This window comes from Hemicordylus capensis, chromosome 2 (assembly GCF_027244095.1).
Source record: "Hemicordylus capensis ecotype Gifberg chromosome 2, rHemCap1.1.pri, whole genome shotgun sequence".
Taxonomy (NCBI): domain Eukaryota; kingdom Metazoa; phylum Chordata; class Lepidosauria; order Squamata; family Cordylidae; genus Hemicordylus; species Hemicordylus capensis.
In genome coordinates this window covers 423,901,529-424,042,617 of record NC_069658.1, presented here as the reverse complement: position 1 = coordinate 424,042,617, position 141,089 = coordinate 423,901,529, and the positions used below count along the sequence as shown (strand labels likewise).

General features: G+C 45.7%; 2 protein-coding genes, 2 long non-coding RNA genes and 1 pseudogene across 18 annotated transcripts; 4 read left to right on the top strand and 1 right to left on the bottom strand.

The window, feature by feature from the left end:
- Window positions 1-18,531: 18,531 nt before the first annotated feature.
- LOC128344499 (uncharacterized) lies at window positions 18,532-21,834 on the top strand. Its single transcript, XR_008315887.1, has 3 exons — window positions 18,532-18,591; window positions 19,240-19,566; window positions 21,715-21,834. It is a non-coding gene; the product is annotated as an uncharacterized LOC128344499 (long non-coding RNA).
- Window positions 21,835-33,800: 11,966 nt separating this feature from the next.
- LOC128344037 (aquaporin-5-like) lies at window positions 33,801-44,316 on the top strand (annotated as a pseudogene).
- Window positions 44,317-49,554: 5,238 nt separating this feature from the next.
- LOC128344497 (uncharacterized) lies at window positions 49,555-58,919 on the top strand. The gene is made up of 5 exons (XM_053294705.1): window positions 49,555-49,700; window positions 52,257-52,362; window positions 54,585-54,691; window positions 55,226-55,398; window positions 56,982-58,919. The coding sequence occupies exons 1-5, from the start codon at window positions 49,592-49,594 to the stop codon at window positions 57,258-57,260; spliced, it is 774 nt and encodes a 257-aa protein (XP_053150680.1). The 5' UTR covers window positions 49,555-49,591; the 3' UTR covers window positions 57,261-58,919.
- A 1,227-nt stretch (window positions 58,920-60,146) lies between these two features.
- Window positions 60,147-113,045, bottom strand: RACGAP1 (Rac GTPase activating protein 1). Of its 15 annotated transcripts, none has more exons than XM_053294687.1 (19): window positions 112,891-113,045; window positions 92,015-92,081; window positions 90,679-90,800; window positions 87,517-87,616; window positions 86,187-86,389; window positions 83,873-84,003; window positions 81,776-81,845; window positions 81,404-81,457; window positions 80,130-80,207; window positions 79,152-79,269; window positions 78,297-78,424; window positions 70,550-70,714; window positions 69,027-69,122; window positions 68,607-68,805; window positions 63,974-64,079; window positions 63,648-63,780; window positions 63,354-63,489; window positions 62,418-62,526; window positions 60,147-61,207 (listed from the first exon to the last, which is right to left on the bottom strand). In XM_053294687.1, exons 4-19 carry the CDS (start codon window positions 87,599-87,601, stop codon window positions 61,132-61,134), a joined length of 1,887 nt encoding a protein of 628 aa, XP_053150662.1. In that variant the 5' UTR covers window positions 87,602-87,616; window positions 90,679-90,800; window positions 92,015-92,081; window positions 112,891-113,045; the 3' UTR covers window positions 60,147-61,131. The 15 variants fall into 15 exon arrangements, with proteins under 15 accessions (XP_053150662.1, XP_053150670.1, XP_053150667.1 ...); XM_053294695.1 differs by having other exon boundaries at window positions 90,679-90,733; XM_053294692.1 differs by having other exon boundaries at window positions 92,032-92,081.
- A 5,672-nt stretch (window positions 113,046-118,717) lies between these two features.
- Window positions 118,718-121,447, top strand: LOC128347372 (uncharacterized). Its single transcript, XR_008317533.1, has 3 exons — window positions 118,718-118,890; window positions 120,587-120,735; window positions 120,831-121,447. It is a non-coding gene; the product is annotated as an uncharacterized LOC128347372 (long non-coding RNA).
- Window positions 121,448-141,089: the final 19,642 nt, after the last annotated feature.

The following is a 141,089-nucleotide window of genomic DNA, read 5'->3' as shown; positions in this document are numbered from 1 at the left end:
AGGAGGGAAGGAAGGGTTGTGGCTCAGTGGCAGAGCACCTGCTTGGCGTGCAGAAGGTCCCAGGTTCAATCCCTGGTGGCCTCTCCAGGCAGGGCTGGGAAGAAACTCCTGCCTGGAAGCTTGGCGAGCCACTGCCAGTCCGTGTAGATCAGGCCTGCTCAACTTAGGGCCCCCCCCCAGCTGTTTTTGGACCACAACTCCCATAATTCCCAGCCACTGTAGCCAATAGCCAGGGATTATGGGAGTTGTAGGCCAACATCTGCAGGAGGGCTGAAGTTGAGCAGGCCTGGTGTAGACCATACTGAGCTAGGTGGACCAAGGGTCTGACTCAGAATAAGGCCGCTTCCTATGGAATATCTATGCAGACCTGCAGCACTGTGGCCCACCATGTGAAATGCAGCTCATGTGTATGGTGGGGGGCATGCCTGCTGCGGGAGGGGGTCTGCCGGAGGCTGCAAAAACAGAGGGGTTGTCAAGCTCCTGGTAGGCCAAAGCACCTGGCTGGGTGGATTGTGCTAGTCTTGGTGGATCATAGGCCTCACATAACACAAGCAAGAGCCAAGTGGACAGTTTGGGGGGTGACTGCAGGATCGAATAATGGATGTGACCTCACACTCCCCAATAGTCCCTATTCATTTCTGGCCCCTGACCCTGGAAAATTACTGAACGTTATCCAGACTCAGCCGTACTATTCAGGAGTGATTCTTTAGGATGCTTTATTTTTAATAGGGCGACTCTGGAGTAATTTAGTCTGGATGTTGCCCACCATTTCTATTTTGTCCCCACTTTTGCTTTGGATGTCCATGTTGAAGCTTGGCTAGCTTGAGTTGCTGGTGCTACAGTTCTCCGGGGTTCAGCTGCCTCCCCAGACTCTTGAGAAGCTAAATCTCTGAGGAGGTGGGAGGATGGCTCTTGCCTCTCGTGCGCATGCATGGAAATGCATCTGCATGAACACTCTGGCGCCATGCATGGTGCAGCCTGCCTTTTCAAATGCCGCCACCGCTGCTGAGGCCTGTTTTGAACTGCCGGTAACCTGTTGTCTGACCATTATGTTTTTCTAGTTATCGGCTTCCTTCTAGGCTTTTAAAGCAGTGAAGGATACGCTGTTGCACATCATACAGAAAACAGCATGTGAAATAGAGCCTCCAGCAGTGCATCAAAGTGGGGGTAGCCGTGGGGAGGACTGTGGAGTGATCCTTGAGATAAAGATCCCCAATTAACCAGCTAATAGGGAGAAAGAGGTACCTTTTAAAGCGATGGCTCTTTTATATTTCGTAGGAGAAGAGCAACGGTCCCGAATGAGCTCAGCATAGCATCCCTCCAGTGGCTGTTGCTGGTGTCTATACTACCTTGTGTTTTCTTTTTAGACTGTGAGTCAGGTCCTTTGGGAAAGATAACCATCTTATTCTGGTGGCTGTGAGAACTGTTTTGCTGAAAAGTATTGTGTAAATACTTGACAACGACAACAACAACAACGACGATGATGATGTTGAAGAAGATGATGATGACGACGACGACAGTGGTGATGATTGTCTGACATGATGCCCAAGCCTTACAGAGCTGGGAGAGACTTGTAGCGCCAGCCACTGCTGTGGATCTGGAAGCAGCTGCACTGCTGTTGAGAGCTGTGGCTGAGCTACAAGCATGACCACATTTCTTTCCATTTTCCCATAAGGGGGAAATGGCAGCCATGCTTGTAGTGCAACCACTAGTTCTCTGCAGAGGTGCCACAAGTCCTTCCTGTTTCTGGAGGGCTTGTGCGTCATGTCAGCCACCACTATTTATTTATTATTGTGGTTATTCTTAATCAGAATTGGGGTGTTGTTGCAAGTGTGTCCTTATTTTCAGCTTACTGTGAAATATTAGCTGGTAATCCACCAGGGGCGTAGCAAGGTTGGAGTGGGCCCAGAGACAAGATTTTAAAATCCCCCCCCCAAACCTCCACTGATGCTCAGCTCATGAAGTAAAGAAATCTTAAATGAGGCTGAATAGGGGTAACAAAAAGCATAGTAAAAATTTATATAACCTATGTACCACAATATATATAACCTATGTGCCACAACAGAACATAATCCTAAATTATTTTTTTAAAGGTTTTGTAAATTATGGTACTGGAGAAAGACATGCTGTTCTGGTAGCTCCAGGTCTTAACACTCACATCAATTTTGGAGGATGGATACAACTGAAGGAAGCCCAGGCGGGTGCGTGGCTGGGGGAATCAGTCATGTGACTTGCCTCTCCCCACCCCCAGGCAGTGGGCCCCCAGACAACTGTCTCCCCTTGCCCTATTATAGGTATGCCCCTGTAATCCACCAAACCAGTTTGACCATTTTAAGTGGGTTGGGGTTTTATTTCTTGCTATAGTTTCACATGATTCCCACATGGTCAGCTGTGCAGCACCCTTATCTCATGCACGCCTTCTAGTGCAAGCCTATGCACGTTTCCTCAGAAGTAAGCCCCACTGTGTTAAATGGCATTTACTCCCAGATAAATATGTCTAGACTTGCACTCCAAGTTTTACTGAGTTCATTGGGACTTTTTCCCAAGTAAGTAGATCCCACAGATCTACATTTTGCAAATCAGGCCACATACATTTTAGAAAAGATCCTGCACTTGCCAAAACACATAGAGGTTGGAGAGCGGATTTTTCTCAAATTTTACTTTTAGTGGAACATCTCATGCAAAGTATCACATCTGGAGCCTTTGATGTTTAAAATTAAAGGGCGTGATCCAGCCAGAGGTGCAACCTGATCCCAGGGACGTAGCTGTAATTGAGTAGGTGGGTTCAAAGAACCCAGGGCCCCCCAGCTCCTGAGGGGCCCCCAGCTCCACCTCTCCCTATTTTCTTCATTATTTCCCTCACTCTGAGGGGCCGTCAGGGAGAGGAGCAAACACGAGCCCCCTCTTCCCTAGCTACCCTGCTGCCTGATCCTAGGCAATTTTACTCAGAAATAAGTCACAGTGTGTTCATGGGGACTTACTCCCAAGTAAGTGTGCATAAGAGCATAACTGTAAGTATGTCATTTATTTCAATGCAAAGGATTAAGCACATGCTTAACTCTCCCACTGAACTACATGGCTGGCCTCCTGTACCCTTGAAGGTTACGTCTTCCTGAGAGAATCAGGGATGCCAGTACAGTGGACTCCTGCTTCTGTCTTATACTTATCTTTGGCCGGAACTGAAAGAGGGCTTGCCCAAGATTCTACTGTGCTTTTGGCACGGGAGTCTCATCTGCTTCTGGTTGAGCGAAAGCCCCAGATCAAAAGTGCAGAAAGTTCCTGGGCAGAAACACCCTAACTAGATGGCATCCAGCACTGCAAGAGGCACAAACAAGTGACCTTGACCTCCTTGCAACTGAAGAAGACATAGCAGAAAAGCTAGAACAGCAGAGGGGAAACTTACCAAGAAAATGTCTTGATGGGGCAAAGGTTCCAATAATTAGTCCACAAGGAACATGGGTAACATTCCAGGCAATGGTTGGTTTAAAAAAACAAAACAACTTGTAAAAAACCTAATTTATTCATGAGCTGATATCTCTACACTTTATTACTATCAGGAAGTTAGTCAACACTTTAGTCCTCCTAACTGAAATGAAGTCTAAGTGCAGCTGTGTTTGGCACGGCATTCCTTGCTACCCTCTCTTCTCTTCTTCTGTTTCTCCTCCTCCTCCAGCCTCTTTTTTGTTTTCCCCACAGTTGAAACTTAGAGTGTACAATTCTTTTGAGGTAGGGATTTGTCTGTTTAGCTTATGTTACTTTGTATAATTCCTTCCAAGTATGTTGGTGGAGGAGGAGGAGAAGGAGGAGGAGTAAAGTAAATAAGTAATAGTAATTGTAGCAGCAGCAGTGGTGGCAGCGAGGAATGAAAATTACTTAGCTGAGCAGAGCTGCTGATGGTCAAATCTGACATCTTGAGGGAGGGGGATGCAGTCCACAAGCAAAACACTGTTGTTGTTGTTGTTGTTGTTTTGTTCTTCTTCCTCTTCCTCTTCTTCTTGCCATAAACAGGCAGGCACTACAGCAAGAAAGGGCGGAGAACGTGGAGAGAAAGAAGTAACTTGTAAGAAAAAGAGAGGGAGCAAGCAGGGCAGTGGGGTGTTGGTGCTAGGCCTGGAGGAATCCAGGGGGTTAGAGAGCAGGTGAGACCTCAACCTCTCCCAACACCTCCATCCTCGGATCTGGAGGTGGAGGTTAAGCATTGCTATGGAACGTCTGTGTTCTGTTGGGATGTCCCCAAATCCGAGGGGCTGCCTAACTGCAGTCTTGGAATCTTCCTCTGTGTGCCTCGGCCTGCTGTTCTGCTCCCAGTGTCTCTTTCTTGGGGAGCTGCCAGCCTTTCCCGTTCCACAGTTTGTTTAGTGGTTACGTGGCAATTATGCGGGGCTTTGCTTTTACTAATTGTCAGTCAGGAACGCAATTAGAGGAGCCATTGGATTAAGTAATAATTATAGTGATTAATTATATTTGTCTCTCCTTAGGGCTTTATTCCCCAGTTGCCTGCTGAAGACAAAGTGCTCATTAGGCAGCTGAGGTTAAAGAGAGTGCAAAAGGCCTATGAAGTGGATCAACTACTAGCCAGATAGTCTCTGGCTCTGGGCTCGAATCCTCATGGATCAACATAGACTCAGGGACTGAATCATATCCAAAGCAACGGTCATGCTTAACTTGTTCCATTGGTTTCAGTGGGACTACATAACCATGAGTCATCACGACACGTGACTATGTAGCTGACTCAGGACCTTTGTGCAATAAGTCCTTTTGCTGGATTGACATAAGCATCTTGTTACGTTTACTAAGTGCCACCTTCTAAGTTATATGTTGAGCAAGGGAGGCAAACAGGAATTCCTTCCCCATTTCCACCCCCCAACATTTCCACCCCACCAACATTCATGATGTTGCATCTCTCTAGCACAGTGTTTCCCAACCCTTTTCATCCTGAGCCACACTTAAATTAAAATTAAAAATAAAAATCAGGCACACTGGCCCCCAACACAGACATACCACCCCTTTTTTTTTTTTTGGTGGCAGCAAAGCCACCAGGAGGCTTTTCACACAGGGCTTTTCTTGTGAATCCACTCCGGATTGGAGTGTGCCAGTCCACATATTAGCTGGATTTCCCCCGACATCCCTGCGGGCTATCAGGGACCAGGACAGACAGGACTTTGATTTCCTCCGAATGGAGGCTGCGAATTCTGGCTTAGCCCGGAGGATGTCCGGTTTTTAAAAATCCTCTAGTTTCAGAATGCGGCAGACGGGCTGATTTCAAGCTTCTGTGCAGGCACGCACAGGCATAGGAGCCTGAAATCAGCCCGCCTGCCTCATTTGGAGGCAGAGAGGGCTGAGGATGAGAGCATTTCACCTGCCCTCCCTCCCAGCTCCTCCCTCCCGGAGAGTCAGTGGCCGGCGGAGGTGAGTGCTCTAGAGACTCCTACGAGTCAGTCCCTCTGCCACTGCCCTGCTGTGCCACTCGCCAGCGCGCCCACCTGCCCCAGCCAGCCCTGGCCCTGCCCCTGAGGACCTTCCCTCCATCGTTTGGGTGGAGGGAGAGCTGCTCTTGCTGCCATCCCGCTCTGCTGCTGCTGCTCAGCGGCAGCTTTTAAAAAAATGTTTTCAAGTGTTAAAAAATGGGACAAATAGAGTCCATTAGGTGTCTGTGTGTGAGAGAGAGGGGTGGGGTAAACATTATGTGAGGAAGGCAGTCACTCACAAAGGCAAGGGTTAAGGATCCTGCTGTTTGATCCGCCCTTTTGGCAACTCCTTATGCTGGTCTTGAGCTCTTAGCTGTCTAACTATTAGGGGGAAAGCTCTCTCCCCTCTTCCTCTGTGCTCTGATTTGTGATTGGTTGGAGGGGAAACCCAGACCAGGGAGGTGCGAATGCACAGGAAAACGATCTGCCAATGAGTGCGGGGAGAAGCCAACAGCTATGTGGACTGTCATTTTAATCCCCCAAAGTAAACATCTTGTGAATCTGCTGCGAAGCAGATTCACTCTTCAGATACTCGGAGGCATAAAGCCACCTGTGAAAAACCTCCAGGTGAAGTTTGTTTGTTTGTTTAGAGTCTGCTCCAAAAGTGAAGAGTTTAAACTGCCCACCTTTGGAGCTGATTTGCCCTATTATGAACCGGGAAGGGTGCATCCCTCCTGGTGCATAAGGAAGTGGGCCGGATGTAAAATGGGGATGTTAAAAATGGAGAGCCAGCATGGTGTAGTGGTTAGAGTGCTGGACTAGGACCAGGGAGAGCTCAAATTCCCATTCAGCCATGAAACTAGCTGGGTGACTCTGGGTGACTCAGTCGCTTCTCTCTCAGCCTAGCCTACTTCACAGGGTTGTTGTGAAAGAGAAACTCAAGTATATAGTACACCGCTCTGGGCTCCTTGGAGGAAGAGTGGGATATAAATGTAAAATAATAATAATAATAATAATAATAATAATAATAATAAACTCCCCACTTTCAGAACTGACTCAGAGTGAGTCAGCATGGCAGACGGTTCAGCATCCCATCCCCATTGCACACTGGCGGCCTGCTGTGGCACACCTGCTTGAGCGATGCTGCTCTACAGCAATGGTTCACTCAGGAGATCCACCAATAGCATTTTGTCTTTGCAAAGTCTAACTTTTTAAAGCATCTCTTCATAAGAATCATTCCAAATGCCTGGTTATTTCTGTTGCTCTTTGCTTGTTCTTTGCCCAGTTGTGCTTTGCCCTTTTAAAAAATGTAGCCAGACTACCCCTGTCGTTCTGCACAGAATATTACCAAACCTGGTGGTTTCATAACCAGAGCCTGCCCTAGATTCAGTGACCTGTTCCTCCCAGTCAGATGGCCCATGACATCTCGCCGAAGGTCAAGAGTCCTCTGTCTCTCTGTGTTCCTTTGGCCCTAAAGTTTCATTGGGATCTTAGCCAAGATCATGACCTCTCATTCTCTTTTACTTCACCAACTTTTAGGACAGGGCAACAAAACTGAATGGAACTGGTGGTGGGACAGGAGGGACAAGCTCATCCAGGATGGAGGCACTGGGAAGTGGTAAGCGAGAGGCCTCTGGTCTCCAGACTGCATGGAAACACAGACACGGACCCCAGAGACAGGGAGAAGGGCCAGAGGACACTGGTCAATGCACAAATGTGCAACTCATATACATGAATACCACACTGCCATGTCTGTCTTTAATTTAAAACAAATCAGAGCTATATAAGGAATTTAAACACAGAGAACTAAAAGAAGCAAGAGGATAACCACATTGTTTTAATTATTTCAATCATAAATTCCTTATTATCAAAGTGACAGAAGGTAGATGGAAACGTAGATTGCACAGAAAAGACAATTCAGTTGATTTTATGCAAGTGATGATTGTGCAAAATGTATTGCCATCTGTCGAATGTTTGTTTCTTATGCGCAATAATGTCAACAAAATGGCAATGTTATGTTTCCAAGCTCAGTTCAAGGTTCTGGTCCTTGGAAAGCCCTCTACAACTTGGGAGCCAGGTACTTAAAGGAATGTCTCAAGGTACAGTGTGCTGTCGAGTTGGTGTCGACTCCTGGCGACCACAGAGCCCCGTGGTTGTCTTTGGTAGAATACAGGAGGGGTTTACCATTGCCTTCTCCCATGCAGTATGAGATGATGCCTTTCAGCACTTTCCTATATCGCTGCTGCCTGATAGAGGTGTTTCCCATAGTCTAGAAACATACCAGCTGGGATTCGAACCGGCAACCTCTGGCTTGCTAGTCAAGTCATTTCCCCGCTGTGCCATTTGGTGGCTTAAAGGAATGCCTACTCCTGTGTTAACCTGCCTATTCACTGTGGTCATCCATGGAAGCTCTCCTCTAGGGTGCCCCTGCCTTTGGAAGTGAGACAGGTGGCCACCAGGAAGAACACATTTTCAGCTGTGGTGCTCCATTTGTGGAACTTGTTCCCTAGGGAAGCCTGCCTGGCAACTTCACTGCTTTTGGATATCCCTGTGTGTTTTACTGCTTTTTAATGCTGCTGCCTGAGTTTTAATTGCCACCAGTCTTAAGAAGCTGTCTTAAACTGAGTGAGACCTTTGGTCCATCTAGCTCAGACTTGTCTACACTGACTTGGCTCTCCAAAGTTTCAGGTAGGAGTCTTTCCCGCTCCTCCCTGGAAATGCCAGGGAGTGAACCTTCTGCGACCTTCTGCTTGCAAAGCTGCTGCTCTGCCACTGAACGATGGCCCCATCCCCCTAAAGGGAATATCTCATAGCAGGCAGTGTTTCCATGTAGTCACCCATCCAAATGCATGCCAGGGCTGACCCTGCTTAGCAGGGGGCAATTCATGCTCGCTACCGCCAAGCGAGCTCTTCTCTCCATAGTTCTGGGCTATGTTGTGTCATGATTGCCTTCTTCTGTTTTATTTTTTGTTATTTCGTTTTTGCACACGGTCCTGATATACTGTCTCTACCTTTTGCAGGGTTAAAATAGTTTCCACCTCCCACATGATGAATCACTATCGTACTGGCCTTGCCGCCACTAGAAGCATTTCTGTGGCTGTGCTGCCGGGTGCTCCCTCAAGCCCACGCTGCCGGGGCAGGGTCCTGGGCAGTCGCCCCTCCACCTTAAGGAGAGGAGAGCTGGTCTTGTGGCAGCAAGCATCCGTGGTGCCCTGGGCTAAGCAGGGTCTGCTTTGGTTTGCATTTGGATGGGACACGACATGTGAGCCCTGTAAGAGATTCCCCTTAGGGGATGGGGCCACAGCTCAGGGGCAGGGCTTCTGCTTTGCACACAGAAGGCCCCCGGTTCGCTCCCTGGCAGCATCTCCAGGCAGGGCTGGGAGAGACTTCTGGCTAAAACCTTGGAGGAGTCGCTACCAGTCAGTGTAGAGGCTCCAGGGCTGCTCAGCTTCGGCACTTCTGCAGATGTTGGCCTACAATTCCCATAATCCCTAGCTATTGGCCACTGTGGCTGGGGATTATGGGAGTTGTAGTTCAAAAACAGCTGGGGGGCCTAAGTTGAGCAGGCCTGGTGTAGAGCCAGGGCCGCTCAACTTCAGCACTTCTGCAGTTGTTAGCCTACAACTCCCATAATCCCTGACTATTGGCCATTGTGGCTGGGGATCATGGGAGTTGTAGTTCAGAAACAGCTGGGGGGCCGAAGTTGAGCAGCCCTGGTAGACCATACTGAACTAGATGGACCAATGGTCTGACTCGGTATAAGGCAACTTCCTGTATTCCTGCATTCCCCTTCAGACAGCCTTGTCATGGATGAAGTGGATCCTGTACATTTTCTGTTCAATAAATACAAAATATGGAGTCCATGGACCATACTCCATCCATACTGAGCTTTCTACTTAGTGTGCTCAGAGTGTTCAGAATAGGAACAGGTGGCACAACCCTAAAAACGGACTGCCCCAATCTGCCTCCCTCCGCCTCCAATAATGGGAGTCGCAGGTGGGAATGTGGCTTCCATAGAAGCTGCACGCACTCCACAGGGCCCAGGGCATTTTGAAAAGGCTCTTTGCAGGGGGTGGGAATGAGAAACTTATCTAAGGCGGCCTCCTGATTTGGTGGCTGGGGGTACCGTTTAAGTCAGAAACTTCTCCACTTATATTCTTAGTCACTTCACTATGCCATCCATCTATCACTGACATTTCCTTTAATTAAGAGACAATGGACTTGCCAATAGTTAACAGCCTCTCTGCGGGGTAGTGTGAGCAACAGGCAAGGTGGGGACAGGTGATAACAGAAGAAAGCATTCATTAAAGAGTTGCTTCCAAAAAGAAAGATACCCTTTGCCTGTAAAATGGGCTGGTTCTCACGCTTTCCCCCAACCATTCTTTTAATCAATACTAAGCCAAGGGCAATGTTGAAGTTTGCATGCCTGCAAGTAAATTAGCATATGCAAATAAATAGTGGCTTTCTCTTACGTATACTCCCCCCTGCCTGTGGCCACTAGCACCCCTAACAAGGCTGCATGTGGGGAGCACAAACTGCAGCGCACTCACTGACATCTGAGACCTCTTCAAGGATCGTAGGTGATTAGACTGGTTTGTTCAGCTATCGCTGCTGCTGCTGCTGCACACACGCTGCAGAATTACAATGAGATGGCAGAATTATCGAAATCCCTTTCCTCTAATAAATGGTATTGGCATTTCAATTCCATGCCAGCATTGATCATGCACAGCAGAAGAGACCGGAAGAGTCTGGGTGAGCTTAGTTTTCTTTTCCACTGCGCTGCCTTTACAAATTGCAGGGCTCCCTCAGGCTTTTAAACAAAGACTAACTTCTTGTTAAAGGTCTTCATTGTCATTCCATCATGCAATGCAGCCTGTATCATGCTTCAATTTTGGAGTTGTTATCAGAGTGGGCGGTGGGATGAGAAAGTAGAATCTCTCTTTGCTGATATGAGAGAAGACTCCATGATAATTGTTCGCAATCATTTCCCCCAAAAGCCAATTTTACATTCAGAGGGTTGCTTTATATAAGGCTTGGCTGTAATTTTACTAAAGTGCTAAGATCATTATGATCAAGCCCCTTCAGAAAAATGATGGACCATTACCCAAGTTGGGAGACAGTCACTCCTGCATGAACACTCTGCCAAACTAGATCAGAATGTGAATGTTGTTTGTCTAGCTACTGAGTAGTTTTCCTTGAAGAACTACACTGTTCAAAATGATGACTATTATGGTTTTCTAGATATACCATTAACACAGTACATGGTGCTTTACTGAGTGAAAACCCAACAAGTCCCTCCCGTGTAGAACTTACAACAGAGTGCGAAGCAAAGAGGTATCATGGATAACAAAAGAGGAATATTTACATATAAATTGTTGAGTTGCATTATGTGAGCAACCACAGTGACACAGAGTAGCCTTCTTTTCAGGTGGATTTGTCTTGGTGTAGCTTCTCCAGTCAGTTTTTACCTCTTGCGTTCCACTCAGTGTTGTGAGGCCCTCTTGTGTAACTGAAGCTAGAATTTAAGGAAGGGGCGGGGAGCTTCAGTTAATGTTGCCTCACCTGTACAGACACAAAATACACAATTGTGTGAACATCTTTCCCTCCATGCCCCATTTTCCCCTTCAGCATTCCACAAAGAACACAAGAACAGCTCCACTGGATCAGGCCCAAGGCCTACCTAGTCCAGTATCCTGTTTTACACATTGGCCCACCAGTTGCCTCTGAGAAGCCCTCAGGCAAGAAGTGAGGACATGCCCTCTCTCCCGCTGTTGCTCCCCTGCAACTGGTATTTAGAGGCATCTTGCCTTTGAGACTGAAGGTGGCCTGTAGCCGTCAAGACTGGTAGCCATTGATAGACTGGTCCTCCATGAATTTGTCTAAGCCCCTTTTAAAGCAACCCACGTTAGTGGCCATCACCACACCCCATGGCAGAGAATTCCATAGATTAATTATGTGCTGTGTGGAAAAGTATTTCCTTTTGTTGATCCTAAATTTCCTGTCCTTCAGTTTCATGGGATGACCCTTGGTTCTAGTGTTGTGAGCAGGGGCGCACCAAGGTAATTTGGGCACCTGGACCGCCCAGCTACAAGCCCCTCTGTGCGAGCCCCCCCCCCAACCTCCTTTGGGGGGGGCTGCCCCAACAAAGCCCTTCTTTTTCTTTTAAATTCTTACCACGGCTGAGGGGTGGCTGCGGAGGGGGTGGTGGGGTGGAGTAGAGTAGTCCTTCTCCCTTCTCCTCCCCTCCCCCAGTGGCATTGGGGTGGGAGCAGGAGCGTCACTGTGCCCGTCTGTTTGGGTGAGCGTCTTTAAGCAACGGTGAGGTGTGCCTGCCCAGTTGAGAGATCATCGCAAGCTCATGATGCCACAGGTTTGTGATGGTCTCCTCTGAGCAGGTGCACCTTGCATTTGCTTAAAGACGCTGGCCTGAACAGATGGGTGCAGCGTTGCTCCTGCTCCCAGCCCACCGCCACTGGGGGAGGGGAGGAGAAGGGAGAAGGACTACTCCGATCCCCCCTGCAGCCACCCCTTGGCCGCGGTAAGAGTTTTTTTAAAAAGCGGAACTTTGGTGGGGTGGATGCAGGGTGGCTGCCGGAGGCCCCTGGCCCCGGCTATTTGAAGGCTCCCCCAGACCTTGGGGGACCAGACCGGGTCCCCAAGGTCCAGGAGTTAGTGCACCTCTGGTTGTGAGAGAGGGAGAAAAAAATTATCTCTATCCACTCTCTACTCTTCATGCATAATTGTATAAACCTCTACCATGTCTGCCCATAGTCGCCACAACAGTCCAGCCACACATGCAGAATTGTGACTGTAGCTGCTCCCATTGGTTTTGGCCAAAGACAATTAAAGCTGGTAACCTAGCAGGCAAGATTTAGTAAATTGTTCCTTTACTATCAGATGTGTTGCAGCATTTCCCTCCTTTCTGCCTCTCTCTTGCTCCTCCTCCTGCTTCCCTCTCCACTTCAACCGGGGCTCTCTAGGGACAAACCTCTGAGAAACACTGAAGGGGGAGTATAGCTAGATTGCGGAAAGTTGGGGGAATTAGCTCCTGTTTTCCAAAGCAATGCAAAAGGGTCATAAACTGGGGTCAAAAAGTTCCAAAGTCTTCAAATCATCTATAGGTTTTCTTCTTTGACTTACACTTCTTCTCAAGGTTGGAGGGACCTCTGGGGGCCTGGAAGGCAAAATAGCTTCCATTCCAGAACATTGATTTGTCTGTCTCAGTGTGGTCAGGGCGTTCTAGTCCAAAAGTGAGGTGAGCATCCTCATCTGCTGCTTGCTGGCCTTAGTATGCCTTTCTTGACATGCTCTGTTTCTTTCCCATCTTTGACAATACCTGAATCCCTTGGAGGTCCACGATGTGTAAAGGGTAGAATACCTGAAATACCTTTTCTAACTCTGGAGGGCAGTTTCACCTGAACAAAGCCTCCAGCTGCAGGTTTGTCAGCTCTTGCTCCTTTTTTATGGTCTCTGTGCAGTCTGGATGTTTATCTGGTTTATCTTTAACACATTCATGTTGTGCTGCATCAGAAGCTTGGCATACAAAGGTGAGTGCTGGACAGTAGGTAGTCTTGTGTTGGCTTTGCATCCTTTGAACAGTTCAAAGGGTGATGCTGCTGTTGCCGAGTGTGGAACAGCACTCCCATTGTGGTGTTTGCTGACTAGCAAGCTGTGTTGGCTTTTTAAACCAACCTATTAATTCTCTCCACCAGGCCATTTGTTTATTTATTTTATTTTTACATTTATATCCCACTCTTCCTCCAAGGAGCCCAGAGCAGGATACATGGTTATGTTTATCCTCACGACAACCCTGTGAGGTAGATTAGGCTGAGAGATATGTGACAGGCTCAGAGTCATCCAGTGAGTTTCATGGCTGAATAGGGATTTGAAGTCTGATCTCCCTGGTCCTAGGTCCAGCACTCTAACCACTACACCACACTGCCTCCGTACTCCATTACTGTGGGATTCTTTCAGCATCTGTGTAGAGCTCAATGGAACCCCATTATTTGTATGAGCTCTTTAGGGAGCCTCTCTTTGACAAAAATTGGACATGTATTTAATCACCATTTCCATTGGGATGTTTGCAGCAAGTATGGGGTCAGGAAACAAGCCATGAGTTAGAGCTGAAGCCAAGAATCAAAGCTGAGCAGACAAACAAGAAACCAGGATCAACAGATAAGCCCCAAATCGGAGCTGAAGTCAAGGGTCAAAGCCTGCAGAGCAACCAGGAACCAGGATCCGGAAAGAAGCTGAAGGTCAAAGCACAGCAGACAAACCAGTGGTCACAGACAGCAATGTGCCAGGACCAAGAAAACTTCGACACTGAGGCAAAGCCCGGCTCCACATAGGAAACCTTCATACCCTTCTTATCTTAGGAAGATCCAATGAATAGCCCAGTTATGCGAGGCCAGCCCAGGGCCTGAGATGGCTGTGTTCTAGCAAGGCTGCTGCAGTTGGGTTGACCAGAAGAGGAAACTGTATGCCAAGTTCATGGCTCTCAAGCCGAGAACTCTGACATATCAGGAAGTTCTTGACAGAGAGCTAAGTGGTATTAAAGGAGACAGTCACTCTTCTGTGGTTTGTCACTCCTAGCTTATAACAGACTATATATATATATATATATATATATATATATATATATATATATATATATATATATATATAATATAAAAAAAAGCCTTAGGAGCTGTGTAGCAAGCCCTGCCCACACCCTGCCTTTGCAGTGCTAAACCGATCGGGGCACTACAGGAACACGCACGCTCTCTCTTGCGTGCGTACTCTCAGGAAAATCCACTCTGGGTGGCTACCATGTTGGAGCTGAGGTGGCAGTAGCAGCAATGCTCTAAGGAGCTGGAGGAGAGGAGGTAGCAGTGGTGCCCAGCCAGCCCAGCTCCAGCACCCACAGCACGGCCAGCCCCTCCGAGGGCATCTTGGCATTGCCGACGGCCAGCACAGGAGCGAAGGAGAACAGCGCACCTTGCCAGGGGACCCTGAGAAAAACTTTGCATGCAAGGCGAGGATGGGGCAGGGGCCACCGGCGCCGCTGCCAGAGGGGAGGGAAGAGGGGCAGGCGGGGAAGAAGGAGAAAGGAAGGAAGGAAGGAAGGAAGGAAGGAAGGAAGGAAGGAAGGAAGGAAGGAAGGAAGGAAGAGAGGCGTAACTATAGGGGGCAGGGGGGGCACGTGCCCCGGGCACCATCTTTTCAGGTCACGTGGGGGGCGCCGCCATGACAATTTTTTTAAAAAAACCACTTTTTAAATACACATTTCTCCTGCTCAGTGCAGCAGCGCAGCAGCAGTCAAGGGAGCGCGTCGCTGCCCCCTCCCCCACGAGCGGTCCCTTCCGCGCCGCCTGCACCCCCCCCATTGCTTTGCTGGCGGCCAGTCAGTGGCCTGGCTTGGCGGCGGGCGCCGTGGCGGGCACCTTTCATGCTGCTCACTGCTCCTGCCCTTGGCTGAGGCTCGCTCGCTCCGTCGCTCGCTTAGTCTGGAACAGCCAGAAAGAGGCCCTCTAGTGGCTTGCCAGCCAGAGGGTCTCTAGTCAGTGACGCACGCACGCACGCGCAACTCGGCTGGCGTGCCGAGTCGTGCTGCACATGCGTGCGGTGCGTCCGTCCTCCTCTGTTCGCCTGCACGTGGTGGCGCGGTTGCGGTCGTGGAGGAAAGCGTGGTTGCTGGGGCTGGGGCTGCACTGCAGCAGGTGCAGGCAGGACGACAAGGACACACACGGACACCCGGCATGGAAGAAAGGATTCGGCAGCGGGCGGGTGGAAGCAGCAGACCAAGTGTCAGGGTGAGAATGAGTTGCAAAAACTACAGAAGCCACATGTGGGGGGGGAAACATATTAAAGAATCAGGCTTTTATTTAGCTGCCCAACTATGGTCTCAGGTGCCTAACAGGTGTTAATGTTTGCATTATACGCTCCTCTCTCCGCCCCAAAAGAAAGAAAAACAATCATAAAGATTCTTTGGCACTCAACCAAGAGCCCCTGGTGGCGCAGTGGTAAAAAAAACCTGCCGCCCTGTAACCAGAAGGTTACAAGTTTGATCCTGACCAGGGGCTCAAGGTTGACTCAGCCTTCCATCCTTCCGAGGTCGGTAAAATGAGTACCCAGAATGTTGGGGGCAATATGCTAAATCATTGTAAACCGCTTAGAGAGCTTCGGCTATAGAGCGGTATATAAATGTAAGTACTATTGCTATTGCTATTGCTATCTTAAATGCATGCATGTATATGGAACTGAGAGTCAATTCCCACAGCCTGGGTAGTACAGCAGTGTGAGTTGACTCAAGCAGTGTAACATAGCTGCCTGTGCATTGTTACAAGGTGTTTCAAGAGAGTTTTACCATGAGCTCTGCTTGCTGGCATGCTCTTTTTTGCACTGTGAAAGCTTGCCTTGTGATCTCAGTTTACGCTGAAGTGCTCCTATAACAGCTCCATCTCAGAAAAACCTGCAGTGTTAGCTTTAACAAGTGCCTGTGGTATCCTGCTAAAGACACAAAGTTTGGCAAGAAAAATGGGGGAGGGGTTATATGCCAGGACCTTTGGAGATTGTCTCTTGCTTGTGAGGAAAAACCTAAGTATAATGTGGTGTGTATCATCATTGCATCATAATTCTGTTGTTTGAGATACAGGCCAACTCCACAGGGTTGTTGCTTGTGAGGAAAAACCTAAGTATAATGTGGTGTGTATCATCATTGCATCATAATTCTGTTGTTGGAGATACAAGCCAACTCCACAGGGTTGTTGCTTGTGAGGAAAAACCTAAGTATGTAGTGCACCACTCTGGGCTACTTGGAGGGAGAGTTCACATTTTTGGTTATTTATCACATTTTGAAATATTTGGTAATTTTTGTAATTTTTAAAATTTTTAAAATAAAAGTTTTCTGAAACATGTGTGTCAGTCAGATGTATGCTGGGGTGGGTGGGGGGGCACGGCGGGGGGGGGGCAATTTCAGTGCTTGCCCCGGGCACCGTTTTCCCTAGTTACGCCTCTGGGAAGGAAGGAAGGAAGGAAGGAAGGAAGGAAGGAAGGAAGGAAGGAAGGAAGGAAGGAGAGGGTAGGGGGAGAGAGAGAAATAAAGTGAGGAGGAGGAGGAGGAGGAGGAGGAGGAGCGGGGTTCAGTTGAGGGTGGGGAGGTCTCTAGGGTGAGGGGGCTGTGGTGGGGGGCAATGAGAGCAATCTACTAGTGTGCACTGGTCAAGCTAGTTTTTTTAATTTCCTCCTCAATTCCCTCCTTGATTTTCCATTCTTTGGAACCAAAAGTCTTGTCATACTCACTGGGCCCTTTCTCACGATCAGGGACCTGGCACTGACAGCAGCCAGTGCTGAGACACGGTCAGTTAAGCAGGGTAAGGAACAGCGCTCGCTCCTTTAACCTTGTTTAACAGCCAGGCTTTATAGCCAGGACTGGTGCCAAGGCACTGCTGGGAGCTGCATGGCTCCTGGCAGTTCTCACGGGCAGCTAAGCCTGGGGTTGGATGCCTTAGTCCTGTCTCGGTGCTCGTGAGAACAGCCTCACTGTTTAGTTAGACATAGCCCTGGATGATCTTCAGGTTTTGATAAATGGTTGTCTTGTTGTCTCATCCAACTTGCAGGAACATTCAATACACCTGTCTCAAATATTCCTACAAGTTTGATGGGACAACAAGACAATCATTTCTCAAAACCCATTCATTTACTACAGGCAGGTCCTGCAAAAAATGTTGAAAAGGCTGTAGGTATTGGTATATTCTTGCAAGACCATCCTTTGATCATATGAGCCTTCAGCCCATTTGGTACTTGGCCTTCTCTTATGAATGATGCCCATTCTGGAACAGAAATGGTCCTTTGAGTAATCTGAACAATACTTTCTCCATCATCAAATTTCACTTCATCCTCTAGGTAACGTACCTTGGGCATGTTTCTGGATTGTGAGATGTTTTAGGACCTACTTGAAGGCTAAAAAAATTATTTTGAGATCTGACCATAAATCTCCATCAGCCTTCTTTACTTTGAGAAGTTCTAGTCAAGTCACCCCAAGAATCACTAAATGGGCTGTGAAAGTGGTGGACACTGATTTTGCAAACGTTTATCTTCCTAGAGCCAAGCCTGGGACTGCTGATTGCTTATCTTGCTAGCCTTCAAGTAGGTCCTAAAACATCTCACAATCCAGAAACATGCCCAAGGTCCTTTTTAACTGAGTGAGATTTGTCGGTGTCGGTAAGAGCTCAGGCGGTAAATACAACACTAGCTTCTTGCCCATTTTTGAACAGAGCCAAAGCGCACCAAGTCCAGATTCACTGGCATCTGTAGTCACAATTGTTTGCTTCTCCAAGTCAAAAGGATTGGAGCTTGGCTAGTGGAAACAGTGTATTTTATCTTCTGGAAACATTTTTGCCATTTTACATTCTTCTTTAGGCGATGGTGCAAAGGAATGAGCTTAGTAGCAAATTGCTTAACAGACTTTGAGTAGTAATCACAAAGTACAAGGAAAAACCAAAGTTTATCTTTGTTACCCAGTGCTGGTATTTACTAATGACGTTTACCAAGTCAGACTTTGGCAATGTGCCTCTTTGAGAGATGGTATGCCCTAGGTACATCATTGCCCTAGGTACACTGAGAAATGCTTTAAACTGAGATTTATTGTCGCTAGTGAGTCCTTGCACCTTATCCATTTCACCTTAAGTGGAGCAGCAAGGAAATGCTTGACTAACAAGCGGAAGGTTGCTAGTTTGAATCCCCGCTGGTACTACTGTATATTGGGCAGCAGTGATATAGGAAGATGCTGAAAGGCATCATCTCATACTGCACGGGAGGAGGCAATGGTAAAACCCTTCTGTATTCTATCAAAGACAACCACAGAGCTCTGTGGGCACCAGGAGTCGAAATTGACGGTACATTTTACCTTTAGTGAGTCCATGAGGTGCTGAAATCTTTCTAGGACATGTTTCTGGATAATATCATGTTCAGACTCATTCATGCTGAACATCAGAATGTCATCTTGGAATCATGTAATACTCCTGGCTTCTCCAAATATTTCTGCATTGGACACTGGACACTGGACACAGAAGCCAAACCAAATGGCATGAATGTAAACTGGAACAAGCCAAGAACTGTTTTCTTACATGATTGTTCTATTAAAGGAATCTGGTGACATGATGAGGATGGATCGAGAGCTGTAAAGACACGTGCTTTTTCAAGAGTAAGTAGCATCTCATTGATACTGAGCAGTCCACAGCAATGTTTGAGCTGAGGTTTCTAAGGTCAACACACATATGAATGGCTCTATTAGCCTTCCCAGCTGATGATGGGAGAGACTCATTCTGAGGCATCAACAGGTTAAATAATATCAGCTTTGCCAAATCTGAGAATTTCTTCCTTGAGTGGCTTCTTCAACCCAATAGGTACATTTTGTACTTTGTGTTGTATTGCACATTTTCTTTCAGTTAAATCTTGTGTTTGAACTTTCTAGCAACCCCTGGAACGTTAGTGAAGATTTCTGGAAATGCAGCACCAATTCTCTCATAGGATGTTTATGCTGTTTGTAGGACTGGTTCAGTGCTATTTTGATCCTGGACCATTTGAATATCTCTTTGATGGTTCTGTCCTAAAATATTCCGTCCTTTGGGGCAACATACGTTTCCCCAAGAGCACTGCAACTTTTGTATTCAAGGTGTACAGCAAAATAGCCCTTGAAGGTTATGCAAGATGCACCGTACTTTCCTAGGCATATGCCTGTAAGATGCAGAGATGAAGAATAGCAGCAAATAGTACAGGTTATAAGGACCAATGGTGTATGGTGAGCCAGAAATTGCTGGCAGTTGTTTCATCTCATGTTTCATCACTCCAGGTAGTTGGGAAGGGAACAGTTTTGAGCAACACTGAGGGCCGTGGCAGAACATTGTTGCTCCATATCACCAGCCTCATCAGACTTCTGAATGCACTGTGAATGGCAGGCTTGCTGGCTCAAGCAAGATGTCAAGGAGGAACTCTCAGATCTCTAGAGGGGGTGCCTCGTGGTGCAGGAAGTCCAAGCAAGCGTGGCCCCATCCAAGAGGCAGAGGGTCGACCCGGAAGAAGGGACCAGTGACTGACTCTGAGTCTACAGGCTGCCCTCTCAGAGTTCTGCTTCTGCCTAGCATAGATCGAAGGGGCAGCGCAGCTGGCAGAAGCTGAGGTGAGTATTGGGGACGGCTCCAGCCAGGAGACTGCTGAAGGGGAATGGGGGGAGAGAGCAGGAGCAGGAGGAAACACACACACACACACACACACACACACACACACACACACACACACACACACCGGCAGCTCCTGGGGGAGGGAGCGGGAGTGGGAGCAGGGCCAGGGAGGGGGGGGGGAGAATGCCCAGACTCAGACCACCAGCAGCAGCAGCATTGGGCCCCACTGCACAGGCGGTGGGGCCTCCTCAGGCCAATGCAGGATCACTGTAGAGTCTTCTGCCAGGCACAGCCTCTGCTAGCACCCCCGCTGCCCCGCAGGCAGGAGTGGGGGGTGGCCAGGCCAAAGTCCAGAGGGCAGGACAGCCAGGCAGTGCAGCGGCTGAACCAGCAGGAGGACCCGCCTAGGGGCTGCAAATGCAAGGTACACCTGGAGCAGGGGCTTTGGGGGATAGAGCCAGGGGGCTCGGTGTGGGGGTGGAGCTGGGGGGCCAGGCAGCAACCCTTGATTGGGATAACTGGTCCTCAGCTTGCAACCCTATCCACCCCCAGCACAGTACTTCCAGTGACTGTTGCTGGTGTCTATGTTTCTTTTAGATTGTGAGCCCTTTGGGGACAGGGAGCCATCTTATCTATTTATCATTCCTGTGTAAACCACCCTGAGACATTTTTGGAAGGGCGGTATAGAAATTGAATAGATAGATAGATAGATAGATAGATAGATAGATAGATAGATAGATAGATAGATAGATAGATAGATAGACTCCTACATGGGAACGTCTGCCCCCTTTGGGCTGCCACTTGCAACAGTCCACTAAGGAGAAGATATGGCGGGGGGAGTATGTGGATGTGTTTTCACTGCTGTTTCGGGACCCAGAACTGAAGTGGCTTGTGAAAGATGGGGTGCTCACCACAGTATCCAAGGAGTGGCACAGTTTAAGCACCCAGAAGTGGAGCGCAACTGGGATAACTGGCTGTCAGATTACATTATTTACATGGGGGTGGTTCTCTAGGAGCAGGCTTGGCGGGCATCTTCATTGATCAAAAACCTGGACATTATTCACTTCACTGGGCCAGGGACGAGGTTCCCTGCCCAAGGATGAAGCACGGCAGGAACACACACACACACCCCAGGTTGGTTAGCTGGGACTTCAATGACAGCGAGTGTTTCTGGGGCTCCTGCAGGTTTCAGCTCAACTGTTCCAAGTTGTGGGGGAGGCCACCCAGCGGCAGCCTGCCCCAGGGCAGCTGGGGGCAGAAGGGGGGTCGGGCAGCCACAAGGGAAAGGAGCTTTTGGGAGCAGGCAGCCTGCTTCAAAGGGCCCCCACACACCGGTGAGGGTGGAGGCCCTCAATTAATACCTCAAGCATTATCCAGATCAAACAAATGCACAGTACATTCCCGAGGGCTTTTCCCACGGCTTTCGCATTCCATTTGGAGGGGTCAGGCAGGGGAGATTGGCTAGGAATTCACAGTCAGTTAAAGGGCTAGAAGAGGTGGTGGAGGCCAAACTTGTCATGGAGATTGATTTAGGGAGGGTGTCTGGCCCATAAAGAGCACTGTCCACTTTTCGGGAGATTTTGTTGTGTTTTTGTGTTTTTTTGTGTCAATTGTGTTTTTGATGTGGTAGTAAGAAGCCCTCGAGGACATATTTTGGGGTGACACAGAAGACCTGGGGGAAGGGGAGGTCGCTGAAATTCTCTCTCTCTCTCTCTCTCACACACACACACACACACACACACACACACACACACACACACACACCAGGGAACGTTAGTCTGGACCTCTTCAGAAGCACTGGTGCTACACTGGTGTTTGTTTCACTGTCAGGATGTCAGCCCCTGTGTCATATATTGTCTGGTGCAAAAAGCCAGCAACAAGAAGCGATGGTGCTGAGCAAAAAGTGCTTGCAAACCCACAAAATCTGAAAACTCATTGCCAAATTGTTTTGTATCTTGTTAAGATATCTTGATAAGAAGGACAAAGCAGGCAGAATTCTAACATCACCAAGTTGTTTCTCTGTTATCAGGCTCTATTACAGATGCAACGTATTACAAATATTACAGCTTTTCTCTCTCTTTTTCTTTCCCCTCCATTCTGCCTCTCTCTCTTGTTCCTCCTCCCACTTCTCCCTTCATTTCTACCAGAGCCCTTGAGGGACAAAGTAACTTCTGAGGGGGGAAAACTGGAATAGCAGCTACAACCAAAAAAACAGCTAGACTGAAAGAAGTTAGGAGAATTGACTCCCCTTCAGCCAGTCAGAGACCTTTGAGTACAGAGAGGACCCATTGTGTACAGCCCTGATTCCACTGTGCTTAAGTACCAAAGAGAGAGGCTGATGCAGTTCAGTGGCAGAGCACATGGTTTCGCATGCAGAAAGTCCCAGGTTCAATTTTTGACATCTCCAGTTAGGGCTGGGGGAAAGACCCTGCCTGGAACTCGGAAAAGCTGCCTGCTGCCAGTCAGCGTACGTGACAATACTGAGCTAGCTAGGCTCAAGAGAAGGCAGCTGCCTTCACAGCGGCAGCAAGACTGACATTTGCGTGCAAATGGAAAGACAGTCAATGCCCATCTAAAGAGGATTGGATTCTTAAAGTACTAGAATTGGCAGAAATGGCGAAATTAACATCACTACTAAGAAATAAATTTGAAGATTTTAAAAAAGAATGGGACCCTCTTCTTGTCTATTTAAAAATACATCACAAAATGGATTTTTGTCAGGCTTTTGAGGGCTAACAACAAATGCTTCAAAAACACCCCAAAGCTGTTTTCTATATGAACTATTGGGGAGAGAATGTTTAATCTATAGGCAAGATCCAGTTTTTGTTAACAACACTTGTTCCAATGATGAGATGGAAGTCTTTATTATGTGTGTTTGTGAGTGCTTGTATCGTTTGTGTTTGTCTGTTTGTGTTGTGAAAATGGAATAAAAAGTATAAGGCAAAAAGAGAAGGCAGCTTCCTATGATCTGGTTGTGTTGAAGTGTGTTAAATCATTCTGGGTTGGTTGCATCAATCTGTGCTAAGCAGCTCTATGTGCAGACATTGGACCGGGTCTCATGATCAGTGAGACCCGGTTTGGGGCAGTGAGCGGGAAGGGAGCCCTGGGCGGCCGGATCGGCTGCCCACACAATGGCCGGCTCCGTGACAGAGCCGGCGGGGGGTGGGGGGAGCGGGGGCTGCGCAGCCCCCGCAAGCCCCAGTATGCCCTGCGCGAGTGCGCAGGGCATATTGGGGAGACCCCCGGCCGGGGGTCTACTCGTGAGTAGCCGTGGCGCGAACATGCTCCGTGGCTACTCACGATTGTAAAAAGCAGGTTTGCTGGAGCGCTTGCTCCGCAAACCTGCTTTTTAGCAGGGGTTCTCGAGCGGGTTACCCGCTCAAGAACCACTGGGCTCGGCTGCGAGCCCAGTGGGTCCTACAATCAACAAAAATTGGGCTAGCCTCTGCTAGCCCAATTTTGGTTGATCGTGAGAATTGCCCCAAGGTCTGTCTTGGCTTGTTTCAGGGCCTGCTGTAACTCATGTGCCAGCCCTTTTCAGCCAAAGCAGCAGCCATTCTCCCCTCCTGGATCCCCCCCCTCGCCAAAGCTTGAGACTCTCATTACATTGGTATTTTTTAATTATTGTGATTCTTTCAAAGGCATAATTACCAAGGAAATCATTGTTCAGCACTGAAGCTAAACTGGGCTAAACTGCACATTACAAGGCCGTTGGTGTTAATTGCAGCAGGGATTCATGACAAAGAAAGTGGCAATAACATTCTGGCTTATAGGAAGATAAGGAGGCCAGAAGGATATCCTGTGTAAGATGTGATATTCCAAGGCCAGTCTCCTCTGAGAATTGTGGCACGATGCTATCGGAGAAAAGCTGGCCCTTCTCAGCATTCTCACTCTCACGGCAGGGGATCCATGTTTATGATAATGCTCAGTGCAGATCATCTCCAAAGCACTTTATGTACATCTAATCTAGCCGTATAAAAGCAATCCGGATCAAGCACTTCGGCAGCCTCCCTTATCACCCCACGGCCTCCATTAATGTCTAGGGAAACAGAGCATAGAGGTGACCAGTGTGAAGCGTGAGGCTTGACTCAGGAATTCCTGGGGTTAATGTGATTTTTATCCCTCCCTCTGAGGACAGAACTAGACACGCGAAGGGAAATTTCCTGTGTTTGCCTGTATACTAATTCCGGGACTGGGACGGTGGGGGGGGGGGTTCTAGAGGAGAACTGACGGAGGCATGAGAGGATGCTTAACCCTTCCCCTGCCAGCTGATTCTGCCTTGCAATTCATGCCCGCCCGCCCCCGCCCCCCCATCCAGCAATTTTTACCTTTTCTTCCCTGTGCAGACTCAGACCTGCTGTCAGAAAAAGATCTGTGTGTGTGTGTGTTTGTGGATCTGCAGGTGAGACGCGCTGGGCACAAGAGGAGTTTCACACATCTTCCCCTGCTGATCCACCCTCATATTCTTGTTATTGCCATAAATGTGATGCCAGGATCATGCATTTGTCCAGTTAATGTTTAGCTCAGATCTAACTGAAAGGAGTAGATGAAACCCAATCAGACTCCCTCTATTCGCAATTACTGCTAGAAGCATAGGAGCTGCTTTCCCATGGAAAGAGCCCACTACTGTTGCAATAAGCATCTGATATGGATGCAGGGACCATGTGCACAGGACCAGATGTGTGGGTCTCTCCCACCCAACCATTGCCTGATGACTATTTGGTAACAAGGACCCATGTGACTGGCTTGTGGTTCCTGCATGTTAGACTGATCTGCAGACTGTAGAATCATGCAGAATGAGGCCCTAGACTGAGAATGCAGAATTCTGGACTGTGCCACTATAGTTGGAAGATGAGGGGGTCATTTTGTTGAATGCTTCCCTACATAAAAGCTCTCTGTGTGTAGTAAATCAGCACATTAAGGAGAGGGCGAAACTTGACCGATCTCCCAGATGTGCCAGTTGGCATACAGGAATGTTTGTGATTGTTTTACTTGAAATGCCCCTACCTGCCATCTGAAGTGGTACAGACCAGAATCTATCACCCCAGTTTACCACAACATTCTGCATAACATGTAAATGGCTCTACTTAACTGCAGTGGCACGGAATGTCCACAGTGAAATTGGCTTCTTTGCTGTTAGTGGTGAACATGAATTTTTGCCTTCCTTATTTTATTTTTTTTTAATCCTTAATTTAAAAACTAATTGTTTCCCTGAATAACCCTGGGATTCAACAGCATACAAATGCTTTCAAATAACTCAGCAATTGTTGCAACATTTGCAACAGGGCAGGGCATCCTGGAGAGACCCCTGAGCCCGGCAGGCTGCTTGCAGCCTCCCGGTGGGGGTCTCCTCGTGTGTTGCCATGGTGAGAAGCCATGCCATGGCAGCACATGATCAGGAAACCCAGGTTAGCGGAGTGCTCGCTCTGCTAATCTGGGCTAAAGGGAGGGCTTCTTTGGCGGGCTGGCTGCCAGAGAACCACCGGGCTCGCCCACGAGCCCGCTGGTTCTCTCAATGGGGAAAAAGCGGGCTGGGCTTCTTTAGCCTGGTTTTCCCCCATCGAGAGAATAGCCTCATGGAGTAATCTCATAAAAACCTCATAATCTGTTCTTTTTCTGACCCCGATGTTTTGTTCCCCTTTCCTCTTTCTTGCAAAAAAGAAAAGAAAATGTACATCTTTGTCTACGGTACATACCCATCATTCTGGTGTATCCAGAACATTTTCTGTTACTATCATAGGACCATGTGATGCAGGAGATCCATGATCAAATTTTCCAGGTTTCTGGGTTTATTTAACTTTAAAACAGCTGAAGGGAGTGGGACCCCAGTTTTGATTGGAGCAGTGCTTATGGAAGGTGTTCTTCTTAGGAAGATCCTTTGCGTCAAAACACATGCAATGCAAAAGATCAGGTCCCTTAAAGGGTTTAAAAAAAAAAAACAAAAAAACACACGTTTAAAAAGCAGCCTTGAGAGTCTCCAGTTTTGATTCCTCACCCCATTTTCCAAACATAAATCCCACTTAAAACCACCCCCATAGAAAGAAACAGTCTGATACTTATGCCTTCACACATAATGCCAAACCGAAGGCGAACTCACCTCCAGTTCGGCCCCCACATCGTCCAAATTATCAGAACCATGGTTCCGATTTTGTCCCCAAACCTGGGGATGAACCCTCAATTTGTAGTGAGTTCTACTCACCCAACTGAGGGCCCATTCCCTCCTCCGTGCCATCCGGATTAGGAACTTAACCCAAACCATAGTTAACAGAGGAAGCTCCTCCCACTGGCTTCCCCTCCCCATTGGCTGGTGTGGGCTGTTCTTCCATCATTGGAGGAAGCCTGCGTAGCCGCTCCCGACTCCCGCCCCGGTTGCCAGCTCCCAGACTGAAGATAGTGATTGTCTGGGAGCGTGTGGGGGGGATGGGGTGGAGTCAAACTGCGAGTCCATTGGACCCTTGATTTGCTGTTCTGTGCAAAGGCAGCCTAGAGAGTGTGCCTGTAATTTTCCACCTGGGCTAATAGCAGTTTCAAGGAGGGGATTTAGATCTGGGAAATGGTTAAAGGACAAAGGGTTAATTTTTTCCACTGAGGGCTAAGAGCAGTTTCTCTCACTGAATTCTCTAATCTACTCACCGAATTCATATTTCATTGGAATGCCGTCGTAGCTGATATAGGCTTAGGAAGCTATAGGCGATATGTTCATGGAGGTGTGTCAAAGGGGCAGGCACCGTCCTTCTCTCCCCTTCCCCCCACTCCCAATAAGGCTCCTTCACACATGACACAATGGCAAATGCACATTTACTACCAGATATGCACTTGGTAGGGAGATGCAGCCAATTCCAGCTCCCTGCATAAGTAACTGTATCACAGTGACAAACACACATTTGTTGCAAACACACATTACATTCTTATACGTACATTGAGTGTTTACACAATTTTAAAAAATCATATATGTCCTTCATTGCAAAGTTCCCCCTCCAAATCAGAGGCTTTTTCTTTCTCTTTCTTTCAGGCCAATGCTCAGTAAAATATTTGCTGTGTTTGTCCTGTCACAGAGAGTCCACCCTTCTTACTGCTACATTTTAGCACCCAGATCCTTCTTGCTTCTCCTTCTGTACAGGTTTAGATCTTTGTAATTAAGATCCATTTGTGTTGCTGCCATAGGGGCAGCACAGATTCCCCCTTTCTCCTTGTAACCTGCTATCTTTTTGTTTCTAATTGTGTCACACAATTATTTCTATGAGAAACTAACTGTGTAAGACTCAAGAGCTTATAGAGAAGCTGGTGGGGGAAAGAAGGCAGCAATTAATTACTCTATAATAGATGGTGGGCCTTTTAGTAAAAATATTTACTTGTGTCTGGTTCACACAGTCATTTGAATCTAGATTTAAAATTAGTAACCAACGTTAGAGTGATTGGTCTAGTTCACTCAAGGTTTAATGTGGGCTACTGACATTAGCATGTTTGTGTGAACCCACTTCAAGGTAGCTTATGACCCAAGATTAATCTGAGATTCATACCTTGGTGTGGGTTCACTCATGCTAATGTCAGTAACCCACATTAAACCTAGATCTGAACCTAGATTATGTGTACCAAGCCATTATGTGAAACCCTACCAAGATTACCAATGTTGGTTTGTATCCCAAGATGGATCTGCTATTCCTCTCTTGGTGTGGGTTCCCACAGTCACTCTAATATCAGTTACTGACTTTAAACCTAAATCCAAATGATTATGTGAACGAGGCCTAAATAAATGGTGTGACCTCTTCAAATTAAGAACACTGTGTTTTTTTAAAAAAAGTTACATTGGAGCTATTCACATGACCACCCCCACATGCAGTCAGGTGGGCGGGGAGGAAGGCAGGGTTCAACTTACCTTCTCCCAGGTGACCCATCTGGCCCCTGTGGTGCACAAGCTGCGCATCCACACAACCAGTGCTGTCAAGAACAGCATGGATGACTATCTGCGCTGCTCCCAGCAATGCGGGGAAACAGAGGCTGAGACTCATTGTCCCAGCCTCCGAGAATCCCACAGTGCCCTGCATACTGAGTGCAGTGCACTGGGGGATTCCTCCAGGGGGTGGGCACTCTAGGCACCCGTCTCTGTATCAGCACCAGCGACAAGCAGCTCACACAAACACACAGTCACAGGAGCCAGACTAAGGGCACATTTGTGCCCTTAACCTCAGCTAACAGCCAGGCTTCGGTGCTGGGTTTAGCACACGGATCCCAGCAGTTTTCACGGGCAGCCAGAGGCTTAAGCCCAATGAAAGCAATGAGTGGATAGATGTCCAGCTGTTTGTTGGATCATGGCCAGTTTAGCAAGGGTTGCTCTCCATTGTCACCCATTGTTGCCATACTGCCCTTCAGGCTTGGTTTTGCCATTTCAGAATGGAGACATCTTCAGTGCAGACGGGTTTTCTCTCCAGGGGTTTTACTGCTGTGTACTTAGTAGCTATAGCACTTTACCAGAATTGCCAGCTCACCAGGAAAAACACATCCTGGCTTGCTCTGTGCCTTCAACAGGAGTTTGGTATGCAGAAAACAGATGATGCTTTCCACAACATATAAGCATTATCACCTGCTCATGTCTGCAGATCAACTTACCGTTTGAAGTGGGGGGAGCAGCTGGTTTAAAAAAAATAAATGTTGGCAGCCTTACAGTGTACGGTGATACTGGGAAGCAGCAAGAAATATGGCTGCCTATGTAGGTTCAGCACTTTGGAGTGGGAACAAAAATCAGCCTTGACCCTTTGCCTAATAAACAGATGAGCTCTCCTTCCCAAGAGATGATCTGCGCTGTGACAGAAGTGATGAATATGTTTTCAGAAGAAGGAGCAGAGAATCTCAGTCCAGATGTCCCTTCCTGCTGCTTGATACAGGGATGGCCAAATGTTGTATTCCTCAGACCCACTCTATTCACATGGAAACCAAAAGTGTATTTGCCACACCACTTAACCCCGTTATAAACCCTTCATGACAAAGTTGGTTCCATCTATCAGCTACGGCTTCCCTGTTACAGGACACACTCACTCAGGCATGGAATGATATACATGTGTCTGTGTTTACATTTTAAATGCATATCGCACACAAGTGATTTAATGTATAATGTGTAAACCATTTCTACGTGTTGTATGTTGGAAATATTTTTCTTTCACTATGAGGGAAACTGTGGGCAAACTCTTGGCAACATCTTGATGAAAATTTAGGGCCTGATAATTATTATTATTCATTCGATTTCTATACCGCCCTTCCAAAAATGGCTCAGGATGGTTTACACAGAGAAATAATAAATACATAAGATGGATCCCTGTCCCCAAAGGGCTCACAATTTAAAAAGAAACATAAGATAGACACCAGCAACAGTCACTGGAGGTACTGTGCTGGGGCTGGATAGGGCCAGTTACTCTCCCCCTGCTAAATAAAGAGAATCACCACGTTAAAAGGTGCCTCTTTGCCAAGTTAGCAGGGGTAACGTTAGCAGCCCAGAGGCTGCCAGTTTGTTGGCTGCCATGGCTCCAACAGATAGACAGCATTGTCCCTAGGAGCAATAATCTGTCCGTGGGGGGAAAGATTCTGCCCCAGTGCCCCTTCCCACCACCTAAACAGATCCATGATATGACAGCTGATGGGAGTGGTGGAAGGCAGAAAGGGGCCCTTGGATTGATTCAGCTTCACTGGCCTTTTCATTGTTCGGATTGGCAGCCAGCCCAGACATTGAAACGTTGGCCAGGTGGCAATCCCAGCTTAGTTTGCTGGGTGTTGTCATGGATCACATTGATCAGAAATCAGATGGGGCTTAAAGGACACCGGGTAACGTGAGCTGTGCATTGAGCAAGCCTTCTCCCTAGTGTTGCAAGATGGTGTGCCTGGGCAGCTGGAGTGAGCACACCAGCCAGTTGGCCCCTACCACTTTGCAGTGAACTCTCCTGCGTTCCTTGTGGGCACCACAGGCAGGAGAAGGGCTGAATGGGTGGCAGGCAGGGCTTTATGCTGTTCTGAACTCCAGAAACTGCAGTTCCTCCCTGGGATGGGCTGTGGGGGGATCAAAGGCCAAGAGAGGAGAGGATGGCTTGCCAGAGGCTATGAGATCTGTGTGTCAGGAACTCTGGATCTGATCTCTGATGCCGGAGAAAGGCCAGTCTTCTTCGCAAGCTGTATCAGCACAGCCTGTTTTTCAAGGGTCAAATGAAACCCATCCTGGATCTAGTGAACTAGCAAGTCTGTGCTCCATCCAACCCCCTGGTTTACCCCCTGCTAACTGGGCAGAGAGGCACCTTTTACTTTGGGGCCCCCCTTATTTCTAGCAGGGGGAGAGAAATGGTCCCTATCCAACCTAAGCACAACTTCTCTCGAGTGGCTGTGGCTGTTGTCTGACTCAGGGCTGCACAGGGCACACCTTTGGCCCTCCAGCAGTTGTTGGGCTGTAGCTTCCATCATCTCTAGTCACAGAGGCCAATAGTCAGGGAGGATGGGAGCTGCATGATGGGAGCTGAACGACCACTGGAGGGCCAAAGTTGTGCAGCCCTGGCCTAACAGGGCTTTCTTTTCAGACTGTGAGCCCTTCTGGGACAGGGAGCCATCTGATTCCTTTTTCTATATAAACTGCTTTGAGAACCTGTGTTTGTTGAAAAGCAGTATATAAATATTTATCATCATCATCAGTTAATTAATTCTCCTGCTCCACCTCTACCTTTGCTTGCCTAAGTGGGGATGGGGTGTCCATTTGGGGGAATATACAGCCTGTACTACCGGAGAAGCAGGGTCAAGGCTAGGTTCTTCTGAGCCATACCACTGCTGTGTTTTCAGGGACTTCTCTACTGGAGTGTTGCTGTGCTCAAGTGGAAGCATAAAAAGCTCCCATGCCACTTACCAGAAGGGGGTATATAATAAGGTACCTTATTATTACCAGAAGGGGGGGTATATAATAATTTACATGCCCTTTTTAGCCGGGCGGGGAGGGCTGGGGGGATGGCAGGAGGGCTCCTACCTTTCCCCAAGTTGATCTTCTTTTCTTTGTGGGCTGTGTGTGGCTCATGCACCCACATGATCTGGGCTGCTCCCAGCAGCGTGGGTGTCCTGAAGACTGGGGAAACTCAGCCCGGCCTTCAGATCTCATGAAATGCACCACACAAGGAGTGCAGGGCACTGAGGGATCCCCCCTCACGTGGGCGCTCCAGCTGGCTCTGTGTCCGCTCAGGCTGCCTGCAGCCCAAGCAGACACACAACCGGACCCAGGGTAAAGCTCAGGTGAAAACTCCGGGCTACCTGGTGGGGCAGCAGCAGATTTGGCCGCGATCCTGGTGCTTCACACAAGCAGCCCTCTCCTGGGAAAGGCTGCTCTTGTGAAGATCCTCCATATCTCTTCAGAGTAATCAATCCTGATAATCGAGGGCATAATTGTGCTCTCTGAAAAGGGCAGGCTCCTATTCTATGGAAAGTAATAGTCCTGTGCTATGGCAAGGGTCCCCAACCTTGGCTCCCCAGATGCTGTTGGACTACACCTCCCACCACCCCCAGCTGCCATGGCCATCCTGTCCCCAGCAGGATCCAGCCTCCAGAAGCCCATAGAGAAGGACCGAACTTAACTTTGAGAGGCTACATGCCTCTAAGCAACAGGTAGCACTCCGCAATTTGGTTTTTACCAAATTAATCTCCTAACCACCTAGAATTAATATCCAGCTTGGCTCATGCAATTCTCTTTACCTCTGCTGTTGAGTGGCATGTACATACGATCCTTGTGAGGGAAAACCGCTGGCTTCCAGAATATCTTTCCTACTGAGCGGTTAAGAACATGTGACTTTTTGGCCATGCCTCAGTGCTGAAACAATCCAGAATGCATTTCAGAATATACTATTGCTTGTTTGAATGCCCCTACATATTAAAAACAACAGAAACCTCTTTTCTGCTCACAGAAAACAGGTATGTCTGGGAGAAACCTAGGCTAGGCATGTTTCTGCCCTATGCTAGCTTTCTTTTTGCAGAGAACATTTTAGTGGCAAGACTATTCCATCACATTCTAAAGTGTTACATTCCCAGAAGGACTATACCATGTTTTGTTTTTGTTTGTTTGTTTCCTGAACATGAGCTGGTCTTGTGGTAGCAAGCATGTCTTGTCCCCATAGCTAAGCAGGGTCTGCCTTGGTTGCATATGAATGGGAGACTTGATGTGTGAGCACTGCAAGATATTCCCCTCAGGGGATGGAGCCGCTCTGGGAAGAGCAGAAGGTTTCAAGTTCCCTCCCTGGCTTCTCCAAGATAGGGCTGAGAGGGATTCCTGCCTGCAACCTGGGAGAAGCCGCTGCCAGTCTGTGAAGACAATACTGAGCTAGATAGACCAATGGTCTGACTCAGTGTATGGCAGTTTCCTATGTTCCTAACTCAATCTAAAATAGCTATATTTATGCAAATATGCATTAGCAGAAACATTTCAAGACGCAACAACATATTCCCAGTCCACATATTTCTTTCTCCACTCTCCCCTTTGTCTCTAAAGCGGAGGTCACGCTTGGCATAGGTCACAGTCATGTTTGGCCGCTCAGCGCATCATGGGCCAGCAGTGTGGCAACCACTCTACCTCAGGCAGACTACAGAGGATTTGAAAGGTGAAACTGGTGAAACCTGGTGAAACTTAGGAACATAGGAACATAGGAAGCTGCCATATACTGAGTCAGACCATTGGTCTATCTACCTCAGTATTGTCCTCACAGACAGGCAGCGGCTTCTCCAAGGTTGCAGGCAGGAATCTCTTTCAGCCCTATCTTGAAGAAGCCAGGGAGGGAACTTGAAACCTTCTGCTCTTACCAGAGCGGTTCCATCCCCTAAGGGGAATATCTTACAGTGCTCACACTTCGAGTCTCCCTTTCATATGCAACCAGGGTGGACCCTGCTTAGCTAAGGGGACAAGTCATGCTTGCTACCACAAGACCAGCTCTCCTCTCTCCAAAAAAAAAAAGGCTTCTCCAAGGTTGCAGACAGGAATCTCTCTCAGCCCTCTCTTGGAGATGCTGCCAGGGAGGGAACCTGAAACCTTCTGCTCCTCCCAGAGTGGATTCATCCCCTGAGGGGAATATCTTGCAGTGCTCACACATCAAGTCTCCCATTCAGATGCAACCAGGGCAGACCCTGCTCTGTCACTGCAGTGGGTAGTTTCGAATCTTTAGTGCTCTGCTAATTGACTGGGGGATAAAAATTACAACCCCCAACAGCACCGCCACCACCTGAAGTAAGCCAGCTGTACCTGCTGGGCCCAGCTATCTGTGCTCCTGCATCACGTGGCTCCGTAACCTGTCACTGAAGCAGAACCTCCCCTCTGGCTTCCCCACTGGATGGCTGGTTAGTAGGATGAGGAAGGAGACAGAAGAAGAGAAGCTGCCCATGAGAGCAAAGTGTTCTGAGTGGAAAAAATGTTCCAGCTGCTCCCCAGGACTTCGGACACCTCAACACATGCAAAAAAAGTTGTTGGGTCCCCCAGATAGTTGCATGTCCTCTATAAAAATCCCTTATGGGCAACCCTGCTTAAATGTTCATGCTTATGTATTTATCTGCAGACAAGATGCATCCCCCAATGGCAACTTTGGCAACTTAGAGACAGTAATGTCTAACAGAGAGGGACTAGTGGTGCTGGTAAACAGAGACAGGGCATTTAACTTAAATCCCCACTCGGCTATTAAAGGCATGCGGTGACTTCGAGCAAGTCACTGCCTCGCAGCCTAACCTACCTAGCAAATCTGTTGTGAAGGTAGAGTAGGGTAACTTTATAAAAGCTAACTTATATATAACTTTATATATGTTAAAATCCCATATGGGCGGGATGCAATTGTGATTAAAATAGTAATAATCAAGGACCCGGGTATGGTGAAATGAACTTCCTTCTGTGTAGACTCTGCTTTGGAATGGCTCCTTCCTCAGGGAGCGTCAGTCAGGTGCTGACAGCAGGCCTCTCTTATACATTTGCAGAGGGCGGCGGGTGGGGGGGGGGGAGGTACTCCAGCAGGTGGATACATCACAGGCTTGGGCAGGCCTCTGTCTGACTCACAAGCTGGGGGTGCAGGTTATATTTTCCAGCGGCACAAGTTCCAGCTCTTTTGAGGCTGGGCAGGGTTCCTCCTGCCCACCTGAAGCAAGGGCACATATAAAGGCTTCCCAGAGAGTCCTTCTCGGCCTCAGAGCAGCTGCAGAGTCAAGTGGCTGCTCCTGCAACCAGTCAGCCTTTTCAGTCACCACCATTGCCATGAAGCAGGAAGTGTGCTCAGGGGCCTTGACCCAGGCCTTCCTGGCAGAATTGATTGGCACAGCAGTCTCTGTGTTTGTGGACTTGGGCTCTGCCCTGCCCTGGCCCTCAGCCGCCCCCTCCGTCTGCAGATTCCTCTCGCCTTTGGCTTGGCCATCAGCTCCATGGCGCAGACCTTGGGCCACCTCATTGGGACTCACCTCAACCCAGTGGTGACCATGGCCTTCTTGCTGGGCTCCTACATCTCCCTCTGGAGAGCCATCTTCTATGTTCTTGCCCAGCTCCTTGGGGCTGGGGTTGGAGCTGCGATGCTCTGCTCTACGAATTCATCCCCAATTTGATCCACGGGAGCCTTGAGGGTGAGTGCTGACCGCAATTGGTGAAGAGGCAATTGTCAGGCAGGGTGGGAGGATTAGAAGGAACCCAGGCAAGCAGATAAACTCTTTCCAAGTGTGAAGTCCCCAATTCAAAGAGCCTTGAGCTCATTAGATGGTCTGAAGTCAGATGCTGTTTTCTCTGCCTCAGTTTCCAGTCTGCAACATGGAGATGATAATGGTGATGATGATGATGATGATGATAACCTTGCCTATTTTATAGGATTGTTGTATAGATTAATAAGCTGGAGTCTTTGAACTCTTGACATGTACTATGCTAATTCTAAGTATTCTTGACGACAAGTGTTATGGTTTCAGGAGGTAGCAGGCTCCATCTGCAAGAAGCCTTTCTGGTTCAAGTGCCACTTCTTCAAGGAACTCATTAAATGGCCTTGGGCAACAGGCAATCTGCATCTGTAATTTCTGAAGTGGGGGAAATGGTGTGAAATGGGGATTTGTGACAATACAGATTGTGAGTTGCTGTGCAAATTAATCATGAATAATAGAATCTAGTATATGACGAATAATAGAATCTAGTCCTGGGGCCCACATACCCCTGGCCCTATTTGGTGGGCCCAGTGCTTTCCATCCTACTTGGAAACAGCTTTGGGTCTTGTATATTCCATTTATTTATACACCATTTTTCTTTTCAGGAAGAAAAAAAAACCCCTCTTTATGGCTTACAACCAGGTTAAGGCAACAATATCAAAAGCAATCAAGGTAACAATACAGTATTATAGGAGGCCATTGCAGCAATGTCATTGTGTCTTGTAGTCATCTGTGTGTGTTTGAACTTGAATGTCAAACACCTAAACTTGAGACATCACCTGCGTTTTGGCATTTCTGCTTTCTCCTTTTCGTTTCAGCACTTCTGGGAATTTAACTTCAGAGAAGTGCACCTATTGTCCTCTGCAGATTTTGGAGGACATTCTGTAGCTTGCATAGTAAGGGTGTGCAAGCAACAGGGCTTCAGATGCCATTGAATACTTCTATCCATGCAGGAAGGAGCTACTACATTTTGCAAAGTTGTCAGGCTGCTCAGGCTTCATTCACTGCACAGGGATCTACTACCCTTTTAGGTCTCACATCTATATATTTCTTATAGGGAGGATGGCCATTTGGGTCTCCTAAGGTTATGCCTGATGGTGCTGGTGAGAAGTTCTACTACTGCTGGTGGTCTGTGTCTGGGTGTGCATAGGTATCAGCCCAGATTTGGACATCAAAAGGTCTATATCAGAGCTGGGCAGAGTTCAGGCTCATCTGCTTTTTACGAGAACCCCAAAGTCTATCAAGTGGACTAAATGGCACCAGACACAAAACTGCAGAGCCAGATGCAAAATGGTGGCTCAGGGAACAGAGCCGATTACCCCGCAAAAAGCCACACATTGATAACAGCTGCATATACAAGTACAAGTTTACATCAGAGTTACTACAGAACACAAATCCCGACCAGCAGAGCTGCACAAAGACCCGGTCAAAGGCAACAAGTATATTTTGGAACACTGAGGCTGAGAGATAAAGTAATGAACAATCTAAGAGAGTGTCTTCTCGTTTGCTGCCCTGAGATTGTGGAATGCGCTCCCTGTTGAGATACAATCCTCCTCATCTCTGGCAATTTTCAAAAAACACCTTAAAACCCATCTTTTCACTCAAGCTCTCTCAGCTTCCTAAAATTTTGGGGTTTTAATATCTGGTTTATTTTTAAATTGTTAATTTTTAAAAAGTTTTTCGTATACGTTATTAACTGGTTTTATGCTATTGTTAACCGCCCAGAGACAAAAGTTTGGGGCGGTGTACAAATTTGATAAAATAAATAATTAATAAATAATAAACAATTAGCACAAAGCCAGCCATGGCAGAGGTTTGTTGTTTTTTAACTGCAAATTTGCTCCAAGTTTGAGGGGTCCCCTCTGTATCAGATCCCTTCCAATGGACCATCACTACTAGGGTGGCCAGGTGTTGTCTTTTATCCTGGACAGTCCTCTGATTTGAAGGGCTGTCTAGGATTGTAGGGGAAGAATGGCAGTTCAACTCCCATTAGCAGAGCAAAGTCAGTTTGGGGAGAATTCAGTCAAGCAAGAGGTCTGGAGACAGTTACAAAAAATGGAAAGCTGAGTTTCAGGATGAAAGGGGAGAGAGACTAAACAAACAGCCATCTCTGGAGAGACAAAAATGGAGATTAACACTAGAAGAACAAAGAGGGGAGGAGTCCAGCACTTTTATCCATGACCCCAAAACCCTCTAGTGGCCACTATGAGACACTGTAGCTTAGAGCTGATGCTGCCAGGGTCCTAGCTTCAACAAGGATTTGTCCAATTGTTTCTTTAGTCCAGGATAAAACTGGGGCAGCTCCATCCTGGACAAATCCTGGAGAAAGGCAATTGGCTTAATTGTTTTTGTGTAGGCTCCCACCTGGCTGCTACAACACCAAGCTCCCTTTTGGACTTGGCAACTCCATCCAAGTTTGTGGTTGCAGGAGATGATCCAAGTTTGAACCACATCCAAGTTTGTGGTTGCAGGGAGGTTGATGCAGCAGCATATGGGGTGGGGGAGGAACTGTCTGCAGGCGAGGCAGTGATCAGCTGCTTTCTGAAGGGGTGGCACCCAGGGGTGGGGTAAGAACTGGACGCAGGCACAACAGTGAACTGCAGCTGGCAAAGAGGGATCCCAAATGAGGCAAAGACATTGAACCAAATGGGTGGGCAAAGGAGGCACAGACATCATGTACGGAGGGGATGGGCATGGAGAAGCTGTAGTTCAATTTAAGTGCATCTGTGCCACCCGATGAGGTGACTGGCCAGAGTGCCTGTGGACCCCAGTGAGGGAGCAGGCACCTGGAGGAGGCTCAGAAAGATGGGAGTGAAGGACCAGAGTGAGGTCCTCTCAGCACTTGGGTAGTGGGACTCCTCAGAGCCCTTCACTGGACATTCCCAACAAGGGATATGTAGTGTTTTTTTCTGACTTCCCCTCTGTAGTGAGTTGCATTTAAATTCAAAATTATCATGTTTCTAAATTTAAATATATACATATAAAGAAATGTAAATTTTATCCAAATTTGTGTCACCTTTTTGTCCTCTTTTTTGGGAGGACTATCTTCTTTATCCTTGGCGAGGGGGCGGGGGTGATGCATGTTTTGGCAATATGTATCTGGCTACCCTATCGGTGGGACTGCCTAAGAACTGTAGAGTGGCAATGGATCTGTCTTTCATTCTCTCCTCCATCACCACACCTCTTGATGCTGGGCTGTGTCCGCCTGCCCTTTCATTTTGACTTCTTATTTTGCACTTTACTTGTATTGTACTACGGCAGTGGAAGTGGAGTTCTCAGTGGCTGCTGACTGCCATATCAGTTTCCCCAATGCCCTCAATACGCAGTGTCCACAATGTCCACAGTGCAGCAGGCACTGTGGGGAAACCAAGCCGGTGAACAGTGACTACCAAAAGCTACACTTCTGCTGCCTACTTGCCATAGGAAAATGAATGTTCAGAAAGTAAGAAAAGTGAGTGGTGGGAAACCACCCAACACCAAGGAGACTGCCAGAAAAATGGGGGCCCAGAGCAGATATGAGCAGTGGGTCCTGCTGGGGCACTGGGCCCCTAAATCTGCCCAAGGGTGCTGCTTGCTAACATGAGGCCTGTTTACTTGCAGTTCTACTGGCTTAAAACAACTGGGAAACAGAAACAATTGCCACTCTATTGCCTGCCTGCTCCAAATTATTTTATTTTATTTTAAAATATTTGTACTTTATTTGTGTGGCGTAGTGGTTAAGGTGTTCGACCTTGAAGACCTGCATTCAAACCCCTACTCAGTCATGAAGTTCACTGGTTACCTTGGGCCAGGCTAACCTACCTCACAGGATTGTTGTGAGGATAAAAGGAGAGGGAGAAACCATGTGAGCCACCTTGAGCTTTTTGGAGGAAGGATGGGATAATAAATATGCTTTTTGTTTTATATTCGTCATGTTGGGCACCTCCTGTAGGAAGGGAAAACTGAATATAAATGTTATAAGCAAACAAACAAATAAGTGGGGAAAGGTGGTCAGTTTCTAATTTATTTTCCAATTTATTTCTTGATCAAATATCAAGAATCTTTTGACATTATTATTATTAGTGGTGGTGGTGGTGGTGATGGTGGTGTTCTAGGACTTCATCTGTGCTTTAAAAACAGGTTTGGGCACAGAGGTAAACCCTGGCTCATCTTAAGTCCTTGGGAACAGATCCAGCCCAACAGCTGAAGTTTGTAAACATGTCAACCAGTTGTTGTTGTTGATGATGATGATGGTGGTGGTGGTGGTGGTGGTGGTGATGATGATATGTTCTTTCTCCTCCTCCTCCTCCTCATTTATTATTATTATTAGTCTCTTCTCTTATCTAGAAGCACTGCCTTGCCTTTCTGGGAGTTTGTTATGAGACACTGCATTCTCAACCTGTCCAGGGGATCTGCCAGGAGGAGGCAAATCTAATATAAGAACTGAATATTTTGCCCCACTGCTTCGTTCATTTTTTCACCAAGAAGCCAGAAAGGGTCCAAGTGCAAGGATGCTTCTCAGTCTGTGTACAAACTGCCCATGACCTCTGACTGAAATCTTTGGTGTATTTTTGTCTGAGCTCTCTCACTAATCCCAGCTTTTGCTGAGCAGACATATCCTGATGCCTTCTTGTTCAGTTATGCAAGGCTGCTTCTATGCCTCCCATTCCCTGCTCTTGTAAGCCATTCCCCGCCACAATCCAATCCAATCCCATCCAAATAGGTTTTGTTGACAATTACAAGCGATCTAAGTGTTGCCAAAGCAGGAGGAGGAGGAAAGGAACAGGCTTGCTTACCCGCCATAATAGAGAGTCTCTCCCTCTCTTTCTTTTCTTTTTTCTTTCTTTCTCTTTCTTTCTTGCTTGCTTAACTGTCTTCCTTCTGGGGTGAAACATGTCATATGGATTCATATTTTGGCAAGATTAAAAATGCAATATGTAAAATTCCATTTTGAGGGATATTTTTTAAAACTTCAGGCACAATCCAGACAGTACATCCCGCATGGGTGCAGCTATGTCCACAGGAGAGGGTCACCATGCTAACTCATCATATGTGCGCCACACAAAAGCCTCTGGAGTCACTCTGGGGGAAGTGCACACTCTCTAATGGCTAAGGCCGTGGTGGTGCATTTCTTCCGAATGCACCCCTGTTTTCCAGCTCCTGAACAACACATCAGCAGGGCAGGCTGTGACCATCGAGCTCCTTCTCACCCTCCAGCTGGTATTGTGAGTCTTTGCCTCAACCGATAGCCACCACAGGAGTGATGATGTGGACTTCCCAGCACTGTCCAATGGCATGTCAGTCATCACAGGACACTTCTTAGGGGTGGGTTTGAGTTGTCATAGGAATGTGCCAGATCATCTTGAGGAAACCCACTGGTGGCATCAAAGTTCTTTTTTCTTCCCTCAACATTCCTCAGATGTTTTGAATTCCACAAAGTTAAGTTGCCACTCCAATCTCAGCTCTCATCAGTGTGGTTCACTGTGTGGAGAGCCTCTTCACCAATCCCAGATTCCCAACAACATCAGGTATTTGGTGAAGGTGAGAGGGAGATGACACCCATAGCAAAAGGTCTGCAGTGGGTCCCAGCTTAGGATATGCTGACCACCCAGGAAAAAATGTCTAGCCTTACCAAAACTCTCTGTGCTTCCTTTGAAATTACAGTGATGAGCAGAAACCTAGAAATTTACCTCAGAATTATGATTAAGGTGAAATTGGGTGGCAATTCATGCTCTGGCTAGCGGAGGGGCCATCACTCATTGGTAGATGACACCTACTTTGTATTAAGTAGGCCACAGATTCAAGTCCCAGCATCTCTGGGGTGCAACAGCAGGAGAGGGGGCAAGCCCTCACCCCCGGTCTGTGGGCTTCTCAGAGGCATCTGGTGGGCCACTGTGTGAAACATGATGCTGGACTAGATGGGCCTTGAGCCTGATCCAGCAGGGCTACTCTTATGTTCTTAATTAATGTATGTCAGGTACCTGGGCTTAGAAAGAATTCTGCTCAAAACCTGGGGGAACCTCTGCCAGACAGAGTAGGCAGCACTGAGCTGGTTGGTTGGCCAATGGCTGGACTCAGTATAAGGCAGTTTCATATGTTGTGATTTGCTGCCATAAAGTGATCAAAACAGATCAAACTGAAAGTTCTCAAATTGTTTGGGCCCAGTTCAGATCCAATTATCTATGAGTGCTCTTGGCTGGATCACCCCTATATGTATGTAGTATCCTTTGCCCCTTCCACCCATCCTCTGTATTGTTACTTCTTTTCCTGTGGCACTTCTTCCAAATGTTTTCAGACAGGTTTGCAATACAATAGGAAGTCCAGTCTGCCCCAACCAAAGATCAAATCTCTCTCAAGTTTCTAGCCCAAAGGAAAAACAGAGTCCAAGATGCCTTTGCAGAATTCACATTATGAAGCCTAACCAGCATTGTCTTGAGTGGGTCTCAGTCAGAGTTTATTATCATTGCTGAATAGAAAAGCAGGGATCTTTCCCTTTCATGCACCAGTTGGAATAAGGGAAGCCTTAATGCAATCATAAGAGCAGCCCTGCTGGATCAGGCCCAAGGCCCATCTAGACCAGCATCCAGTTTCACATAGCGGCCCACCAGATGCCGCTGGAAGCTCACAGGCATGAGTTGAGGGCATGCCCTCTCTCCTGCTGTTACTACCCTGCAGCTGGTATTCAGAGACCTCCTGCCTCTGAGGCTGGAGGTGGGCTATAGCCCTCCGACTAGTAGCCACTGATAGACGGTTACTATCATAAAGCAGTATTTTATTTATTTAAATATTTATACCTCAGCTTTCCATATCAAAATCTGAATGCCCAAAGAGGCTTAGCTACATTTAAAAACACTCCAATGGAAACCAAAACAAACAAATAATCACAAATAAAAACCACAGCAGATTGAAAATGTTATTTAAAAAAAACACAGCACATGAGCTGATGATATGAAAGATCATTGCAGTGTAGCAATTAGCATAGCAGACGAGGGCTGTGGAGACTCAGGTTCTGATCCCCACTTAGCCCTGTAACTTATTGGGTGACTTTACAGTCACCCCAGCAGATTATATTAATTCTATAATAATTATGTTAATTATTTTATCAATATAATTAATAAAATCAAGTAGTAGTCAGACCAGAAGCCTGCCAGAATAAGGTCAACTCTTCAGCTATGATGAAACATAATCCGTGAGGGGGTCAAACAGATATTGGCGTGGGGCGGGGGAGAGAATTTACCAGTCTAGGCATAGCAACAGAGAAGGCCCTTCCATGTTTATCTGCAAACAGCACCCCAGATTGTCGCAGCAGCAGCACTAGCAGTAGCAGCAGAGCTCCTTAGATGATCTCCTTAGATGATCTGTGTGGACAGGCTCAAGTAGCATTCCCTTAAGTATCCTGGTCCCAAGGCCTTTAGGGCTATGAATTGAACCCAATATGCATATGAAACTGATTTAGAAGAAGAAGAAGCTCCCCACCCCCACCCCCAAAACCAAGTCTTCTGGCAGGAAACACTCAAATACAGAACACTACAGCTGCAACCAGAAGTGTAACAGTCTCAGAGAAGCTTTGTTGCTTGTATAAACTGGTCCAAAGAGCCATTTAGGAAAGCAAAAGGCACTTGTTTGCAATCTGCCACAGGGCAGGCTCTAAGTATGGTCTTGCTTAACAAAATGAGCATCCCACTTCTATTGCATCTCTCTTGTTACAGTTCCCCACCATACATGGACTTCCCATGCTCCCTGTCGCCTAAGGGATCAGCCTTCGCCCCTGACAAGTCTTGAAAAATTCCACACCACAAACTGCGAGCTTCACTCTAGTCTCCCTAGAAAGGATGTTGGCTGTTCAGGAGATGTGGGGCTATTACTGGGGTACTCTTGAGACTGAGAGGAGAGTTTCCCATTACTGTTCCTAAAAGTGGCCCTGTAGGCAGAGGAGGAGAGTACTGGGCGAAGAGGAGAAGTGCCATAACAGTATACAGTAGTCAAGTGAATTGAGTGAAGTGGGGAATCGAGGCTATGCCAAGTCACGGAGGGTGTGGGCATTTGGTGAGCACCTGATATAGGAGCAGAAGGATGTCCGCCTACTACTTACCCTGCTGGGAGCTGCAACAGAATGCATCGATTGTGAGGGATATTTCATAGTATCAGAAACAAATCAGAAGCTTGGCTGTATCATTCTCCCTGCACAACTGGGACAGAAAATTACCAAGCAAAACAAAATGAATTGCATGCAGTGAAAACAGCTCAGTTCCCCTACTCATCTTACCCGCCTCTTTGTACTTTCCTAGATCTACTATACCGGCTGCTCCATGAACCCAGCGAGATCCTTCGGGCCAGCTCTGATCATGGGGAACTTTGCTAACCACTGGCTGAGAGAAAAAATGGCCTCTCATCTGAAAGAAGTGGGATGAAAAGGGCTATAGAAGAAACCAATCAAAGCCAGGCCCTTGCTGCAAGTAGCCTCTCAGAAGTGTATCGTGAGGACAGGCAAGTGTTCTGGCAAAACCTTAGCCTGGCAAGAGAGTGGCGCTACCTAGCTATTACCAAGGCTTGATTTCTGTCTCCACAGACCTTCTGGATCGCGCCACTGGCTGGTACCATTGTAGCTACTCTGCTATACAACTCTCTCCTGTGTCCCCAACCCAGGAGCATAGCAAAGCGAATCACTATCCTCAAGGGGTACAATGAGAGTGAAGCAGAGTGTGAATACCAGAAGAGCCTGACCCTGAATGCCTGCTCTGTCCACAACCTCCCCAAGAACAATGACAATGACAAGGCCTGAGGTTCAGTCTCTTCACAGGGGATAGACGCAGCCATTCTGTATATTGACAAGATGGAATGCAGTGGATAGAATCCAGCTCATTGGACTGGCAATTGCTCACCTTTGGAAACCTCCAGGTGTAGATTAGGGGTGGGAGAAAGGAAGGGGCTGTCCTTGGCTGGTTCTGCTCTGACTCTTTAACCTTTAATTGCCCTATGTATTTTTGAAGTGCAATTTGCATTATTACAACCAGCGGCAGGAGAGATGCAGCAAGACCGTCATCTGAGGGAGGCTCCCTTCAGAGAGAGGACATCTCTGCCTCTCTCCTCCCTCAAAACTGGAGCTGGAGAGGGTGGAGATTGAGACTGATGTCTCTCTTAAGGGAGCAGTTGGCAGGTCTGGCTAGCATACAAAATAACGATGATGATGATGATGATGATGATGTCAGGGCAAACAACTTTACCATGGTTTTATATGGCTTTAGGGGTTTATGACATTTACCAAAGGATTCTGGGAATTGTTATGTAATGGTGATAAGGAGTCTTTCCTGTCAATGATCTCTAGTCCCCATCATGGAACTATACTTCTCAGTTTTCCCTGGGGAGAAGGAATGAATAGTAAACAAGTCTGAGTCCATAGTATAGAGTCTATATTATAGACTCATTTATTATTCCTTCTCCCCGGGTTCTGTGGGAGGAAACAAAAAGGAGGGCATGACTAGACATGCCCCATTTTGTTTCCTCCCACAGAACCTCCCTCACCCCACTCACTGAAGGTTGCAGAATCAATGCATAGATTAGGAGTCCCTCAGTAAAACAGCTAAACCACCACTGGAAGACATCACTGTAGCCTGGCTGGTTCAACCTTTTTCCTCTTCTGATTCCTTCTCCATCATCTACCTAGGTGGCATATTTTACAAACGCTGAGCTAGTCAAAGTGGAGCTTCCTGACTCAACTTCCTGATGATTCTTAAGTGGAGAGGTGCCCAGTTTCACCACCACCTTGTGCTTCTTGTTGGTCTCCCATTGTTTACTCTTCAGGCCTCATGTTCAGACATATTAATGATGCCAATAATATTTGCATAGCTAAAGATCTCCAAGTTTCCATAGCTAAAGGTCTCCAATTGTGTCAACCTTTGGCATGTTTTTCTGCTGGGTTATTTCTGCTAGTTTCTTTCTTTGTTTTCCCCCTTGATGGTAGCTTTAAAAAAAGGGGGGGCGGGGGAGCAGCCCCGACAGCCTATATCACTTGAGCCATTCTGAGTTGCTTCTTCAGAGCAGGAGAAATCAGTTCCCCCTTTGTATCCTCGGGGCACTGGAAGTGCAGGGCTCTTAATAAACATTGTGCCAAAACAGTCTGGACTTTGCCTCTTCAACACAAGTCTCCATTATCACAAATGCCTCTTTTCATCTTGCTTTCCACTCTCCCTGACCTTGCAATTTCTCACGATTGCTGCTGATTTGAGGCAAGGAGCATTAAATAAGATATATTTCGGCAATAACGGATCCCTTGTAATTTTTTTCCTGGCAAGAAGATACAGAAAAGATAAGGGCAAAGAGAGAACATTTCTGTCTCAGCAATAATAACCATGTCAATCTTTGTGTCTGGAGCTCAACAGATGGCAAAAATCCCTTCTGTTCAGAGCACGAATGGGCAAGATTTTATTAAAGGCATGCTATTTGCAAGAGGTGTGTGTGTGTTGTGTGTGTGTGTGTGTGTGTGTGTGTGTTTTGCAGGGTTCTTTTAAAAAAATGACAACCGAGATTTATATACACCAGTCAAGGGTGCAAGCAGAACGTTTATTAAAAATGGCTTGAATCTGGTGGTGCATATCCTAGCTTTATCCCCAGATCTCATTCTACTGATGGATGAGCTGCAGAGATTAAAAAGAGATTGTTGAGGCAATTATAACAAAATGCTATGCTGCTGACAGCAAAGCACCTATTCTTAATAATAGACTTGATGGATTCAAGGGTTTAATTTGACCTGGGGCTCACCATGGTATTTAGCTCAGAACTTATTTTCAATGCTCAGTCCTTGGGGTGGGGGAACAATTCATTAACAGGAAAAAAGTGCCTCTGACCATGCACAGAGCACCTTTGAGTCACCCCTGAAAAGGGGTATAGCAAGGTTGTAGTGGGCCCAGAGACAAGGTTTTAAAATGAGCCCCCACCACTGAAGCTCAGCTCATGAAGTAAAGAAATCTTAAATGAGGCTGAATAGTTAATAGAAAATCATCCTAAATTATTTTTATAAGGTTTTGTAAATTGTGGACTATGCAGGTCATTTAATGGTACTAGAGAAAGACATGCTGTTCTGGTAGCTCCAGGTCTTAACATTCACATCAATTCTGGAGGATGAATACAACTGAAGGAAGCCCGGGCAGGTGCACGGTTGGGGGAGTCAGTCATGTGACACCTCTGGGGGGCTCCTCAAGGCAATGAACCCCCAGACAACTATCTCCCCTTGCTCTATTATAGTTACACCCCTTCCCCTGAATAACCAAAAAGAAGAGCTGGTCTTGTGGTAGCAAGCATGACTTATCCCCTTAGCTAAGCAGAGTTCACCCAGTTGCATATGAATGGGAGACTTGATGTGTGAGCACTGTAAGATAATGGAGCTGCTCTAGGAAAAGCAGAAGGTCCCAAGTTCCCTTCCTGGCAGCATCTCCAAGACAGGGCTGAGAGAGATTCCTGCCTGCAACCTTGGAGAAGCCGCTGCCAGTCTGTGAAGACAATACTGAGCTAGATGGACCAAGGGTCTGACTCAGTATATGGCAGCTTCCTATGTTCCTATGTTCCTAACCACAGCCAGCGCATGCATCTGTGTGCCGAAGACAGGACTACCAAGAACGCCTGAATCATGATGTCTCTAAACTTCTTACCCATAAAACCCTGATGGGTCAGTTTTTCGATGCCAATTGTCACACTAAGAGCACCCTTAGACAGGGTACAATTTCTCCCCTGAGCATTTTAGGAATTCCTCCCTTGTTTCACTGACCTCCCGCTGAGTTCATTAAAATGAGGGAGCAGAAATCATCAAATGCTTAACCTAAAACCCTATATTTTCCTCCCCTACTTATCCTCCCCCCACCAAAAAAAAATTAAGCGAGGAGACATTGCTCCTCAAGCTTTACCTCCAGGGGTATAGCTATAATTGAGCAAAAGGGCTTAAATAACCCTGCCCCCGCCCGCCTCAGCTCCTGAGGTCCCCCCCAATCTCCACCCCTCCCTGTTTTCTTCATTATCTCCCTCATTCTGAGGGGCTGCGAGCAGGGCTGGCTCAAGCCATTGGCCATATTGGCCTTGACAAGGGGCATCAAGGGTTAATGGGGTCAAACAGAACCAAGCAGACCTCCATCATCTCACTCCACAAGGTCTAACAGACCCTCCCTTCACCAAGTCCCAGATTTTTTTCTGGCACCGGAGATAGGGCCACTTTGCATCTCACCCCCCAGAGGGGAGGAAATTAGAATACTCTTTGAACTAGGAAAGGTGTGAGCTTGCTCCCTCCCTCTGGCTTTAAAGCCTGGCCAGTGTTGTTCACCCTTTTTCATTTGCAAATAGATGTTCCACTGGGAGAAGCTGTCTCTCAGCCAAGGACCTGCCTACTTATAGATTAAGGTAAAGCTCAGTGCTAGTCAGTTAGTAAATGCTTTTTGTATTTTCTTTTGAATTCCTGTGTGTATTTCTTTACTTCCAATTTCAACCTACTTTCTCCCAATTCCTTATTCTGTGTGCAACCCTTGTTTCTTAATAAAGTTCAGTCAGATACTTAGAAGTGACTTCAGTCTGATTTAACAGGTTCTGGAGGGTTACTTGCAAAACTCTTCCCCAGGTGCCTCGTAAGGTCATTCGCTACTGTTGTGTTTTCAGAATACTATCTTGTTGTCTAGTGCTGGGTTGTCTGGACTCTGGCTATGTAAGTCCCAAGCCGGACAGTTCGAGGTTGTTGAAGCCGTGTCTAAGTCTGGTCAGTGGCTTAGATCAGTCTTCAACTGGTGGCAGCCTGCCTTAAAGGAGTGGCGTGCTCCTAGATTTGGGATCAGAGCCCAGGAAAAGCATAGAGTCACCCCTGTTTTGTCACAATTGGCTGGCAGCGGGTGGGATCGAAATTGAATTGTTTTGCAAGAACTTTGCTAGAAGCTGACTGAGAGCCAGAACCAGGTAGCACAGAAACAGTGGAAAAGAGTAAATAAACACACAGATGAATGTGATTTCTGTACAGTTTTAGTCAGGGTATTAGGAGTCAGTTTGGAGGATTCAGTAAGGTGCAGATCCCCGCTGGGGCCCTTCCTGAGCAAGCCACCCCATCGGCTAGCCAGGCCCCAGAAGCTGCCCCGACCTCAAATGAATTGAACAACCCCACAACAAGACTTCCGTGTGGGTGTTCACATCACAGATTCAAAGGCCATTCCTGCTGAGCAACAGGAAAGCATAATTATAAAAGGGAAGATGGAAAGGGAGAGAGACTCTGGCACTGACATTACCTCCATGCATGAAAGCCTTGTAAGACATACGAACATAAGAACAGCACTGCTGGATCAGGCCCAAGGAAGCCCATCTAGTCCAGCATCCTGTTTCTCACAGTGGCCCACCAGATGCTACCAGAAGCCACAGACAGGAGTTGAGGGCATGCCCTCTTTCCTGCCATTACTCCCCTGCAACTGGTTCTCAGAGCCATCCTGCCTTTGAGACTGGAGGTGGCCTATAGCCCTCCGACTAGCAGCCATTGATGGACCTCTCCTCCATGAAGTTATCCAAACCCCTCTTAAAGCCATCCAGGTTTTTAGCTGTCACCACATCCTGTGGCAGAGAGTTCCACAAGTGGATCACACGTTGTGTGAAAAAGTACTTCCGTTTGTTAGTCCTAGACCTCCTGGCAATCAATTGCATGGAGTGACCACTGGTTCTAGTGCTGTGTGAGAGGAAAAAGAATTTCTCTCTCTCCAATTTCTCCAAACCATGCATGATTTCATAGACCTTTATCAGGTCTCCCCGCAGTCGTCGTTTTTCTAAACTAAAAAGCCCCAGGTGTTGTATTCCAAAGATGATTGTGCCTGAGAGAAGTTGGGCAGTTAAATCCTTTGAAAGTGCAGTGGTGCACCTCCTGTTTGTCAATATTTGCCTAAAGTACCGGGACTGGGAGGGTCCCTGGACAGTTACTGTGCAGAAGGATTTACAAACTCCTGTTTTGATTGGAAATGACCTGAGCAACCAGGTTGCCCGTCCTGCTTGTGTCAATGTGGTCACATGCAGCCAGGCTCAAGCAAACTCTAATGAGATGGCACCTAGGGATCCAGAAGCCCCGCTCTCAGACCCACCAAACCTCACTGAGGACCAGCCACTTGCATCGCTCTCCAGTACCAGTGATGCCATGGAAAAGGAACAACCAGTGCCTGGGGTTAACCCAGAGACCAATCCTGTAGTGGGACAAGAGGATCTTACTGTCCAGATCTTGCTGAATTGGGGAGCAGAGGAACTTGGGGCAGCCAGCCCAGAAAATGCATGTGAGGTCTGCTTGTGGTGAGCGGGGAGAGAGAAGGAATAATAATGTATTGGATGAAGCACAGCAGGATCAGCAGCCCAATCTACCAAGGAGGTTTGTGGGGGTGAACAGGGACTGGGGTGGGGGCTGCAATGGCAGAGGGTAAATGCCCGGCTTTTCTGGAGCATAGAACTTGGGCCAGCGGCTCCCAACCTCCTCTCTCCCTCTCCCTAACCCCTCTGTACATACCCCGCTTTCAACAAAAGTCTCCAAAAAGAAACAGCTTTGAGGACTTTTGTTGAAAAGTGTTTCACAAATATTCACCGTATTTGTATGTAGTGCACAGATTGGATCTGCTTCGTGAGCGGCAGCGGCAGCGGGCGGGGCTTGGTGACGTCAGATATGGGGCGTGGTTTGGGCCTCTTTTGGCCAAGGACATCACAACCCCTTGAGTTGGCCCACAAGACAGAGAGAGCGGTGGACACAGGCCCCCTCTCTCCCCTAGCTACACCCCTGTTTCCCTCTGTCACTCTTAGTTTGCACTCCTGCCTTAGAAAACTGGGGAGGAGAGAGGATTCTTAAGCTCTAACCTCAGGCTGTTTGCTTGCTGGAAATCACTCCCTTCAAGCAGCCTTTATCCCTGCTTACTTCTTTTCCCTTGGGGGCGGCTGGTAAAAGCAGTGGTGCGCCGGCAAATCCGATTGCATGTATTGGGACCAGTTGCTGAGTACACCTACATGAAGTTAGGCTGTTGGTGGCAAGGCGCAAGGTAATCATATCATACAAAAATCCCATACCTTGTGAATGTGATCCTCAGAGTGCTGTATCTAGCATTGCAGGGGGTATATGTGCTTGTCTGCCATAGAGATACACACACCCGTGCATTGTACGGCGGGTGGGAGTGGGAAAAGAGTGAAACCAACTAACCTTGAACTTTGTGTTATATAACTATAAAGTTCGGGAAACACATTCAAAAGCCATTTCACTCAACCATGTGCTCCACCCCAAGTGGGCGTCGCCTAGCTTCTGATTGGTTAGAAAGTGGAGCCGTCCCTCGGGATTGGTGGGAGTGAGTTCAGAGAATTCGGAGAGGGCTATATTCGGTCTGGTGTCTGTGTTTGGTGTCAGGACGGGCGTTCGCCATGGTGCTGCCGCCACTAGCCCTGCTGGCGTTCTTGGACTTGGCGATTCAGTGGGGTCTCTGGGCAGTGGCTGCCGCGTTGCGGACGGAGAAGTTCTACGATTTGGCGGGTGAGGGGGGATCCAGGGCTGCGGGTGGGAGAACTGGAGCGGGATGGGGTCCCCGGCGGAGCGAGCTGGTGGGCCCAGTTTAGAGCTACATTTGGCGTGGCGTAGGGAGGCAGGCGTCCGTCCAAACCTGCAGCAGGAAGCAGGCTGAAATCCTGTGCTCGTCCTGTGGCAGCTTCAACTTGACTGGCCACCCCTCGGGTTTGCCGCATGTCGTGAATAAGAAGGCCGGATGTCCTAGTCCGCGTGAATGAGCCTCAATAACCGAGTCTCTTCTGGAGTGAGGAAATAATTAAGCAGCACGTTTGCGAGCGTTGCTTTTAAATATAAATAAATAATAAAAAGCGATGAGATAAAGCACGGGTGCATGTCTCTCGACATAATTTCCTTGCTGTCCCCTAACTTTACGTCTGTTAAAACGAAGCCGCTGTTCCAGAGAAAGAAAGTCAGTGACTGAGAAGTTTGGGAAGCCCTGCTGCTGCCACCACTGACGTGCTGAATAGAATCGGTCGAACCCGTTATGAGTTATTTAGTAACCGAGATCTCACTCAATCTGGAAATGTTGTGCAGCTTAGTCAGATTATAAATGGAATGCCGAAAACGTTGAATTCGTGTTGAAACCCACTCTCCCCCTGCTGCCGCCCGAGTGGCGATATCAACATTAGCAAGCCATTGCAGATGGATTAAAAAAATAGTCCTGCCAGCAGAGATGATCATATCCTTTCATCAACCGAGAGAACTTAATCCCTTATGTCTCTGCTGTCTCCTGCTTTTAGAGGGCATATAGGACAACCTCGCAGCAGCGGAGCGAGAGGGAGCAGCAGAAATCTGGGATTGATAGCAAATGCTATGTATGTGAACAGCACAGAAACGCAGGATTTGGCAGAAGGTCCTGTTCACCGCCAGTTTTGACTTTTGCATTAATTTTGATTTTTGCATTTAGAGTTTGGGTGGATGCCGAATTCTAGATCCATCCCTTTTCTTACTCTCTTCTCTTAGGGCCAGAGGCACTCTTACTCCTGGGCCAAAGAGCAGGGCCTCTACAGCCCCTGGGGGCCCCCAAATCCTCTGTTCTCTCCCAGGTGGTGTGGTTGCCTGGCTGAGCATGATGATGCTTAATTTGAAGGGGAGGGGGGCCTCCAAAGGTGCACCTCTGGCCAGATGAACTGCACATTAGAGCTGTTGCACAGAGCCCATCTTCCTATGGTGGCTGCTATACCAGGTGATGAATTGCTTGTGTTCAGTGTCTCAGGCATAGCACTGCAGAACATTCTCTCCCCCTGCCCCATTTGTTTTTATAATGTCATGGAGAAAACCACCCAGTCTTCAGGATGAGCACAGTTCACCAGCTGCTACATGGAGCAGTGTTTAGACAGGACAGCTTTTTGTTTAGGAACTGAGTGTTCTCTTCAGGGGTGCAGCTCCTCCCCCCACCCCAACCTAATAACCCATATCGTCAATCCCCCAAGCTTATTTTTCTCCCCACCAAAACTGTCTTTCCCTGTCAAAAACATTTACATGAGGACTTGCCCCTCAAGTATTCCCTCTGCTCTGTCTGCAGTCCTGCCTCTCTGCACTATCAGGAGCCTGTTGCAGTTCAGGCTTAGCCTCAGATCACAGGACTATAGGGAGGCTAGTTAGGGCTATCCTTAGTTATCAATGGGAGGGGACATAGGTGAAGCCTCTGCTTCACATGCAGAGGTACCCAGGTTCTGTTTCTAACATTTTCAGGTTGGGCTGGGAAAGACTCCTGGAGGCATTCTGACATTGCTGCTTGCCACGCATGAGCTAGATTGATCAGTCGTCTGATTTTAATATAAAGCAGCTTCATATGCTCATGTATTGAGATCCCCTGCACTCATCACTGTTTGTTTGTTCCCCCCCCTTTTCTGGTTCTTTCTTCATTTTTTATTCTTGTAAAGACATAATTCATGAGTCCCCCTGCCCTATGAATGGATGAATGCGAATGGACCAGCTGGTAGCATTCAGATTATAGTATCCCACAAGCAGAGATCATGACAATGTTTGTGAGACACAGAATGAAAATATATAACATAACGCTGTTCTTCCAAGGAGCCCATAGCAGTGTACTACATACTTGTTTCTCCTCACAACCACCCTGTGAAGTAGGTTAGGCTGAGAGAGAAGTGACTGGCCCAGAGTCACCCAGCTAGTATCATGGGTGAATGGGGATTTGAAGTTTGAACTCGTGTCTCCCCGGTCCTAGTCCAGCACTCTACCCACTATACCACGCTGGCTCTCTAATATAGTACATGTTCAGAGATGAAGCAAGATATGCCACGTTACAAGATGAACATTGCTAATATCTGTAATATAGATATTGGGTGCAATGCAACATGAAACAATGATATTCCCTCAGCAATATAGATCTCAATATAAAATGCTGCTGAATGTCTCCCTGACTATACCATAGGCTTGCGGGGAAGTTATAGCTATGTATCTCTTCCTAACGATCCATGATATGCCAAGAAGACATTCAAGAGCCCCCACGTTGACTTTGTGTCTGATGCAGCATGCGCGCGCTCTCTCTCTCTCTAGGAAGTGGGACATTCATCTTGCTGACACACCTGAGCCTCAGATGGGGCAACACACAGTATCCTCGGCAGCAGGTCCAGACAGGGCTGGTGACTATTTGGGGCCTCAGGTGAGTTTCTAGTGAGCTGCCCAATTGTTTCAGAGGGAGGCTGTGCACAGTGTCTCAGTCATAGTACTGCAGAACATTCTTTCCCCCTTCCCCATTTGTCTTGTAATGTTATGGAGAAAACCACCCATTCTGTATGGTGACCACCTTGTCTCAAAGGCATGATGCCACTAAATACCAGTGGCAGGGGAACAATGGCAGGAGAGGGGGCAAGCTCTCATTCCTTGCCTGAGGGCTTCTCAGGATGCTGGACTAGATTGGCCTCCCTTGAGCCTGATCCAACAGGGCTGCTCTTACGGGGTGTGGTACAAGCTCCCAGCCAATTGTGCAGTTACTCCATCTAACCCATCTTCCATAACCTATACATATTGACAACCAAGATAACCTGGGTTGTTGAGGATGGCCCATAACTGTTGTACTGAAACCTGGTGGCTAGCATCCTGGCTAGGGGAAGTTCAAAATAGGATGGGACCATGAATGGCTTCTCTCCATTCAGTGAGATTTAATAGATCCATTTTCTCTCCCAAAGGACTGTGGCTGCAGCTGCTTGGACCCAGTTAGTGGTTGCCTTTTACATGCCAAGATTAGTCACCCATGCCTTGGTTAAATTATTGCAAAGTGCATCAAGTACCCCCATCCTTTCCAGTCAGTAGTAGAAGCAGTACCTTGTTCATGATAGTAAATATGCTGAGTAAATGGAGCAGAATAAGATTCTTGTGCCTAATTTATACAGGTCACAGCATTTTGCTTTTTGGCACAGAATTTTGATTTATTTATTTTAAAGCACAGGATGCATGTAGCCCTGAAGGAGCTTGATGCCCATTGGGGGACAAATCCTGGCTGCCTGCTTGCCAGTTTGAATGTTCATTTTGGGCTGCTAGAACATGTAGCAGGGTTGTTGCCTTTGGTGCTGAATTGGCTTTGTTATCTGCTGGGGATGCATATCCTCTTCCTCCTCCAAAGAGCATGAATTGCTACCGTTGCCCTGTGTTGTCCCTGTTTTTGGTTCTGCTCTGAACTTCTGCACCAGCTGAGGGGAGGCTTGTGGGGACTGGGGACAGAGATTTCTTTGTAGCCCAATCTATGGAACTCCTTGCCCACTCTGGCTCCTTTCATCATGGCGTCTTATTCTAAAAGCCACCCTCTTTCCCCAAACTTTTGAACTGGCATAAATTGTATCTGCTGCTTACCGTCTGATATATACAATGACCAAGAGTCAACAAATGTTAAAATACAAAACTCTTCAAATCAAACCAAAACCACATTTCAGCAGCCAAATCTATATTATTAATTCTTGTAGATGGACCAGGGGGATGCAGCAATCCATGCCCCTGCTGAAGCTGCAACCATTGGTGGGCCCAGAAGGGGAGACTGCCAGCCGGGAGGAGGTGGGAGACAGCGGCAGCAGCAAGAAAAAGTGGCGGCTGTGATGAAATGGAGGGAGGAGGTGGTGGGAGGGAGAAATAATGGCAGCAGTGGTGAATGGCGGCCCCACAAGGGAGCCTGGTGACGGCGGCATACCCTGGCAGAGGAGGCAGGCGGGCAAAAATGGTGGGGAGGGAAGGCACTTCTGGGGGGTAGGGAGGGAAAGCTGCTGGTAGCGGGAGGATGGGGACCTCCGGAATGATGGGGAACGGACTGGGGTGGAAGGGAGGTGGGGAAGTGACAAGGAGAGCAAGTGGTGAATCCCACTTGGGCAGAGACAAACTAGCGACGCAGATGCTATGTGCTGGGTCTGCCAGTATATATATACTTGGGCTGCTGAAATATGGTTTTGGTTTGATTTCCAGGGTTGTTTTGTGTTAACTTGATTTTTCTTCTCGTGATTTTTGCTGCAAACCACTTTGATCACCTTTCTGAAGGTAGAAAGGCAGCATATAAAACAACTACATCTGCAATCTGCACAATTGGGTATAATGGAAAATACTTTTGACCAATCAAGTCACTACCTTTTTTCCTGCCCCATTCCTATACCTTTAAGAGCCACCAGCTACTCAGACATTGAGCAAGTGAAGCTTTTTGTCATTGCTTATAGCCATATCAGGAAATGCTGTGCCTGCTAAATTTCTCTATCTAGCTATTAAAAGCACATGAACAGACCAGAAAAAATGGCAACACTAAAGAATAGCTTTCTACAGCTTATGTTGCTATTAAAGGTTTACGAAGGCTCCTTGTGCTTTTATATAAGCATTGTCGTCAATATTTCAGTTTGCTGTTGCTTCCAGGTTGGGGCTCTTCCTCTTTATACGGATCCTGAAGGAAGGATGTGACAGACGATTCAATGGTGTTAGAGAGAGTCCAGGCACTTTTTTTCTTTACTGGACAATGCAAGGTGAGGATGTAGGACAATCAGTTTGAAAACAAAGATCCCCTCATCACACTGGGATTGACTAAGTGTTAAAACATGTTCCCTTATACATCGTAGGTGTGGCATGCATGGGGCTATATGTACACAATAATTGTACCATCTTTCTTTTAAAACAAAGTAATACGCATATGTAAGTGGATAAGCTCAAAATTGTGCAAGTGCAGACTGGTGAGATCTCAAGAAGCCAAAAGGAACTGAACTTCAGCGATTGATAGGTGGAGCTTTAGTGCCTGCTTATCTCCTTGCCTCACACATGGCTAACAGAAACTGGAAAAAATTATATAAAATAAGCACTAGATTGCAGAGTTTAATTTGTGTAGAAATGGGTTGACACAGCAGGTTTTTAAAAACACACAATATACTCTGAATATACACAAAGCAAGTAGACCTTGTCATGAGACTTTCGCCTTTAAGATGGGAGGGCATAACACTTTTGAGGCAGCAAGGACATTTGTGTGCAGCTGCTCAGCTACAGGCTTAATTCTGTTTATATTGCAGGTGTATGGATATTTGTAACGCTACTCCCCACTCTGTTGCTAAACCTGGAAAAACAGGATAAGGCTCTAGGGTACTGGGACTACTTTGGCTGGAGCACCTGGGCAGTGGGGTTCATTACAGAGGCTATAGCTGACCAGCAGAAATGGCACTTCAGAAGCAACCCTGATAATGCCGTGAGTAATGACCAAGAGGTTCTCTGCTACTTGTAGAGCTGGCACTGAGAAGTCATTGACAAAGGGAGTCTAGCTCCTACTCATGTAACCCAGAGATAAGCCCTATTCACTGCATAACAAATGGCATGGATTTTTCTAATTGATTTTTTTTTTGAAGTATTGTTTAAAGCTCTTTTTAGAGGTGGCAATGTAGCTAATCTAGGGAGCCATAATAAAAAGGCACTCAATGCCTGGTGTGATGCAAATAGTCAAATACCTAATTAAGTCTTAGATTGCAGATACGGGATGCATCTTAGACCATAAGAACCTTGTGGGCAGGGCACTGTCATGAATCTACTCAGTTGGGGTTGAAGCACCTCCTCTTATATGGTGACTGACATCCTGACTAAGCAGCACTGGTAGTTCTGAAAAATTAAACTAACTCCACTCCACTACTGGTTCAGCAATGGGGCATGCTTGCATGTGCACGTGTGTGGAACTCTTCAGAACCACTGGCGCTTATCCCATTGCACCAGTGCTTCATAAGTCAAGTCAACCAATATTTGTCTAAAATTGTCTTGCCTGGGCTTGTCTACGAAGGTGGGTAGACCCCTAAATGGCCGATTTGCTCCCGAAGTAGGGGTTCTCCTTTGAGGGACTGATAAAGAGCATGCTTTAGTTGCAAAGTCTTATCCTCACTCTCTGCACTTGTAGTCTAAACTAAATAAGTGTCCCATTCCTCAACACTGCAATTTGAGGGGTATATTTAAGGCTTGTAGAGTTATACCAGTCTAGTATCTTTAGCCAAAGTATATTGGTGAAACATACAATGCCATCAACAAAACAGACAATTTTTGGGAAAGAAATCAAAAGGGAAACATGTGTTTAGTTTCTCTTCTGCATTTTGATGAATTAGCTTTAAATGCTTTAGAAAGTCGCTAAACTACAAGCTGGCAGACTTTCATCTCAGTATCAAAATGGTCGGGCCTTTCTTATGAAAGCCTCATGATTGACTGGCTAAGGCTTAAAGATAAGGTTCTGCTTCTCAAAGCATAGTTTGGGAAACAGAATTTTGCCTTTAAGTCTTAGGCAATCAAGCATGAGGATTGAGATTTAGCGACAGACCAGCCAATGGGGAAGTTAGTTTTGAAGTTGGTCCACTAGGCCTCAGTGTTGATGATAAAGACAACTGGATATGAAAGGAAGTTACAGCTTATCCAGAAGCTATTTTTCTCCAGTGATCACCTTAGTGATTGGCACTTAGTGTCCATGGGCTTTAACAGGAGATAGGCTATGTACTATTTTTGAAAATACACCCCCACAAGCTTATCTTCTGTGTTGGTTCCTGAGATTTCTAATTCAGCATACCCTCATGTCAAGCTTGGGGTCACTTAGTTTTTATGTAACAATTTGTTACATAACGCTTAATGTATGTATTCAGATTGTGTCCAAAAAGGTCACAATATACATCAAAACAACAAGGAACTAATAGATAGGTTTCTCAGTTAAGCTGTTACTAACATTCATTCAACTAGCTAATTTCCTTTAACAATATTTAGGAGCAGCTATAATTATTTCATGAGCCTTCTGCTTTGTTTCTTCAGGGGAAGTTTGTGCAGAGTGGTCTATGGGCTTATAGTCGCCACCCCAACTACTTGGGTGAGATCTTGCTGTGGACAGGACTGTTTTTGTCAGCCACATCGGTGTTACATGGGTGGCAGTACATCAGTGTTGTCTCACCATTGCTGGTGTGGTTCTTGCTAAATTACATCAGTGGGATTCCACTCCTGGAGAAAGCAGCCATGAAGAGATGGGGGAAGGAAGCTGCTTTCCACACCTACTTGCAGAAGACTCCCATACTGTGGCCTATTAGCTTGAGGTAGTAGCAGAGAAGTGCTGCCTTCATCCTCTCTGGGACAGCCTCAAAGGGAATCTGGACACGACAGCTGCATCGGAGGGACCACTTTGAATTGACATTACACACTGCTATGGTCAGTCTTTAGCAAGCTGTTAGCATGCAGTGGCTTATCATGTGGCTGCTATAAGTCTGGCTGCCACTCCTGCCCTCCCCCCCATCCCATTCATGTGGTAAAAATCTATACAGCCATCCAGTGTATACACATGGCTTGGCATGTGGAGACAGCCACCAAAGGGTCCAGTTTGAAGTCACTTGCTTCTTGGGGTGGCCACTTTATATGATCCAGTCCTCAACTAGTGTTTCATCATGCTGAGTGGGCAGTCAGTCATCACTACATCAGTAGGATTTCCCTCACTGCCCTAGAACAGAAACGTGGTATAATACTAATCTGAGATTAGATGGTTGTGCTGGTCTTTTAGCTTCAATTACATAAAGTAGCTGGAAGGCTTTGCTCTCTTCCTGGTAAGTGGGTGCCCCTTGCCTAGCTTCCTGAGGCGTTAATCCCAGTAATCCAGTACACTGAGAAAGGAGGAAATCATAGCCACTAGATTCACCTTTTGTAGAAGAGAGCATGAATATAACCTGCTGAAGCAGGGTTAGAAACAGATAACATGCCAGTGCTGGCAGAACTATTCTGCCTGGCTCCAACTTAATATAAAAGTCACCACTCTTTTTGTATTTGTATGTAAAGCCAAGCTTGTAAATCCTCCAGCTTTGATAAAGCTATAATTTTAGTAATTAGTTACTGTACCAGCCATGAACACAGGTTTAGGCATTACATTACCCTGTGCTCCTTGAAATCTTTTTACTAGCAGGCATGGCATTCCAGAACTTGTTACTACTCACCCAACTAATAAATTAGATCAAGCTAGGCTTTTAGTGCAAATTCCTCACAAAGAGTAGTACAATTAAAGTTTAAAAGAAGGAATCCCACTTGTGAGGAAAAAATGTGTTATGTGCTACTTTTACACATCAAACATCTACTAAGACATGCGGTTGTCTTCCTTAGCTCCTAGTTTTGGCCCTGCATAAAGCTTGCCCCTAAATCTACAATAATAAAATATTTGTTCTTACTATGCACAAGGTGGTGCTACAAATCAATTATCAACTTGCTAAAAAAGAGCCTATTCTAGTCCAGCACCATCTCCAACTACAGCCAGATATCCCTGTGAAGTTCACAGACAGACATGAGGGAGATAAGCAGCCTGTGTGCTCTTAGCATATGATAAACCAGGGGCGGGGGGAATTGATAAGCCATCATACATTTACTTTAATACAAACAAACACAAAACTAGTTGCCATCTCCATATTTTGTGGCAGTGATGTTTGTGTAGCAAACTTCTTTTCACGCCATTGTTCCAGAAGTTCTAGTTTAGGAGACACTGGAATTCACTCTCTCCACCCTATTCATACACAGAGCATCCCAGCTTTTCAACTGAGCCTTTCTTCATAAGAGGCTTTAAAACCTGTGATGATTTGTTGCTTTTTTTGTATCTTCTGTTATACTACAGTATCTTTTTTGTAAAGCTGTATCAACTAGAACTGCATTTTAAGTGTGGTTTGTATTATAAAATGGTGTAATGACATTATGATACTTCGGATTAAAAATCAACATTTTCTAACACTCCCCCGCCCCTATCACAGCATACTTAATTGATCTTGAAGCAACAGCAGAAGCCACTGGAAACTTTCTTTTCTACTGGTAGTTTGTAGGGCCTCATTAGCATATAAATTATATATGCTATCCCACCCTTCTGTCTACATCATTTTGCACTTCTTTCTTTTAACTTCATCTATCCAGCTTCAAGGGTTGTTTTGGTGTTCTCTAGTCCAATTTCAAGTCTTTATAAACTTGAATGCCTTAGTGTTCATCTCCAATTAAAACAAAAATTATGAACTAACAGTATAAACGAAGCCCCAAAACAGAACCTTGGAGAGCTCTACTATTTGAGCCCCTGGTAATGGTAATGAGCCCTTGGTAATGAGCCCCTGGTGGCGCAGTGGTAAAACTGCCGCCCTGTAACCAGAAGGTTACAAGTTTGATCCTGACCAGGGGCTCAAGGTTAACTCAGCCTTCCATCCTTTCGAGGTCGGTAAAATGAGTACCCAGAATGTTGGGGGCAATATGCTAAATCATTGTAAACCGCTTAGAGAGCTTCGGCTATAGAGCGGTATATAAATGTAAGTGCTATTGCTATTGCTATTGCTAAGTGCTATTTACTTCCCTCAGTTATGAAAATGTCCATTTATTTCTGCTTGTCACTTGATTAAGAATGAAGTGTTTGGAATGTTTCATTTTCACTAGCATCAAAAGCGGTATATAAATGAAGCTAATGAATACTTTTGTCCAGTGGAACCAGAAATGAAGAACACCTAACCCACACAGTAAAAATGGGAAATATAGCGTATATGAGCCCTGGTCTGACATCTGTTTTGTCATTCCAGAAAAATGAAAGCAACACACATTCTTTGGATGTCTCCCTCCCCCCAGCCCCTCGCCATTTATAGCTGTCCTAGGAAGGTAATTGAAAACCACACATTTCACCTTTCTGTTTTCAGTTTTTCCTTTCACACTTCTTGGACTGAGTATTTTGGAACTTCTGTAAGTTCTCCTTTCCATGTATTCCCATCTTCCACAGCTATAAACACATACACACCACTTGGGTGTCACTGGCATCCTCCATTAAATGGTGCAAGAGGAACTACTAAAGAAAAACAGGAAAAGCAAAGTTCTTAATCTTATGTGTTGACAGCCCAGCAGCATTAAAATGATTTTGGACAAGGTCACATATTAAACTTGAAAATTGCCCAAACCCTTTGGAAAAGTTATTCAATACATCACAAAGCAAGGTAACTTTAAGATAAAATTTACTTTTCTGTCAAGTCACACCACAGATACTCTTGCAAAATCAACAGAGCTGTTTTTATAGATATTGGTAAGATGGAACTCTTTATGGGAGGAACCAGGGCAAGATGAGTCAAGCCCATTGCATCTCAAATAAAGCACATTCAATTTCTGTCCACTGAAGGCCCCATGAAAACCCCCACCATGAAAAGATGACTTTATAGGTGGTGTAAATACAAGGGTAAGATGAGATTGCTATGGCGACGACATTTAAGATCTCCTCTAATACTAAACACATTTTTAGCAGCAGTCTATAGTTAAAATAAACCAAGCTAAATTCCTGTATATTGGGGTTGAAAATGGTATAAGATAGTCAATTCAGTATATTTACTGTGTTCTCCTGTGGTCCGTAAGGGGGAACCTCAGTTGTACAGCAATATCTGTGAACACTATGCAACACTGAGTTTCAATTTCTCACATGACTGTTCCAAGTGTACTCACTTTAAAAAAAAAGTCATCAGTTTCACTAAAATAGACTAACCAAAGGAGTGCAAGTGTAGTTTCAATACACACGGTTTTTCTGTACAATGGAATAGTACTTGTTCCCCCAAGGATTATAGCTGTTCTTTGGAATGTGGAGGATTACTGCTGGTGAAAAATGAATCCTGTCCTTTCCAACCACAACCCACAAATGAAACAATAATGGGGTGCTTTCAACAAATGGAACCAGCTACAGAAAACATTTCCAGAACTTCTTGCAGTTTCTGTATGAACCTGCTGAGTGGGTTCTGCCAGTTACACCCCCATAATAAATGTGATTATAGCACTAGATAGATACTTTACATTACACAAAACAATTCAAATAAGTAAAAATGGAAGCATATAGTTCTTCATAGACAAGGCTGCTGGGATAACTGAAAAAGCAACTTGGGGTTTTATTGTAGTTGTTCATAGTCAGACTGCAAAAAGATGTTCAGAACTTAACCATGTTTCACTTCAGCATTGGAGAGGCAAAAAAGTTGCCCTGGCGTCCAAGACTGGTTACAGACTTGCTTTTGCTTGCAAATCTAAGGGAGAAAAACAGAAAGACTCAACATGAGGTAATCTCCACAGATGTCCCCTAGCATTTACCTAGCTTCCTCCCTCTTGGGACAGTCTGGCACATTTGTCATTAATCTGTCTAATCTCACCCATATTTTCACTTTTGATAGGCATCCCACCTGCTCTACCATTCAAAGGCTCATGCACTGTTCAGGCTGGAAAGGTTCATTGGTAATTTCACAATATTAAGTACAGAAAGCAGACTCAACCCAAGACATTAAGGATAGTGTGAAGAGGTTTGGCACTTGGAGGACAGGTCTATCAATGACTACTAGTCTGGTGGCTATAGGCTACCTCCAGCCTCAGAGGCAAGATGCCTCTAAATACTAGTTGCAGGGGAGCAACAGCAGGAGAGGGGGCATGCACATAGCTCTTGCCTGTGAGCTTCCCAGAGGCATCTGATGGGCCACTGTGTGAAACGGGATGCTAGACTAGATAGGCCTGGGGCCTGATCAAGCAGAGCTGTCACTTTACACACATTCCACTAACCCCTCTCAACCAGTGCAAGCAACACTCCTAGATGTACAACAGTCTCCATGCACACTTACACTGAGGCTAGCTATGTTGGTGAGGTTGAAATACAGAGGATGTGCATAACCGACTTGCAACTCTGGTGCTTCACCTTTTCCAAGCTATAGCAAAATTGACCAGATGTACAGGAGAGCGCAGATGCACCAGGATCATATCCAGAGCCTATATCAGCTCACATCTAAGCTAGCCGCATTTAACAAGACTGATCTGCAGGAATCTTCTCTCCCCACAACAGAACACACTACAGTTATGCTGAAAGCAAAGTGAGCTCTTCCAGAGCCACCCACTATCTATCCCACTTCTTCTTTGGACCCGGGCTACTCACTTATCAGCGACAGAAGAGCAATAGTGGAAGAAAGGATATGCTTTCATCTCCTGCTGGTGGGCCACTGTAGCAAACAGGTCTTGGCCTGATCCAGCAGGGCTCTTATGTTTCCCCTGATCTACCTTAGCTGTGTCATTGTGAATATGATGGCCATCTCGTCTCAGAACCATACTCAAACCTCCATCAAAACATAGCTTAAACAAGTCCTCCCAGAGACGAAAGTTTGGGCGGTATATAAATGTGATGAATGAATGGGACACTGAATGGAGGAAACAAAATAATATGTTTTACTAGGTCAGAGAAGCAGCTGCTCAACTTACTTGGGTGTGGTCTTACTGAATGTAGACCTGACCTTCTGTGACAGTGAACTGCTTGAAGGTGTCTTTGCCAGTTGCTGCTCTGGAGTGGTGAGTGGTCCCAACATGCTCACTTCGCAACAACACAACAAAGGCATGACATTGCAGTTAGCATTCAACTGTGTCAAGTAGTCCCAACATGAGACACACAGATATACAGTTTCTTAAGAAGCAAGTAATGCTCTGTTTAATGTCATACACAACAAGCATAAAGAATACAATGAAGGGGCGTCTCTCATGAGCTAAGATCATGAAGCAGAGGAGTCACCTTCCTCTGGATTGAAAAGAATGAGGTGTGGGCACACATCTCCTACTGTTCAGGCTTACTATCACTAAAAAAGTGGTCCCAATTTTTAACCAAAGAATTTCAGATCCTACAAACATGAAAGCCCGTTTATTCACATCCAAACAGTATAGTAAGATCTAAGAGAGTGAGGTTGGAGCTGGATATGATTAAGTTAAGGCTACTGCTGGAAATAGCAAGCCCACGTCAAATTCCCCTCTTCTCCCCTCTTCTCTCTATGTAGTAATATGTAGTAATGGAAATGCTACACACATCATCCATTTGTAATGGGAATGTATCACATCCTGTATTTGCCCAGCCTCACTCCATGTCATTGGTTGCCACTGGTCAGGATGATGATGTGCATTCCTACTACTGCATGTTACAGGGGAGAGGAGAGTTAACCCCCTTGCTTTATGGCATATTTTGTCCTAATCTGTGGCTTTTTTGCTCCTAGAATACACATTTGGAATGGTTCAATCTTAATTTTTCCACACAAAAATAGATGGCCAAGTGAAGAAAAGGGTTGCTAAGTAGCAGTAAGGAATTAGTGTGCAAGCTAAGCTGTTTGTTGAAAGGGCTGAGTTTCAGTTAGCACAGCGGTTAAGTCTGAGTACCTTTAGCGTCTGGTGTGCAGGGAGTGGAGTAGGCATTGGCATTTTCAATGATATGTACTGGCTCAACATTTTCCTGTTCCACCATCATGAACTGGCTCCAATATTCCACTGGCAGGCAGATCAGCCTCTCTACAACCTACAGAAGCACAGTGACATGAAACCAAGTCCTCTTACACAATGGCACAGACTTAGAATTATCAAACACCAAGCAATGCAGATACAAATGTATTTTGTGTTATCACATATTTGAGTGTGCCCCAAATTCTACCTCAGTAATTCACAGTGCTGACCTACCTTGGGCTGTCTCTTTGTGTCTTGGAGTAGTGTCATAGGATCAGGATCTGGCACAGCATGACCGACAATTGTGGGCCCAAAGACTTTGGACAGGTTAGTAATGTCCATTTTAGTGTCTGGACTTTGAGCGACTCTAGACAAGACAAAGACATTTGAGTCTGTGTGTACTTAATAAGAAATACTTCAGAACAGACTAGCAAGTCTGCCATCATTTTGATTAACAGGTTTAACTTATGCTCCAAACACATAAAAGAGCTTGGAGAAATAGAATTATGCAACTTCCTGTATACTTCCCTTTCTAAAACATTCAGCTCAACTAAACTCACCTTTGGAGGTGTATCATGAGGAAAGCTAGAGTGTCCCTGTTAGCCTGGGGAAGCTCCCCGACTGCTTGATAGATTGCTGCCACACTGTTGTCTTCATCTATGATTTCTTTAAATAAGACATACAATAATAATTTATTATTATTATTAATTCGATTTCTATCCCCCACTTCCAAAAATGGCCTCAGGGCAGTTTATTTTATTTATTTATTTATTTTTACATTTCTATACCGCCTTTCGTTAAAAGAAAACCCCAAGGCGGTTTACAAAAATTAAAACATACAATAAAAGCAATAAAAACACCAAGCAATAAAAACACCAAGCTAAAAACATATCAAACAAGCATAAAAAACAAGACAAAAGATAAAAACACACAGAAGCAGCAGTAAAAACGATTATGTAAAAGCCTGGGTAAAAAGCCAAGTCTTTAAAAGCTTTCTAAAAGCCGTGATGGAGTCTGAGGAACGAATGGCCACTGGGAGAGCATTCCAGAGTCTAGGAGCAGCAACAGAGAAGGCCCTGTCCCGAGTACACGACAGCCGGGCCTCCCTCATTGTCGGCACCTGGAGCAGGGCCCCCTCAGATGTCCTCGTCAAGCGGGCAGCAAGCCTTGGGAGCAGGCGGTCCCTCAAATACCCTGGGCCCAAACCATTTAGGGCTTTAAAGGTCAAAACCAGCACCTTGAATTGGACCCGGAAACGAACCGGCAGCCAGTGCAGCTCTTTCAAAATGGGGGTGATATGTTCCCAACGGGCAGCTCCGGATAAAACCCTCGCTGCCGCGTTTTGCACTAGCTGCAGTTTATGGATATTCTTCAAGGGCAGCCCCACGTAGAGCGCGTTACAGTAATCCAGCCGCGACGTGACTAAGGCGTGGGTAACCGTGGCCAGATCTGCTTTCTCGAGAAAGGGACGCAGTTGGCGCACTAGCCGAAGCCGTGCAAAGGCACCCCTGGCCACCGCCTCCACCTGAGCTTCCAAAAGCAGAGCTGGGTCCAGTAGTACCCCCAAGCTGCGTACTTGCTCCTTCAAGGGGAGTGCAACCCCATCCAGAACCGGTAAAATCTCCTCATCCCGATTGGCTCTCCTACTGACCAACAGTACCTCCATCTTATCCAGATTCAATTTCAGTTTATTAGCCCACATCCAGCCCATCACGGCCTCCAGCCCCCGATTCAGGACATCCACCGCCTCCCTAGGATCAGATGACAAGGAGAGATAGAGCTGAGTGTCATCCACATATTGCTGACAACTCAGTCCAAGTCCCCGGATGACCTCTCCCAGCGGCTTCATGTAGATGTTAAACAGCATGGGGGACAAGACCGAACCCTGCGGGACCCCACAGGCCAACGGCCACGGGGCCGAGCAGTAGTCCCCCAGCACCACCTTCTGGACCCTCCCCTCAAGAAAGGACCGGAACCACTACAACGCAGTGCCTCCGATTCCCATACTCGAGAGGCGGCCCAGAAGGATACCATGGTCGATGGTATCGAACGCCGCCGAGAGGTCCAGCAGAACCAACAGGGACGCACTCCCCCTGTCTAGTTCCCGGCGTAGGTCATCCACTAGAGCGACCAAGGCAGTCTCAGTCCCATACCTGGGGCGGAAGCCAGATTGAAAATGGTCCAGATAATCCGTATCATCCAAGACCCTCTGCAGCTGGGACGCCACCACACGCTCTATCACCTTGCCCAAAAAGGGAAGGTTAGACACAGGTCTATAGTTATCCAGGTTGGAGGGATCAAGGGAGGGCTTTTTAATGGTCTTACCACCGCCTCCTTAAGGCACGATGGCATCCTGCCCTCCCTTAATGAAGCATTAACGATCACCTCCAGCCATCTGCCTGTCCCCTCCCTGGCAGCTTTTATTAGCCATGAAGGGCAAGGGTCAAGTGTGCACGAAGTCGCCCGCACACTGCCCAGGATCTTGTCCACATCCTCAGGCCGCACCAACAGAGAAACAACAAACAAATAAGATGGAACCCTGTCCCCAAAGGGCTCACAATCGAAAAAGAAACATGATGTTTATATGACTGTTTTCAACATATCAACAAGAATTCATTGAGAGGAATACCAATACACCAAATATATGATGAATATTTATTAGGGATGTGCACAGAACCGGGGACTTCTGGTTCCAAGGTGGCAGGGGGATATCTTTAAGGACAGGGGAAGGATGCTCTTACCCCTTCTGCCACATTTCCCCCGCCAGCACTGCCTTTTAAAATGGTCTGGCAGGGCGGCAGCCTACCTCCTTGCTGCCCTGGTGCCTCCTTGGACGGGAAGTGACTGGAAGTGGCTGGTGTGCATGCACATGTCACAACATGCACGCAGACGTCACACTCACTCGTGCGGATGTTGCAACATGCGCACGTGAACCAGGCACTTCCGGTCACTTCCAGTCTGAGGAGGCACCAGGGTGGAAAGGAGGTTTGCTGCCACCCCGTCAGACTGTTTTAAAAGGCAGCGCTGGTGGGGGAAATGCGGCGGGAAGAATAAGAGCATCCTGCCCTGTCAAATATATCCCTCTCCCACCTTCAAACTGGCAGAACCGCTGGACATCTGAGCCAGTTTGGAAGTCCATAAAGGGCCTCTGAACCAGTTCTGTGCACATCCCTAATATTTATATACTGTTTTTCAACACAAGTTCCCAAGGGGGTTTACATAGATATAAACAAACACAAAATGGCTCCCTGTCCCCAAAGGGCTCACAATCTAAAAAAGAAACATAAGATAGACGCCCGTGACATCGACTGGAGGAATAATGTGCTGGGGATGGATAGGGCCAATTGCTCTCCCCCTGCTAAATACAGAGAATCACTACTTTTAAGAAGGGGCCTATTTGCTCAGTTGGCAGAGGAGGTAGGGTAGGACTTGCCCCATGAATTAGTCTATGTGTAAGGGGCACAGTACTCAAAACTGAAGTCTGTAACAGAAATTACAAATGCTTAAAATTTTAGGATGATAGGTCAAAGGAATCTCTACTTTCAATATGACAAAGAGGAAAGTGAATCTAAAATTAACAACTGAAGGATTTCTCCAACATATATCAAGATCTATACAAATCAGATACATGGAACAAAGCAAGTTGACAAGTGTAAACAGTACTCAGCACGGAGCATGGGAGCAATTGCTAGGGGAGTCCAGCAACTCCATGACACACACAGCTAGCACTCAGGTGTCCTCCCAGTTAGTGCTTACTGACTATTTGGAGCTACTAAAGCAATCTACCATTTGTGTGTGCTTGCTGCATTAGTGGGGTTCCTGCTGTAAGTTTATTTAATCTGTTTGCACTAGGTCAGGATAAACACTCTGTCAAAAACTAACAATAAGCATATAGTTACGTTATTCAAAGCCTAGTTTATTCCCCAATACTAAGTTATCAATATTAAGGAGTAGGGGTGTGCACGGAACCGCACAGCTGCGGTCCGGCACCGTGGAGGGGGTTCCTTTAAGGGCGGGGAGGGTTTACTTACCCCTCCTGCCGCTTTGCCCCCTCCAGCTCTCGTAATTACTGTAGAAATTGGGGCGGCAGGATACCTCCCTGCCGCCCAATCAATGTAAAACACTCCGACAAGCCTTCTGCGCAGCACGCGAGCTTCACAGCTCCCAGAGGCCCGGCCTCGGCCCCTGCCGGTGGGTAGACTGGGCCTCTGGCGGCCGGAGGCCCAGTCTACCCACCGGGACGAGGCCGGGTAGACCGGGCCTCCGATCACGGGTAGACCGGGCCTCCGGTGGTTGGAGGCCCGGTCTACCTGGCCTCGTCCCGGCGGGTAGACCAGCCCTCCGGAGGCCCGGTCTACCCGCCAGCAGGGGCTGAGGCCGGGTAGACCGGGCCTCCGGGAGCCGTGAAGCTCATGTGCGTGCGCAGAAGGCTTGTCGGAGTGTTTTACATTGATTGAACAGCAAGAAGGGGCGGCAGGGAGGTATCCTGCCGCCCCAATTTCTACAGTAATTATGAGAGCTGGAGGGAGCAAAGCGGCGGGAGGGGTAAGTAAACCCTCCCCGCCCTTAAAGGAACCCCCTCCACCCGGACCAGACCGGCCAGGTCCAAACCGGTCCAGACGGTCTGGAGGCCTTTACAATGGCCTCTGGACCGGTCCGGACCCATCCATATTAAGGAGTCCATATTTTTGTCTGCCTCTGCTACAAAAGCAGAAGCTCAAGTAGTTCTTTTCCTTGTTGCAGAGAAGACCACACGATCAAGGCCTGAGAATCAATGCTTCATATCCTTATAAGAACATACAAACAGGCCTGTGGAATCAGGCCCAAGGCCTATCTACTCCAGTATCCTGTTTCACATAGTGGCCCACCAGATGCCTCTGGGGAGCCCACAAGCAGAAGCTAAGGCAGGCCCTCCCTTGCTGTTGCTCCCCTGAAACTGGTATTTAGAGGCATTCTGCCTCTGAGGCTGGAAGTGGCCTATATCCACCAGACTAGTAGCCATTGATAGACCTGTCCTCCATGAATTTCTCTAAGCCAAGACATCCAAGCTAGTGGCCATCACCACATCCCGTCTCAGAGAATTCCATAGATATCCACTTATCCAATGGAATATTCCACTTATCCAGTGGAGGAAATCCAAGGTTTAAACATGAGGCACCCTAGTCACTGGAAACAATTTTGCATTATCCTTACCTGCTGCCTCCATAAATGTCTTATTGAGACGAAAGGTAAGAAGGGGCTCTTTAAGATTGCGGAGGAAGTCTTTAAGGAGGCCACATATGGCATGGATATCTTCCACCTTGCTAAGCAAGGGTACAGTTTTCCCTCGAAGGAACTTCTCCTTCAATTCTTTCACTGTGCGGTCACAACCAGAGATTCGGTAGAGGCCTGTCTATTGAAAAGACAATCCTTAGAGCATGATACTAAGAAGTCAGTCCTGCAGATGCCATAAAACTCACTTCCCAGTACTTAGGGCTGTATCCATAATAACTGCACAAGCAGCTTTGATACAAGCTGTGTATATGGCTGATAACTCTTAGAACTTCTAGTACCTACATTTTGTTTATTCACAGTTCCATACACAAGTTACACAACTTTCAAGTTTATTCTTACCTCATGTAGTCCCCGCTGCTCAATTTCATTCACACAGTGAACTACAATGGAGGGGATCATTGGAGGAGTCAGAGACACAAAATCCATAAGGGCACCCTGAAAAGAGGAGTACAGTGATTTTCCATGTACACCAGATTTCATACAAGGCTCATAAAAGACTCCTTTAGGAAACAAGACACCAATTTCAGGTCTTCCCATGGAGAGTTCAACAATACCTACTGAGTATGATGATGATAGACACTACATAATTGCACTCTAGGCAAATAGGGAGCAAAGAATTGCTTTTAACTGAACTTTACAGCTAAGTACCACATTCTAAAGCTAGAGTGTAAGATTCTAGTACTGAACTCTATTATGGACCATATACCCAATAAGAAAGAAACATTTACCACTCAGTGAATCATGTGTAATGCACTATGAATACTTGAAGAAACTGCACATGTTCTCTGGCCAGTGTAAGGGATGTGTACGCTAACAGTATTAGCAGAATAATGTGGGCTATAGCCTGTCTTGCAGAGATAGGCATCACTTACTCCTAATTACTCCCATCTTTTAAATTGTATTATCCGAAGACAATATCCTAAGACCTTTCTGAAAAACCCTAGACATGAACAATAAATAGTAAGATCTAGCTGAGCAAATGTTACTTCCTGGGTCCCTCAGCAAAATGTCAGGCATTGTTACTTCCTGTCCCCCCCACCCCGCTGATATTTCACTTTATGTCTGGCCCGAAACAAACACATATGCCTAAGGGAAAGGCAATTAGAAAACCTTACGTTTCTACATGTTCTAAATATACCAACTAGCTGCGGAGCCAGCCGAACAGCAGCCTGGGTCCAGCCCCACTCAGCAACCCCCTCCAGTTACGCCCCGTGCGCGTGATGTCATGAGCATGGGGGTGTGGCTCAGGTTCCAAAAGAACCCAGAGCGAACTTCCCCCTCCTGCCTGGGCTGCCGAGCGAACTCTGTTTGTCATTTCAGGCAGCGCTGGCTGCCTGATAGGACATTTCCCCTTTTCTCTCCCTCCAGACAAACAGAGTTCGCTCGGGCTCTTGGCAGCCAGGGCATGGGAAGGGAGAGTTCGCACTGGACTCCTCTGGAGTCCGAGACACACACCCCTGTGGGCTTCGGCAGCCCCTTTCATTGGAGGCCCGGATTCTTTGAACCCGTCCGCACAATGGTGGCTATGCCTCTGATACCAACAGAAAGCTTAATGCACACATAGCTTTTCTTTAGACAAGTGGCTATAGCACATCTTAAAATTCCAGGGTAAGGAAAAAATTATGAAGAGTTACTGGAAAGGTTCAATAAACAGATGTGTCACTTCAACAGCAGCCCTTGCAGAGCAGAAGAGGTCTCCTCAGAATTTTGCTGTTGCTTTTGGCACCCTTGAACCTCAAAGGCATTTCCACAGCTGTGGCATGCATACTATATTTCATCCACTTAAGCTTCATTTCTTTCATTCTTGATATAAGAAGAAGTATGCAGTTGCTATTGAAGGCAGCTTATGTACTACAGCATACCTCTCCAATTCTGACAGGAGTCCCTGTTAAAGTAGGGATGCAGGGCAGGGGGCAGCGGTCCCGGCATTCTGGGTGAGTCACTACTCGACAGTCTCTGCACTTCAGAGATAGTTTCCCAAACTTTATTCGTTTGCCACATGGAACACAAGATTCTGGTTTGATAACCTGCGGAGAGAGACCACATGTATAAGGAATGGCAGGTTTCCTACCTGTAAACTGTAGTTCCTCAAGTGGTCTTCTGTGCATCACACTTGGGTTATGTGCCTGCGCAGAGACCAGATTCCGGAACTATACATAGCCTCACCATAAAAAGGAAAAAAGAGCAGGAAATATAGTTCCCTATGTAGGACCATACCCCACTCTACCTCAGTCAAGGAGACAGTCGCAAACAAAGATGAGAGAGAGAGAGAGAGAGAGAGAGAGAGAGAGAGAGAGAGACAGACTGCTGCGGGGAGGTAGGGCAGGAAGTGTGAATGCACAGAAGACCATGCAAAGAACTACAGTTACAGGGAGGAAACCTGCCCTCCTCCTTTGTGGTCTCTGTGCATCACACTTGGGATCATAGCAAGCTAAGCTTACCTGGATGGAGGAGGCAGCCTATTGACAGACTGACTGGAGAACCGATGCCCCAAATGCTGCCTGCAACCAGGACTGGACATCTAAGGCATAGCGGTAAACCAAGGTGGATGGGTTCGCCCAGGTCACCACCCTGCAGACGCCCAGAGGGATTCCATTCCAGAATGCAGTGATGGATGCCATAGCTCATGTGGAGTGCGCCTGGACAGGGCAAGGCACCTGTTTCTTCGCCAGCTGGTAGGCCAACATGATGGCTTCCAAAACCCAAGCTGAGAGTCATTGAGTTGAGATGGGCAGACCCATGGATGGACCAGCATAACTAACCAACAGCCTAGTAGGCTTCCAAAAGGTCTTAGTCCTATCCACATAAAATGCCAAAAGCCCTACAAACATCCAGAGAGTGGTACACCCTTTCCCTTTCCAAGACTGGGTTAGGAAAGAAGACCGGCAGGCTTAGCTCTTGGGCCATGTGGAACTCCGACATCACTTTCGGCAGTAATGTAAGGTCAGGCTGCATTACAACCCTGTCCCTGTGGAATATTAAGTAGGGGGAGTCACACTGAAGGGCCTTCAGCTCACTGACTCTCACTGCCACTAGAAACACTGTTTTTCAGCAACCACAGCTTCAGAGGGCATGTGGCTAGTGGTTCAAACAAAAGTGCCATTCGCTGAGAGATGACTAACTGTAAATCCCAAGAGGGCTACAAATGAGGGGCTGCTGGAAACAAATTAAGCAAACCCTTTAAAAACTTCTTAATGGTAGGGTTGGAGAACAGACCCGAACAACTGTGGTATGCAGCTATGGCTGCTAAGTGCACCTTGATTGAGGCATGAGCTTGCTCGGACTCCAAGTGCCAGAAGGTATTCCAGGATGGTGTGCACTGGTGTCAGTTCTGGAGAGTGACCCTTCAGAGTGTGGGTGCAGATCCCCACCCCATTTAGCAGCGTAACACTTACGAGTAGATGGTTTTCTTGCCGCCTCCAGTACTTTCTGTATGGGATCACTGAACAGTGTCTGCCTTATATCTTCCAGACTTTCAGGTGCAATAACTCCAGATCCAGGTGCAATCTGGGGCCATGGTCCAGCGTCAAGAGTCGAGGACTCTGAGATAAGTGCAGATAAGAGTGATTGGCCAGATCCAAGAGGGCAGTGAACCATGGTTGTCTCAGCCACCATGAGGTCACCAAGGTTGCTCACACCATCCCTCTCTATCTATTTTATAACCTTTGGGATTAATGGAATCGGTGGGAACGCATAGAGCAATCCCTGACCCCAATGGAGCTCTAGCATTGCCTAGAGACCGTGGGTCTGAGCCCACTCTGCTGCAGTAGCGCCTGCACTTCTGCTGTCCAGAAACCATGCTTGCAGGCGGCGCAAGTGGAAACGAGCCAGTAGAATGACTGCTGTGGCAATAAGTTCCAGAAGCCTTTGTACAGAACGTGCTCTGTGACACCTGTGCTGACAGAACATCTGCACTGCCTCCGAGACTGTTTACTCTGTGTGCGGCCAGGTAAGCCCTTCCGGTCTTGGAGTTCCAAGAGGGTTCCCAGGAACTCTAACGAATGGGTGGGCGTGAGTGCAGACTTTGTGAAATTTACTTCTAATCCTAGGGAATTCATCAACCAAAGAGTGAGCCGAACATGCTGTAGGAGGCGGCTATGACCAACCAGTCGTCGATGTATGGAAAGACTGTCACTCCCTGCAGCTGAAGATGCATCGCTACTACCAACATGCATTTTGTAAAAATGTGAGGAGCCGACGCTAGTCCAAAAGGGAGGGCCTTGTATTGGTAAGTATGGTTGCCCACTTGGAATCGGAGACACTTGTGATGATGGGGGGCAATACGTGTCCTCACAGTTTCTCAACCGCTGGTCCCCAGACTGGTGCCGGTCCGCGACAAGTTGAGTGCCGGTCCATGCCTCCTCCCGCCACCGGCAGCTTCTTCTCCCCATCCCCCAGCAGCACTGACAGCAGGTCACGCCGTCGCTCTTGTATCAGCCGCCACCACCAGGGAGTGGGTAGAAGGCTCACAGCCCCACCCCCAGTTATTCCCTCAGCAGCGGAGGACCCTGGCAGAGGAGGCAGGTGGGTGGGCAAAAATGGTGGGGAGGCAGCCCAGCGGGAAGAGAAAACACTGCTGGGGGCGGGGAGGGAAAGCTAGTGGGGACCTCTAGAATGACATGGAATGGACTGGGGCGGGAGGGGGGAAGCGGTGGGGAATGGACTGGGGCTCCCCTTTTACATCTCTTCTGTGCATTTTTATAATAGAAATAGTATTATTTTATCCCTATTACTTTTAGTAGTTTTAGTTTTAACGTATATGTAATCACTTTTAACTATTTTAACTCTTTTTAAATGCAATCAGTTTTAATTTTAGCCTTTTAATGATATGTATGATCATATACTCAATCACCTTGATCCCCCTGTACTTTCTAACATATAACTTTTAATTCATATACATTATTAGTCCTTTCAGTACCCCAATTTTATATGTAATTTTATGCTGGTCTCTGACCATGATAAGGGTTGATTGATTGACTGATTGGGGCAGAAGGGAGGGCGGGAAGTGGCGAGGGGAGAAAGCATTTTATTTAAAGAACAATGTATTTTATTGTTAGGTATTTTGTACAGATTTTATTGTATTTATTTATTAGATTTTTAAATTCACTTTATTTTATTTTAATTTAATTTAATCTTGGCCTGCCAGAACTTCAAAAGTTAAATTTTGATTAAATGCATTTTAATTAATTTCACTTTGATTAATTGATTGATATTAAGTGTTATTTTAATAATCAGCAATGTAGTGGTCCTTGAAACTCTGCACGAAGAATTTAGCAGTCCTTGACTCCAAAAATGTTGAGAAACATTTAGACCGATACGAACCAAACATTCTTTGGCAAGAGGCACAAAATAGTGGTGATTGTTACCATCCGAAATCACTTGTACCAGATGAAGGAGTTGACATCCCATAAGTCTAGGATTAGCCTTAAACCCAAATCCCCCCTATACCTTTTTTGCCGAAGGGCCTGGCTTTTTGCGTCTGTTGGCCAAAAAGGGCCTCCTCATCAAAGGGCAGGTCCTCAGTGTGAGACTGTGCTTCCTGTGAGAGCAACGCTGCGCAGAGCCAAGTGTGCCTCTTAAGCGAGACTGCAACAGCCATGGCCCGGGACCCACAATGCACAATGGTGTGCCGAATGCAGTTGCTGTTTCACCACTCTGGAACCCTCCTGGAGAACAGTAGCTGCTTCCCTCTGATCTTGTTTGAGTTGGCTGAGAAAAGGAGCTAGTTTCTCTAAGATAAAATGCCCAGTAGGCCTGCTGATACCTAGCCCAGTAGGTAATATGCAGTAAGAGGCTTGGAGTAGATACGCCTACCCACTGTGTCCAACTTCTTTCCTTCCTTGTCCCATGGTGCAGACAGAATACACTGCTTTAACCTTGATTGGGCTGACTCCACCACAACTGAATTTCGTACTGGATATTTAGTTAGGTATTGAGAGTCCAGCTGTTGCACTCTGTACATGCTTTCCAAATTTTTAGAGGTTGGAGGGAAAGATGCCGGTTTTTCCCATGCTGTCTTGACAATCTGGGTGATTGTTGGGACCAATGGAAGTGCTACTGCAAACCAGTTTTGTGGCTGAATTAATTCAAAGATGGGATCTTCCAATGAAGAAGATTGATTTGAAATATCCAGACCTAGCAAGGTAGCCATCCGAAGAAGCTGTCCTGTATAGCCCTTGAACTTGTCCAAAGAACTCTCTCCAGGTTGTTCATTCATATCATTCTCTGCCTCACTCTCCACCACCTCCTTGTCCAGGGTGTCTGGTGCTTCCAGTGGTGGAACCATGACTTCCCCCAGCAACTTGTTGACATGCACAACTGGTTTGGCTGCAGGTGCCACTGGAGGAGGTGGATTAGCTCCCAGGGTTGGCGGGCTGGGCGCCAGGTAGCCACGAGGTGTAGGGGCCCTGCGGTGCTCACGGCTAGGGCTAGGAGGCGATCTAGACCTGGACTGGGAGCAAGAGTGCGATCTTCTCTTGCCTCCATGCCATCTGTAGTATGAATAATCCACAAACTGGGGCTCAACATAAGGCCCATAGTTTGACCTGTGACGCGCCCAACGGACCATAGTGCTCTTCTTCCAGGTCATCATATAAGTCACATGTCAGCTGGGGAATGCGCCTGTCCACAACATAATGGTCATCATAGTCCCAAAGTCTGTGGGCCTTATTGTCATACAGAGGGCAGTAATGCTTTTTGGGATCACATGGGTGCGAAGGTGACCGTTCCCAGGACTCACTGGAGGAATTGGGCATATAGAGGTCCCCTTACCCTTCTGAAGTGGAATCTGAACCCTGTGGAGTTTCCACTGGGGCAGAGTCACCTTACTGTGACTGGATAGGTGACAAGTGAATTGGACTAGGCATTCACTACTGTGGATGGGGAAACCACATTACATTGTCTTTTTGCACTTCTTTGGCTGTTGAATCTCAGCTTCCACTAGCACTAATAATTTGGCTTTGCAATTTTTCTTAGCTGGCTCCTCCCATTGCCTCCTTAGGTTTCTTGCACTTCTTAAGTGCTTGCCCTGTCAAACCCAACGCCTGGTCCCATCCTGAAGGGTCTGTCGGTACCAATGCCTCCTGCTGCTTGGTACGCAGCTTTGGGGCCAGTGGCTTAGTGGTGCCAACCCGATGGCTTCGGGATTGGCTGCTTCAGAGTCATCAGAGCCACCTGTAGAGCTTCCCATGCCTTAGCTGGCTACCCTGGGAGTGTTGTGGGTGGAGCCCCGCCCTGCACACTGGGTGTAGTCCTTCCCAGCAACAACGTCTAGCCCGACAGTGCTCCAGTCCTCACAGTCGATATCAGGCCCAAGGGAGCAGTTTGCAGCGGCACCCCACTCTGGATAAGCGGGAAGCGCTGAGAGCTGCGTAACGTTCAAGGGTGCAGGCACAGGCTGTAGCAGGATTGCAATCAATCCCAAGATAGCCTCCATCCCTGGCACATGCCCAAGGTTTGTTTTGGCAGGGTGAGCCTATGTAATGCTTGCTCCTGTTGCAACGCTCCCCAGCTTAGGCCCAGTACTGGAGGATTTCAGGGAGCTACCGTTGGCTACTGCCATGCTCGCTCCCAAAGGAGGGCCCCCAGATGTGAAGCTCTGTTACACCTGGCCTGTTTTGTGAATCCCTGCAGACGCGCAGGCTTCCTCCCAATGGGCTTTCCCAAGGCACAGAAGGCACTTCGTGTGCCTGTCAGAAGTAGGAATTTTAGCAGCAGTCAATGCAGCATTTGAAAGTAATTTTAATTGTGGTGGCCATAAAGAAATAATGGCCCAATGGCCCACAGGACCGAATATTCCCTTGGGGAAATAGCGGGGTGGGTGGGTGGGAACGGGACACGAAAGAAAACAATACTCAAAACGTAGAGAAAGAAATACTGAGAACAAGACAAGGAAAGAGAATAACCAGAAATGAACAAGATAACTCAGAAATATGCCTGATTTATAATAGGTGAAGACAGAGGAATGCTCTAGGATCTTACTCGGGTGACGGTCGATAAAAGACTGAGGTAGAGTAGGGTATGGTCCTACAGAGGGAGCTATATTTCCTGCTCTTTTTACCTTTTATGGTGAAGCTATGGAAAGTTCCGGAATCTGGTCTTTGTGCAGGCGCATAACCCAAGTGTGATGCACAGAGACTATGAAGAAGAACTAGCCTAATCTGGAAGGAAACACTGAAGAAACACAAAACCCTTAGTCCACCTAAACTACTAATCCCACTTATTTTCATTTATTCTAAGATATTTATCATGCCAGTCAGCCATCTATTTGATTAATTACCAAGTTAATACACATATAAGTCAACAAAAATGAACATGTAATACTACTAATGAAAATAAAAACTTTGGCTGTTAGGGATGTGCACGAACCAAGGTTTGGACGAGGAGGAACAGGGGAGCAGTGAGCAGGATCTTTTAAAAGATCCCCTCAGTTTTTGGGAAACATGTTATAAAACTAGGAGAAGGAACCTTTAATTAAGATCTGAAACACAGTGTCATTGAAGTTGGGAGAGACCTCAACTAAAGTAGTTCGTAGTCACATGGGATGGAGAGGTCAACTCTGCAAGCTTTTTCTAGCAAGCACTGAGAGATAGAGATATTTTTTATGTTGAAGCTTGCCTTTTGCATCTTTTGATTTTTGCCTTACTGTCTTAATTTTGTAACTGAAAACCTCGTTCTGAAGCTATGTATCTTGATTTAGCCAAAGTTTGAGTATTCTTAAATATTTTTATTCTTTTGACAAATACAGACAGAGGAGAAATGAATCTCATCCTTTTTTGCTTGTCTGGACAGTCCTTGGCTTAGCATAATTCCAATGGCATTCATTTTGTTTGGAGAGGAAAGTTCTCAGCAGCAGGCACATATCTCTCCTAATCAAAGGCACTGATATGCAACACTTCCAAAACACTTTCCCCATAGAGTGCTCTGGGAAAGCACTTGGAGGAACTACCCTCCCTATTGCTTCCCACGCACACCTCCCACCATGCCCCCATGCGCCATCCCAGCTACTACAGGGGTGGAATGTGGCTTGGCTTCCTGTAAATGAGCTCTCTCTGACATCAGATGTGTGTCGTAGTGTGCTGAGATGGCTGTACTGTACTACAAGGGCCACCTTCATGCGACACCAGCACATCAGTGCCATTTATTTGGATCTGAATGAGGCAGAACACAGGCCTCTCTAGCTGATCTCCATACACAGGCAGGATAGTAAGGGAGAAGGCAGTCCTTCCGGTACTCATATCAAGTTGTTTAGGAAATCATGGTTACATGATACATTTGGGATCTTAACCTGGAACCACCACCAAGTATGTCTGCTTGCACTGAACCAAAAGAAACTGTCCTGCTCCTCATCTTCAGTAGGCAGTGGCACGCAGAAAGCCTCACCTGTTCTCAGAGCTCAAGCTGGAGCAGGGGAAGAGGACAGGGCATGTACCACAAAAAATGTTCCTTCAGGTATTTCAAGCCCCAAATATTTAAGACTTAAAAGGTCAAATATGGAGATTTTGAATTGGGTCCAGAAACTGGTAACCAATAGTTACCAAACTGGTAACTCTCAATAATGATCTCTGCCAAAAGGCATTTCGATAAGCTGACCATTGCCTTCTCTCTCACCGTTTTTGATACAAATTCATGTAGTCTCATCCCAGTGTTCCCAGGAGTACTTGATCCATCCGTTTCAGATTTGATTTCCAGCTTCTTGCTTCCCAGGCTTGAGTCACTGCTCCAGGGCTGTAGAATGGCTTAGATAAAGTCAACAGACAGTCATTTCCCAGGCTGATACAGGATTCCAACTGGTAGAAAGGATCCTCAATTTAAACTACCATGTGTGCTATTTCTCAACTGGAAAGAGAAAACTCCTGATGCAGCTGGTAGCAAGCTAATGCAGCAAAAAGAAGGGAGGTTGGATATACAATTTTATATCTCCTTTCCTATTTTTAGTATTAAAATAATGAAGGCTTCACTTAAAAAAGCAAAAGGTTACTTTTAGATCCTTTTCCCAGCACAGAAGCACTTCGGAGGGAAGGGATATTTGGTGGTCAGCTTTCAGTGCACCTGCTTAATCCTTATTACAGTAGAAACAGATGTGTGGGATGAATTTAAAAAGAATAGTCAAAATGTTTCAGGAGTGTTTTTCCCCCTCTATGTAATGAGAGAGCATGCACAAGAATAAAATGAAATATAAAAATAAATTGAAAATGAATAAAACTGAACTAAGCAATTTAAGAATGGCAGCACAAAATCTGCTTCTAGTCTATTCATTACAAATTTCAGACAAAATTCAGATATGTCTCCTTTTTGTTCCAACAGTTAACAGTCTCCTTTGAAGTACCTAATCACAGAAATAATTCTTGTTTGTATCAGCATCTACATGGCTATAGACAAACATGGATTAGAGGCAGAAGTTACAAAGAAGCCATAGTAGTTTAAGCCTGAAGCATAAGTAATAATCTGAAAGCTAACACTTACCAGTCTTCCTACGGCTTCCGACATAGCAAGGTATAGTCTCAATAGTGGAGATAGCTTCAATTGGACCTCCATCATTAGGTACCGTGAGGGTTGTTTTTGCAATTATTGATTCGTTTCCCTGAAATGAGACATCTAAAAGATTAACAGTTGTAAAATGCAGTCACAGGACATATATAAGGAGTTCTCTCTTTCTGAGCTTACAAAACCTGCAATCCATTCTAATTTAGTGCTGCCTCAGGCACCTACTTGGCATATTGCACAGCACAAAAATCCTGGTTTCAAAATTAGGGCAACCTCAGTGAAATTGAGGAAATAGCCAGTGGGATGTACCAGGAAGTTTTACATTCACACATTATCTTTGAGTGATAATAATGGGATGCTCACACAAACAGTGTGTAAAAGACTCCAACTTCTGAAGCTGAACTTTTGCTATTTACAGGATTGTCCAAGGGCAGAGCATGTAAGTCATGCTTGCAAAACACAGACCCACTGAATGATCTGGGTACACACAATGCTGCATTATTGTTGAAGTGAAGCAGATATGGACTGATGTCAGGATGGGAGACAACTGGGAGCTCTATTTAAGCTACTCTGTGCTTTTCTAAAGGAAGAACAGGAAATAAGGATGATCAATAATGAAGTAAATTGCCAAGAGGCAATTGCAAGATCAGAAATTTGCATGTCGAAATGCTCCTATATGTGCAGTACATGAAAAGTATTTATACTCTGTATTGGTGTGAGCTGAATTTTCACCTTAGCATCAAGATGAATATTTGCCACATGATCAGGGCAAACAGCATTTGTGCAAGATCTATAAACCTTCCAGCCTGTGTTTGGAGAAGTAGTCAAAGGGTCCATTAACAATGCCCCCTGTATTAAAGGGAGACTGTGTTACTGAACACAACAATGAGACTGGCATCTAAAGTCACAGCCACTTTTGTCATAAGGAAACCAATATAATCTTTCAAAACTACATACTTGTTCTACTGTAGAGCCGATGGAACGGGTTTTCTTTAAAGGGCCAGGTGGGCCTTCTATAAACTGCCTGGATGAACGCTGTGAAGAAAATATTTGTAACACTTCAGTTCTGTCAAAACATTACAGCATTTGGTAGGGAGTGGGAATTCATTATTTATTTATTTAAAATATTTATACCCTGTCCCTCCAAGTGCACTACTGCTCAGGGTGGCTCACAACAATAAAACAGATACAAGAAACAATAAAAGTAATAAAATTAACCATACTGAAGAAACAAGTTAAAAGTCAGGTTAAAACTACACTCATTAGTAGGTTCAAATTAGAAGTTATTTTAAAAGCCAAAAACTGAAAATTATAAAAAGCTAAAGAACCTACCAGATATAACCAAAAATGGAGCATTAAGAAGCCTCCTTAAATGTGTGTTTTAAGTTGTTTTTTAAAAACACTGTGGGAGGGAGCATGGCGAAGCTCTTCAGGGAATCAAGGTAACTTCTACTAGAGTGCTCAGATACAAACTTCTACCACATCTTTGTATTTCTAACGGGTGTGATACACTTGATGGGGGGAGAAAAGTTCACTATAAGTTCTTCCAAAGGGCACTTTCTAACATGGGGTCTGCAAAGAAGATATCCTTCTTACTTATCTAATGAATATATGAAATCAAAGAGAAATACATGGAAAAAGTGGGGGTGGGAGAACTTCTAGCTTGAGAAATTTTCTTTTCGTGTATGTGAAACAGAATTCAGAAGTTTCTGTTGCATTATCCTCTAAGCCAAAACATGGTGGCAGGTTTAACTTTCACCTCAAATGTCATGACAATAAATTGTCAAGACTGCCCTATTCAGTCTCAAAACCCTAGTGGAAGGCATTAAAATTTGCACAAAATTCCATATTTGGAACAAGCAGCTTAATTTTAATACATCTGTACATATAGCATGAATCAAATTTAAGCTGCTCTCTAGATAAAGTCAGCTTGACAGGGTACTTGTTCTGATAACATAAGGGGGGCTAATGTTTCTCATTGGGAAAATTATTCCCAGCAAAGAAAAAGACAAACTGTTACAAAAGTATATTGCTGCACACTTTAAGGATGGTGGAAGGAATTTGCTAGTTTGGCCATGTAAAAATATTGTCCACTTGATACTACAATGACCACGCTGATAAAGTGCACTGAAACACACATATGTGGACACTAATGTAGAAATGAATAGTGGGTGGAATCTCCACTTTGCAGCAAACAACATAAGCTAATAAAAGGGAAAGAAGGTACATACCCTTTTCTCTCTTTTCTTCAGTCTGACAGTCTTTACTACTGTGGAATCCCAATCCTGGGGATGAAACAAGTTGATTAGCATCATGCAAACAGCACACACGTGTGTGTGTTATTTGATAAATTATATTATCCTTCATTTCCACTATCAGAGTATGCACCTTATGACCTCCCAGACCACAGCGTATATACAGTATATAATATTCAGTGGAATTTGAGAGCAAAAGATCAATACTAAAGTATGATCAAAAAAGGAAAAATGACAGCGGATAACACACCTCTCCTCACATGGCATCATATTTTCATATCATTCTAAGACAAGAGCATTTTGGAAGGGGAAACAATACAAGTAGTGAGGACAGGATGGTTACATTACCAGTGATTCATCGGTCTTGTCAAAGCTGATGTCAGATAAAATGGAACCAGATTCATCTATTGTTGACAACCTATTAAAAATCATCAAGTGCATACAACATTAACATTTACAGGCTCCATCTTCAACAGGCCTCCTAATGAGTCTAAGTCAAGGAATCGGGCAAGAATGAGGTGAATGGAAGGAACAAAGGATATGGCAACTGGAGATAAAGGTACTTCACAGCACATTGAAGTCTTGTTGGCTTGAGTGCAGAGAAAGTGGAGCATGCTGCACCCTAGATATCAGTGGGATTTCAATGTACTGTGTATTATGTACTTTTATCTTCACTTGTCATATCCTTTCTTCTTTCCATTCCCCTAATCCTTGTTAAAGCATTCTAACCCCTGTAACCGTATTATGAAGAGGGATGTGCTAATATAAGCAATCAATTCTGTTTGGAGAATCTGGGATATTTTGATACAGTGCACACCCACACCCCCTCTCCATTGTGTATTGTCCCTGTGCATGAAAATGCTGCATAGCGTTCCAAGAACTCTGGCATGTTATTTTAAAATGAAGGTTCTAACTCACCAATAATTCCAGCATAAGTTTTCAAGACTTGTTGGATCTGTCTACTGAAGGCTCAGAAATTAAACTGGAGTTTTTAAGATCAGTAGTTATGCAGAGTACAGGAAACTTGTTACCAATATTCCCCTTGCCAATTTGCCCAGCTGTATCCCACGTCTGTGTCCTTTCCTCCCCACCAGCGCCCTTCCTTTTTGACCTCTTGTCACTCCAACTCTTGCCCAAAATACTTCAATTGCTTAAAAGCTTAAATCTTGGAGAAACAATTTACATAAAAGTTAATAATTTTAGTGAGAAATGTGCATTTGCTTAATGCAAAGTTAGATTATGTAGATAAAGGGCAGATCATAGCAAACAACTCTGGCCATAGGTGTATGCATTTTCCTTCACAGCTATATGAACAGAAACAGCACAAACACTTAGTACAGGTTCCAACATTCTGTATGACTTTTTCTTATCTCCTGGATCATCACCTGGATCCGTATAATGAGGAAAAATTGATTTGCATTGTATTACTTCATCATTCTATCACAATCAAAGCACTTTCAGATTGTGTATGAAAAGATACATAATCTCTTTACAAATCTTTTACTGCTGTTTCAACATGAGCATTTATCTGGCTGCAACTCAAGACAACATTCCCAGTGAGACTATACAACTTTCTATTCTATTTAATGTATAAATATTGATTGATTGATACAAGCACTTCAGTGGCTTTCTCTGTCACTCCTTATAATTCCTAAGTATTAAACTGCTTTGACTACTGCTGAACAGCACAGACATCTATGCTTAATAGTGCAAAAGCAGCCTCCCCAACATCTACCAAAGCAGATCAAATAACTTTCTGTTAGACAAGAAATACAACTGCTGTTTGGAACTAGGTCAGATGCTGAAAAATATTTCTGAACTAGTGTTTCCACCTTTAGGTTTGTTACTGATGTAGAGACAGTTATTGACATTCAGGTTACACTGCTACAGAGGAAAATCTTTTTACAAGAGATGGGATTATAGACCTAATGGAGCTGAAAAGGTTCTACAAGCACACACACAAAATTGTGTCCTAAACAAGGCAACATTCTTCTAAACCTTTGTTTCTTGCTGTCCTTTTGTGCAGTGCTCAGAGCCCTAAAATCTACTTTCTAAGCACAGTGTTGCTATTTCAGTTTTAACCTGGGGTATAAGACCTTATGTTTCCAGGGAACCCTAAAGGAAACCATAGGAACCTATGATGTACAGTCCTTTAAAGCTCTAAGTTTTAGATGCAAATTAATCTATTCCACACACACACACAAATGTGCTGAGATCTATTCAACACACAAACACAAATGTGCTGAGATTGCTATAAGTGAATTCCTATAAATACCCTATTATCTGTGAACAAGTATGAAAATTTACCTTTCTGATCCCGAGCAAGGCTTTCAAGAGGCTGGAAAAATGATCTCTAACCAAAGTGAAATTTCAGAATGAATTTACCATCTTTGTAACCTAACCCACACAAGCACCCTCCATCAATATACTATCTGACTAGCTTACCTTTTGTTTCCACCAATGGATGTTTGCGGCCTGTTTAAGAAGGCAAGTGCTGATTTCTGTTCTTCACTCAGTTGAATACTGCCTGATGAATCACACATGAGCAGCTCTCTGATCAGCTGGATCTGTCGCTCCTACAAGTTAGGAAACATCAAAAGTAGTTTCGCTTTACATTTATGAGACAGACAACCCATAATACACCTAGGTTCCGGAGGAAAGTTGCTACACTGACAGCATATTAATGTTGATAAAGAAATATGCACCTGTCTCTCAAATGATAGCATCAACTTAGTCTAAAGCAGCAGCAAAGAGATTTCACTGGATCAAATTGCTACCCAGTGTAAAAAGATAAGGTACTCTAAACAGATTTCTTTGAGCCACAAAGCAATTTGCTGGTATCTCACAGATTCCATTTGCAAATCACAATAGTTTCCACCATACTGTATTAACCTGGCACCTGTGAATTCAGCAAGTGGCCAAATATGAACAATTCCTATCAGCCAAGGGAGGAAATAAAACATTTCTACCTTCAGATGGATAAATGAATAATAGAAACAAGTTAATTTAGTTCTTAACTGCTAGCTTTCCTTCCCTCCCCCCGCCAAAGAAATGGGTAGTCAATGCCAGGAAGATCTTATAAGTTACAGGAGGTAAGACTTAAGCTTGACCTCCCACAATTCCCCAGTCTTGTAAGAAGAACTCCCCAGTCCAAAGAAATATATGCTCCAAACAATTAGGAAAGAAAACTTGGAGCAGCAGAATGACCACATCTCAAGAGAATGAACTGAATGGTCTGAGCCCAAATCCTAAGGAATCAAGAGGTCACTTAGCTGCAATAGGTGGGACAGATTGTCCTTCTGACATCAAAGAGAAAATAAATTCACTGGATAAAGGTTTTCCTTCTTAGAGTAAGAATACTGAATACCAAGAATCCATCCCAAGGCTGGTCTCAAAGATAATTCATGAATGTCCCAAATATGACTTCACTAAAAACACTTTACTACAGAAGTATCATTTGACTAAAGCTGCTAAAGCAAAGAACCTGCTTTCTGGAAAAATAATTCAAATATCTACTGGGATTTGATATGACAGCAAGGAAAGAGCCCCATGCAAAGGAAAGGTGAGGCTCCAGGAATGCAAATAGGAGCCAAGGTTCCTTCTTCCGATGGATATCCTACAGTATGGTTTCTGGTGGGTACTCATCATCCCTTGGGGCCAGTGTTAGCACAACCTCTGCATATTAATGCCAGAAGTGATTGTGCAGCAAGGCAGCAGCTGGACTTAAGATATGTCCAAACCCTCTATGGAATTATATTGCAGTTATTAAAGGGAGAGATCTTGTCTCCAAAATCTAGCCAGCCCCAGTCTGGAGCACTTTAAGATTTTCAGAGGGGGGAGAAGGAAGAACCACTCTTCAAGTAGAGCTGTTCCTTCTTTCCTAATCCACCACCACTTCTACACCACCACCTTGAATTTGACTAAGAGCATAGGGGAGAGGCTACTTCCTCACTCAAGGCAAGAGACGTCTGAGGTATTGTGGGAGATTCTTCACTCCAAAAGCTACCATCCCCATTTTGGGTTGTTGTCTTGTCTCTGAAGAAGAGAGCAGTCAATATTGTATTAACCTTATCCATAAATGTCTAGGAAACGAACTCAGTGAGGAGGAGTATTCAAATGCACTCAGCAAATTCCTAACGCATGCAAGAGACAACTATCACATGCACCCTCCTAACCTCTATTTGGAACTCAGTTACAATGGTTACCTGGATATGTATCAGAATATGTAGATTTGTGTGCCCATGGTTAAGCCAACTGGTAGCTTTTCTGCTTTACCTTGAGACCAGCCCAATTCTAGCTTTAGAAGTCCCTTCTTTGTAGGCTCACAACATGGCACGAATTCAGAGTTGTGTGGCTTGCCATCAATGATATCAGGATCATTGTCCAATAGGTGCCTGTACCATTCAAGTAATTGCATCAATCTAAATTGCAGTGGCTTTAGTTAGCTAAGATCAGGATCACATTTTCTTAGCAAGCAGTTGTGGCCTGAGTGCTAGAAGATATGCGGTATTTCAGGAATAGATGTGCTACTTTGAAATAAGACACATTGATACCACACAGGCAGCCAACAACTTGGTATCTGTTTTGCTATACACAGGGTTTCAAAAGGCTCTGGTTTTCCTGGAAACAAAACCTCCATATTCAGAAGCAGTCTACTTCTGGTCACTGTTGGAAACAGATGGCTGCTGGACTAGATAGAGCCTCAGCCTGAAGCAGCAAGACTACTTAATTAAGAGGAGCGAAACAATGTTCTACACACCAGCTTCTCACAGTCTGCTTCAGCTCTCTGTCTTCGCTTGATCTCCACATCCACCTGATTTCTGGCATGCTTCAGCTTCACATCCAGGGCACTACATTCAGTTTCTGTTTTCATCAGAAGATCTTTGTACCTGGCAATCTCATGATCCATTTTCTGCCATTTTTTCCTGAACTCTTCAAAGTTCTTGGCCAGCTGGATAAACTCTGGATAAAGAACACACATTGTACCCCATTTACAGTGGATTATATCTTTAATATCTTCCCACAGTTCCTCCTTAATATTCCCAGAGTGCAAAGATAATAACAATGCAGGAGCAGGGGGTATTGGCAAATCTAGTAGTTTAAAACATGGGTCAGAAGGAAACCAGGCCAGTCTCTTCCATTACCCAAATAAAGGAGTTCTGATGAGTAACCCAGTCCGATTCAAGATTAAGAACGACTGGACTTGAAGATAGGCTTGCAGCTAAGGCAACTGAAATAAAAATATGAATTTACTGCTGATTTTCATACCCAAGGATAGAACTGCAGCTATAATTAACTTGAAAACTGATTATTTTATGGTCACAGATTAGCACACCAGAAAGACATTCAACAGCAAAATTTAAATGTAACTGCTGTAATATGCTTCAGTAGATGTAGATTAGTATTACAGACGTCTGGGCCAGCAACTCTATTCAGCTAGATAATTATACAAATATTGATTTGAAAGGAAAAAGCCAATTTCCTCTAGCTGCTTAACACTACCCTAAAGGGAATATAAACGTTCCATCCTGCAAAGCTACATCCACAGAAGATTGCACAAACCTGCCTCCAGCCAATTCCTCTACCACCCTCCATTATTTACGGATATCGTTACTCTGACACACTGGTTTCCCCTGGGCTCTTTGAGATCTGCAACGTTACATGGCAATGTAACACCATGTCCCTGAGGCAACAGATAGAATAAGGTAACTATTGGAACCATAATGTTTTAAGCACACACTTTGCACTGTTGCCTAGAAACCACATTGTACAAAATCCAGTAGCTGGTATGCAGATCAGTTGTTGTTTTTTAACATAAGGAAGGAATCCCTCCCAATAATCAAGCTCTCAGTGTCAATTCACACATATTAACAGGCTGACCTTCGGAATTTCATTCCTGGCAACATGTTCCTATTTTCCCATTCCAGTGAATGGGGGGCAGGTATGGAATTTAGAAAACCTCACTCCCACCAAGCTATTCAAGAATCCTTTGAATCGCAAAGCAAGAAGAGGCCTCCAAAAATTGTTATGTGTTTCTGCATTCCTAACATTAGTCACCTGCATGGTGCCCACACAAAATGACGACTTACGATATTCACTGCCTTCATTTAGAATTTCTGCCTGGTGCACAAGCAGATCAAAAAGATTCCGCAAGTTCAGCATTGCCGTCGCCATCTTTGTGCCAAGAAACTGAAATAATTCAGAGATTAGTCTGTTATTTCCCCAACACACCGCAATTTTTGCCAGTAAGATTAAGTCAAACTCAAGAATCAACTCCACAAGATGTACCCTGCCATTTGCAGACAAACCACAATATGAATCAGGGTTGATCTGATTTTAATCAAATTGATTTACATAGCTTCACGGAAGGACTCAATTTTAATGATTTAAATTTAAATTACAAGTCAAGAAGATTCTATTTATTTATTTGATTTCTATACCATCCTTCCAAAAGTGGCTCAAGGCAGTTTACATTAAAATGATTTAATCATCATTTTCTATAAAGGTACATTCTTGTTCTCTAATATAACCTTAATACATATTTAGAGATAGATGTAGGCTTCATTTTTAGAAGGTAGGTACAGACTTCTCATAACACTGTTTCATTTGGGCAACCAGGGCTAACATTTCGTTGTTGCACTGTTTGCATTTCATATGCAGGCCTTTCTTACACACAGATTTTGGAACTTTATTAAAATATTCCCAAACAGGGTCTCTCTATGGCCTCGTGACATGACAGATGTTTCCATTCTACAATGGAGGATATACTTGGAAAAGGTTTTCTCAGGGCTTTTGGTTTCATATCTTTCATCCCCATATACTGCTGTTAACTTCTAATTATATTCTATGAACATGTTATGATTAATATTCATGATATTTTTGACCTAGGTTCTTTATGAACTGTGATATTTAAATCAATTTAAATAAAGCAAAAGATACACAGGCCTCTCTCCTATGGAATTTATAGTCTAACACAAACAATAGGAGATAGAGTGGAAATGACAAATTTACCTGACACCTCATGGAGAACAAGCTTTGTTTCTGAAAAGTTCTGGACATTTAAGAATATAATGAGATGTCTAGGTTCACACAAGGGACTTGCAGCAGCTCTGTGGGATTTTTTACTTTTTACTTGGAACAGCTGTCTTCTAAGACATAACAAAGTCTTTTTAAACTCCCCTCAGTGTCCAAAAGCAGTTTGCCATGTATAGAGGCTGTTGCTTGAGGAAAACAAACCTAAAGCCTCCTTGCACTTATAGAACAAGTCTCGTGATTTTTTGAATGTGACCTTAGGCCTCAAGCAAGTGATTTGCTTGGCCTTCTTGCAGGAGTCCAGATGAATCAAAACAGAAATCTATTAATTTCAGTTCCCCCATTTCTCTAAGTAGATACAATTATGTGGAAGAAAAGACACATAGTCTGCATGACCAAAGACTTTGTCATGTGCTCCTAGGCAGTTTAAGAAAACCAGTGTTTTAGCTGTTCTAACAACCAGTTAGCTTGTTCAGAACAATATATGAATTACAAAACAAGAAACTATATATAAATCAATGATTTACATTAGCCTTTTCTCTTGGTGGTCTAAGTCACTTTTTCAGATCAATCCACTGTGGGCTGGACTACATGCCAGCATTTCCTTTTCAAAGGGTTAAAAAGGTTCAACTCAAGCTTAAAAATTAGCATAACATTCAAACAATATACACGAAAATATGAAATTGTAGTTTGAGGAGATTTCTAAACAAATTTGAGTGTAAGTCTTATTTTTTGTAAACTTCTGTTCCTACGACAAATGACTTTTAAATCCATGACATGGTCAGCACATTTTACAATCAGCAGAGCCAGTGACGACATAGCAGTGATTAAAGAGAAACTGCTAGGTTCAGCAGTGTGGAAATTGCTTCTTCAATCCATGTGGCTGCTGGAAATGTGTATGGGAACTATGGCTGATAAATTACCACCAAGTAGAGGCCAATGCTTACATTGTACCATATTTCTAGCATCTATGCTAGACAATACACCACCTTCACAGCTAGAAGGCCACAGAAAGACATTTTAAGTGCACTCCAAAAAAATTTAGTATCTATCAGCATGGAAAATTTCAGATGTTCCAAAGGGCCCCATGGAATGAGGTTTCTAATGAAATTTATGCTCGCTCTTTCCTATCTTTACTCTCTACGCATTCTTAGGGAAACTTATAAAGGTGGTGGGGGGCGGAACCAATTTCATTTGCTACTTATACTGTGGTCTACTCACGGGATATGAGAAGAGCAAGTTTTTATTTCTGACAGATAATTGGTACTAAATCCAGAAACAGTGTTTTCAGAAATTTCATACCAGGCTAATAAAAAAATTATCTTTATAAGCTGAAGGCTTTCTCATTGGTCAGATAACTTATTTCCCCCCACAGATATATAGTGGATCCAAACAAGTGTGTGGACCACTACAAAGAGGATAATCATCCAAAACAAATGTAACCTGTTCATTTATATATATATGTAACCTGTTCATTTTTATATTTTTATACATACACACACACACACACACACACACACACACACACACACACACTCCATCTCCAAGATACAAACAAGAGCTTTGCTCATTGTTTCTATCTTTACCGACTTTCTAAACAATAAAGGCTATGGCAAGGCCTTAGCAATCAGGAAACATTCAGGGGGTTTTATTGAGCAAGGCAAGATCCAAGGCAGATGGACTCGATTACGATGGCAATGAATGCACCACTGAGAGACCTTAAAAGCCAAGTTGAAGATAGATCATCCTGGAGAGAATCTATCTATGTGGTCTCTAAGAGTCGACACCAACTTGACGGCACTTCATCAAGAATTGTCAGATATATTACCTTTTTTGCTGGCACATGAATTAAATTTTAGCTAGGAGGAAGGGACACAGTACAGTTTTTACAGGAAATGGGCACTGCCTGGTACCTATGCCTCACAAAGGATGCAATTTCAGCTGCAATAACCCAAGCAAGAGCATCAGATTTGACTGTACATGTATGCAAGAGGGATCTGAAAAAAACTGTCACCATGGAACCCGAGGCAGATGGCAAACTTCAGTCCTCCTCTCCTTTTAGTCTCTCTACAATCTTTACCCCACTCCTCTCTTGCTCAGTCTCTCAGTCACACAGTTTTTCACAGCTGATGGCAGCTGCCCTCATTCAATTGAGAATAGACAAATAACAGACAGTCTTGACCATTTGGAGGGGTTGACTGGCTGTGTTGTCACTTTACCTCTTCTTCCTTCTCCTCGCCAGCCTGCCTAGATTCCTCCACTGTTTCTGCAGAGCTGAATTGTGGAAGTGAAAGCAGGTAGATGGAGCAAGTGAGCCATGTCAGTTCAGTTCTCTCCTTTCCTGAAGTTAAATAGAACATAAGAAGAGCCCTTCTGGATCAGGCCCAAGGCCCATCTAGTCTAGCATCCTGTTTCACACAGTGGCCCACCAGATGCCTCTGGGGAGCCCACAAGCAGGTGAAGGCATGCCCTCTCTCCTGCTGTTGCTTCCCTGCAACTGGTATCGAGAGGCATCATGCCTATGAAGCTGGAGGTGGCCTATATCCACCAGACTAGTAGCCACTAATAGACCTGTCCTCTAAGAATTTGTCTAAGCCTCTTTCAAAGCCATCCACGCTGGTGGCCATCACCACATCTCATAGCAAAGAATTCCATAGATTAATTATGCACTGTGTGAAAAAGTACCTCCTCTTGTCAGTCCTAAATTTCCTGACCTTCAGTTTCATGGGATAACCCCTGATTCTAATGGTGTGAGGAAGAAAAATTTCTCTGTCCACTCTCTCTACTCCATGCATAATTTTATACACCTTGATCATGTCTCCCCTTAGTCATCTCTTTTCCAAAGTAAAGAGCCCCAGATGATGTAGCCTTGCTTCATAAGGAAGGTTCTCCAGGCCGCTGATCATCTTGGTTGCCCTCTTCTGCACCTTTTCCAGTTCTACAATATCCTTCTTAAGATACAGTGACCAAAACTGTACACAGTAATGTGGCCACACCATAGATTGTATAAGGGCATTGTAATATTAGCCATTTTATTTTCAACCCCCTTCCTAATGATCCCTAGCACAGAATTTGCCTTTTGCACAGCTGCTGTGCACTGAGTCAACACTTTCAATGAGCTGTCCACCCCAACCTCTCTCCTGATCAGTCACAAAATAGTGGCATATTCCCTGGTCCCCACCCTACCCCCGCCATGCAAACTCTGAACAGACCATTGAACTGAATAGCCAAAGGAAGGGTAAGGGAAGCAACCAACATGTGAGCTGCTGCTCCAGATGGGGAGGCCAGAACAGAGTGAATACCAACATTCAGCAAGTAAAGTGATGGTTGCACACATGTACAATACTCCTCTACCCAGTTTGGAGGGAAATGTTGCCCTCTTTTTGGGTTTTAAAGTAGAACATCTTGAACTCCTGCAAACCTCAGATTCATCTAAACATTCAGGAACCTCCTTTTTGTTTGTCAGTTGTCCCTGATCAACACGGGTCTGCTAACTTTACAATAAGAGGAAATGATAATAAAATTTTATGGATGTTTATCAACATAATACTTTACTTTAACTTTTCTCCTACATGAAGCTTGGAATCAAAAGCTGTCTCCACACGAACAATTCTGTTTTATCCTAGAAAGAGAAGAGAACAAAATGAATTATCTTCAAGTCACAAGATCTGCATATTTAAATACCAACAACAAATGCCATTTTGCATTAATCCAAAGGCTATTTATTTAGTACTGTATGCAAAATGCACCCTACGTCTTTCAAGCAAGAAGTAGTTTATTATATGTAATTTAATATATGTAATTTAATAATTCAAAATAATACTTATTCCTTTTGGCTGCAATCTTCTCTCAGCAGCTTCTGTTCCTAATGGAAGAGTGCCCACTAAACAGCCATATAGCAAGAACTGGTGGACTAAGGCTGAACTAAGTCTTGGCCATGCAGTCCTCACAGATCTGGTAGTAGGCAATACGTATGAGCAGTGGCACGTATTTTAACCACTGCACTCACATAAATCAGTTAGAGCGGGCAGCTACAACTCCCATCATCCCTAGCTGGGGAACTACATCTCCAGATGTAGTTCAGCAACATCTGGAGAGCCTCAAATTGCTTACCCCATATGATTACTTTCTCTGTATGGCTTAAGCCACTCCATATGGAGGATCTTAGTGTGTATAAACCACGGGTGCACAACTCAAAAGTCCTGGTGGGCTGGAACCAACCATGACTTGCTGCGCAGGGCCGATGCCAATTTTATGCACATTAATTATTATATTAACATTAATCATTTAAAATATTAACAAAAGAGGGGCAGAGGGTTGGAGTCTGGAGGAAAGACAAGGGGAAAGAGGGATGTGTCAATAGGCTCCAGTCTAGGGCAGGGGATATCTGGTCGCAAGTGGCTGGTGCATTGAGCTGCTGCCACTCATCAGTGAGAAAAGCCAAGAGCTCTTCATGGCTCCTGCTGTTGCTTCAGAATATTCCTACTGGGGGGCCAGCGAAAAAGTTCCTGTGGGCCGGATCTGGCCCCCGGGCCTTATGTTGTGCAGGCCTGACTATAAACCAAGCCTAAGGTTCTTGCAGCTATTAAAATTAGGGAAAAGGCTTAGAAATCTGTTATTTAAAATTGGAATCAATCCTGCATAACAGATTCCATTGAACTATTAGGAGAGGTTAGTCACTTAAATAGACTACAGATAGCAATGCCAATTACTTTAAGTCAATAGACTCACACCTTACACCAGTACCTGAAATATAATTATGGAAAGCACAAGCAGCCAGGCAGGAAACAGTCCTGTTTTCATGTCTACAGGAAGAGCAGCTTTGGAAAGACTGTTTTCTCTCAATCTCACTCAAGCCAAATGGCAAATTATACTTTTACAATATACTATACGAGTGCCACCAGAATCTACCCATGCAATAAGAATATGCAAGAAAAAATCAACCTATAAGTTCTACCTACACATTAGTGCTTAGATACATCACCTCAATATTAGCCAATTTTTTGCTGACTATACAAATAATAAACAGTTAAATAAATCCCTATAAAAAGCATCAATCTGTAGTATATTAAGATCCTAAGATCCATCTCTTTCATAGAGCTCTGTCAAAAAATATGTTCATTAAGAACCGAACTCCTCTCACTCAAAAACAAAACCATCCTACTCAGATAACGAATGGGAGTAGGATTTTTAGGTATTTGATTCTATTTACACCAAATAATAATATCTACAATGGTTCTAAAACTTGACTTCTTAGTCTGACGTTATTTCAATAAGAAATAAAAAGGGTCAAGGCTTCCACAAATTGCACATTATTGCCACACCCTTCTCCATTTTAAGTTAAGGCTGTCATCTACTACTACCTATTCATAATACGCCACACAAGTATTCATATTTTCTGATTTTCATTTCTTTGCCATCAGCATTCTGCTAGAATCAGACCACCAGCTAACATACTGTCTTCCCTTCAAATCACTGTATGGGATGAAAAGCAAGCCTCCCTACTCATGAGCACAAACTTACCACCCAGTATGTATTTTAAAAACAGGTAAAAGGTAAAGTGTGCCGTTGAGTCGGTGTCGGCTCCTGGCAACCAAAGAGCCCCATGGTTGTCTTTGGTAGAATACAGGAGGGCTTTACCATTGCCATTTCCCATGCAGTATGAAAGGATGTCTTCCAGCATCTTCCTATAACGCTGCTGCCCGATACAGGTTGAGTATCCCTAATCCGGACATCCGCAATCCGGAATGCTCCAAAATCCGGAAACCACCACAGCTTTTTTAGTAGGAACAAAACATTATTTTGACATGAAATCTGAATTTCATCTCCACCTAAAATGCCATGTTTGAGTCTAACATGACCAGCAACATTATTGTGTTGAAAATTTTATTGCAATTAGTTTTCATTACATTTACAGCTACCTGCAGTTGTCGTAAATTCAATGCTTATTTGTATTTATACTTTAAATAAAACCTTAAAAAAAAAAATACAGTTTACAGTAACCTTTCATATTTAGACTTTGATCCAATGCCCAAGATATCTCATTACAGTATGCAAATATTCTAAAATCCGGAAAAGTCCAAAATCCGGAACACTTCTGGTCCCAAGCACTTCAGATAAGCAATACTCAACCTCTATAGGTGTTTCTCATAGTCTGGGAAACATACTAGCGGGGATTCAAACCAGCAACCTCATGCGTGCTAGGCAAGTCATTTCCCCGCTGCGCCATTAGGTAGCAGATTCAACCTATTTTCTAGAATCTTTGTAGTTTCGGGCATTCCCACCAGATATGAACAAAATCTGCCACCCAGCACTGACATTGCCAACAATAATTGTGTTAAGAGTTTTTATTATTCTCTCTAACATCAGTCAATAAATGACAAGAACTGTGCATGTGGAACCCATTTTGAACAAATCAAATACTTCCAAGGTTAGAGGCAGCGATCCAGGGGCATAGCAAGGTTGGAGTGGGCCCAGATTTGAATATGGGCCCCCACCCTCACTGAAGTAAAATTTTATATATATCATCCTAAATTTTTTTGTTTAAGGTTTTGTAAATTGTGGATGATACAAGTCATTTAATGGTACTAGAGAAAGACATGCTGTTCTGGTAGCTCCAGGTCTTAACACTCACATCAGTTTCGGAGAATGAATACAACTGAAGGAAGCCTGGGTGTGCGGCTGGGAGAGTCAGTCATGTGACTTGCCTCTGGGCCCCCGCCCCCCCAAGGCAGTGGGTCCCCAGACAACTGTCTCCCCTTGCCCTATTATAGTTATGCCCCTGCAGCTATCTCAGAGTCACTTTGCTTTCCTGGATTGAGAAAAGACTGGTCTTTACCTTGTTACTACTGGAGGTTCAGGATGCCAAATCATTCCCTTCACACCCAGTGGTAAACTCCACCCTCATCCCAATCTACCACCAGAATGGCTTCCCAACCTTGCTGGCTAAGGTGCCCATCTCTCTTTATAGCACTGTAAGTTAGGGATGTGCACAGAACCAGTTCGTAGGCCCTTTATGGGCCTCCTTACTGGTTCGATTGGCAGGCGGTTCCACAGGCAGGGGGATGCATCTTTAAGGGCAGGGGAGGGTGTACTTATCCCTCCCGCTGCATTTCCCCTGCTGGTACTCACTCCATTTTGTTAAAGTCCCTCGGGGCAGCAGCGTACCTCCCTGCCACCCCATCGCCGTGTCTCCCAGAAGTAACAGGTGCGCCTATGTGTGCTGGGCACAGGCTCATCACACTTGTTGTGCACACACTGCGTGCGCCCGTGCCTAACACACACAGGGGCATCTGTTACTTCCGGCAGACGCTGCAACGGAGCGGCAGAGAGATACGCTGCTGCCCCGAGGGGCTTTAACAAAATGGAGTGCTGGCGAGGGAAATGTGGCAGGAGGAGTAAGTGCAACCCCCCCGTCCTTAAAGATGCACCTCCCCACCGCTGAACCACCCCCACCTGGTTCCATGCACATCCATACTGCAAATCTGTCTCTGAGGAAAGAAAATTTATAAAGAACTACTCAAAAGACTAAGGAGAGCAAGATTTCACTCTTTCCCTCCCAGCTATAAAACTAGACCAGCGGAAGGAAGTGGCCAGGTTTGCTGTGAGACTGAGCCTTGGAAAACTACAGGCTCCTGCACTCCCCTTATTTCCTCCTTTGTTCACATGAGAATTACTGCTTCCACTTCTACAACAAACCACAGTTCTGCATTACATACAAAATTTTGGCCAGTTCAGAAAATATCTTACCAGACCACACAATAGTAAGAAAGGGGATGTGCCAGAGTGCATGCGATGAAACACACTTATCATGATATCTTCTGCAGACATCCTGATGCCCTCCCAGGCATGTCCCTTTATTACACAGGGGTGTCATCTTAATGTCAGCTATACACACACCTCAAATGTGTCCAGGTGCCTTTTGGATGAAGAGTCTCCCCTGCAACTGCATGCAGTAAAGGGATATGTAAGGAGACCCTTGGGATGTCCACAGAATAATTATGACAGGCACACTCTTGGATCATACCCTCTCTCATCACATGGACCAGAGAGGTGTTGTCCAAACTGGCCCTTTGTTAATAAACTTCACTTCCATAACTAGCGTTAGTGCAACTACAGAGGTTATTCCAGGGATGTACAATTTCAAGTGCCCTAGTGGGCCAGGAACCATCCACAGCTTGGCGTGCAGGGACAGAGGTCAATTTTTAGCACATTACTACATTAAAATTAAAAATATTATTCATTACTTGTGGATCTATTCCCCCTGTCAATGGACCCATAGTTTCAACCAAGGATAGTGGTCAGAAAATAGGTCCGGTCCCTGCTCAATCAGTGGGGCCCTGGAGTGCATGCCAGCCCAAATAAATGCCAAGTCCTCTCCTCTTCCTAAACTGTCATTGCTTTCAGGCTGCAATCCTAGGCATGCATACATGGGAGTAAGCCTCGCGGGGAATACCATGGAACATATTTATGAGAAAACATGCATAGGATGGTGCTATTAGGCAGTTTCCAGCTCCTGTGTTGTTGCAGGGTACCTGGGGGCCAGTAAAATAGTCCCTACGGGCCAAATCCAGCCCCCAGGCCTTATGTTGTGCAGGCCTGGCATTTATTCCAATCCACTCCAAGAAGAGGGAACCTCTTGATTGTCCTCAACTCTATAGAGGTGCAGCGCAAGGCCACCAATTAAGGCTGCACTCTGATGCACAGTGAACACAGTGGGGCTTACTTCCAGATAACTATGGATAAGAATGCATGGAAGAGGAACAGGGTCCTGCTGATCACAAGCATTGACTGACCAAAAGTGTTGGCAACTGAGGCCAGGCAAAATTCCTGGAACCCTAATTTTGTATAAGTGGTGGTAGACTTCCAGCATCTATATCTCTGGAACAGCATCTAGTTCCCAGTGTAACAGAACCAGCTGTCTTGTGCCAAGGGAAAAATTACCTTGGCTCTAAAATTTTATATAGCTAAAGCTAGAGATGTTCCTTTAACAGACTTTGATGGCTAGAAGAGACTTGCTTAAATGATCATTGATGCATTTTTATGACTAGTAGGTATTGCATACACACTACATGTTTAGAGGAGGACTGGAGAGAAAAAGCAGCTACTGGAATATTGATAGAAGTCAGAGTTTTTGCAACTGGCTGTCAAAGGAGCCACAGCTGCTGCTTTTGAGGGAACAGGGTCTGTTTTAAAAACTAGTGCTATTTGCCTGCTTCCTTTTCTCTGCTCAACAAAGAAGTTGTAGATAAGTAGATATTACCAAAAAAATACCTCAACTACAATAAACTCTCCTCCTCTGTAAAAGACTGCTTCTGGAAATTCTCTCCATTTGGAAAACATATGAAGCTGCCTTATAGCCGCAGTGGGGAAATGACTTGATTAGCAAGCCAGAGGTTGCTGGTTCATCTAGCTCAGTATTGACAACACTGACTGGCAGCAATTGTCCAGAGCCCTACTTACAGATGCAATGGATTGATCCTTGGACCTTCTCTACGCAAATAATGTGCTCTATCACTAAGCTATAGCCCCATCCAATGGTCCCTCTAATTTTCCTCATCTCTGTGCGGAATGAGTTTTGTTCTGGGCAGCAGTATCAAGGTAGCATGTGCGCACATGGATTCAGAATGGGGCCTTCCTGATTCAACCTGAGCAGGATCTAAAACTGAGCAGATATAAAAAGAAACATTGGTAGACTTACCGTGAAGGGTTCTTTTTCAGGTATGGGGAGGGCATCCGTCACGTGATGGGTTTGTCAGCCTCCGCATGCTCCAAGACAGGGCCAATCAAAAGTTAGCACATACTCTATCCCCTTCCACCACTCCCTTAGAGACCCAGTTCTGGTCATGTAAGCGAAAAAGGCGAAGAGGACATCACATAGTCAGAGTATGAAAAATCAGAACGGGGCCAAGGCCGGAAAGAACCAAAAACGGCAATGGACAAGGAAAAAGACAGATCAAAGTGGATAGGCAACTAAATTCCCCTAGGAGTTGCACCACCACCCAAGTCCCTTTCCCACATCCGCAGGAGGGCCGGATGCCCTCCCCATACCTGAAAAAGAACCCTTCACGGTAAGTCTACCAATGTTTCTTTTTCCAGGTTATGGGGAGGGCATCCGTCACATGATGGGACGTACCCAAGCCAGAAGAGGGAGGGCAGCGGATGTTTAGACCACTCTCTGCAGAACCGTGCGACCCACAGCCGCCTGGGATTCATAAGAGGATGGAATTTTGTAATGCCTGATGAAGGGTGATATGGAAGACCAAGTTGCTGCCCTGCATATTTCGCTCAAGGGTACCCTAGCAGAAAAAGCCACGGAGGTGGATGCACTCCTGGTAGAATGAGCCGTGATGCCCTGAGGCACGGGCAAACTAAGAGACTCATATGCTAAAGAGATGGTGGCCTTAATCCACCTGGCCAAGGTGACCTTAGAAACCTTGATGCCCAAGAAAGTGGGCTGAAAGGAAACAAACAGAAAATCTGACTTGCGCCATTCCTTGGTGCGGCTGATATAAATGCGAAGGGCTCTACGGACATCTAGAGTGTGCCGGACCTTCTCCTTAGGATGCTGTGGATGCGGGCAGAAGGACGGCAACACGATTGCCTGAGATCTGTGGAACGCAGAGTCCACCTTAGGAACAAAGGTAGGGTCCAACTTCATGACAACATAATCTTTCTGGAAAATGCAGAGCTCATCCTGAATGGAAAGCGCTGCCAGCTCCGACACTCTCCTGGTGGAGGTAATAGCAACTAGGAAGAGGACTTTGAAGGAAAGTAATTTCAAGGAAACTGAATGGAGAGGCTCGAATGGAAACCTGGTTAAGGCATTCAGTACCTTATTCAAATCCCAAGAGGGAAAACGGTGTAGAGGGGGTGGACCAAGGTTCTTAGCACCTTTGAGAAACCTCTGAATGTCAGGATGTAACCCCCGAGAGCCTGGGTTAGAAACATCCAAAACAGAGGACAAGGCGGACATCCGACGTCTAAGAGTGCCATGCCTTAACCCTTTCTCAACACCGCGCTGGAGAAAAGACAGCACCTCCAGAACACCTGCCTCGAGTGGAACAACATTACAAGATCTAGCCCAGGAGCAGAAAGCGGACCAGGTGACCTGGTAGATACGAGTGGTGGAATCCCGCCTGGAGGCCATAATAGTGTCTAGAACCTTCTTGGAATACCCTTTCCTACTCAAACCTTGCCGCTCAGCCTCCACGCGTGTAACCACAACCACTCGGGATCCGGGTGAAGCACCGGGCCCTGGAGAAGGAGGTCCACCCTGCATGGGAGGGATAGAGGAGGGCAGATCGACAGGTGAAGGAGCTCTGAAAACCAAGGTCTCCGTGGCCAATAGGGAGCCACCAGAATGATTTCCGCCCGTTGGACCCTCAGCTTCCTGATGGTGGATCCCAGAATGGGAAGAGGGGGAAAGGCATACAAGAGGCCCTGAGGCCAACTGGCCACCAGGGCATCGATCTGTTCTGCCCCCCGGCAGAAGTGCCTTGAAAAGAACCTTGGGACCTTGCAGTTGAGAGGAAAGGTGAACAGGTCCACCACGGGAACCCCCCATATCTCCGTTATCATCTGGAACACCTCCGGGTGCAGGGCCCATTCGGCCTGGTCCAGGGACTGTCGGCTCAGCCAGTCCGCTTGCAGATTGGCGGTTCCCGAGAGATGTTCCGCAGAGATGGAAAGCAGGTGTCGTTCCACCCATAGAAAACAAAGGTCCGCTTCCTTCATGAGAGATCTGGATCGCGTCCCCCCCGATGGTTTATATGGGCCTTCGCCGTGACGTTGTCCACGAACCAGGACATGCTGGCAAAGGAGAATATGTTGGAAACTCACCAGAGCTAACCTGACCGCCTTCAACTCCAGCCAATTTATGTTGTGGATTAAATCACTCTGATCCCACCGGCCTTGAGCATGAAGATTGCGACAGTGGGCCCCCCTGGCCGAAGAGGCTGGCAACCGTGGTAACGATCACCTTGTCTGGAGTGTGAAGGGAGACCCCCTTCTTTATCGCCGGTGAGAGCCACCAACGAAAGGACTTTTGTACTGTACGGGGGATCCGGATGCACAACGGATGTTTCTCCATAATGGACTCTTGGTGAGGAAGAAGGAGCCACTGTAGTGACCTGGAATGCCATCTGGCTCAAGGGACGCAGTCTAGGCAGGAGATCATAAGACCCAGGACGTGTGCCAGCTGTGAGAGAGGAGCCTTCTTCCTGTTGAGATAAGGAGTCAAGGAGGTACGTAGCTTCTCCCGCCGTTCCTCTGGCAGGCTCACCGTGGCCGAAAGGGTATTGAAAAGGACACCCAAGTGGATCAACCTCTGAGAAGGTAGCAGATGACTCTTTGCTTTGTTGATGATGAAACCGTGGTCCTCTATTAGCTGAACCGCCCGAACCACATCCTTCCTCGCCTGGGCGGAAGACTCTGATCGAAGCATCACGTCGTCGAGATACGGATAAGAATGGATGCCCTCCTGCCGTATCCGTGCAATCACCGCCGCCATCAATTTGGTAAAGACCCGGGGGGCCGAGGAGAGGCCGAATGGAAGAGCCCTGTACTGGTACCACTTGTGGTTGTAAGCGAATCGGAGATAGCGGCGAGAAAGGATGTGAATGGGCATATGCAAGTATGCTTCGGACAAGTCGAGTGATGCCAGCCAGTCCCCGGGGAGGACTGCAGCTTTGATGGATCTGAAGGATTCCATCCTGAAGGACTTTTTTCGAACAAAACGATTCAGGCGTTTCAGGTCCAGGATAGCGCGCCAGGAGTCGTCCTTCTTGGGGACCAGGAATAGGCGTGAGAACACCCCTTCTGGATTGTCTGTCACTGGAATGGGCTCTATGGCCCGGATGTCCAGAAGGTGACGAATGGCAAGCTCCATCAATTCTCTCTTCATTGCGCAACTCGAGAGAGGAGTCTCGAAGAAAAAATCGGGGGGAGTTGCCCAGAGATCGATGAGGTAGCCTTGAGAGATGGTTTGTCTCACCCAACGATCTGTAGTGGAGTTCAACCAGGCCTGAGAAAACACGCCCAGTCGACCTCCCACCGACGGATAGCCATTACTTGCGGTTCTGTTTAGACTGGATGGACGGGAACCCCCCAAATCTGCCCTTGCCAGAACCTCTGTTCTTGAAGGACCAGGATTGGCGCCAGCCGGATCTGCTTTGGCTTGCATGCAACTCACGGTCTCTGAATCCATCTCGGGCACCTGGGAGTTAAATCGGTTATAGGAGCGGTAAGAACGAAAGGAATTCTGAAACCCTTGTCCGCCCCCCCGAAAGGGCCGCCTATGGTCGGAACGACCTCCCGGCATGGCCTTTTTCTTATCGTGGGTTTCCACCAATACTGAATCAAGAGACTCCCCAAAGAGCTTGGTACCCTTGAACGGGGTGGCCCCCAATGAGGCCTTGGATTTAGCATCCACCCTCCAATGTCTTAACCAAAGCCCCCTTCTTACAGCTACATTAGCAGCCAAGGACCTAGAGGCATGTTGAAGGCAATCCAAGCTAGAATCCGCCATAAGGGCCGAAGCCCTTGCAATTTTGTTCAAACCTTGTCTCAACTTAAGGTTATCTGGGGGAACCAACTCTTTGGTCCACAATATCGTTGCTCTAGCGAAGATGGAGGTCGTTGTGGAAGCTCTAATAACGGTGGCCGAACCATCGTGGATCTTGCGCAGTAGATGATCAGTTTTCTTCTCTTCCGGGGACTTTAGGAACTCCTCTCCCTCTCTATTCACCAAGGATCCAGAAACCAATTGGGCCACGGGTGCATCTACAACAGGAAAGGCTAGCATATCCATAACATCAGGTGGAAGTGTGTACAATTTTGGGGGATATTGGAAAACTGGTTTAGATGCCACCAGGGTGGCCCATTCAGCTAACATAACATCCCTAAAGAGGGAGGGAAAAGGAACAGTAGCAGGGGCAGTGGACGTAGATGGGAACACCTCTTGATCCAAACCTGGGACGGACTGTCCGCCTCCTTCCTTGGTGACATCTTTAATGGCCCTTTTGGCCTTGGCAAGAAGGATCTCAAATTCAGAAGTAGAGAAAAGCCTGGTAGTTGAAGGCTTCTCTGTGGGGGTCTCCTCATCAGATAACTCACCTTCCTCTTTATCTGAACCTGAGGAGGACTCCCTTGGGGAAACTGGGGCAGGAGCCCGAGGTGGAGCAGTAGAAGACACAGGAACAGCCGAAACAGCCTGGATGGTGGGTGAGGGAGGTATGCCCGAAGCAGCAGTCAAGGCGGAACCAGGCTGGGTAACAGTCCCACCAGAACCCTGCTTTTTATGTCTGGGTAGATCCTCGTAGGAGGAAGACTCAGAAAGGTCTCTGCCAATACGCTTCCTGCTGTAGCGCCTGGCGAACCAAACGCGTTCCCCAAGTGGGACCCGGTTCCTGGCTGGGCTGGAATCCAGAGAGGAAGAAAAGGAGGGACGCCGAGGTCTGCGGCTAGGGACAGCACTCGGAGCTGACTGTGCGATGGTAACAGGCACATTACTATGGGCTGGCAGAGAGACATTATTAGGCGAAACATGAGAGCCTGGGGCCAAAGCTGAACCAAGCTGAGGAGGGACTTGGCTTAATAAGGGGGAGACTACCGCCATACATTGGTTTTTAACAAAATTGCCCAACCATAACAACTCCTTAGGAGACAGCATCTTGCCATGGGGCCCCATAATACTTGCCGTTTCTTGAGCCGTGGTGGCAGTCTGTGTATGCCCAGGATCTTGCAACCCCACCGTAAGGGAAACAGCCAGTGGAGACGACACAGTCAAAACCCCCGCAACAGGGGAAGCAGAGGCCAGAGCGATCGTAGAGAGGGCAGAGGAAAAAGCCTCCCCAGTGCCCCCGTGTAACAGCTCTCCCAAAATGGCGGATACGCTATTGGTGGGAAGGGAACAGAGCGGCTGCGCGGGCTGCTGAGCCCTAACCGCTCGTAACTGCAGCCGTTCACTCAATGGCGCCAAACTCGCCTCGCTCAGTTTCTTTTTCTTTCTCTTCGGCAGGGAGCTGTCTTTGAGATGTTTTGTTTTCTTGAGGGCTTTAGAGCCCGACTGAGGAGCAGCAGGGGGAATGGAACCTTCCTCCCCTGGTCTGAGCTGTCGCTCCGCGGCTGCAGAGGGCTCCGGACAAGCCGTCTCAGCCCCACCCAGGTTTGCTGGCAGTTTCCCGCTCTGGGGATCAACCGGGGCCGAAGCTCCCTTAGTCGTTAAATCGGCCGGGGCCAAGGCTCCCGAAGCAGCCGTTGCTGCACTCCGCTTCAGCAGCGGAGGTCCATCCGAAAGGGGCCCCTCAGAAAGGGATCCCTTAAGCATATCCCCCGTGTGAGAAATCTCCATTTAAGCTGCACCAAGGGAACCAACACGAGGGAACAAACTAGGCAAACGGAGGACCAGAGGGAAGGTAGGTCGGTAAGGGGGGGGGAGGTTAAGGAGAAAAGCACTGGAAGGACTGGAGAAGACAAGAACGAGGTACAAGACAAAGGAAAAATACTGGGAAACAAGCAACTCCTCCCCCCCCCTCGATCACAGAAAAGTAGAGTAGCAGTAAAGCAGGCACGACCGTTCTTGGAGCTAGACAGGACCAGAACTGGGTCTCTAAGGGAGTGGTTGAAGGGGATAGAGTATGTGCTAACTTTTGATTGGCCCTGTCTTGGAGCATGCGGAGGCTGACAAACCCATCACGTGACGGATGCCCTCCCCATAACCTGGGAAAAAAAACTTGTAAGCGTGCGCACATGTGCACGCCTTAGAGGGAACAGTGGCCCCATCCTCATTACGATGAGAGGCAGAACACACAAAGTACTTCTTTGGCCCTATCCAAATACCACCAGAAGTGTGATGAAAACATTTCCATCAGTAGGTTAAAACTTTTAAATGCATTATTACTAAGGACACAGTGGTATCACTTTAAATTCATACCAGGGATATTCAGTGATATGTTCAGTCAACATAGTAAATATTACTAGCCTACATTCACTAGATAGATTTCCTGTAGGTGGGCTGTGTTTTTTTAATCGTATTATAAGGATGGGGGAAAGCCTTAACTCTTTTAGAGAGCATGTTAAAAAAACCCAAGGTATGGGAACAAAAAATCATTTTTGGAAGGCGATATGTGTGCTCTTCAGACAGGGTTACTTAACAGAACATCTTTCTTCTGAAAACATGGCATTTACAAGGCTTCCAAAGATTTACAGAGCAAACGTTAAGAGAATAAAAGGTCACAGATAAGGGACTTGAGAAAGAACAGCAGATCAAAGGTAGTCTTCTTACTAAGGCTCAAAGCTAGTTCTTCAATCTTGCACCAGCTTGTTTGTAGGTAATTCCTGTATTTAAACATGGAACCAAAGACTTAAACTTCACAATGGCTGACCAGCTCTGTTTCAGCTTCTTCAGGAATACCCAGATTCATAAATTCTACAGATCTGTGAAGTCATAAACTCAGGGCTGGGTCAAATTCAGCTCATCCAGAATATCTTAATATTCTTAGGGTCTTAACAAATGCAAGACTCTTGGAACATATTACACCTGTTCTGGCTAAACTGGTTACCAGTTGGTTTTCAGGAGCAATTCAAAGTGCTGGTGTTGGCCTTTAAAGCTCTTAACAGTTGGAGCCAAGATACTTGAAACCCTCTTCTATGTGCTTCCTCCTAAGGCTCAGCTGGTGGCCATGAAGGAGGGGGGGCTTTCTGGTTGTAGCCCCTACCCTGTGGAACTCCCTGCCCTGAGAAATGCAGCCATCTCCTTCCTGGATGGTTTTTCAATATCTTATAAAGACGTCTGTTCCAGCTGAAAGAATGTTTTTGTCTTTAACTCCTCTCTGTCTCTTGATCTGGCCTTCAGTTATTAACATGAACTAGCTGGGCTGGGCGTAGAGCATCTGTGTCTCTAGTTCTCCCCTTGCCCACCGCTTTCTTCCCCCGCCTGCCACCATTTTCGCCCCCCCTCCCGCCACCATCTTTCCCACTTCACCCGCAAGCCTGTTCACCAGCGCCTTCCTCCTCCCCGCTGGCAGTTTGCTTGCGAACTCTCGTGAGAGCTGCCATGCATGGGATTAGCAATGGGAACGACTTAGGTAGGTAGGTAGGTAGATAGTGTTTTATTTTCTTTGCTTTTTTATTGCTTTTTTAAAAGTGTAAGCTGCCTTGGAGTCAAATGAGAAAAGGTAAGATTTCAATATTTAAAACAAAAATTAGGTTAGTATTTGACCATATAAAAAAAACAAAGCAAAAGAACACTTGCAGAATCTCAGCAGAGTTCACTGTGGCGCATCCAGACAATTTCCAAATGGTTAGCTGTGCTAGTCGGCACAACAAAAAGAATCCTATGGCACTTTATAACCAAAAAATTTATCATAGCAAAAGATCACATGAACTAGACATTACTTCATCAGATATACAAAAGGCCCACTGCATCTGAGGGCTCTAGCCTGTGAAAACATGCTATAATAAATTGATGACCTTTTAGTTACCAATTCATTGAGAACAGATGTTGGACTCTCTCTGGTGTACCCTTTTCTAATCCCATGTGTGGCAGCTCTTGCGAGGGTTCGCGAGCAAGCGCCGACAGTGGAAGAGGAAAGCAGCAGTGCCGGAGGCGAGGCAGGAAACAAAACAGCTGGAAGGGGACAAAATGGTGGTGGGGAGAAAACTGTGGTGGGACGGGCAAGGGGAGAAAATGGCAATGGCAGCAGGCGGGGGAGAAAACAGCGGCAGCAGTGGGCAGGCGGGGGAAGAGAGCAGCAGTGGGCAGGCTGGGAAAGAAAGTGGCAGCGTGGAGTGGGCAGGGGAAACTAGAGGCGCAGATGCTCTGTGCCCGGCCCAGCTAGTTCCTAATTCAAAGGCACCAGGATTATTTTTTCAGTGCTGACTTCACATATTTAATCAGTGGCCTTCTGCAAAAAAAATTATAAAAAGGGCGGGGGAGGGGTTCCAAATTTATTTCCACCAACATCAAATTTGTGTTAACTACCAGGTGCCTGGCATTTCTCAGTCCTATTAAAAAAGGAGCCACTCTTGACAGCAGTATTCAGAGACGCAGAATAATATGGCCTGAGGATGTCCGTTGAATGTCAGCAAGATAGTACCGTAAACCCATTTCAAAGGCCAAGAATGCATTATTGTCTTGTTTGAATTAGTACAAATTTTAAACTTTAAGACTGTGAGAGCAATGATTGAAAAGCACTTCCTGAGTTGACCATCTATAGAGTTGCCAGAGGTCTCCATGTACATCAGATGTTACCTGGTGTGGCTGAAAAGTTCTCATCCTAGAGAGAAAGGAAGGGTCTTGGACAGGCCAAGAACCTTCATGAATACTACAGATCAGGGCTTGACAAATCCCAGGCACCCAGGAGCCATGATGCTTTAAAAATAACTTTGGCACCTAGACTAGGATATTCAGAAGCAGAGTTATTTAATAATCTTCATTTGTCCCAGGCAGCCCTGTTTCTGATCCAAGTATGTTACTTGTAAAGGGGATAAGGAAAAGTTCATTTACCCTCCCCTTTCACAATGTCTGTCAGAGAGTCTGGTAATTTTGTCAAGTGTCCATTGTCTGACTCCTGAATTTTTGGGCTGACTCTTAGATCCAAATAAATTTGCCATGGCCTGGCTTTGTTCCATTATAATGTCCTGTTTTTTCTCATTAGCACAAAAGGCATCTGTTAGGAGGCAACATGATCTCTTGCTCCTTAGATCCTTGAAGCCCTGGAGGCTGGCACACCAGCATGATAAAGACAAGGAATGAATCTCTTAGAGGCACAGAAAAGAAGCTATTATCAGATCATGAAAAGAATAATTGCAAGCAGAACTGCTATCCTTAGGGCATAAAAGAAAAGTGAGGGCATAACTATTATTGGGGTGGGGAGAAAGATGTTCCAGTCCATATTTGACAAGCTGATTGCCCCATTTCCTCATTTAACACCTCCAAATGCCTCCTTGATCCTATTCCCTCAAAATTCCTGGTTGCTATTTGCAATAGGATTAGCTTTCTTCTCCAACACATCATCCTCTCACACTCCTCTAGTTTCTCCCCCGTGGCATTCAAACGGACACCTGTTTTCCTTATTCTAAAACAGAAATCCTTTAAAATCAACTGCTGTGTGATTTTCCTTCTATCTTATGCCTCCAAACGCCTGGAAAGTGCTGCTTAGTTCTACTGTTTTGACTTTCCTCCTACTCCTCTCAACCCCCAACAAAACTGACCTCACTAAAATAATCAATGATAATCTCATTGCTGTGTGGTTTGTTATGGAGCAGCTAACAAAGTTCATCATCATCATCATCTCATCATCATCATCATCATCATGAAATCTTTATTGTGGGCATTAACCAGTATTCATACAGGGTTGTTTTTTTTTTAAAAAAGCAGTAAATATAGAAGCCTGAGGAATTTAATATTTTCCTAAAATGCTTCCCCTTTGTGGGGAGCTACAATTACTTGGCGTGATCTAGAGGCTAAAATACAGAATTTGGCTACATTATAAGAATGTTCTCTTTACCTTCTAAAAGAAACCAAATGTAAAATTTGTCAGATCAACCTGGAAGATCCTTTATCAGAGGTGTAATTCATTTATAATAAAAAGCACAATACAAGAGAGTTGAAAAAAATCAGTTTTTAAATTTTAAATCAGATTTTTTTAAATTTAAATTGATTTTTTTTTAGTTCATAAAGAAACTAGGTCAAAAATACCATCATAAATATTAATCATAACTTCTAATTATATTCTGTGAACATGCTAACAGCAGTATATGGGAATGAGAGATAACATACCTAATCAGTCTTATTCTGCAGGTGGTGTACATGCATGTGCGCATGCACAAGCACACACAAGCATAACACACAGGCAGTGGCGTATCTAAGGTGGTGTAGGCAGGGCACGTGCCCCGGGTGCCAGTCTTAAAAAATTTAAATGGCTGCCAAAAACAAAATGGCCACCGTGCATGCTCAAATGGCCTCTGTGAGGCCCTAGGCCATGCCAGGCCTTGCAGAGGCCATTTGAGCATGCACGGTGGCCATTTTGTTTTCAGCGGCCATTTTAAAAAAAAATTAAAAATGGCCACCGCACATGTTCAAATGGTCCCTACGAGGCCCTAGAGGCCAGTGGGGGGAGGGGGAACCTTTGCAGACCCACCACACATGGCCTTTAGGAAGCCCCCCCAAAGAGGCTACAGGTAATTTTATTTTTATATATATATATATATATATATATATATATATATATATATATATAATATAAGTCACTGTACACATATTTAGTTTGGCACTAAGTACAGAGAATCAGGGCTTGTGAATACTGAGCTGAAGCTTATGAGGTAGGATTGTATTCATTTGCTCTTACTTTGCTTCTTGTGATAAGTGAGTTAAATGTGATGTCTTCATAATATGGCTCTTCATGGTGAGTTTGTCTTTGAATCAGTGTGAAATCCTTAGTATTAAGGCCCACCGGGAGTTTCTTGCTCTCTTTCTCTCATTTTAACTGTCTTTTTGAAATACTAGAATATATTCCAAGTAGTGAAACAGTTTACTCTGCATATCCTTTAATTATTTTCAGAGTATCTGGGAAAAGTCAAATTCTCCATTTATTTTTAAAACTTATGTAATAGCAATGCTACAATGCATAGTAGAGAATCAGACAGGCACTTCTGTTTAGTTTTCCAAGTACACCTCCACATAGTATTTGGATATTTCATGAGCCCCAGCATACTGAAATTCGTAGTTTTCTAGCATTTTTTGGTCTGGCTATGTCCACTGCTAAATAGCTTTTGAAATATTAAAAGATTAAGGAGCTTGACTTGTATTTTTCAGCTGATATTATGGTAAAGTTATCTGAAAGATGGGTGTCAGATGTTTGGACAGGGAGCGCAATTTCAGTGCTTGCCCTAGGCGCTATTTTCCCTAGATACGCCTCTGCACACAGAGTCAAGCCCTTGCTTCCCCCACCCCCACCGGGCAAACACAAAGGTCAATGAATGGATAGAGGACTTGGGAGGATTAGGTGGATCTGAGCAATGAGGAGGAGTACAGATATAAATACACAGGATGGGGAGGGGAATAGAATCAAAAGTCTTGAAACTTTTTCCAAGTGTATCCCCGATTGCAGAAGGGAAACATCTATCACATCAGCAGGCCATGAGAGAGACCCCATTTGGGAATATTTTAATGAAGTTCCTGTATCTGTGTGTAAGAAAGGCCTTTGTGTGAAATGCAAACAGTGTAACAATAAAATGCAAGGCCCTGTTGCCCGAATGAAACAGCATTATGGAAAGTGTGTACCTACCTTCTAAAAATGAAACCCACATCTATCTCTAAATATGTATTAAGGTTATATTAGACAACAAGAATGTACTTCTATAGAAAATGATGATTAAATAGAATCTTCCTGACTAGTAATTAAAAAAATTAAAACTGAGTCCTCCTGTGAAGTTATTTAAATCAATTTGATTTAAATCAGATCAACCCTGCAGTACAGTAGAACATGGCCAACTGATTCAATCTGTCCTGATCCACATGTGCAAAAATGTTGCTAATAGGGATATTTTTGTATTTAATAGGGCCAATGGGAAGGCATTGGAATGGGCCCTTGAGAAGGCCCATCAATATCTGGGCACAATCAATGTACCCAAATATGGTGCTGGCTCAAAATTGGGAGTCTGCCTAAGAGTGGCTCTGTGGCTGCGCCAGGGCTTTGGAATATGCTCCCTGCTGAAATAAGAGGATCTCCTTCTCTGTTTGTTTTCAGGAAGACCCTCAAGATTTTCCGGTTCTTGCAAACTTTTAATTAGAATTTTAATTTGTTTTATATTGTTTTTATCATGTTTTATGTATTTTAACTTGTTTTTTTAATGTTGTAATTTATACACCACCTAGAGATTTACAGATAGGTGGTATAAAATATGATAAATAAATAATATAAATAAGAGCCCTGTAGACTGTAGGCACCTTACTTAAATCACTTTGTTCCATGTCCAAAATTCATTGCTTAAACATTTCATTGGGCCTCCCAGGGATATAAAAAGATCCAATGAAAAGCCACATAGATATAATTTGCCAGATGGACTCTTTCGAGGAACTCAGAATTAGGATAAGGGCCTAATTGAGCTCCATAAAGTAACTGTGCCAGCGGCTTAGCTGTAAATAACTTAATAGCCAGGAGAAAGCTTCCTCCATTTGCATGATGAAATCTTAGAATGGCTGCAGCACTTATTTGGGCCGAAGAGATGACATGATTGGCCTGAGCCTTTGTTCCCAAAGCCTGGAAAACCACACCAAAGTACTTAAAACAATTAACTTGCTCAATAGTGTGGCCATTTATACTCAAATATCTTTGGTCTGTTAGCAAAGACCATGACTTTCAATTTTTGGTAGCTGTACAGGGCCAGGGCCTTAAGAGCTCTCTTAAAACCAATCTGTGTTTGTGATAAAATTACGGCACCATCTGCATTATTGTTAAATATACTTTACTTCTCATCCTCCTAGAAAACTTTAATAACTGTTTGAAACAGTTGATCACCTGCTCTTGCTCGACTCCATGTTCTAGATTTTTATGACTGTCTTCTTCCTTTCTAAAAACTAATTTAATGTTTCTTTAGGAAGAAGCCCTTCTGGTTTCCCCTTTCTGTTGGGGTCCCTTGGGGATCTGTTCTCAGCCCTCTTATCTCCCTCTCACATAGTTCCTGGATGATCTCATCAAATCTCATGGCTTTCAGTTCCACCTATACCTTGATGATATCTGGTATTCCCCCCCCCTCCATCCAATCCCATGCCAGGAATTTCCCGCCTCCATCCAATCCCATGCCTGTCTTGATATTTCCATCTAGATGTTTCATAACTTTCTCAAACTCAGCATGCCCTAAGTCATGTTGCTTCTCTCTGCACACATACATAAAAACACAGTCCCTCTCCAACTGTAAATCTTAAAACTCAGGTCATTTGCACCTCGATCCATCTTCTCCTCTTTAGTGTTCCTTGGTCACAAAGAATCATTGACTTTCAGAGTTGAAAGGAACAACTCCTAGTTCAAGTACCCACTCAATGCAGGAAACTTAACCATCTCACTGTTATTGAGAAATCTTTTACCAAAATCATTCAATTATCCCATTTCTCAGATCAAATTATGGCCCTTCTTTAAATCCCTGCATTGTGCTGGATACAAGAGTAGACAGTAAATCAGACTCCTCATCCTTATTTTCAAAGCCCTCCATTCTCTCTCCCCCTTCATTTATATATGTATATTACTTGTACTGTATACCCTGCTCTTCCTCCAATGAGGTCAGGGAAGCATATGTAGGCCTCCCTTCACCATTTTATATCCACAACAACAGTGTGAGGTAAGTTAGGCCGAGAGTGAGCAACTGACCTAAAGTCATGGCCAAGTGAGAATATGAAGCCAGGTCTCCCCAGTTCCAGCCTGACACACTAACCATTACACCACATCTCCCAATATATCCCAACAGTGGTCATCACTCCTCTTCCACCATCACCCTTAGCCATTCACAACTCTTCTGCTCTCTTAAATGAATCCACTCTCCTTCCCTTTCTGCACCTTATACCTATTAACTTCCAGAACACCATCTCTCTCATTCCCTTCAAGTCAGTCCTCAAAATCCAGCAATCCCATAAAGCCTTTGAGAAAACCCCTTCGTCCTCATTCCTTATCAAAACTAAGCCTGTTTCACACAACTGAACCAAATGTCGTTTTCTTCCCACTGAGCTGACCCTTCTTTCTCTCCTCCCAGTCACCTCACCCAGTGCCAAGCTGCAGACTGCAATCTCCTGAGGGCAAAGAACACCTGTGCACATTCTGAAATGTAGGCACCAAACAAACGGATGACAATAAGGGCAAAAAGATTATATTATCTGAAACCCCATTACCCCATATGCAGCCGCGCACAGACACAGATATTAAGGGAGAGGACAGGGAAGGCGGAATTCCTAGCATTCCATCACCTGCCCCGTAGCCTTTCCATGCTGTCACCTCAGCTGGAATGGAGATGGGCGGGAGAGAAAGAGCAGCTGTATGAAATCCTTCGCCGAACAACTCCTTCAAAGCTAAGTTTCTAACGCTCCACAATACTTGTTCTCTGCCATGGTGAAGATTGCAGAACACAAGCGGTTTGTATGATACGCGACGGCACGAATGTAGGGGACGTAAACGGGGCCGAAATGTAAGAGAGAGAAGCCCCATCTTCCCACCCCACAAGGAGGATTCATTATTAGGGGGACACTTTCTCCAGCTTCATAACCCTTAGTTCACGACCAGGGAGCATTTAGTGGTTGCTTCCTACAAACCCATTTCTCAGGTATGTGCCCCACCCAATTTCCCCCCCCAAAGGCTCACCTTGAGGGGAGCGTTCCCTCCCCGCCTCTACAAACCGCTTCTCACGGATATCCCCCCGCGCGCGCAGCCACCACCGCTTACCGAAGGCCGCGTGGGAGCAAAGAGCTCTGCTGCTACGTCCCCGAACCGTCTCGCGCGGCAGCACAACGGCTTCCCTCACCCACTCAGGCCCGCCTTCCAGTTTGAATCGCCACTTCCCGTTACCTCTTCTAATTCTGATTGGCTGTACGGTTGAGCATACGGTAGAGCCAAGCGTTACGACACCACCAGCTCCTTACGACACACACAGACACACACCCTTGCTCAATTCACTTCGGAGAGAGACGCTTCGGCCGCCTTCTTTTTTTAGGGCAAGGTTGCCCTTACTTCAGCAGACGCCCTAACCTTCTGTTCTTGAAGACGGAGGAGTCCTCCTTTAGGGAGTCATCTTACCTGAAGACAAGTTTGATCCTACTTTGTTCCCATTCAATTCGTACAGGATGAAGAAAGCAGAAGAAAGCAAAAGTGAATAACAAATGATTTATTTTTACACGGAAGTTTATTTCTGCATTTCCCTCCCTTTTCAAGAGAGCTGGAGTGGTGTAGTGGTTAGAGTGCTGTTGGACTAGAACCGGGGAGACCCGAGTTCAAATCCCCATTCAGCCATGAGACTTGCTGGGTGACTCTGGGCCAGTCACTTCGCCCTCAGCCTAACCTACTTCACAGGGTTGTTGTGAGGAGAAACTCAAGTATGTAGTACACCGCTCTGGGCTCCTTGGAGGAAGAGCGGGATATAAATGTAAATAATAATAAATGTTCTTATGTATGATTATTTGGGTTATTTTATATTGTATTTAAAATATGTATTATCTTTTTAGCCACTGGCTGCCAAAGGCAGCTAACAACATCTCGAGACAATTAAAAACAAGCTTAAAGAAAAATGACACAATAGAATTACAACCAGGAAGTCAATAAAAAATTCAAGCAGCATTTCGGTGTATTTATTTGATTCCAGCAGGCACTTTATCAAATGTCTGAAACATATGTCCTTAAAACATGCAAAAAACAAAGTTGCCACCTTGGGAATGAGGTATTACTGCTGTATTTTTAAAAGCTATGTTATAGACAAATAATGATAGTTAAGAAACATTTAGAATTTCTGCATGTCAACCAGCTATTGAAGCAATTATAATATAGATGTCACAGCAACACAGATCCCATTCAGTATTAAGCCATATGCCAAGCTTGCCATCCGTTGCAAACGTATGAGTCAAGAAAATTTGGGATTTTTTTTTCTCCATCCTGGTAACCACCACCCCTCCTTTCTTTTTTAACAGTCTCACCCAGAGCTCAGCATTCCTTCTAAGGCATGTGCGCACGTTCACACATTTTTTTGTTGTCCACTCAGTTAATTTTAGATCCCACTCAGGTTGAATCAGGAAGGCCCCACTCTGAATGCATGTGTGCACACACTGCCTTGATATTGCTGCCCGGAACAAATCTAATTCCGCACACAGATGAAAAAAAATTAGAGAACACTGCCAGAGATGCTGCTGCTGCTATTTGGACTTTTCTTTCTGGGTATATTTGTCATGGTTTTTTGTTTTTAAAATCAATTATCTTTGTGTAGGACAGTGGGGAGAGGTGAGCACTTGAACTGGAGCTCCTTGCAGTCAGGCTCCAGTGTCTTAACTTCTTATACCACCAGCCCTCTGAATCTGCAAATCTCTTTTGATGTTATTTTTCTAACTAACTGTCATGGCTTCCCTTAGAGCAGGGGTTCTCAAACTTGAGTCCCCAGATATTGTTGGACTACAATTCCCATTGTCCTCAGTCACAAGTAACAAGGCCACTATGGCTGTTTATAGTCCAACAACATTTTGCAAACTAAAGTTTGAGAACCTCTGCCTTAAAGAATCCAGGCAATCCTTGCCACATTTTATAGACTCTTCCTTCTTGAGTTTCTACATTCTCCCCTCAACTTCCTCCTCCTCTAACTCAACTTTGCTTATACAGTAGTTCAGCCTTCTAATGGGTTGACCTAGAAAGTTATCCAGATTTGTGATCAAGACTGAAGTAAATTCACTCCTCCAAAAAGTTTTTTTTAATGCTTTAAAATAAAAAAAAAATGCTTTAAAATTAAAATGCTTTCAATTTTCACTTGTGCTCTAAAAAGTGTGGATGAAGAGTTGTGGGGTTGGGGGTGGGGGGAGGCACTGTGGACCCAGGCCCCAGATCTTTTAAGTATCTAGCAATGCCTCTGGCATGGAATTTGCAAGATAAGGTGCCCATCTTGACCTCTGTGCCTTACAAGCTGTAAAGAGTTAGTACAGTTTTGTATATTATGCTGCTTTAGAAAGGAGGCTCCATGCACCCACACCTTTGCACATGAACCTCACCCTTACTCACAAGTATACCACATTTCTTTGCTCCTGAGAAAATCCTGCATCCTTGGTTGTGCATAGTAAACCTCATCCTTACTCATGAGCAGGTCTTCCATTTCTTCTCAGCAGTAGACTATCCACTCTTATGCATGAGTAGAACTTGCATCTTTACTTACTAGTAGATTCCATATCCTTCCTTACTAGTAAGAATCCTTACTTACTAACAGATCCCCCTTATTCACGAGGCACTTTGAGGGTCTGTTCATGAGGGAGGATTATTGTCTACTTGTGAGTAGGGATACACACCAATAAAGTCCCACGGTAACCTACTAGTAGACTGCATGCTTCATAAGAAGTAAACCTTGCATCCTTTCTTGAGAGTAGATCTATTCACAAGAATGAGGTCTACTCATAAGGCTAAGGTACTACTCATGAGCAAGGATGCACTGTCTACTTGCCAGTCTCGCAAGTAAGTTTGAGGGCCAACTTCTGAGTCAGGCTGATGGTCTGCTCACAAGTAAATATGTAATGTCTACCTGCAAATAAGGTTGAGTGGCTACCCCTGATTAAGTTCAAGTGTATTCATGAATAAGGTTGAGAGCATACTGGCAAGTAAGAATTGAAGGTCTGCTCACAAATAAAGTTAAGGGTATATTCGCAAGCAAGGTTTTTATGAGTAAAGGCATCAGATCTACTCTCAAGTGTGTGTTCTACTCATATGTAAAGGTTCCAAGCCCAGCTATCATACATAGCATGTAGATAAATAATTCAGCATATACCTGATTTAAAAAAAAACATTTAAATTGACTTTTTAAAAGTATAAGATACATTCTTGAATGGCAAAAAAATGTAGCCAACTTGTGAACCCCCTCTTTTTAGGAACTGACATTTAAACTGCTGTATCTCAGCTATTTTTGGAAGGGTGGTGCTATAATAGGGTGGATGGGCTCAAAGAACATGTCGCACCCTGCGTCCAAGAGCACAGAGCATCTGGGAGGAGCTCCTGAGCTCCCCCCTCCCCCTCCAGGGTTCCCACTGCTGCTGCTACCTGCTGCCATCAACTTCCTTCCTTGGCTGCTTGCCTAGCTCACAGACCCATCCTCCTTCCATTAGCAGGGCTACTTCTATCCTGGCCAATGGAAGGAGGGTGTGCTCCTGTGTTTCCGATGGACTGATAGAAGGAGAGCAGGTCTGGGAGCAGGGGAACAGGAAGCAGCAGTGACATCAAGGATCGCAATGGGGGGCAGGCACCACCATGAATGGGAAGGCGGCCCATGATCACTGTGTGAACACGGGCCCACTCTCCCCTCGCTACACTGGTTTTGATTTTATGACCAATAGAATGTCTAGGGCTTATAATGGTAGAATGAATAAATATTGTGCCAGTATAATATATAAGAATCAGTCAAGGCTCTAACCCAACTATGTCAGCAAATTTGGAGAATGACACAGTGGCCAACAGATTGGAAGAGGTCAGTCTACATACCCATATCAAAGAAAGGAGACTTAACAGATTGCATAAACCATTGCACAATATCCTTAATTTCACATGCTAGCAAAATAATGCTCAGGATCATCCAACGCAGATTAGAGCCCTACGTGGAAAGGGAAATGCCGGATGTTCAAGCTGGTTTCAGAAAAGGCCGAGGAACAAGAGACATCATTGCTGATCCATGCTGGATAATTGAAAAAGCCAAAGAATACCAAAAATACATATCTTGCTTTAAAAAATAAAAGGCAGACAGTCCAACTAATGCAGGGGAGACGATGAAGAGTGACAGCTGAGCTGATGTTTTATTTACTGGTATGTCTGTCATTTTGGATGTGAAGGTGGGCTAATCTTATTGCCTCTGTGCTGCATGATGGGTGGGACCAGAGATCCTGACCCTGCTCAGCATCTTCTTTTAGTGTCTGCTGGATGAGACAGTGTGTGTTGTTGTTCTCTCTCTCTCTCTCCCTCCATACGTGTATGTGTACCCATTTGTCACCTTACCTTTTTGTTTGCTCAAGTGCAATACTGTTCAGGGGTTGATGAGAGCCTTCTTGATGACACCACTGGGAGCCAGCTAACTTTCCAAATCAGCCTCACTGGTCTAAAAATATTGCATATGTCTTCACTCATTTTCCTGGCCCCTGATTGCAGCAATGCAGAAGCCCAGTTCACACATTATGCTGTATGGGTGTAAACCTGGATGCAGGCCCTTCATATGCACAGTACAGATAGGAAGTGTACTTCTGCACCTGCATTTAGCATAACATGTGAATGACCGTACCTGTATACTGTATGCTCATTATATCAGGGTTGAACATAATGTGTGAATGGGCCGAAAGATAGAGGCTGAAGAGAGTCACGAGGCATGCTGTCTCCACTTTATGGCTAATCTGGAAGTGGTAAAGCATAAAAGCCTAGGAGAAAAGGGGAGCAGAGATGGCACCATAGTGTTACTACCCCAACATGCCTGAAGAACCTGGGCAACCCAGGGGCTATGCTGCAAATCTATGGCTGCACCCTTTTCTTTCTCTACATACGCCTTCATCCCAGAGGCGCTCTTGCCCCTGGACTTCAGGACTGAAGTCCAGGGACTCCACACCTCCTGGGGCCCCCCAAATCCTCCTTAGTCTGTCCTGGGTGGTGTGGTTTGTGCCCTCAAGAACCTGTATGTTAAAAAATGATGATTAACTTGCAGTGAGGGGCCTCCAAATGCCTTTAGGCCCAGGATCCAAAATTACCTGGATGCACCTCTGGTTCCACCCCTCCCCCTCTTTAGCACCACCTACGATGTAAGAGGCTTGCCAACCCTGAAGTTAGTAATAATGTATCAATAAACACAAAGGGGCAAACTTTAAACACATCATCCTGGGCTTTGTGGGTAAGTAGACGGTCTTAGCTTAAGGCACAGGGAGGGCAGGAGCTGCAAGGAATCTAAACAAAACCAACTTCTGTTTTTCCATTATTTCAATAATGCATGTTGCGCTTTCAGTTCTTCCTTCCTTCCCCGTGTCCTTCTTGAAGTGAGATGAGCGGATGTAAGCACGGTAGAGATGGACCTAAACATTGTTGTGCCTAAGGCAGAAAGCCAAATGGTACTTGCCCCTCCCCCACCGCCAACCCAATGGTTACAATGTGATAATAAACTAAATAATAGATCATTTGCTTCTCTTTCGTGGCATCACAAGATCTGCTGCCTGAGGCCAGCTGCCTCCCACTACCTAGTGGTAGGAGCCAGCCAGCCTTGAAAGCACTCCTGCAAAAGCCTCATTAAAATATAAGAACATGATATTCTCTCTCTCTCTCTCTCTCTCTCTCTCTCTCTCTCTGTGGAAATTTAGTTCTTAATGAGTCTCACCTAAGGTGGTCATCATCACTGATATACTTTGTTGTCGATGAGTAACTGACTGACTGACCAATCTATACTGCTGTGGAAAAAATGCAAATGCTGTGCTGCAATAGGCTACGCCCTCCTATTCCTTGGCTTCAGCTGGCGGCCCAGAGACTATGTATGAATTGAAGCCTTCCTAATTATTACTTGGGCAGAACAATGACAACTGCATGTTTAACAAATAGCACAGCAAAACTGATTAGTGAGTCCAGGTTGAAAAGGATTAGATTAGACAGACAGGCAGACATTTAGATTAGAACAGAGTAGATTAGCTGCATGTTACAGATGGGAGCAGTCACTGTGCCAGGGGGAGATCTGGATTAAGCCACTTGCAAAAGGTCAGTCAGTCTGTCTGTTAGGAACATAGGAAGCTGCCATATACTGAGTCAGACCACTGGTCTATCTAGTTCAGTATTGTCTTCATAGACTGGCAGCGGCTTCTCCAAGGTTGCAGGAAGGAATCTCTCTCCATCCCTGAGTTACAGTACTGCCTGCATATACTTTATAACCCTGTGGGTCTCCAAATCCTTGTGTGTAAATCTTTGTAGATATATGTAAATCTTTGTAGATATACAAACAACCACTTTGTATATAATTGTGCTTTGGCAATGTACTGTATGCTTTGGTAGTTTGTTGGTTCAATTAAAAAAATCTTGTCCTAAAATCTTGTCCTATCTTGGAGAAGCCAGGGAGGGAACTTGAAACCTTCTGCTCTTCCCAGAGCGGCTCCACCCCCTGAGGGGAATATCTTGCAGTGCTCACACATCAAGTCTCCCAGTCAGATGCAGCCAGGGGAGACCCTGCTTAGCTATGGGGACAAGTCATGCTTGCTACCACAAGACCAGCTCTCTTCTACTCTCCTCTCCTGTTAGTCCATAACCTAATGCATAGGTACAATGTGCATAGATATTTTGATAATGTATATGGCTCCTGTTTTATAGCTGCTTCCCTTGTAAACACGAAGTCTTACGTTGGTTTAACTATGACTTTATTCAGAAGAAACAACATTTTCTCCTTCTCCTTTCCCTCCCTTTTCTTTCTGACTCCACCCCCAACACTCTCTACGGGATCCCCCCACCACCACAAACTTCTAAAATAACAAAACATAAAAGATTACTAGATAGGATACAACAGCTCCTTTCCCTGCAGTATTGGCGCTTCTCACAAATAGTTTAAAACGGAAATAAAAATGCAAATCTGTGCTTTCCTCCCTTCTTAGTTCGTAGGGAAAACAGCTTGATTAGTTTATGGGCTCAGTTTATGGATGTATTCTGTGTCTTTGGTTTAAAAAGAACTTTATTGGGAGAAAACTAATTAGGAGGGACACAATAAGTCAACAACTGCGGCAGAGAAACGTGGAACTCAGGGGCTTCTGCTTTTAGGGCGGGAGAGACAGAGAGAGGGAACAGGGAAGGAACAGCTGGATAATCTGATACATTATTTTCTATCTCTAGATACTATTATTTTAGCCACTCAATACAAATACTCCCCAGGAGCCCTTTAGCACACGAACAAGTCCATTTATTAAAGAGTCTCATCTCAGAAGAATGATTCCTCATGAGATTTTCTTTCCCACTTGCCCCTCCCTGCATGCCCACACAGATTGATTTGACTAACAGCTGAACAACACATACACACCCTTTCCCCTTCCCCTCTAAAGTCACAGTTCTGATGAGCTTTCTTCTTCTTCTTTATGTGGTAGCAGTTCCAGTCAGAGGAATTTAACAACGAGCAAAACATTAAAATGAGCATACACAAACAAATATCCAGAGAAGGCTCGCATAACCGTAAAATAAGAATGTGTTTTAATCTATTAAATCTGAAGCACAACTGTGAAGAATAGACATTAGAAATTATAAAGTGGAACTAAGTGCTTGAAAAGACTAAGTAGGAAAGGGAGTTCATAAACTATAGGTAGTTGCTCTTATCTCCATCAACATCCAACTGGTTACACGAATGCCCGAGTCTGCTATAGGTCACAGAGTGTTCTTTCTTTCTTTCTTTCTTTCTTTCTTTCTTTCCAATAATTTCCAGCTGAGCGATTCCACAGCAGCTTTGGGGCGAGGGAAGGGGAACTAGAACTATCCATAGAGAACATGAGAAAAGCAGCGACTTTGCTGAAGCTCCTCTCACGCAAGCAGACTGGTGCTGTATCAAATATTCCTCTTGCATACCCCTACCAGGTTGGTTCCCCTAAATCCTAAAGCTTTTATTTGTCTCTGAAGAATTCCACCTGCTTCTGCCTAACTAATCGGTTTTCTCATCTCTTGAAAAACAGAATGGTCTTTTGCCAATAGTTGATCACAATCTGAACGGCAGATTCAGAAGATGGAGAAGGATCAGCAACAAGCAACGATCCCCAGCAGCAACTGGAAAGGTTTAAAATAATTTCAATCAAAGCAACTTTTTCAAAGAAAGAGAAAAGAAAGAAAAAGAAGAAAAAGAACATAACTAGTCCCAAGGGCTCCATGGACTTTTTCCTCATTAAAGCAAATCAGTCCTAAATCACAAGCACAGTTTGTCTTCACAATATCGTTAAGTCTACAGTTTTGTCATACCAGAAGGTCATCAATATAACAGGGTTTTCTGTATCTTCTTACTCTCTGGAAAAGTTACTTGTCATGGCTGTGACACCTTAAAGACTAACAATTTCATTGTAGCATATGCTCCCATGGGTTAGAAGCCACTTCATCAGATTCATGAAGGGTTATCCACAGTTGCCAAATAGTTGGCCATACTGGGCTTGATGGGATATGTAGAGGTCTTCCCTTATGTTTAAAAACCAGATTCTTTCTCCACTTGTGTTTGTCCTGACCCAATAGTGCAGTGAGACATTGTTTGCACATGAGGGGGGAATAGCCATGTATATTAGAAGTGCACTGCTGTGCAGGTAAGATGGAGAACACAGACCTCAAAGAATTAAACAATTATTTTTTTACAGAAGCAAAGGTTCACAAAATTCTTTATTATTATTTATAGTAAATATGTATATACTGCTTTTCAATTTAAAGTTCAAAGTGGTTTACATAGGGAATGAAATAAGATGATTCCCAGTCCCCAAAGGGCTCACAGTTTAAAAAGAAACACAAGGTAACCACCAGCAATGGCCATAGGGAAGGAAGCTCTGTGGGGCTGAATAGGGACAGTTTCTCCCACCCTGCCACATGTAAGAAAGTTAGTTCCCACTTTAAAAGTTGTATTGCCTCTTTGCTCAGCTAGCAGGGGTACATGGCTGGAGGGCAAATGGTTGGGCAGGGGTCCCCAATCTGTGGTCCTCCAGATGTTGCTGTACTACAACTTTCATTATCTCCATCTAGAAACATCTGGAGGATGACTGGTTGGGAACCCCTGTGATAGGGCGTTGCTATGGGGGAAGAGGGTAGGTCACATGGTTGGAGTTTTCTCTTTCTTTTCTTTCTGGGATGAGCACTTCTGCTTGGGTAGTACAAAGGAGGAATACTCAGCCTCTGAGTTCCAACAAAAGGCTTTTTAAAAGGAGGGTGACAGGGATGAGATAGAGAGAAACAGAGATAAGGTGTGTCACCCATGTCAGTGAGACCACATGAGAGTTGAATTCCAGCCTTGTAGGTGGGTCCCATTATATGAATATCCTAATTGACTGATTGATTGATTGATTAAGTGCCATCAAGTCGGTGTCGACTCTTAGCGACCACATAGATAGATTCTCTCCAGGATGATGTGTCTTCAACTTGGCCTTTAAGGTCTCTCAGTGGTGCATTCTTTGCTGTCATCATCGAGTCCATCCACCTTGCTGCTGGTCATCCTCGGACCTCTTCTCTCTCCTTCAACTTTTCCCAACATTATTGACTTCTCAAGGGAGCAGTTTTTGCATAATGTGTTCAAAGTATGATAGTGTGAGCCGGGTCATTTGTGCCTCGAGTGAAAACTCTGGATTGATCTGTTCTATGATCCATTTGTTTGTTTTCCTGGCAGTCCATGGTATCCTCAAAAGTCTTCTCCAGCACCAAAGTTCAAAAGCGTCAATGCTTTTTCTATCTTGTTTCTTCAAAGTCCAGCTTTCGCATCCATAGAATGTCACGGGGAAAACCATTGTCCAAACAATTCTAATCTTTGTAGCTGTAGACACATCACAGCATCTAAACATCTTTTCCAAGGCCTTCATTGCGACCCTACCAAGTGCTAGTCTGCAGCATATTTCTTGACTTCTGGATCCTTTACTGTTGACGGTCGATCCTAAAAGGCAGAAGCTATCCACACCACTTCAGTGTCTTCATTGTCAATTCTGAGGCTGGTTGCTGTACCCGTTGTCATTAGTTTAGTCTTCTTTACATTTAATTGTAGTCCAAGTTTTTCACTGTGCTCCTTGACTTTCATTACTAGAGCTTGCAGATCATCCACATTCTCAACTATCAGAGTGGTGTCATGAGCGTAGCGCAGGTTATTGATGTTTCTTCCTCCAACTTTAAAACCACACTCTTCTTCTTCTAATCCAGCTTCTCTCAGTATATGTTCAGCATGTAAATTGACCACAATTACTTGACCACAAATGATAGCACACCATAGAGAGTGAAAAGGGATTTAGAAATCAGCACATGATGCTATGGGTCACTCCTAGATAATGTGTGGGAAGGCAAATAAGTCCAGGCCGTAAGACTTTGCTCTTAAGAGACCTTCCCACTCAAAGGAACTGTTCATTTCAAGAACGGATGTCAATCATTTTAGGTATTCTTCGCATTATTTCTGAAAAGCACTTTGAGTGATTATCATAATGACTTTCCAGAAAAATCTCCAGGCAGTTTGCAAGCTGCGTATGCAGAGTGTTTCAGCAGTACAATTCTGAAATGATTCTGCAGCTAAATTGTTGAGAATATAATAGGTAAGAGCAATGGAAGGTAACTAGTCAGAGCAAAACAGAAGTAAATAGGGCAGGCAGGCAGGCAGATGCATATGGGAAGTGTAGAGGTGCAGAAGTGAATTTCACAGAATTTCAAGTGATCTCCTTGCACTGTCAGGAGAACTTTGAGGATGAGTGCAAAGAGTTGTGACCTTGGTTTCAAAAGAAAGAATAAAGCCTTGTCTAGCCACATATGATATTAGAGTTAGGGCACAAGTTAAAAAGTAACTCAAAGAGAGTACATTTGTCAAATGTCATCAATGATTTTCTATAGTGATCAAAAGTCACCTTTTGGAGGGATGGTAATGAATGGCAAACTGAGCCAGCTTAGAAAAGGACAGGCCATTTGTTCAGTGCTGAGAGCCATAGAAGATACTCTGATCTCATTTTCAAACGTATCCCTTCAACAGTGAGGGATAGAAATACATATTCATTAATGAAACCTGCAGATTTTAGGACTCTCAAGAGGAAATGATATCACAGCAGGAAAAGAAGTCCTGCAAAACATATCCCTCTAGAACCCCCTTCGGTCCTCTAGCTCAGTAAACAGTGATTAAGGGTTCTTCCTGCATTTCTACTTCTGTTTCTCTTACTCTGGTTGGTTCCACACTCACACGCACGCACACACTTCCCTCACTGTTCCAAGAAGACCTTTGTAAAAAGCGCCTCCCTTCTAATGGCCAGCGGCAGTGCAATTGATTTCACGCAACAAGAACAGAGGGAATCAGAAGGTCCTTTCATGCACAATGTGATTTCAAAGGAACAGGAATTAAACGGCAAATGCAGATCACGGGCCCTTTTGCCTTTTCTTTTATTGTAAAGCAATTATCTTCCCTTTTGTTTGCATCAAGGGGGCCAGGCCTCGAAATGTCTCGTCTGGGAAACCGTTAATAGAATTTATGCTAATTTGATGATTCCAGCGATTACCGGAGGGAGTGACTTGCTCGTATTTTGCAAGCTGTAAAATTTTTGACTGCATCTCTGCAGCCATATTAAATACCAATTGTCAGCTTTAACCCACAGTCATGGCAGGTTTGGGGTCTGGTTTTGGCCATTTCTGTACTTGTAGCCATGCCCAGCAAAGATGTACATCTGCATGATAATGCGGTCACTGTAGTATGATCCACTCAAACTTCTCCTGTTGAAAACTACTCTAAATGGAAGAAGAATTAGGTGAGGTTTTACTTCCGATTTATTCCTCTCTAAACTGTAACTCTTTAAACAGTTACATCGTTCCCTGCTATTGGTTGCACCAAGTGACATCTCCAAATGTGCATCATGGCTTTATTCGGGAGAGAGGTATGTGTGTGCACCACCACAAAAGATCTCTCCTTACTACATCTCATTACCATCAATGGACTGAAGATCTCTGGCTGTGTAAGGGTGTCCTCATCACAGTAAATGAAGTGGCCTCATCCTTCCTTGGTTCACAATCAATGGAACATGAGTGTGTGTCTATGGAAATGTCTTGATGGATCACTTCAGAAGGAGAAGGTATAAACAAACAAGGACTGGATCCAGAAAATGTTGATGCAAAACAGAGAAGGGCCCATAGGGCCAGATGACAGGCAAGGCAAAGGGAAAAGAAGGGAAGGACTCTATCCAAGGTTAGGGGATGAGGATATGGCCTTGGAACTAGTCAACTTCTTCACAAATGTCCAAACCCTTCTGTGAGCCGCAAGTGTAAGTGGGTTACATCATGAATCCAAGCCCACATCGTCAGGTTAGCCTCCACATTACAGACATCAGCGTTTCAGTTTGAAAACCTCAGAGGCAAATTCCATATTGTATACACACATTTATTAACAAGTTAACATGCCCATCTCTGTACTGATAAAGCCCATAAGTGCATGCTCCCTAACAAGATAAGCATTGATATACACAGGCCTATATTCCTGAACAGCAATATATAGGTGCAAACTAACTTAGTTACTTTCCCCACATACAGCAAATTCATGGGAAATTCATGCTGGCTTGCCATGCCCCCCAGCTTGTGTGCCCATTGACTGTAGACCTCCAGGAGTCCACACGCTGGGCTTGTTCACATGTCCGGAAACAGGACTGGAGGAGCACCAGACAGGGTAAAAGAGCTCTGTGCACACCCTGTTGGCAGTATCCTCTACTCGCACGGGGGAGGGAGATCATGTAGGAGACAGGAGATGGGTAGGACAGGAGCAGCCAACCCACATCCTACCCCCAGCATCTTACCAAGGGTGGACAAAAAGCTATCCTACCCATCTCTCCTATGATCACTCTCGCCTCCTTCTCCCTTGCTTTTTGAGTTCATATGGCTGCTGATCAGGAGCGTGCACAGCTCTCCTACCCTAGCCAAGCACCCCTCCAAGCCTGTTTTGAGTCGTGTGAACAAGCCTACTCAATAGGCTTGTTCTCATGATTAAGAATAGGGTAGGGGAAGCCTCCAGCCCTAGTTCAGGAGCTGTGTGCACTCCCGTGCTCATGTGTGAATTAAAAACAAGGTCTGAGGTGTATTAATTTAAAAAAAAAAACCAGCAAGACCTACAGGGAGTGTGTGCTAAGCAGCAGCAGGCCCAGAGCGCTCTTTCCTGCCCAGCAGCTGAACCCAGGTCTTTAACAGGGTAGGAGCCTCCGTAAAGGGCAGTGCTGAATGCAGAGAGGCTTCCTCTGTGTTTGAAGCCTTCCTCTGTTTCTCCTTCTTGCATCTGAGGCACATGGCAGGTCAGCAGGGAGACATAACTCATGAATAAGGCACAACTGTGCTTTACTTTAAATCAACATGCACAACTTTGCTATCACAAATCAGAGCACCCGTCTTGATGCTTATAAGCACGACTGTACCAAATCAGTTTGTGCTCCTCAGCAGCTGTGCCCCACCATTGTTTTCCCCTCTCTCTTTCCTTTTTAAACATTCACAGAGTGAGCAAGTTTACAATACCAGACAGAACTACCTGATCAAAATGTCAAGAAAAACCAAAGCAAAACTTCATATTGACCTGTGCTATCCCACTGAAGTCAGTGGGATTTAAACAGCCTAATAGCATGTAAGCCACCTAATGGCGCAGCAGGGAAATGACTTGATTAGCAAGCCAGAGGTTGCTAGTTCAAATCCCCGCTGGTATGTTCCCCAGACTATGGGAAACACCTATCGGGCAGCAGCGATATAGGAAGATGCTGAAAGGCATCATCTCGTACTGCGTGGGAGGAGGCAATGGTAAACCCCTCCTGTATTCTACCAAAGACAATCACAGGGCTCTCCGGGCACCAGGAATCGAAATTGACTTGATGGCACACTTTACCTTTAATGACACATGGGACACAGGTTTTTTCAAAGAAGGGGAGTATCTCAAAACAAGAGCCCTCTTCAGGGTTTCAGGCATGGGTGGCTAAAGTATCAGTATGTGTACCCCACGCAGCCTGGGAAGCAGGAGATTGCAACACTCCTGGACAGTAGCAGAAGGATCCATGGGTCAGGGTCCATCACAGAGTCGGCTCTGAGCCGTAGGCAAAAATACCTGGGGGAAGCTGCAGTTGTGCCTTAGAATAGCACTATCTCATTTTTTGAACAGCAAGTGTGGTGCACTTGCCAAAAACAGAGTTGCCACGTTGGAAACCTGGAGAATAATGCTTGCCTTTAATTCAGGAAATGTGGCTGGTGAGGTGAGGCAGGAGATAGTATTTCACCGCCTCCACTGAGCAGCAACCAGGGAAGCCCGCGCCCATGTCCTCATTGCCACATCACTATCAGAGACAGGGAGCGCTAGGTCAACACTATATAGGTTTGCCCCTGCAGAGCAGCCCAGAGCACCTTGCTGAGGCCATAGCACTCAGGGGAGAGGCCATGGCTCAGTGACAGAGCACGTGTTGCATGCAGAAGATCCCAAGCTCCTGGCATCAACAGATAAGGCTGGGAAAGATCCCCCTCTGAAACCCTGAGGAGCTACTGCTGTTCAGTACAGACAGTAGGGAGCTAGAGAGACCAATGGTCTGACTCTGCACATAACAGCATATGTTGAAGGCCCATAGCTCAATGGCAGAGCCTCTGCTTTGCCCGCAGAATGTCCCAGGTTCTATCCCTGGCAGCTCCAGGTAGGGATGGGAAAGACCCCCCATATGAAACCTGGGGCCATAACTGCCACACACCTGGGCAGGACTTGGCTGGGCAGTCAGCAACCACAGCTACATGATGCTGATCCAGTCTTCTCCCCCTGCCAGCTCTCAGTGCCTGCAAGCAAGGACATCTGCCTCATTTCCCTCAGCTGTTGCTCAGTGGTAGTGGCTTAGTACTTGCTCCCAACCCATGCCCCCATGGCACTGGCTATAGGTGTCAGGGGAATATCAAGGTTGGAGTGGGCCACATGAAGATGTCCCCCCACCTTCCTCCCCCCGCAACATGCCTTGAATACATATCAAGAATTGCACCCACCACAAACAGATGTTGCCAACAACGGTGGCAAGAAAATGCAAGCTAAGTGACTCTGACCTGAACCAAGCAGAAACCCCAACAACTGTATCGCATGAATTCCTCCTGTGTTGTGGAGCCTTGTGGCCAGGGCTGCAACACATACCTCTGACTTGGCCCTGCTAGGGGTTGGGTACTGAGCCCACCCCTTCCTCTGCCTGATTGATGGGCTCAGCAGCCAGGGAAATGCCGACTGATGATCAGCAACACCTTTCCCCTGGCGGCTGAATCTGTCAGTCAGGCTGAGGGAGGGGTGGGCTGAGTGTGAGCACCGACAAGGTGAGAAAGAGAAAGTAAAGAGCAAGCTCAGCTAGCAGCCGCTTTCCTCAGTGGCTCTCGGACAAATGCCCTACCCCTGTTCCATTACGTAGCTTCTGGCTCTGGTATAGGGTTTAGAAATCCAGTTTATGTTCTGCAGCAGTTGCAACTGGGTAGTGTATGAGGGTAGTCTGGGCAGGTTTTACAAAGCATCCAGAGAAGAAAACTAGGCCTCTGTAGTTGGGTTTGTATGAATATAATAAAAGTTGAAAATAGAACTGCCTCTTTAGACCACTTTGACCCTCCGGCAAATGTTGGATTACAAACTCCCACCATCTCTGACTACTGGCAACTGTGGTTGAGGATGATGGGAGCTGTAGTCCAACAACAACAACTGGAGGGCTGAAGTGCTGCAGCCCTGCTTTAGCCTGTTTCTTCAGACTGTTCTATGAGCATTGGCTTTGGACACAAGAAGCTTCCTATCGTACATCTGGGATAAAAAGCACACAGTTTATTCTGTTGCTGATCTAGCAACCCGATACACAAAGCTTAGGAAGAAGGCTCTCAACACCAAAGGGAGTAGAAGTGCTTTCAGACAGGCTTGTAGCCCAAAATATCTCTCATTATAGAAATTAAGACACTTCAAAATCCTTCGCAAAATATTCTCTCTAAGGGCTATTCTGCAATATTCTTGATAGATACATTCTAAAAAGGATGTAGTTATCCCTCAAGAGAAGGAAACTTCTTGAGAAAGTGAGGTCGGCGGGGGTGGGGGAGGGAGGTACAAGGACTTGGAAGCTAGGGGACACGGAGTGCAGTTCTTTTCAGATAAGTTGCCTCAAGCGCTTAATGGAAACTAAAGTGGCCTGAATAGTCAATTGCAAATGATGGTATAGAAATAAAATTTGAGGCCTATAATTCTTAATATAATATTTAGAATTGTAAATAGTGATTTGAAGGGAATATCAGTGAATGGATATCTTCAGCTGTGATCTGCAAGATATTCCCCTCAGGGGATGAAGCCTCTCTGGGAAGAGCAGAAGGTTCCAAGTTCCCTCCCTGGCTTCTCCAAGATAGGGCTGAGAGAGATTCCTGGCTGCAACCTTGGAGAAGCCGCTGCCAGTCTGTGTAGACAATACTGAGCTAGCTAGACCAATGGTCTGACTCAGTATATGGCAGTTTGCTGTGTTCCTATGATCCAGTTTTAGACCATATAATTAGGAGTTTGGATTTTGCTAATCTAGTATGCATTCCATCATGTTCCATCAGGTGGCACTGTCGCCTTTGGGATAAATCATAGAGCTTTTCTAGGGATGAGATGTGGACTATGGTCCTGTTTTGATTTGAACGCTACTCTGGCCCCATCCTTAACTCAGCGCTTGGGGAAGGAGCATGGATGTGCGTGCCTCCCCCATCCACTTGGCATGCTGTCATCTAATGACCTGCGGGTGTCTCTCTCTCTCTGTGTGTAGTTCATAAGACTGATACTGCATAGTAGTAATAAGAGTAGAATTAAAACTGCACAATGAGGAACAGTTTGGATGAGCTCTCTCCCCGCCCTGCCGTGAGATTAGGTGATATGCACCAGCACGCCAGGTGGCAGGGAGACATGTGCGCTCATCCTCCTTCCTCACTCATTGAATTGGGCTCATCAGAGTATCATCTGAGGCAGCCCATGATCTCTCTGACAGAACTGTTTTTTGCAGCATGTCTTCCTAGGATTTTGATGAGCCCAGCATTGAATGACAATGCCCAAGGAAGGAATTTTGCTTTTTGGTGTAGAATCGGGCTAGGAGAGCCTAGCCTGATTTCGCCTGGCCATGAGAACCACCAGGCTCGCAGCCGAGCCCGGTGGCCTCCAGGTGGTTAACCTGCCAAACTACCCCTCCCCTTAAACCGGGTTTGCAGAGTGAGTGCTCTGCAAACCCGGTTTTTAAAATCGTGAGTTGCCGCAGTGTGGCTCCGCACCGTGGCTACTCAAGAGGAGACCCCCAACCGGGAGGCTGAGAAGCCCTGCTCACACAGGGCATGCTGGAGCTTCGGTGGGGGGTGCGGCCCCTGATCCTCCCAGCCCCTGCCGGCTCCATAATGGAGCCAGAAGTCATGTGGGCGGTGGATCCAGCTGCCCAGGGCTGCTGCCCTGTTTGTGTGTGGGGAGAGCGGGCTAAGCCAGCTCTCCCCATTAACCCCCTTGAGATCAATGGGGAAACACCCATTGAGGCTCTTCTCATGATCTGGGAGAAGAGCCTCAATGGGTGTTTTCCCATTGATCTCAAGGCAAACATTTTGGTAGACAATTTATTTCTCTCCATTTCTAGATATAGCCCCAAACCAACATTATGGTTTATTGCCATTTACATTTGTGATTTAGAACCAAAATCCAGAGTGCTTGGGCCTCTGTGCATTTAACATCCAAATATCCTTTTGCAAATGAATTGTTTAATCAAGTGTCTCCCCACCTTTGTGCCAATTATTTATGAAGTACAGAAGCTTGGTGCCTGTAGTGTTTGCAAGCTGGAGCACAAGCTGAACTTGAGGGAAGGAAAAATTCAGAGAAAGCAGAAGTGCCGCCATAGAATGAGACAACTCACATTCCGAATCCTTCAGTACTTGTATGAGACACTAAAAGATCTAAAGCTCAGAGCAGTGTTGGGGCTCCAGAGAAAATGGCTGGTGACTCAGGCTGTGTATTAGCAATTCATTTGTGGAGCAATGGGAGCAACATCCCCTTACTACTATGGAAGCACATTTTGATGGCAAAAGTGGGAAATCCAAATGACATCATCCTCTCTCCCCCACAAATTACCATGGAGGGCAAGTCCCTGGAACATTATCCTATACTTGCCCCTCTACCCCACCCCCCGCCAATCAAATGAATGGGAGCTGCACAGGAGGGCTCTTGTGCAACTCCTATTCATTTCCATGGAGCTTGCCCTGTAGAACCTTTCCATGGATTATGTCCATGAGTCAGGCTTGTCCATCTCTCGCTCTGTCACCCTTAATAGCACCCCCATTCCTGCCATCTGCTGCTTCCCCTTGCCTCATGCTAAGGCCACCATGGAAGCACTAGGTGTGTGCAATCCTGCTTCAGCGGTCTGATAACTGTACAGGAATCATTAAGAAGAAGGGAAGCTGTGGCTCATGTTGCTTGGTGCAGGGCAAAAGCCTGTTGCTCCTTGCTTTCTTTTTAAACAATTGACTGTAGTTCTATAGAGTAAGAGTGCACATTATCTAAAGAAAAAGAGAGGGTTTTTTCTTAACAATAATATGCAGAAAATATCACTGAAATGGCAGGTCATTGCTGAGAGGCACAGCTAGCTTATATTTTAACTTTGTACGCCCTTTCCCTAAAGGGCTACATGAGTGCTCATGCCGATAAGTGAATCACTGTGGATCTTTTAAGTTGCTAAAAACCACCCTGAGCCATTTTTGATGTAAACTGCCCTGGGCCATTTTTGGAAGGGTGATATATAAATCAAATAATAATTTTTTTTAAAGCACCCTCAAATCATATTTGTTTTAAAAAACCATTTCAAAACTGCTTAGGGCATGAGGGTGGGAGTATGTTACAGTATACTGTATCCAATAGGTGCACATGACAGTCAGAATCAAAGGCCAACATCCTGACTCATGCAACGTGCATGCAGCAAAGGAAGCATTTATGCAGCTGCTGCATTCCTGACTGAAGCAGTGCAGGAAATCGCACATGGGGGTGAGAGTGGTCATTTTCGCTAATCTCACAGTCCCTCTGGAATTCTCGATGCCATTAAAAATATGTCCCTGAGTGCGCAGCCCTTGGGGAATATGACTGTGTAGCACAGAGTGCTTCAGAGAAAAGGGGAGATTGCCTCCTTCATGCAAACACCTGCACTGCTGTACTCTGCAATGCAGCACTTGCACACTTACTTTGCTGCACATGCACTGTGTTAGTCAGGATGTCGGCAAACAGGAACACTTCTGTTGATAGGAGTAGCACTTGGTCATGTTTCTAAGACTAGTTTCAGCTTGTCCAAGATAATATGAAGCTGCCTTATGTAAGTCTCCTCTAGCCCAGTAATGTCTGACTGCACTCTGACTGCCAGGGGCTCAACAGGGTCTCAGGCAGGAGTATTTCCCAGCCCTACCACCTGGGATCTTTTAAACTGCAGATGCCGAAGACTGAACCTGGTACTTTCCGCATGCAAGGTGTGCGCTCTACCACAGAACTATGAATATGTACATATACGTTTTGAGGCAAGGAAAAAACCCTATAAAATGAGGTTGACCAGAGACCATTCTGTGGCGGAAAAAATAAACATGTATACTCCAGGCGATGATGATTTTACAATACCATCTCTGAAAAGCTATTATCTTTGCACAGCCCCAGGGCAGCATCTAAAATGGTTTTGGGGTTTTTTTTTGCTTTTTTTAAGGACATACCTTAAGATGCAAGAAAAGCCATTGAGGATCTTACCGATTCACAGGATAATATTTACACATGAAAATCAACACTAATGGATACTTTCAGATTTTGGCTGGTGGGAACAGTCTTGGTGTCTACAGTTGCTCTAATTTCCAGTTAAGATGCGCATCATACAGATCTGTGTTAAGAATCCCAGTGACTTGCTCTCTGACTTGCCTGGTCTCTTAGTGGTTTCCTAAACTGTACCGTCAACTGAGGGCAAGGTCAGCTCGCTCCTGAAGCAAACTGAAGCGACTATACCCCAGGTGCATCTTTGGGGGCATTTTGTGGGGTGGCAGAATGCACCTCTGCACCCATTGCCTCTTGCTCTGGTTGTTGGCAGCTCTGGGCTGGAGCCAATGTAATCTCGCTCCCTCATTAGGGGAGGAGGGTTACAAGCTGGGTGCACTCAGGAAGAGGAAGCCCAGAGCAGAGCCAGGGCAGCGGCAGCAGCAGCAGAAACAGCAGAAGGTCTCTCCGCCCTTGCTTCCTCCCTTACAGTGCTTGGAGGGAAGGAGTTCCAGTGGCGGTGGCAGCTGCCGCCGCCATAATCACCACTGACTTAATAATGAGGCAGTGTTGAAAAGCCCAGGCAACCTCCCACAGGATGTGAGACAACACACTCTGTAAAGAGCAGAGAGCAGAGCTGGGGGCTTGAGAGGTGGGGGTGGGGCTAGTGAGGGGGCGGGGCTATATTGACTCTGGCCCCCGGGGGAGGGGCAGCATGAAAGGAAGAGGCTTTTTTTTGTTGACCCCAGACATGGACAAGCGTTGACCCTGCGCTGACTGAGGGGGGAACCTTGGGATGCTGGTGAAGCCAAAGGTTAGTAGTCCATGATGCAGCTATATCCGGAGAAGCTGATTACTTCCTACCACTTCCTTAACAATGTAGAGGATGTTAAAGATGATGAGCAAGGCTCCACTCATCAAGGATGTGCCTTGCTGCTGTCTAGTCAGACACAGAGAGAAGCTGGAGTTTAATGTCTCTCTCACCTCGGAAACTAGAATTTCTTCCTAATGTATGCTGAACAGTGCCCAGAACTGATCCTGCAAAGGTTCTTGCTAGAGAGGTTCATGAACTGAGGTCCGTGCCCCAGTTTGAAGCTGAACCGGTTCAGGTTACCTGAGGGTGGTGCCAGAGGGCAGCGGCGAGTGGGACCTTTAAAACTGAAGTACAGCAGGTCCTTACATGCTCGCCCGCCACTCCACATCGCTTCCTGCTGCTGTAATATTCTCTATCCACCCAGGGGTGTAGCTGGGGAGAGAGGGCCCATGTTCACCTCTCTCCCCAGTGGCCCCTCGGAGTGAGGGAGATAATGCAGAAAATAGGGAGGGATGGAGCTGGGGGGCCCTCAGGGTTTGAAGGGCCCGGGTTCTTTGAACCAGTCCACTCAATTATAGCAACTCCCCTGTATTGAACAGCTTGCACGTGGTGCTAGCACACACCTGACCTCTGCGCATGCATGGAGGCCATTTGCATGGTTCATTTGCATGGTCAGCACACTTCCTATGTGTGCTCCATGTGCACCTTCTAAGATGGTGCAGGGGCTCGAGAGGACTCAGTTTCCCATAAAGGACTCCCACCAGCACTGGGGAAAGCAAAGCACTGTGCAGTGGGTACAGATGCCTCTGAATAGTGCTGGGGAGCTGTGCAGAGGACTTCGCTTCAGCTGCAGCTGTGCAGAGGCTTAAAAAACCATTCCTAGGCACCATCACTGTCTCCCAGCACTTGCTTTGAAGTATATTGCCTAAGACATAGGTAGGGTATGAACCTGTGCCTTTAAAAGATCTGTCCTCCTCAGCAGGAGGCACTCTTCCTCTTCATTCAGCACTGAGTCACTCTGGCCTAAAGGAGTGCCAAGGGACCACTACGCTACCAAAGATGGAGTTGATGAATCAGTTACAGACCCTGGGTTAGGAGTCACTCTGGTGCCCTGGCGTCCTGCAGGGAGGCTGCTTGCCACCAAAGGCAATGTCTTTCAAACACCCACTGTCAAATCAGGACACTGGTTTCATAGGGTCACTAAACAACCCAGGGCTCATTCTTTCCGCCAGAGCAGGGGTGCTGGCGGCAGCATCCTGGCCCCATTCCAGTTTAGGAACTCAGTTTTCCACAGGCCCTTTCTGCCAATTCAAGTAGATGCTTTATTCTTCCCCTTGAGAATAGCTGCAGCCTCTTGCCCCGCAGGGACTTGCATTTCAGAGGTGGGTGAAGAGATCCCTATCTATATCCTGTCAAGCACTTTGGGTTCCTTATTCATGAAAGGAACTATATAAATGGGAGATCATTATCTAACTGATTAACATAGCTCTTAAGCCACATACAAACTGTATCCATAATTTATTGAAATGCGGCATAATGACACCTTATTAACTGAATCCCCAGTTTCTCGATGAAAATTTTATTAAACAATCCTTCAGCCCGTCTTTTCAAATGCTTCTATACTTCTTGACTCTCCATATTCTTAGGCATTGCTTTCATCCAGGGCAGCCCTTCCATAAGGCAGGTGATGTGAGCAGAAGCTGCCCCATCACCACCACAGGAGCACCTGCCTGCAGGTGGGGCAGGCATCATACTGTCCTTCACTCCAGGCAGAAAAATGTCTTGGACGACACCTGCTTTTCACCTGTCTGGCACTGCGGAGTATCCAAGATATCAAGGAGGGCCAATCCTCTGCCATCAGTGAATGCTGTCAGGCCTTCCATAGTAGGACTCCAAACGTGAGCAGGTAGGGCAGCAAGAGGACAAAGCTGCATCGTGCACGAGGATTTCGCATGTCAGTCAACTGGAGAAGACTTTTGAGGATACCCTGGACAGCCAGGAAAAGAAACAAATGGATCCTAGAACAAACCAATCCAGAATTTTCACTCGAGGCACAAATGACCAGGCTCACACTATCATACTTTGGACACATCATGCGAAGACCCAGCTCCCTTGAGAAGTCCATAATGCTGGGGAAAGTTGAAGGAAAGAGAAGAAGAGGACGACCAGCAGCAAGGTGGATGGACTCGATGATGACAGCAATGAATGCACCATTGAGACCCCTTAAAGGCCAAGTTGAAGGCAGATCATCCTGGAGAGAATCTATCTATGTGGTCACTAAGAGTCAACAACAATTTGACGGCACTTAATCAATCATCAATCAATCAACTGCCCCACTATGCAGGGAGCTCCTATGTCATGTTGCTTTCTAAACAACAGATGGTTGGCTGGTTAAAGGCGGTGTAATAACATGCACAAGTTCAAGACTTTTCTCCATTACCCTAAATCTTCTGGGAGCAAACTCTCTTCATTTTATATGCATTTCTCCAAAGAGGATGGTGCTCTAATGAGGCGTATAGGCATAGCTATAAAGAGGGCAGGGGGTGCAGCTGCACACAGGCCACTGATGCCTGAGAGCTATCTGCTATGCCCTCCCACCCCTGCCCTAATGGCTGCCTTTGCCACCCACCCATCGCCACCATTCTCTTGCCTCCCTTTGCCAGGTCACGACACAGTCGGATGATGTCACCACACCAGCACAGGTGTTCTCACTAGGATGGGGCAGTGTGCTCAACTGGTGTGGTGATCATGGCCTGACAAAGGAGGTAGGTCAGCGGTGGGTGGGCAGCCAAGCAGTGGAAGCTTCCTCAAATCTTGCCTCGGGCCCTCTCAACATCACTACACCACTGGCTCTAATCCTCATTAGGCATGGATTAAAGAGTTAATGACTCAGTGGTGAGATTCAGGCCAAGATGTTGGATTCCAAATGTGGCCACAGCTAAGGCACTGCACTTACACCACCTCCACAGTTCAAGCAGGAGGAATGACTGTTTGATGAACCATCCATCTCTTCCTTCTGTGCCACCCAGTTCTGAGATAACATTATCCACCAGTCTTTTAAAATATGTATGTCTGAAAGTACATCTGTGCTTCTTTCCGAGGCCTGCCACGGGAAGCCTTGTTAAACATTTCCTGGAAGTGATCCATGGCTTCAGTCACAAGCAAGAACTTTTGTGCAGCAGAGGTGTTGCCAGGCACAGATGTAGCAGATGAAGCTTTTCATAGTATACTAGTATTTCTTAGTATAGTATTTTTCCTAGTATATACATATACAAATATGTATATACCACTTTCATCAAAAGTTCCCAAAGTGGGATGGATGGATGGATGGATAGATAGATAGATAAAATGGCTCCCTGTCCCCAAAGAGCTCACCATCTAAAAAAGAAACATAAGATAGACACCAGCAACAGCCACTGGAAGAATACTGTGCTGGAGAAGGATAGGATGCCTCTTTGCTCAGTTAGTATGGAGATGAAATGAGAGGAAACATTTCATCTGCTGAATTTGTGCTTGTTAGGCAGCAGTTACAGACTTGGGAGCCCTGCCAGAAAACAGTTGGCAACCAGTCAGAATTCTTCCACGTGATGGTAGTCAATGAATTAATCGGGCTTAAAAAAAGTCAATACAAAGCTTTTTGATGCTTTCCCGGATATAGAAGCAATCACCCATTGGGATAAGAACATGGAAGGAAGGAAATGCTAACAGGTATGCCCATAGAAAGTGGCAACATCACAATTAGCCTTTTCAATATGCTTGAAGTTCCAAAATGCCGAATTACATATATTAGTTGTCTCTGAGATTCAGGATTTTCTTTCTCTAAGATCTTCTTCTTTCCATCTTTCTCTGCTCTCTCCCAGTCCCCACTTCCATCCAGTCAACCATCAATCTTTAGGGAGATGTAGCTCCTTGCTTTTATCTGGAATATTTATATCACTCAGAGGATTACTGTGATTCTTTATTTCATGTTATTCCGCTGCTCCTCAAGGAAAACTCTCTTTCGTGTGTGTGTTTTTGTGTGTCTATATGCATATGTCTCAAGTATGCATCTATCATCTTTTTGACAATGAACTCACTAATTTAACCATCTCTCTTGTTGGGTTTCAAGCTAGACGTGGTGAAGCAGTCGCATCACCATGTGCTGTACTTCACATGGATCCACATAGTCTACATTTTCAACATGACGGTTGCGTTGCTTCAACCAGTTCTTAATCAGTTGAGTTACAGGACTGCATAATCTGGTACCACTTGGTTTTATTAATCCACTACCACTTTCTCTAAGTTCACATAATAACTATCACATATGTAGCTGGGAAATAGTGAATTGAGCCATCACAAGGTGAAATCTTGGGAATGTGGCAGTCATCACTTGACAAGATCTTTGCCTGCAGGTCCCCACCAAATTCCCACAGAACACATAGCACATAATTAATCTATGGAGTTATCTGCCAATGGCTATCAGGCTTGATGGCTCTAGGGTACCTCCATGTTCAGATGCAGGATACCACTTGCAGAGGAGCAGTGGCGAGAGAGGACATGCCTTCATCTCCTGGTTGTGTGGCCTCTCAAGGCATCAGGCGGGCCACTGTGTGAAACAGGGTGCTGGACCTGATCCAGCTAGGCTGTTCTTATGCTCTCAATTCCTGAGCATGGTTCATTCCTGGAAGAAGTGACCTGGAAGCACTAAATGGGCAAGCAGGTCAGAGGGAGCCAAGCCAGCATCTTCATAGGGTCCGATGGCTGCTTATGTTGCTTGACCCCGATGGGTCCTTATTTAACTGGATCCCTGTTAGGCCAGAGTCACCTAATGGCACAGTGGAGAAATGACCTGACTAGCAAGCCAGAGGTTGCCGGTTCGAATCCTGCTGGTGTTTCCCAGACTATGAGAAACACGTATATCAGGCAGCAGCGATACAGGAAGATGCTGAAAGGCATCATCTCATACGGCGCGGGAGGAGGCAATGGTCAACCCCTCCTGTATTCTAACAAAAACAACCACAGGGCTCTGTGGTCACCAGGAGTTGACACACTTTACTTTTACCTGTTAGGCCAGTAACTGCAGCACAGCCAATCCAACCAACAGTTACCTCTGTCTGTAAGCTGTCATTAAAGTGCCTGGATCCCATTGTCAGATCCCCCAATATGAGAGTCCTGACAGCTTACAGATGACTCCTCCCATTTTTCCTTCTTCAGTCTTATAGCCCCTTCACACACACAGAGAGTGCCCTGCTCTCATCACCGCAAGTATGGTGGTGGTGGACTCCAGGCCCAGAGAAGAGACAGGCTGGAAGAGCCATAGCTTCCTTCCTGTCCCCGCCACTGCATCAAAGATTTAAAGGCCTGTCTCTGGTGTCTGGATTGCAAGGTGGTAATTCTGCCAGTGCCAGCCACATCCAATTTCACCCACATGCCGTTGCATTTGTAATGGGCGACCACACTACAAGTTGCATGGGTGAAAACAGTCAAGACCTTTTTGTCTGCACTGGCTTTGGGAGCCTCCTTATTAGTATTGCTTAGGGTTTCAGAATTCCAGCCTGTCAGGGCTCCCAGGGCTAGAACTGAGAACCCTCAGCTCTGTGCAGGGTTGCCGCCTGTGGCGAGCCATCCGTCTGGAGCATATTAGGGGACAAAAATGATTCCTAAGCACTGTAAGATATTCCCCTCAGGGGATGGAGCCACTCTGGGAAGAGCATCTAGGTTCCAAGTTCCCTCCCTGGCAGCATCTCCAAGACAGGGCTGAGAGAGATTCCTGCCTGCAACCTTGAAGAAGCTGCTGCCAGTCTGTGAAGACAATACTGAGCTAGATAGACCAATGGTCTGACTCAGTATATGGCAGCTTCCTATGTTCCTATGAGGGATGATTCATTCCCAAATTCTGCAGGAAAGGACGATGGTAGCATCCACGAGGGCTGCTGGGATCATTTTTCGTTTTCAAGCCTAGGCCTTGGTAGAAACTAACCACCCAGACACAGGGAAGAGGCTGTTGCTACAAAAGGAGAATATGACTTGCGCAATATGGCATCAAACACAGCAGTGCCCAGAACCCTGAGGCTCATTTGCCCAGACACCATCACCTTGTGGACCAGATGGAGCCCACTGGTTGCTGATTGGCTAGCTCTGCATCCAGCCATTTTAAGAAAAGCAAATGTAGAACTGCCCACTGACTTGCACTGAGGCTGAACTAAAAACCAGAGGCAACCCTAGAGCCATAGGGTTGGGAGAAGTAGGGGCTGGGGCTTGTTATGCTGTTACTGAGGGAGGCCTCGCTCATCTGTGTGGAGGCAGCTGTTCCTAGACCTTCCTTCACAGCCAGCCCACCGCCTCCGCTTGGCACAGCCTTCAAAGCTGTTAAGGGAGGTCAGATCCTGTAGCAGATGAGCAAAATGGAAAAAGATTAGAGCAATGCCTTTGCTGTCATTGGCAATAACGCTGCCTGAGTTGAGAAGGAATATTTGATTCGCAGCCCTCTTGGGGCCCCTCCAAGTCCTGTGCCGAACAGCAAGAGGCTGAAATGTTACTTGCTAGATCAAAACAACAAAGCGGGGGTAAAACTGCGGCCTGCTCAGCTCCCCCAGGACTGGGATCCTCTCACTTGCCTCTTGTTCCTGCTTCCCCAGCACCCATGTATTCCTCAGTTGCAGAGGAGCTAATTCCATGGGGCTCGGCGGTGCCTCTTAATGCTGCTTGCAGCATGGAGAGGTCAGCCTCCCGGCTTGTTCGGGCTCCCATCATCGCCAGACAATACAGCATGGTGAGGGGGCAGCATGTCGCCCTTGGTGTTGGGCTGCTGCCCTTGCAATAAGAATGATCATCAGGGATGAAGGCTGGGATGGGCACCGGATCCCGATTTCTCATGGAGCCAAAGTTATGCTCATCTGTATGCCTGCCAATGTCTGAAAATCTTTTGAAGAGATAGATGGCTCTTCTTCCCTCTGCTTGTGGCATCTCCACACCCTCTCTAATGAAAATAAAGAGAAGGCAACTAGGACACATTTTATTGGGGTCAATCAACGACTGACTGACTGAGTGTTAAATTTATATACCTCCTTTCATAAACAATCTCACTGCAAATGAACACATTTTCCTAAAAGGGGAGCAGGCCTGTAGCCAGCTGGTGGCATGGTGTCTACCTACCACACCGGAAACTTCTCTTTCCTCCCCAGCCTCACTGACTGTTTTCACTGAACGTTTTATAGCCTGCCTCCCCCGACGTCTGCAATCCCCACCCCACCACCAAACTTTGAGGCTGGTTACAGGCCTGACGGGGAGGGGAAACCCCATGCAAGAGACTTCATATTGCTGAGTTTTAAGACTGAACTGTAAAGTGTAATATTGCTCTGCACTGTAACTCTTGATCAAAGCCCCTTCTGGATTAGCTTCCCGGCAAAGGCAAAAAGAGCTACGTGCGCAGCTAATTAAGAAACTTTGCTAAACCTGAGCAACTAACTAGATATTGCTCTTAAATCTGGGCTAACAGCTCAAATTTAGGAAAGGGTCTTAATCAACATGCAAACAAGCGGAAATGCTTGTGTGGAAGCAGAACTATTTGTTTATTTAGCTTTGATTTCACAAGCCTAGTTCAGCCTTAGGGACAATTTAGCTTAATGGGCAATAACATTGCTCAGGAAGTAATGGTGAAAGCAGAAGGGAAGACCATTAGCCTTAGCATCAAATATCTCCTGAATGGGGAGGGTTGGCCTG

What these genes read in the sequence shown, in the direction of transcription:
- LOC128344497 (XM_053294705.1), top strand. Translation starts at nt 49,592, where the DNA reads ATGGTGCTGCCGCCACTAGCCCTGCTGGCGTTCTTGGACTTGGCGATT. An exon ending in TCTTTACTGGACAATGCAAG is followed by an intron (nt 54,692 to 55,225) that starts GTGAGGATGTAG and finishes TTTATATTGCAG; the next exon opens with GTGTATGGATATTTGTAACG. An exon ending in GAAGCAACCCTGATAATGCC is followed by an intron (nt 55,399 to 56,981) that starts GTGAGTAATGAC and finishes TTGTTTCTTCAG; the next exon opens with GGGAAGTTTGTGCAGAGTGG.
- RACGAP1 (XM_053294687.1), bottom strand. Translation starts at nt 87,601, where the DNA reads ATGGCGACGGCAATGCTGAACTTGCGGAATCTTTTTGATCTGCTTGTG. An exon ending in AAATGAAGGCAGTGAATATC is followed by an intron (nt 86,390 to 87,516) that starts GTAAGTCGTCAT and finishes TTCTTTATCCAG; the next exon opens with AGTTTATCCAGCTGGCCAAG. An exon ending in CTCATGATACACCTCCAAAG is followed by an intron (nt 63,781 to 63,973) that starts GTGAGTTTAGTT and finishes TGTCTTGTCTAG; the next exon opens with AGTCGCTCAAAGTCCAGACA.